Below are 144,179 nucleotides of genomic sequence, written 5' to 3' on the forward strand. Positions count from 1 at the left end.
CTCTCACATAAACAATGTCCTCTTCTCCCTTTCATATAGAGAATAAAGTATTCAATTCTACAGCGGCAAATAAGATTTTTTAGGATCTTATGGATCTTGCTCTCCTAGTACTTGTTCTTGGGCAAGATGTGAATGAATCTAACTAAGGAACTGTTCATGACATCTTCACAAACTGTAGGCGACAAGTAGAAAGCCTGAAGCCAAAGACTGGTAAAAGCTTAACCTAACAGGTTCACAAGAGGTTGACATTCAGTAGAAAAGTCACAGACCAGGAATAATGAATCCTTTATTTTTGTCACCACTTCAAATCTGATATGAACTAATTCTATCATGTCAAGCAGATCTCTCCCATCTCTATCTTCTCCAACTCACTATGACATTTCAGGAGCTGTGTAGGAAAATGTCTAAAATTTGATATTGCACCCATATTTTCATATTTTATTTTTAATTCCAGATTAAACTTTTTATGTCTTCCTAAGGCAACCTGTATTTTTGTTTAATACTTGTTTCACTTTAGAACATGTTGAGCATTTTGTTTCTAGTCTAAATTATGTATTTATTGAGAGGGGTTGTGGCCTTCTGAAACAATACAAAATTATCCACAGAAGATAGTGGATGATAGATAAATGTCTACTTCTAAAATGAGTGATATTTCAATAGTTTCAGCAACTGCATATTTTCCCTCACATGTAGAAGGGACAAGCGAAGCCTGGGATTTGTAAGTCCATGATTTTCTTTGTGAGTACAGGAAGAGATAGAAGCATTCTTGAGATATATTCAAGAAAACAGAAGGTCAAAGACAATGGAGAATGGTTTAGCCATTTTTAAAGTTCCTTACATTTCTTAAAAAAATTTATAATTCTGGTAATAAAATATAATATAGCATTTAGAAAAAGCTCCAAATATATTAGAATGAATTTAAAATTTGCGTGTACAGATGTTCAGGTCTATTTGGTGTTTTATAACACATTTCATGGTAATTCTACACCGTGTATTTTTTATTGGGTCACATATTCATCAGCTTAACATCAAGGATGAGTGAAAACACTGCTATGTTTGGCCTCTACTCAATCCTAATGCATTTTATATGTCAAACAGATTCAATGCTTTCAAGGGTGGAATGCAATTTATTTTTTGGCAAATATGTGAGTTCTCTGTTTGAAGGAAATGAGAATTAGAAAAATTTTGTAGCACCTTTTACATTTCAAAATAACATTTAATGAGTGGGTATAGATTAATCAACCAATATAGTGTGTGATGGAAATGCACTGAAATATGTTCTAAATGAATGAATAAAGCATTTCAATAAAGTACATTTAGGTTTTTCATTTTCTTATATGAATTCTAAAAATATTCTGCTAACTAGCACACAGATGGTTTCTCTTTTTTTGCTTTAGAAATTTTATTTTTTGTTATAATCTCATAGATTATCCCTATATATAATTATTAAGCATTAATAGATTTTTTAGATGTTTCAAGAGATGCACATGCTAACTAACCTCACATGATCATCACTCATGTTTTTATTTATATGGGGACAATATCCATGTACTTCATATATACAGATTTAGGAGCACAATGTTACATCCCAACTTACCATCGCTCCTGCCTGCAGTCCTGCCCCATTCCCCTTTCATTTTTATGTTTCCTTTTAATTTTTATAAAAACAAACTTTCAATTTATTTCATAATCATAAGATTAACTGTCCACTAAGTAAACAATTCAGTACTATTAAGAAGAAAAAAAAAATGTTCCTCAACAGTAACGAGAAAGGCTGCAAATAATAATCAATTCTCAAAATGTCAATTTCACTCATACAAATTACATTATTTTGTACTCTATTAGTAGCCACCGATCAGGGAAAACATATGGTATTTGTCTATTTGAGGCTGATTTATTTCCCTAGTATTATTGTTTCTAGTTGAATCAATTTGTTGCAAAAGACGGGATTTCATTTTTTACGGCTGAATACTATTCCATAGAGTATTTATACAACATTTTCTTGATTGAGTCATAGGCTGACGGTGATCTAGTTTGATTCCATAACTTAGCTGTTGTGAATTGAGCTGCATTAAACATGGGGGTACAAAAAATCCTTTCATATTTTGATTTTCTTTCATTTGGGTAATTCTCAAGAATGGAGTGGCTGGGTCATATGGCACATCTACTTTCATATTTCTGCAGAATTTCCATCCTGTTTTCCACAATGGAAACTCTGCATATTTAGGGAGACAGCTTCATTCCTAAATCCTGATAGTTCACTGTGTGGATGTGGGGTCTCTGCATTCTCAAAGTGGAACTTGAATTTTTTTGAGTTATTATTAATTGCCAAATACAATGTATATATCTATTACAGGTGAATAATTCCAAAATGTCAATGAAATGGAACTTAAAATGTTTATTTTGTGGCCAGTAGTGTGATGTAATGGGTAGAGCCTCTACCTCTGATTCGGGCATCTCTGGCATCGCATATTGACATGGGTTCAAGTCTTGGCTGCTCTATTTCCAATGCTGCTCCATGCTAATGTGCCTGGGAAATCAGAAGAGAGTCCTTGGGCCCCTATACCCACAAAGGAAACTCGGAAGAAGTTCCTGGCTCCTGATTTCAGACTGACACACTCCAGCTGTTGTGGCCACTGGGGAGTGAATCAGTTGATAGTTGATGGAAGACTTCTCTCTTTCTCTTTCTCTGTGCCTCTGACTCTGTAAAATCTGCTTTTCAAATAAATGAATAAATATTTTAAAAAGTATATTTATTTTGGTGCAAAAGTGAGATCCCCATGTATTTTTGTATACACATTTTCCATGAAGTTTTTGAAAGCCTCTCCTAGATATCTTTTCAAAATTTTATTTATATAAGGTGAACAAATTCCATGTGCTTCATATATACAGATTTAGGAGCATACTGATACTTCCTATTCAACCCTCTACCCTCCCACTCCTGCTCCTGCCCTCCCTCCTCCCTCCTTTCTTATTTTTCTTTTAATTTTTACAATGACATACTTTCAGTTTATTTTAAAATCACAAGCTTAACCCTTCACTAAATAAAGAATTCAAAAAGTTCTAAGTTGAAAAACCACTGTTTCTCAAGAGTATACACAAGGGCTGTATATCTTTTGAAATATGTAAACATCAGGGAATGGCTAGGTCAGACCAATTGACATATGCAATACCTCACATTCTTATCATTTTGTTGGTAGGTGGTGAAAACCCTTAGAATCTACTCACTGGGTGTGGATTTAATGCTGTTATTAAAGTCACTGAGAAGGATTCTCACTTCTTATATCAGAGTGTTTGGGTTCTAGTTCTGACTCCACACCCCATTCTACGTTCCTGAAGTGCATCCTTTGGGAGACAGCAGGTGATGGCTTAAGTGTTTGGGTCTTTAGCCCCACATGGGAGATTTGAGTTAGTTCCTGGGTCTTGACTTCTGCTTAGCCCAGTCTCAGCAGTTGTGGGTATTTGGGAAATGAATCAATGGATGCTAGATCTTTACTTCAGTCTGTTATTTCTTAAATAAATACATAAATGTATTTTAAAATATACTCTCATAGGAATTTTCAAATAAATAGAATATTACCTACAGTTGTTCCAGAATGGGGTAAGTTTGCTGCCCATTGCTATGAATCACACTCTGCAATGCTTTTCTTTTCAGAAGAAAAGAGGCATTATAGGTAGTCAGTGAGGAAGGAGAATTGATTGAGATCTGACTCTTTGAGTGGAAAATTGGGAGAGCTTCATGGATTTGTAGGACAAAGCTGATATGAGAAATGCCACGAGAGACAAATTCTGCTCAGAGTTGTGTGGACTCAGGTTAGGATAGTCAGACAGATTTTAATTCTGGATTTCTGTGTTCAACAGAGACCTTCCAAAAGGACAATCGTTCATTGGTTGCACTGGGGTTTCCTTCTTCTGCCCCTGCCTGAGTTGTGTGTTGTATAATTCTCTGCTCTGAGAACTCTCTGTGAGTGCATGGTCATGCCATAAAATGCACAAATGTAAGAAATCTGATCAGATCCAGTTGTTAAAACATGAGTTTGGGAGCCTTTCAGGAAAAAAAAATAAGTAAGCATGACAAAATGGTTTTGAGTTTCAAGAGTCACTGGTGAACAGCATAATGGGGTGGTTGAATGTCACAGTCCCCTGGTTGGTAGAACTCTAGAACCTATACCTCTCATTGAGTGGACTCTGGATGTTCCCCCTATCCACCTCTCCACCCCAGCAGCTCATGCTGACTACCATGCTGCTTTTCCAAGGCTGAAGGTGTGCTCTCCTGTTCAGGGAGCCTCATGTGGCAGTGCTCCCACACTTTTGCTATTGTGAAGGGGATAAACCTGAGGTGAGGTCCACACATAACCCGAGTGGAAGTGAGAGACCCCTGGAAGCTGAGCAAGAGCACTGGCAATGCTATGCCCCATCAGCTTGAGGAGACCAGAATTTCATACATGTGGCCCACAGTTGACTCTTGTATTGAACATCTTACTTTGGGTTGTCTGGAACTTGTATCTGATACCTTGCATCCTTCCTTAGAAGGAAATAGGAGTATATAATATTTTCTTTCATGTATTGAGGAAAAATTACAAACATTGAGATTTCTGCAAGAGATCTCTTACCTTTAAATTCATTCTCTAAAATCTAAATGGCATCTAAGGGCATACAAACTATAACTGACATGAGACATCAGCTGGGAATTTTAAACTCTCAGCTCAATTATCTTAACATTATCACATACAGATCTCAAGGAGATGGAAAAAATTGAAAGACAATTGAAGTATAGATCTTGAAAAAATCATTAAAAATCAACCAGGTTACTTCATCATTTTAAAAGTAACTCATATGAAATCTGTGCTGGTATACTATTTTGTAATTTTAAATGCATTTACTATAGAAAGTTTAAGACATTGTAAAATGAACTTTAAACAATAACATAATATCACATATCACAGATAATAATTATAGATATCCTTTCCCAACATATCCTAAATGTCATTAGTAATATCTAGAAATATATAAATAAAACACATTCTTATAATATTTTGTTTTTCTATTATAAAAACATTATTATGAAATTTTGTTGTACATTCAGTTCTTAGCTTACTTGATTACTCTTATTTCAATACCCGTATTTTTACAAGTTTCACTATAGTATGGGTATTTAACTTTTTGTGATTAGAAACATTTATACTTACCCTTGCTTCACAACAGTCTTTCCAGGACTCTTTTTCAGAGGAAAGTTTATTTACTTTCAGGAAATTTACTTAGCATTATCAAGTATCATAAATGAAACTTAAAATGCATTAATTATAGAAAGTGAATAAAAATAATAAAAGTTGTCATAATGATAGATTTTATATTTTAAAACATTATACACAGTTTGAAAAAAACAAAATGCAACCAAATAGAATAAAAGGTCAATATCTCTATCACACATCTAAAGTTTTAAATAGTTTTATTTTTCACTGGTTATGTATCAATTTTTAGACAGGAAATACAATTTTTTGACAGCTAACCTTATCCTTGTCCGTAAGAAATGTATCTTTGAGCTTTAAATCAACTCAAAATATATGATTACATTCATACTCATACAGGAAAAGAATAACATATCTTCATTGAATGTCAAAGTGTTTATCTTTTAAGATTTAGAGTTCATGAAAATGTGGTAGAATATTGTGTCACAATAATTGATTTAGCAACATGTAAGTCTGTTTTCAGAAAAATTGGATATGATAGTATAAAATGTGATGTCAGATGGCATTCTGAAAGAACTGGCTCTGAACTTCTGGTTGTATAAGAAGAATTTTAGAAACATTGCATTTTATATGATACAGAAAATCAATTTGGAAATGATTTTTCTGCATTTTTATTACAAATTTTTTAGAGATAAAGAGAAAGTGCTCTCACCTGCTATTTTACTCTCCAACTCCCTGCAATGGCAAAGGCTGGGCTGGATCAAAGGCAGAAGCCAAGGACTCAATTCAGGTCTTCACACTGGTGGTAGAAACCCAGCTACTTAAGCTATGACTCACTACCTCCTAGCCACCTGCATTAGCAGGAAGCTGTAGTCAAAAGACAGAAAGATAAATCAAGCCTGCTCTTACATAGGATGCAGATGTCCCATATAGCATCTTAACTGCTAGGTCAAATGCATTCCCCTCTGTGGTTAGTATATTTAACTATATTTCTTTGCCAATACAAAGTAATGAGAAAAATTAGACTTGTACCATTTATGTAACTTGTCACCTTTTCCCTGTGTCATCTTACTTTAGGGCAATGAATTGGTTGGTCTGACATCTAATTATTTGGGTTTGGCTTTAAGTTCATAGTGGGAAATCTATCACTTTAGTAGTATGACAATCAACATCAGCACAAATATCAGTCTTCACTAGTACTACAAAAATTTTGTGTTATAAAACATCAGAAGCGTTGCAATAAGATTTTGCTAAAATAAAATAGACAAAATTCAAGTCAAACAACTGGAATCCTCACTTTGGACTTAAAGATAACTGAAACATATGTTCCCTCCCTCCCAGAAAAAAATTAAAATAGAATTAACATATATTCCAGGAATTTTGCTTTTAGGTGTGTGTGTGTATGTATGTGTGTCTGTCTATCTGTCTATCTATCTATCCATCCATCCATCTGTCCATCTAATGAAATCAGTTCCTTGAAGAGAGACCTCTAGTTCATGTGTATTGCACCTTATACAAAATAGCTAAGAGAAAACAATCTAAGGATCCTTCAGTTGATAAATGGGTAAAGTAAGTGTGATGTACACTCACATATGTAATAGCACATTATTTAGCCATAAAAAAGAAGGAAGTCTGGTTGTTTTTGACAACATGTGTACACCTGGACAATATTTTAAGTCACAGAAACACAAATACTGTGTAATCTCACTTATAGATGAAATCTAAAAAAGCTGAATTAGGCAAGAAAAAGAAATTAAAGGGATACAAATTGGAAAGGAAGAAGTCAAACTGTCCCTCTTTGCAGATGATATGATTCTTTATTTAGGGGATCCAAAGACCTTATACTAAGAGATTACTGGAACTCCTAGAAGAGTTTGGCAAATTAGAAGGATATAAAATCAATGCACAAAAATCAACAGCCTTTGTATATACAGAAAATGCCATGGCTGAGAAAGAACTTCTAAGGTCAATCCCATTCACAATAGCTATAAAAGCAATCAAATACCTTGGAATAAACTTAACCAAGGATGTTAAAGATCTCTACGATGAAAATTACAAAACCTTAAAGAAAGAAATAGAAGAGGATACCAAGAAATGGAAAAATCTTCCATGTTCATGGATTGGAAGAATCAATATCATCAAAATGTCCATTCTCCCAAAAACAATTTATAGATTCAATGCGATACCAATCAAAATACCAAAGGCATTCTTCTCAGATCTGGAAAAAATGATACTGAAATTCATATGGAGGTACAGGAGACCTCGAATAGCTAAAGTAATCTTGTACAACAAAAAACAAAGCCGGAGGCCACACAAAATCAGATTTTAAGACATACCACAGGGCAGTTATAATCAAAACAGCATGGTACTGGTACAGAAACTGATGGATAGACCAATGGAAGAGAATAGAAACACCAGAAATCAACCCAAACATCTACAGCCAACTTATATTGGATCAAGGATCTAAAACCAATTCCTGAAGCAAGTACAGTCTGTTCAACAAATGGTGCTGAGAAAACTGGATTTCCACATGCAGAAGCATGAAGCAAGACCCCTACATTACACCTTACACAAAAATCCACTCAACATGGATTAAAGACTTAAATCTACGACTCTACACCATCAAATTCTTAGAGAGCATTGGATAAACCCTGCAAGATATAGACACAGGCAAAAATTTCTTGGAAAAGACCCCAGAGGCACAAACAGTCAAAGCCAGAATTAACAAACGGGATTTCATCAAATTGAGAAGTTTCTGTACTGCAAAAGATATATAGTCAGGAAAGTGAAGAGGCAAGTGACAGCAAGGGAAAAAAATATTTGCAAATTTGGCAACTGATAAAGGATTAATAACCAGACTCTAAAAAGAGATCAAGAAACTCTACAACAACAAAACAATCAACACACTTATACTATGAAAACAATCTATTTAAGGATTTCCCAGTTGTTTTACAGCAACGCAAACTTGCCTTCTAATCTGTTTGCACATACTTTTATTATTTAATGATAGGCTTTTGATTTAAACACTCCCATATTACAAATGAGAAATATTGAAGTCAAGTAGAGGTTTAGCTACATCAAGTCCAACCACCCAGGAAGTAGCAGATCCTAAGTTGATCGCACTGCCCATGTACTTCTTCCAGTAGCCTTCCCCTGCAATACCAGCTAGTGTGACCAGGCATTAGTTTCTTATTATTGCTTTAACAAATTACCCAAAATTTTGCTGGTCCATGAAGCCACGAAAAATGCATCTCTCGAGTCGAGAAGTCAAAAGCCTTTGTGGGTTGGCAGTGCTGAGCTACGTCTAGAACCTCTAGCCATCTTCTGTTTTCTTGGCTTCCCCAGCTCTCGCAGGCTGCCCCTCCTTGGCTCATGGCCCTGCATCAACTGAACCTTTGCTTCTCTTCTCACTTCTCTGACTCTGCTGCCTCTTTCCATCTCCTATAAAGTCCCTGGTGATTACCTTGGAGCCCCCAGAATTAACCCGGACAATCTCCTCCGTTCAGAACCCTTTTCATAGTTAGATGTTTTACAGTCGGTTTGCCATATTCATGGGATCTGAGAATTGAGATTTATACCCATGACAGGGTAGGGAACATTATTCTATCAATAATCTCCTGGAATAGTAAACTTCTGACCTGAATTTAAATAGGTAAAAATCCTACAAGTTTACAATTTAGATAGGCAAATCTGTACAAAAGAAAAATTGCAGAATCAGAATATTAAAAGGCTTTATATTCAATGGATTCATATTTTCCACAGGAAATTACAAATCCACAAATATTTACTGATTTACCTCCTTATGTGAAAGTCACATATTTGAGCTGCAAAACATATTATTACTGTGTTTTGCAAATGGCTAAGAGAGACAACTTCTCCTAATGACAGCACTGCAAGGGAAAGACTCTGCCATAGATAAATATCCCAGTTGAAAAATAAAAAAAAAATCTGGAGAGAGGAGTGCATTTTAATGAGGACAAAGAGCTATAAGTACAGATTTGGCAAGCAACTATATTTTAAAGATATTTTATTTCTACAAAGAAAAGTAAATAAATAAATGAAAGTCAAGGAACCCTCATTCAGATTAAATTAAGTGGATTTTTTTCACCTCAGGGGACCTAAATTTCCAGTTGACTTTTTTTTTTTTTACTTTTATTTAATAAATATAAATTTCCGAAGTACAGCTTATGGATTACAATAGCTTCCCTGTCCCCATAACTTCCCTCCCACTCACACCCCTCCCATCTCCCGTTCCCTCTCCCATTCCATTCACATCAAGATTCATTTTCAATTATCTTTATATACAGGAGATAGATTTAGTATATATTAAGTATGGATTTCAACAGTTTGCACCCAGGCAGAAACATAAAGTGTAAAATACTGTTTCAGTAATAGTTATAGCATTAATTCACATTGAACAACATATTTAGGACAGAGATCCAACATGAGGAGTAAGTGCACAATGACTCCTGTTGTTGACTTAACAAATTGATACTCTTGTTTATGGCATCACTAATCTCCCTAGGCTCTTGTCATGAGTTGCCAAAGCTATGGAAGCCTTTTGAGTTCGCCGACTTTGATCTTATTTAGACAAGGTCATAGTCAAAGTGGAAGTTCTCTTCTCCCTTCAGAGAAAGGTACCTCCTTCTTTGATGGCCCATTCTTTCCACTGGGATCTCACATGCGGAGATCTTTCATTTAGGTCTTTTTTTGCCAAAGTGTCTTGGCTTTCCATAACTATAATACTCTCATGGGCTCTTCAGCCAGATCCGAATGCTTAAGGGCTGATTCTGAGGCCAGAGTGCTGTTTAGGACATCTTCCGTTCTATGAGTCTGCTGTGTATCACACTTACCATGTTGGATCGTTCTCTCCTTTTTTAATTATATAAGTTAGTATTAGCAGATACTAGTCTTGTTTATGTGATCCCTATGACTCTTAGACCTATCATTATGATCAATTGTGAACTGAAAATGGTCACTTGGACTAGTGAGAAGACATTGGTACATGCCACCTTTGAAAATTAAAATCACAACATCAAAGGCTGAAAGATTGAAAAGAGGAGTGATGTGATAATTAACATTCAAAACTAATAAATTTATTTTAATTTATTGGAAATGCTACACAAAGTTACGTGTTGTTGATACACATTTGTTGACATTTAGTCTTTCTTTGTCCTATTTTTCTTTCACAACACTCACTTGACCCATTGATCATTACAATTTCTCATGAGATAATTTCTGTGACCATGGCATGACTTCTGTGGCAACATGCTTGTGCTTATTCATCTACGCCATTGATCCTGTTGATTTGTTCACTTAAAACATGAAAGAACTCTGTAGGTCATATTTTCACTAAAGCCCATTAAGATACAGTATATTTCAATCAACTTGGTACCTAGTATGATCAATCCAACTTCCCTAACTGTGTTCTGGTTAATGCTTATCCTGATGTAACCATGCACTGGATGTCACATTAAATTATATGACTGCTCTATTTTTGTCTCCATTATCTTAAACCAGCAAAAAAAGGTGTATTTTTTTCAACTACACTGCCTTTTAAAAATAATTTTTCTGACTATTCTAAAACTATCTAATCCTTTGACACCTGCCAGGCAGCCATACTACTTCCCACACTAACATCACTAGGACCTCCCTTCCCAGTCTTTGACATCTCAGTGAAAATTTTCATCCATGTCTTTCCTCCAGCCAGAACACTGGGAGATATCCATAGTTTCTCTGTTTTGTTCACATCCAACTGTCCAATTCTTAACAAAGCATAATTGTTTTAAGCTTTTGTCCTAAGTCCACCTGTTTCTCTCCACATCCCTGGAAAGTGAAGTCTATACCAACACTATTGCATGTCTGGACCCTTGGAATAGCATTTTTCTCTTTAATTCTGGCTATGTCACTATTATCCTCATTGTATCAAAAGACTTTCCTTTCAATTAATACATATATTAAACAGGTTTACAAAGACTCAAATTGCAATGGATTTGTCAGCATTTTATTTTTCTCAAGTAGCAATCTAGGTCCAAGATTACAAAGAAAGCATTGGATCCAAAATCCTATTCTCATCACTAGCATAGTCTTATTACCATGCTCTATAATGAAGCAACAACATGTAAACAATTCAAACAGTAGCAAAGGAGAAATGGAGAGACTGGGAATACGCTTTTCTTTAAAAACACAACTCATTGCTGTGGGGTCTATCTTACTTTAAGTTCATGGATCATTCTAGTACTTGGAAGTATCACATTATCTCAACGACAACAAAAATACTAACACACAACATGGAAGGATAGTCTCTTCACTAAATGGTTTTGGAGAAACTGGACATGCACATACAGAAGAGAGATATGAGCATTTGGAGCAGAAGTTAAGGTGCCTTCATCAGAGCATCTGGGTTCCATTGCTGACTGCACCTCTTGAGTCCTGTTTCCTGTTCATGCAAACCCCATGACCCAAGTACAGGGCTCCCTGCACCCATCTGGGAGACATTGACTTGGTTTCTCGCTTCTGGCTCTGGCCTGGTTCAGTCCCTGTCATTGTCAGAATTGGGGAAGTAAACCATCAGATAGGATGTCTGTCTGTCTCTCTATTTCTATTTCTATATGTTTGCCTCTCAATTTCTAAATTAAAACCAAATAAATGAGACTCTCAACTCACCCTAAATTTAAAAAAAATGTTAAAATTTACTAAAGTCATGAGTGTATACATGAAACTAAAAATTCACTGGTAGAAAACATAGGTGGAAAGATCCATAACATAGGGCTGTGGCAGGCTGAAGCCAGAAGCCAGGATCTTCTCCCAGGTCTCTCTTGTGGGTGGCAGTGCCCAAGAGCATTAGGGCCATCTTCTGCTGTTTTCTCAGGCCATTGTGGGGGCTGGATTGGAAGTGGTGCAGTAGAGACATGAACTGGTGTCCCTGTGGGAGACCTGTGTTGCAGGTGTTGGCTGTACTCACTATTCCCCAATGCTGGACCCTAACCTTATCTTATAATTCCATTATTCTGCAACTTTTTGAGCTATCTTCATAGAAACATACATGTAATAAACTTAATACAAGAAGGTATAACATAATGAATATGGCACAGCAGTCCACACTCCTGTATGTGACATGAGGGCTTGCATATGGCTGCAACTAGACCATCTGGCTGTACGCTCAAGCAGAGTCACCCCGGAGGGTGCTCCTCTTTCAATCACCCAGACCCAGTTACTGGTAGACACCAGCTCCTTCTGGCCTGTTGAATGAGGGCCTCAGTTCCTCTCTGTCAGCTAGCAGGCAAGAAACATCCCATAGTTTCAGAATATGTATGTCTCTCCCTAGTACAACTCAAAAAACAGTATCTGATTTCCTTTGGGAAAAAAACAGGAAGAGAATAGGAGAGAGCACCCAAGACAGAAGCCATTGTCTTTCTGCAACTGAATTTTTCAGTAATGTCTAAAGCCTGCATTCTACTTATTAGAAGCTAATTACTAATTCCATTCCACTTTCAACCAAGATTACACAAGGATGTAAATAGCAGGAAAAGAACATCTCTGCTGATCACTTTATGTTGCCTGGTGCAACATAGAATCTATCTTTTGATAGGAATTTAGACCATGAAGACTGATTAACATTGTATTATATCTGCCCTGCTATGAATCACAGATCTTTTTAAGTCATAGCTTTAGTTAAAAGCAGCACAAACAGAAACACATTTTTAAAATAAAGATGATTTAAAGTAGCATTATTTACCTCTGTTTTGTACTGCAGTGATCAACATTTATTAAGCACGTACTGTATGCTGGAAGTCCATGAGACTTCTAGAAAATTGGGTAAATAACAGGATTGATTGTTCTAGAAAATTACATGGACTGTAGGGATGTAAATATAATCAAAGCATTGACCCCTGCAATCTTGATGAAGATATGTGGCTCAGAAATTCAATTATCTATGGAAACTCTTACTGTGAAAAAGATGGTAACTCAAAATTCTGTTCTATATATGTTACCATAGGTGGAAGTTCTGTTATGTCATTTCTGCATTTTACATTGCCAAGTGCTGTACTATATCTTCATAATTTGTTTTATTTACCTACAAGCCTGATTTTGGCAGCAACTACTAAGGCTGTTAGCGTGCTGAGTAAATTGACAGAGAAATTAAGTAAAGCAGATTACCAATTCAGCTGCATAATTGGTCAAGGAGTCAATTCCATCAAGAAATTGTTTTGACTGAACCGGCTTGTTGTTTGATGAAGTTAATTTTTCAATTTATTCAATGCTTTTAAAGCAATTTTCTGACTATACCAACAACCTTAGTCTGCTGAGAAATCCATTTCCTGTTTGAAGTAACTAGCATTAATGCAACTCTCTTTGGTAGCATTGCCTTATATTCAGAAGCATCAGCAGAAGCCCAAATAAGAAATAATAAACATAGCAACATGTTGTTGAAACATGAGGGAGAATAATTTAGAAGCCTAAAAGCCCAGGTATAAATAATTATGCCTAAAATTGGTTAATTACAACTCAGAGATAAGTGGAAAGTGTCCAATTGCAAACGGAATTGCTCAATTGCCTTCACAATTATCCAATTGCAGCTGTAATTATTGGCTCTATAATTTTTCTTAAATAGATTCAATACCCATACATGTATTTTAAGTACACATCATTACACTTTTAAAATTTTTTGATATATTGCTAGTTCTTATCTTGAAGATTTTCCAAGAATATAAGTACTCTCTAAAATCATGTTGAAGGCAAAATTAACAATGAATTGACTCAATGCTGTATCAGCATAATGAATTCTCACCTATATGTTATTTCATGCAAGAGCTTATATATTCAGCTTCAGTAAAATAATTCTTTCAGTCATTCATAGAGTACAGGACATTCATTTTCATTTAGTGAATAAGCATTATGTAGATATTAATTAGATAAAGTTGGCTTTGAAAGTATAAATTATCAATATGAAGTATATTATTATAAGATGACCCAGTAACCCTATGTTATTCAGGAATAATTGGGAAAAATCAAATTTTATTTATACGTATTCTATTTGTCCTACATAATAGTCACTCAAGGAATAATAATGGATGTTTGTGATTGGCATGAAATAATTTCAGAAAGTTAGATAAGAAATAATTAAAATTTAGTGACTCCACGAAAGTACCAATGTCAGGCCCACATTTTGGCACGAGTATAATTCTACCATCCATTCCATCATCTTTTTCTCCAAGAATTTTGGACAAAATATAAAGAAACTAAGGAATAAAAGTACCTTGAGGAGGAGGGATTGTTGTTAATGAGGAGACTTGTGAGAGAGATCTGTAACAGAATTAAAAAGGAATGGAGGGAGGAAGGCAAGGAGAGAGGGAAGAAGGAAGTGAGAGTGGTAGGGAAGAGGGAAGGAAAGAGGGAGGGGAGGAAGGGGGATGGTTTTACTAAAACAGTTGCAAGGAATATCTGAAGTGAACTTGCTAGATTTTAGATTATATTTATACCAGCAGCTTTTAATGCCTTTTAAGACACAGTCTATCACAGAATACTGAAGAAAAAATTCCCAGTATTATCTACTAATCTGCATTTGAAAGATGGCAAGTAAACAAATTTTAACTTTATTTAGTCACCCGTCACAAATCTGCTTTAGTGGAGAGGCAGATGGTTGCTGTGCCATTTTTTATTTGTGGAAGTCACCTGCTGTATTGGAATGATAGCTGCCAAGGGTTCTAATATAAGCAATTGCCTGCTTTAAATTCGAAAACTTGGATGAGTGACTTAACTCTTTTAGCTTTGATATGCTGGCTAGTCTATGAATTAAAGAAAGTGGGCCTGTTACGGGTTGCCTTGTGTCTCCTTCAATTTACATGTTGATATCTTAATCCTGGTACCACAGAATGTGACCTGATTTTGAAATAGGGTCTTTGGGATTTAATTAGTTAAGATGAGGTCATATTGGAGTGGGTCTACTAATGCAATGTGATTGACATCTTTGGGAATGAAATAATTTGACATAGTTGTATACATGACAGGACACCAAGTGAAGTTGAGGCTGGAAAAAGCGGTGATGCGACAGATGTCAAGGGACACAGATGACCATCCGGAGCTGGAGAGGGCCAGGAGATGGAGTCTCCCTGCCAGCCCTCAGCAGCACCCTCTGCTGGCACCCTGATCTTGGACTTCTAGTCTCCAGGACCACAAAGAAATATGAAAACACATTCTTTTTGTTCATGTCACTCAGTTTATGGCACTTTGTCACAGCAGTCCTAGGAATCTAGTAGAGAACCTTAAAGTATTGCTCTATTATCCTATATACAAGGGAGATGCATTACATATGTTCAATCCAAGTAGCAGGAAGGCCATTGAAAATGAGATTATTATGTGGCAGTATTAGTTTATCTATCTGCAAATACAAATTTCAGAAAAGGCCCTCTGATCCATTTGTGCATCAGAGTGAAGAAAACTTTTATCTCTGAGATTTCTGGTAAGGAAGGGTCTATTTGAATAACAGGCAACTTTATGGAGTTTACCAAATTTTGTATTAAGGTTTTAGTATGTAATACATAGCTATCATTTCTCACTGCAGTAATTGAGTCATACAAAAAGAGAGATCTGGAAGAATACAATTTTCTTTTTCTTTCTTTTTTTTTTATTTGACAGCCAGAGTTAGACAGTGAGAGAGACAGAGAGAAAGGTCTTCCTTCCGCTGGTTCACCCCCTAAATAGCCACTACGCCCAGAACTATGCTGATCCGAAGCCAGGAGCCAGGTGCTTCTTCCTGGTCTCCCATGCAGGTGAAGGGCCTAAGCACTTGGGCCATCCTCCACTGCCCTCCCGGGCCATAGCAGAGTGCTGGACTAGAAGAAGAGCAACCGGGACTAGAACCCGGTGCCCATATGGGATGCCGGCACTGCAGGTGGAGGATTAACCAAGTGAGCCAAGGCACCGGCCCCAAGAATACAATTTTCTTAAGGCAGAAACAATCAAGTCATTCTCAGTTTTCTCCCATCTGTGGTCCTAAAGCACAAATGGTCTTATTTATATACAGCTTAATTTTGTTACTGCAAAGATGAAATGATATGGAAAGAATAATATCACTTAATTCAATAACATTCAATAGTAAAAATAACCAAGTTCTGTTTTAAATTAAAGTTGAAATACGTGATCAATATTCATGGCAAAATGGAATTCCCAATTAAAATCGTTCATATCATGTAAGAAAATTATGTTTTGGAAAGATGGAAATTATGACATTCTGATATTTCTATTGAAGAGAGGATATTGCAAATGATTGATTTAATGATTTTTTTACTTTTTTATTTTTAAAGATTTATTTATTTATGAGTTACACAGAAATAGAGAAGGAGAAGCAGAGATAGAAAGAGAGGTCTTCCATCTGCTGGTTCTCTCCCCAAAAGGCCACAACGGCTGCCAAAACCAGGAGCCAGGAGCTTCTTCTGGATCTCCCATGTGGTTGCAGGGGACCAAGGACTTGGGCCATCTTCGACTGCTTTCCCAGTAGAGCTGGATCGGAAATGAAGCAGCCCGGACTCGAACCGGTGCCCATATAGAATGCTGGCACTGCAGGCAGCAGCCTTACCCACTACGCCACAGCACCAGCCCCTTGACTTAATATATTAGATGCATCTATTCATACTATTTTAATATTTACTTCTTTTCAATTTGATTAGGTTCAGAGTTCTATAGTTTATGTGATTTAATTTAAGGTTTCAGTAAATGAGTCTGACATATCCCATATTTACAGGTGACCCAAGTGACCTTGATAAACTGTATGAGAGGGAACAGGATGTCTCTTCTCTAGGGGTGACAGTGCTGCTTCCAGGAAGTGGCGTTCCTCATGAAAACACACAGAATCGCACTCCATGAGATTACAGCACAGAATAAACTAAGCTGCTCATAGGAAATTTTTGAGAGCCTTCTCTCCCCGGGGAATCATATCACAGAGCTGTCACTAGACCAGGTATCACCACAAACTGCTGATCGTTTCAGTGCGGTTATCAAGAACACATTACTGTTGTCCATTGCAGGAGATAACTGTCAACAATATTGATGCGAAGTATTTTCATGCCAAGACAAATCTGAAAACAGAGTATGACATACAGAAGCCCCAAAGCTTGTGGTTCCACAACTGCACTGCTTAATTCTCAACTTGCTTTGAAAATGACATGGATTTTCTGGCCAACCTTAATATTTATTTAACACAAGAAAGCAGAAGCATGTTCTTCCTTTACTTATATTTATTATAAAGTTACATCACAAACATAATAAGGATACTTTAATAAGAGAAAAGTAAGAAGATGCCATCTTTTTTTCCATAGAGATATATCTGTTTCTTTATTTCCAAAAGTGGAACAGGGTTCTCATTACCAGGTAGAGAAAATTATTAGACATTTCATTGACAAGATGCAACCAGAGATAGGCAACCCATTTCCCACAAAAAAGCAGACATACCAATTGTAAGTAAGAGGACATCTCATCACGGAGAGTACAATTGCTTTACCAAGCTAAATTCTAGATTTTCTTGTTAACACATTATTACACTTTTATGTTTTTATTTGTGATATTGATGAAGATTATGAGGTGACATGCAAAATTCAAAGTTTAAGCCCACCTCAAAAAAGCAAATATTGTATGTTTTCTGTGATATGTAGTACACAAAAAATGTTTAGGAATAGAATGGCTGGCGCCCTGGCTCACTAGGCTAATCCTCTGCCTGCAGCGCCGGCACCCAAGGTTCTAGTACCAGTCGGGGCACCGGATTCTGTCCTGATTGCTCCCTTCCAGTCCAGTTCTCTGCTGTGGCCTGGGAGGGCAGTGAAGGATGGCCCAAGTGCTTGGGCCCTGCACCAGCGTGGGAGACCAGGAGGAAGCACCTGGCTCTTGGCTTCAGATTGGGGCAGTGTACTGGCTGTAGCAGCCATTTGGAGGGTGAACCAATGAAAGGAAGACCTTTGTCTCTCTTTCACTTTCTAACTCTGTCAAAAAAAAAGGGGGGGGGGATAGAATTGACATTTTGTGATAGGGTTGTTGTTTTAGAACTTTTTAATACTTTTGTGGAATTGTGGTCTTCCTATTTTCTTACTTGTTGAATATTATGGTTAGTGGTGAATTAAGCCTGTGAATATAGAGAGGATTAAAATTATAGCTTTGCAAAAACTGATGAAGACAGGAGAGAAAGAAAGTGATGAGGAGATGAGGAAGGGAATTGTGGTTGTCTTCTTGGAACTGTACCTTTGAAATGCATGATATCTTTTATCTTCATATTAATTTAAAAAGCGTGAAGATAAAAAAAATCAATAAAATTACATTTCCTGTTCATATAGAGCTACACTTGTTCTGTTCTCAATAGTTTCAATAGTTTTTTTTTTTTTTTCGGTTAAATGGAAATCTACAGGAATATGACATGGGTTACAAACAACAATCAAATCACAAGATGTCAATTTCACTTATATACTTTGGAGACTTTTTGGTACTCTTTATAATTTAATTATTGTGATTTGGATAGCTATTTGTTGCTCTCTTTTAATAAGGCAAAAGGAACTAAAAGGGTACAAGACCTATCTTTGCCATCATACAACCCATTCTAAATGCATTTGCTTGAAAGAATGCTTTGAAAATAGCAAAATTAATACTTTAAAATTCACGTTTTCAATTTGACTAAAATATATACATATATATCTTCATAATTATTGATAATAGAGGTAGTTTAATATTTTTCTTAGCCACTATTCTAATTAATATATCATGTTTCTTATCCTATATAAAATATTTTATGTAAAATATCTAAAAGATGACAAATCATTTACCAAACAGAGCTATTCACTGAACTGTAATGTAGTCTGATTTTACTTAAATGTCCAATAATAGTGAATTTTCAAACATTCTTAGAAATACAATGGAGGTGCCGATATTGTGGTATAGCACCCTGATTTTTGTGGCCATCTGGGAGTAAAACAGAAGATGGAAGATCTCAATCTCTCTCTTTCTGTCTTTCCCACTGTCTCTGTAACTCTGACTTTCAAATAAAATAAATAAATCTTTAAAATACAGAAATACAATGGAGGAAAAACATACAAGTTAGGTTTACATTCAATATTATATGTATTATATATTACATATGTAATATCTGCTATTATATATGCATAGATGTTATAGGAAATGCAAAAATGAAATCATATTACAGTGATTCAAAATAATGCATATGATCCTTAATTACTACCTAGCTTATCACAGTGGCTATATATCATATATGGTGTTGAAAAAACATAATAATTGGGTAATATAATAAAAAAAAGTTGTGTTGTCATTTTAAGGATTTCAGTTTCTTTGGAAATGAAACTTTATAGTTTGTATAATGTTGACACCAAAATTCTATTTCAAGGACAGTGCTGCAGTGTAGCAGGTTAAGCCTCAGCCTGCAGTGTTAGCATTCCATTTGGGTGCTGGTCAAATCCTAGCTGCTACACTTCTGATCCGGCTCCCTGCTGATGTGCCTGGGAGGGCAATGGTGGATGGCACAAATGTTTGGGCCCCTGCACCCGTGTGAATGATCCAGAAGAATCCCCTGGCTCCTGGCTATGGTCTAGCCCAGCTCCAGACATTGCACCCAATTGGGGAGTAGAAACAGTGGATGGAAGATGTCTCTCTCTTTCTCCCTGCCTCTCCCTCTCACTCTGTAACTCTGCCTTTCAAATAAAACAAATAAATCTTAAAAAAAAAAACAAACCGCTATTTCGAAACTCCTGCTTAATTACTATTAATTCATTCATTTAACACATGCTTATACTCTGAACTCTGTCAACATTATCCTAGCTGCTGGAACCCATTAGGTCAGATTTCAGATTTCATTTCTCAAGTAGGAGACAGTAAATTTTATAGTATAATGATACATTTTTGTGACTTGTTTATACACAGGGTACCATGAAAGCACGTTGGACTCCATTCAACAGGACTCTGGAGAAGTTTCCTAGGGACAGTAATACTTACAAATAATTTGACAGCACAATTTGTTTGATGAGCTTATCACTGCATTAAATTACAGTAACTAATTCTTATTTTGAGCTTGGAGTTCAGTTAAATTAATTTTTTGGAAAAAACCCTCTGGTTAAAATCAGTAAAGATGCATTTATTGAAATTTATTGTCTCCTCTTCATATCATTGTTATGGACAAACAACCTATTTCTCACACTGTTCAGAGTGATAGGACAAGCAACAGGAATCACAATATCATATCACATCAGTGAGATTGGCAAATTAATTTAAAATTCTAATTTTCCATTATATATAGGTTGCATCACCATATGCATTAGCAATAATGTTAAATGATACTTAAACCATAGCAACAATAAAAACTGAATGAATTCAATTTAGGAGTAGCTTGAATAGTCAGGAAAGAAGATAAAATTTAAATACTGCTATTAGAATGAGATTCAACAAATAAAGAAGTTTGAAGATATTTGTAGGGTCATATTGGAGTTACAAATGCAATTTCATTAATCTGTGTTCATTTGTTTAGGACAGAAACACTCTCAGAAGAAGTGTAACTGGGAGGGAAAGGTCAACTCTAGAGTGTAAAATAATGAACTAACATTTGGACTTCATCTAAAACGATCCTTGGAAGTCTAGCACATGGAACAAACAATATCATAGCTAATTCTCAGAAGTAACAGTGTGATGATCAGAGCTCCAAAGCTTCTCAATTCCTTTTGTGTTTCACAGTCCCAAGAAGGATGATGGCAACCTCCCTGAGCATGGATTGTAGATACTGTGGAAGGTTGGGATATGAAACTTTGTGTGTTTTATGAGGTTTGAGTGACATCCAGGAAGGTTTCAGAAAATTAAAGTCGTGGGATAAAGGAAGCATTTGAACAACGAGAGATGGGAATGTGGATTTTCAATTAATTGCTCTCAGAAACCCATGAAAATATCCCAAGAGCGCTGACAATGGAGATGGGAGAAGAAAGTCATAAATTCTTTTTCTTTAAATTTTATCTAAGATATGCAAACTTGATATATTTCATAAACACAGATTCAGGTACATAGTGATACTTTCCAGCCTACCCTTTCTACTGCTCATGCTCCCACCCTTCTTCCTCCTTGTTCTCCTATTCCCATTCCTATTTTTAACAAAGATCTATTTTCAGTTTACTTTATACTCATCAGATTAACCCTACACTAAGTAAAGAGTTCAACAAATAGTATGAAGAAAAAATAAAACTCTGTTCCTCAACAGTCGAGACAAAGGATATTAAAATCATTGTATCTCGAAGTGTCAATTTCACCCCTATAAATTACCTTTTAGGTACTCTATTGGTTATCACAGATCAGAGAGAGCATATGGCATTTGTTTTTTGGGACTGGATTATTTTGCTTAGTATAATGGTTTCCAGTTGTATCCATTGTGTTGCAAAGGACAAGATTTCTTTTTGACCACTGTGTAGTATTCCATAGTGTATACCATAATTTATTTACCCAGTCTCCAGCTTCTGGACATATGCTTACTTAAATATAAAAATCAAGGATTGAAATCAGGATGCCTTAGCATAATTTTTAAAGTGAAGCAAATAGTGGGTAGTTCCAGATGACTTTAGACTTCAGGGGTGAATAACACTTCTCCAGTCAGTCCCCGAATCTTAAAAATTGGAATGGTGGAACTCTATTGAAGTTAACTGCATATGCTGTGAAGATGAGGTAGCAAGGAAGTTTGCATCATGTCATCAAATTCACAAGCATATTGATTATTAATGTGGCAGTTGGATAAATTAAATAAATGGGAGAAAATGCATACCAACCAACATACTGTGTAGAGTATGATATGAAAATTTCAGTTTGAAGAGGAATGTAATTATGTCAGTGCTTTAACTTTTTTCATAACTGCATCAAATAAGTTTTATCTTGAATGTTTTCAAAGTATAAAATTCACTTGGTGGCCTAAAAAGAGATATAGGGAACAGAGTAAACACAGTTTTTATTAAAATATTGTATGTGGTTTTTATATATGCTTTAATGTGTTATATAATTTATTAATAACATATATCATAATAATTATAATCTCCAATATGTTCCGTTTAAATTCCTATTGCAAATATTATCTAGCAAAACAGAACTGTCAACAAGTAAGTAATAGCCTTCTTGGATACTAGTATTGCACCTTCATATATTTAGGGCAAAAGTCTACTTTTAAAATAAGTCACTGGGGCTGGGTCTGTGGCACAGTAGGTTAATCCTCTGCCTGCGGAGTTGGCATCCCATATGAGTGCCGGTTCTAGTCCCAGCTGCCCCTCTTCCAATCCGGCTCTCTGCAGCTGCCCCTCTTCCAATCCGGCTCTCTGCTATGGCCTGGGAAAGCAGTAAAAGATGACCCAAGTGCTTGGGTCTCTACACCCACTTGGGAGATTGGGAAGAAGCACCTGGTTCCTGGCTTCAGATCTGCACAGCTCCAGCCATTGCAGCCATCTAGGGAGTGAACCAACGGAAGGAAGACCTTTCTCTCTGTCTCTCCCTCTCACTGTCTGTGGCTCTACCTCTCAAATAAATAAACAAAATCTTTTTTAAAAGTCATTATTTTAAACATTTTTGTATACTTATTTGAATAATGGAAAGACAGAGAGAAAGAGAGAGATGAGCAGTGATTTCCCATTCACTGGTTCAAACTTCAAATACCCACCATAGCAGGAGCTGGGAATTCAGTCCGAGTCTCCCACACTGGTGGCAAGGACCCAATCACTTAAGTCTCTGATTCATGCTTCCCAGGGCGCACAAGAGCGAGATCTTTGAATTGAATACAGAGCCACATTTTAAACCCAGGCATTCCAATATGTAATGTGTGTGTCCCAAATGGTTTCTTAACCAGTGCACCGAATGCTCACCCCAAAGAGTGTAATCACTAACAATAATAAACCAAAAATAAAATATAAATTAATTTTTAGAAGTGAAATTCTCATAAAGACAAAATAGCAATAATGACTGCTGCACTTTAGACCAAATGTGAATTCACAAGGGGAATATCAATCAATCTGTTGCACAACTTTTGAACTACTCTGTCTGAAAAGGGATATAAAAATGGATCAAAATACACATAGAGGAGAGACATATAGTCTTAATTTTTTTTGTGGTGAGTCCCAGTGTTTATTAAAAGGAAAGTATTTAATGAGTATTGCTACTAGGAGAGTTTAAACATGATCAGGATATCTGGAGAAGAGCTTAATTCCCACCAAAGCAATAAAGAGGGTGAACAGTCATCAGAACAGTTGCTGTTCTGATAGAAACTGATAGTTGCTGATGATAGAAACTTTAAGAGGTAGAATCTAATTAAAGCCTTACTGCTGCTGAATTTGGACTGAACCCTGAACCTGGTCATGAGGGAGGATACACTGTGTTTCCTCCAGGTGAGAGGAGGGCATCCCATAGAACAGAACTGGCATAGAGCTATTTTCCTGTCCATGGGGCCATCTGGAGAGGAAAGGGATCAGAGGAGGAAGTAACAGTAGATTTGTGTTGAATAAATACACAGGGATAAGACCAGAAATGGAGTTGCATGACAACTTAGGTCTAGAACCGTAGGAATCTGGAGAATCCACACAGGCAGGAATGAAAGATCAAGTCAGCATTACTTCCTGTTAGGTTCAGAGTCCATAAACCTACTGGCACATCTACCACATAAGCCTTTCTATTTCCTTATGATTCTTTGTCTCAAGTTCTAACACTCATGGAAGCTGGAAACAAGGGAAGCAAGGAGTGGGAAGGAGAATTAAACAGCAGTGCCCTCTTCCCTGGAATGGAGGAGGGGCTGAAACATGCCCTAATGCAGGAAGGAGTATGAATCAAGGAGTCATAGTTGTTAATTACTATGGTCTAATTTCGATGAAATCACTCAGCATTTGTTGAACCTGATTGATACTGTATGTATCAACCTCACTTTACACTTGATATTGAATTTGCAAAAAATGATATAAACAGATAATCTAATGAATTCAGCAATTACCATGATTAAAAATGAGATTATACAAATGAAATTGGATATGAATTAATAGCCTGATTCCTAACATTCAGGTTTCATGATTTAGAAATTAAATAGGCAAAGAATGCTGATCCTGGAAAGAGAATCTTCTTACAAAGTAGTACTAATTTAAAAGGTAAAGTTTTGTCTTGTTTGCAACTTATGAAACATTTATCAAGTTTGATTTCAACTCAGAATTATCAAGGCTAAAATTTCCTTTATTCATTATAGCTAGTCACTGAGATTCAGGGGCATTAATTGGTAAATTTAATTTATTATAGAGTTTTATCTCATTCTAAAAACCATACCAGATCAGCAGCTTATTCTTCTATTTGACAAATCCAACATTTTCACATAATAGACTTAGACTGTACTTATATTTTTCACTCATTTAATTTTCCAATGAATACTTACATCACACAACATGTAGAAGGCCTAATGGAGACACTGGTTTTAAAGCAGGGAATGATACAGACAAAATTCATTACTTCATGAAACTTGGAAGGCAATGGGAAAATAACAAGTAGGTGTTGCTGTGGCTTTGATGGGGGGTTTGTCCCCAAAAGTCCATTAGATGCACGATTGATCCCCATGTGGTGGTGCTGGGATGATAGAAACTTTAAGAGGTAGAATCTAAGACAAGGAAATTAGGTGATGGGGATTCCTCTCTCATGTCTTGATTGATGCTATCTTGTGGGTGTATGTCAAGTCTCATGCATTAGTCCTTGTGAGAGTGGTTCTTTACAAGCCAGCTTAAAACCTCCCCTGAACTCCCTGTTGAGCACATGCACCTGCCATCATGATGCAGGCACTGTGAGACCCTCTCCAGAGCGGAGCAACTTCAGTGCCTTGCTCCTGAATCTCCAGAATTGTGAGCTATACCAATGAATTTTCTTCATTATAACCTCAGCTATATTTTGGTATAGCAAAACAAAATGGACAAAGTCACAGATTGATACCACTGAAGAAAAGTAAAACAAAGCAAGGGAATTATGCCTCAAAAATGTTCACTTCTGGATGTGTTAGTCCAGATGACACAAGTGATAAAGCAACATTTGAGCAGGAACCTGAAAGAGGTGGGAAAGATAGATCATGCCGATATGTGGGCAACAATATTCCAAAATGAGGTGGAAGCCAGTTCCGGTGATTGAGACAGAAGCAGGTGTACCTGTGAGAAGAGGAAGGTGGAAAATAAAAACGGAGGGGACCCAGAGGGGATCCATGTCATACCAAGCCCAGAGCATAGTAGAGGGAGGAAGATTTATTCTAAGCTAGGCAGGACACCAGCAGAGGGAGGAAGGAGTGATGTAGACAAAATGTTTCAGTCATTCTGGTTGCTGGGTGGGAACACAATGTTGGAGGAGGCCTGGATGCAATCATCATAGCTAGAACCGTGGAGAGAAATTTTAGGGAACTTGACCAGCCTGGCATGGACAAGTGACAAGGAGAGGGCAGATGGTGCATATGTTGAATACATGGTGTTGGAATTTATGATGGATTGCATGTGGGAGATGAGCAACAGAGAGAGGGCAAACATGAAATCAAAGTGTAAGGTTTGTTATATGAATCATTCTGAGTCTACTGAGAAGAAAAGTATGGAACAAGACGGTTTGCGGAGAAAAAGCAAGAATTCATTTTTGAACTTATTGTTTTGTTATGTTTGCTATATGTCCAAGTGCAACTATAGGAGGTTCATTTTTTCCTATTTCAAATTCATCCTCAAAAAATAGCAATATCACTTAGGTTAATAGCAACATGTTAGTTTTATTAGTAACTAAATTGAATGCAAAATAATTACTCACTCCATGACTAAATGAAAAGAACTTTGAAAAGAAGCTTTACAACAAGAAATAAACTAAAATATATACTCATGTGCCCCGCTGTGTTATTTAATAGATAGGTCTAAGCAAGTGGTTATTGTTGCTGTTGTTTGTTTATTTGTTCTTTAAAGCTCTTTACAGAGCACTTAAGTAATCCACAATTACCCTCTTTTGCGGACTCCATAAAGTTGAGTTCACACGTGGGAGACACACTGAGAAGTAATTGATGACAGAGAAGCCCTGGATGATGATAATTACTGCTGCTCTACAGGAACCAAACACTATAAGCAACAAGACTGTGGAGGTTGGCTTTAAAAGCATTGGGAAATGTATCCAGATCCTGTCACTCAAATACACAACAACTCTGTCCCCAAAGAAGCAGATGCCAAGCCAGGACTAAAGATTTAATTAGGAGAAACATCTATGAGAGAGTAAACTGGGAGAGGCGCTGAGAAACGCTGACTTAATGCAGTATGGTAGGTCCTGAGTGCAGGTGAGACAGGGGCAAGGTGGTTTATACGCAGTTCAAGGAAGTTTCAGCAAGGCCAACGTGAGGTGCGTGAACCAATGTCAACTGGCAGAGGAGCCCATTATCTCCCAGAGATGTCTTGACTGCAGTATTCTTGAAGTACTCAGTCACCACACAGCAACAGCTCACAGGAGTTATGGCCTCAGCATAAAGGAAGTGACAGACTTCAAAGCCCAGTCGCTTAGGCCATTGGAAATCCATGTCCCCATAGCTGGAAGTCTGTGAGACCGTTTTCTTTGACTGCCACATACTCCATCTGCAGAAAGGGACAGTTAAGAAGGAAAATATGGTTAAAACTGCATCAAGAATGCATTACATTAGGTGAGGCTTGTAATGAGCAAATTTTAGAGGTTTTGTCTTCAGGTTAAATGGACAGGACATTTGCAAAAAAAAAAAAAAAAAAAGGTAACTTCCATCATCATATTCAAGTTCATGACCAGGAACTAATATGAGCAAGTGAAAATTTCAAATAAGCATACCCATGTGGACTTTTTAAAAAAATGTAGTTACATTGCATTCCATGATACCCAGAATCCCAAGCCTATAGTTCCAAAAGCCTCTATAATGTAGAGCTATAATCATTGTGGTTGAAATATAATAGTAATAATAATTATAAGGAGGAAGAGAGGGAAGAGACAAAGAAGTAAATGTTTAGTTTTTATGTTGCCAAATACATTTCTAAGGGATGAACATATTTAACTTTTTAATTGGGCAAGTTCTGTTATATACCTTTTGCAAAGCAGGAGGCCAAGGCACAAAGAAACTGTTACCTCTCCAATGTCACACTGCAAGTAAATTGTAAGTTTATTTTCCAAGCAAGAATTTCCGACTCCAAAGATCAAATCTTAACCAAGGCGTTATCTTGATTACTCCTAGATTTTAGACTATTCTCAAGTGTCTCATGGAAACCAATTCACTTAGCACGAATCCTTAAAATAGATACATATCATTATAGATATAGTAAATAAAAGGAATTTTTTTTCAATTTAAAATTCTAGGATGTCATACCAAACTGTCCTCAAAATATCCATAAGAGACTATGAATTGCAAATTTCCATAAACGTAATAGAGTATGAAAAATATTTTTATAATGGGCTGTGTAATATACAGTTGTTCTGTAAACTTAGAAACTTGCTTATCAATAGAGCACAATCCACGTAAGGCAGTGACTGCTAAATTCGAAGATTTTTGAAAATCTGAACCCTACCTTGTCTATCAATTTGTTAACACAGGGACATGGTCAGTACTATATCCACACAACTTTATACCACCTATATAATTACAGTGCTTTTTATGCTGGACATGCCAATTAGCATTGATCTTTGTTCTGAAAGCCTTACTATATCTTTGGAAGTCTAAGAAAGGGTAAAAGTAAGGTTTACATGAAATGCAATGTGTAATGATGCATAAGTAGCTGCTACTTTAACAGAAAATCATGACTAGACATATAACCAGCTCGAGGAAAATTAAATACTGGGGCTGGTGCTGGTTGGAGTAGCAGCTGCTCCACTTTCAATCCAGTTCCCTGCTAATGGCTTGGGAAAAGCAGCAGAAGTTGGCCCAATTATTTTGTCCCCTACTACCCATGTAGTGGACCCGAATGAAACTCCTGGCTTCGGGTATTGGCTTGATTCAGCCCTGTCCATTGCGGTCATCTAGGGAATGAAACAGCAGGCACAAGATAACTCTCTCTCTCTCCCTTTCTCTTTCTCTCTCTCTCTCTCTCTGTAACTCTGATTTCAAATAAAAAACCAAATCTTTTTTTTTAGTAAGTATCAAGACATTTGAAGTCATGGAAGATATGAGGACTTAGAAAATCATGAGGGGCTGGCACTGCGGCACAGTGGTTTAAAGCCCTGGTCTGAAGCCCTGGCATCCCATATGGGCACCAGTTCTAGTCCCGGCTGTTCCTCTTCCAATTCAGCTCCCTGCTATGGCCTGGGATAGCAATAGAAAATGGCCCAAGTGCTTGGGCCCCTGAACCCATGTGGGAGACCTGGAAGAAGCTCCTGGCTCCTGGCTTCAGATCAGCACAGCAAAGGCCATTGCAGCTATCTGGGGAGTGAACCAGCGGATGGAAGACCTCTTTCTCTGTCTCTACCTCTCTCTGTAACACGGTCTTTCAAAGAAATAAAAGAAGCCAAAAAAAAAAAAATAAAATAAAATAAACCAGAAAAGCATGGGGTCAGCGCCATGGCTCACTTGGTTAATCCTTTTCCTGCAGCGCCAGCATCCCATGTGGGTGCCAGATTCTGTCCCGGTTGCCCCTCTTCCAGGCCAGCTCTCTGCTGTGGCCTGGGAGGGCAGTGGAGGATGGCCCAAGTGCTTGGGCCCCAGCACCTGCATGGGAGACCAGGAGAAAGCACCTGGATCCTGGCTTCAGATCAGCACAGCGCTGGCCTTAGCAGTCATTTGAGGAATGAACCAGTGGAAGGAAGACCTTTGTCTCTCTCACACTGTCTATAACTCTACCTGTCAAATAAAAGAAAGAAAGAAAGAAAGAAAGAAAGAAAGAAAGAAAGAAAGAAAGAAAGAAAGGAAATCATGAAACATAGTCCTTCTTTGGCTAGATCAATTCGTATCCATCAATCCAAAGAGTTGCTTGAAATCATAGTTACAGAAATGAATGAAATTTCTGAGATCAAACCATGTACACATGAAGTAATGGATGATTTACTATGAACTTTCCCAAAGACAGACCACAAATATCAACATTTGTTGATTAGAGACCCTGTTAGTTCTAAGTGTGGAATATACTTAATACTTGTGTGTATTTTCTTTTTTGCATTTTAATTAAATTACCTTTGGAAAAACTAACAATTTTTCCAAGAATAATGTATCAATTCATTTAATTAGCATTGTAAAGTCCTTTTCCTTAAAAAATATTGAGTAAAGAATAAATAAAGACAGCCAAACAAAGAAGTTAGGAGGAGAAGGACAGAAGATTCATAATAAAACAGTGGGCCATTGTGAGCCAGATAGGATCACACTTTGAAGACAGCAAGGAGTAGAGATGGTAGTGGGCAGGTATGGTTTTCAGGGGCCATTCATAAGCTTTTTTTTTTTTTTGACAGGCAGAGTGGACAGAGAGAGACAGAGAGAAAGGTCTTCCTTTGCCGTTGGTTCACCCTCCAATGGCCGCCGCGGCCAGCGCGCTGCGGCCGGCGCACCGCGCTGATCCGATGGCAGGAGCCAGGTGCTTCTCCTGGTCTCCCATGGGGTGCAGGGCCCAAGCACTTGGGCCATCCTCCACTGCACTCCCTGGCCACAGCAGAGAGCTGGCCTGGAAGAGGGGCAACCGGGACAGAATCCGGCGTCCTGACCTAGAACCCGGTGTGCTAGCACTGCAAGGTGGAGGATTAGCCTAGTGAGCCGCGGCGCCGGCCCCCATTCATAAGCTTTCTTTAGTCAACATCTTTTTATCTTTGAGAAAACTTTCACATTGTTGTTAGATTTCTAAAAAATAATAGCTGGAATAGAAGCAACCTCATTTTGCCACCTGCAATATAATCTCCCCCAAAGATAAGGTCTACGAGGAAAACACCACCTCAGCCCTATTTGCTTTGATATCCCTTCCAGGTAACAGAAAGAATTCAAGGTAAGTTTTTTGAGTGATGAGAGGCACACTATTTCCTGTTGCTTTGCTGTGACAACATCATTGTGACAAAAGCCCCTGTAAAAGTTTCTTTGTCCATAACAGTATATTGTGCCAGGGTTAAATAACTACTCATTATCATTGATAATATCTATGTAACTCCTTTCTCATTTAATTCATTTTTAATACAATGGCAAATATCTCATGTCTAGGTGATCTTTAGATAACAGAAAAAGATGTTATCTCTGACTGTAAGAAAGAGGAACAAAAAACACTTTGAAGTTTCTAATTATGCCTAAAAGAATAACTTTCTCCAAAATCATGGAGACAAGTTCCTTTGGGAATTCTCAGGTTGGCAAAAACATATAGTGAGTCAGTTATTTTCTGTGGCATCATCACCATTATTTGTTTCTTCCAGATTAAGCAGGTTTCACTGCCTCATTTTTAAAAAAAGATTTATTTATTTATTTGAAAGGCAGATTTACAGAGAGGCAGAGAGAGGGAGACAGAGAGAGAGAGAGAGAGAGAGAGATCTTCTGTTCACTGGTTCACAACCTAAATGGCCACAATGTCCGGAGCTGTGCTGATCCGAAGCCAGGAGCCAGGAGCTTGTTCTGGGTCTCCCACGTGGGTGCAGGGGCCCAAGGACTTGGGCCATCTTCTGTTGCTATCCCAGGCCATAGCAAGAGCTGAATCAGAAGTGGGGCAGCTGGGACTGGAACTGGCGCCCGTGTGGAATGCCGGCACTGCAGGCAGCAGCTTTACTAGCTGTGCCACAGCGCTGGCCCCCACTGCCTCATTTTTAAGGGATCTCAGCTTTTCCAACTCTTCTAGTTTAGATACAAGTTTGTATGTTCCCCTCCAATATGCATGTGTTAGAGGCTTATATTAATAGCTAATGGATTAATGTTACTGACTGGTGGATTAAGAGTGTAGATTTAATTTGATTGTAGCATCTGAATGTGAGCCTATGGGGATGATTATTGTATTAAATTACAGGATCGAATCACGGTGGTTTTCAGAGAGAGATTGCATGAGAATAGAGGCTGAATATGCTTCTTGTGTCTCTGTTCCCTGGTTTACCATGGAGTCCTCCCTCTCCACACATTCCAATATTCCTTGATCATCAGCTGATAATCCAGTGGCATCACCTGATCTTGCACTGTGAATCTCCAAAATCAAGGGTGGGAATAAACCTACTTCCTTCATAAGTTGCTTCTTTCAGGTATTTTATCTGTAGTGATGAAAAGCTGACTAACACAGCAACCCATTTAATTCCTTTGGTCTCTAATAGGCAGAGAACATCCTTGGCTAGGTTTTTCAACAAATAGAAGGCCTTTAGCTTCCCAATATTCAGTTACAAAATCTTAAGTTGCCTTGCAGATGCTATAGGAATCACAACATGGTATCTCATAAAAACCCCAGTTTTCTCATTAACATCTTTTTGACAGGCAGAGTGGACAGTGAGAGAGACAGAGAGAAAGGTCTTCCTTGTCCATTTGTTCACCTCCACTCATTAACATTTAATGTATAAAAACAAATAGAACCACCAACATCAACCAGTGTCCAAGAAAAAAGAGAAATTTAATCAGAACAGAGATATCTTCATTTACATATCAAAGTACAGTCTGTAGAGAATTCAGGAGAACATATCCCATAGGCAATTTTCTTTGGGTGCGTGTATTTTAAATTTAAAAATGTTTTTATTTATGCAAAGATAACAGATTTCGTGTATTTCATACATACAGTATTAAGAGCATACTTCCCACCATACTCTCCCTTGTCCTATCACTGCCATCATCCCTCCTTTTCTTATTTTTTAAAAAATTTTTTACAATGACATACTTTCAATTTTGTTTATAATAACAAGCTTAAACCTCCACTAAATAAAGAGTTCTACAAATAGTAAGTGAAAATAAAATGATCCTCAAGGGTATAGCCAAAGACTATAAATAATAATAAATAATAAAACATAATCTAGTCTCAAAATATCAATTTCTCTCATATATACTGCATTTTTATACTCCATATCCTAGTTACCACAAATTAGGGAAAACACATGATATTTGTCTTTTCGTGACTGGGTTATTTCACTAACAATAATGACCTCCAGTTGCAGCTATTTTGTTGCAAAAGACAGGATTTCATTCTTTTTTTTTCAGCTGAGTAGTATTTCATCATATATCCATATATCTTTATATCTATCGATATCAATATAGATATAGATAGATATTGATAGATATATAGATATATAGATATCTATCAGCCAAGAATGTTCTCTGCTTATTAGAGACCAAAGGAATTAAATGGGTTGCTGTGTTAGTCAGCTTTTCATCACTACAGATAAAATACCTGACAGTAGATAGATAGATAGATAGATAGATAGATAGATTTAGATACATAGATAGATAGATAAGATAGATCTCCCATCATCACTTGGTCAGCATCTGGGTCGATTCCTAGACTATTGTGAGTTGCAGTAAGCAGGGGGGTACAGGCAGGTCTTTCATTTTCTCTGGGAAAATTCCCACATGTAGAATGTTTGGGCTATACAGTAGATCTAGTTTCAGATTTCTGAGGAATCCATACTGTATTCTGTAATGGATGTATTAGCTTGCATTCTCAGTAACAGTGTATTAGGGTGCTTTTTTCTCATATTCTCACCAGTATTTTTTACTTTTTAATTTCTCTATGATAGCCATTATAAGGGGTGAGGTAAAACCTCACTATGGCTTTTAGTTTCATTTCTTTGGTGGCTAGTGGTCCTAAGCATCTTTTCATGTGTCTGTTGGCCATTTGTTCATAGCTTAGCTCATTTATTAACAGCTTTGTTTATTTTATTTTATGTTTAATGATTTGTTTATCTGAAGGGTAGACTGACGGAGAAGGAGAGAGAGAGAGAGAGAGAGATTAAATGAGCACTTCCATCTAGTGGTTTATTCCCCATATGGTATCATGGCCAGGACTCATCCTGGATGAAGCCAGCAGCCTGGAACTCCATAAAGGTCTCCTACTTGGGTCACAGAATCCCGAGTACTTTGGGTCATCTTCCACTGTTTTGCTAGATGTTTTAGCAGGAAGCCATGTTGGAAATGGAGCAACAGAGACTCCAAATAGGACTTAGATATGGAATACTATTCTCAGAGGTGGCAACTTAACATGTTCTGCCACAATGTTGGTTTTCCAAGTCAACATTCATAGCACCCTGTATTAGTCATATTTTCTTTCCCTTAACTGAAACACCTGAGAAAAACTACCTAGGAAGGAAGGTTTACTTTACCTTAGATTTGAGAGGGCAATGGTTCAATATCAGGCAGCTCCATTGGTTTAGGCATTTGGTGAAATGGTATCATGAACCAGTGGGGACAGCAATCCAGGAAGCAAACTCTTCTTTACATCCTGTGTCTTTCTTTGCATAGCTACAAAGATTTCATCACAGGGACTGCATCTAACACTTAACCCAATCTAGTCACTTTCCGAAGTCTCACCCGTAGGCACCGTAATTTGATTAAGTTCATTCTTAATACATTCACTGAAGATCAAGATACTAATGCCTGGACCTTGTAGGGACACTCAAAATCATTTTCCAAATCATAGCATAAACACTTTCTAATACAACTGTTTTTTGCCTTATAACTGCTCCAAAACTGTTCCTTTGTCACTTACCTTTTTCTGAAATTCTGAATCCCAGTATATACTTCTCTCTTTGTTACCCTCTCTTCTATTATCTTCCTATTCTATTTCTTTTTCTTCCAAGTTCATTGCCATGGATCTCAACTTATTTTTGCAATTGTACCTGTCTTATTCATTCCTCATTTCTTCTTTTTTTTAAAAAAAAAATTGTTTGACAGGTAGAGCTATAAACAGTGAGAGAGACAGAGACGTTGGTTCACTCCCCAAATGCCCGCTATGGCTGGAGCTATGCAAATCCAAAGCCAGGATCCAGGTGCCACCTCCTGGTCTCCCATGTGGGTGCAGGGGCCCAAGCACCTGGGCCCTCCTCCACTGCCCTCCAGGGCCACAGCAGAGAGCTGGACTGGAAAAGGAGCAATCACGACTTGAACCATCACCCATAGAGGATGCCAGCACTGCAGGTGGAGGGTTAACCAAGTAAGCCACTGCGCTGGCCCCGTGTCCTCTTCATTCCTTTCCATGCACTTAGCTTTATACTATAAAAGGTTCAGGATCCATATTGGAAAATAACACAACAAAAACCACAATGAAGAAGCTACCCTGGTTAATGGAACTCATCCTGCCATTTCAAGAATTGTAAAGGCTAGTTTTTGCTGAGCTCTTCTAATAGTTTTGTTATATTATGTCATTTAATCATGACAACAATCCTCTTTGGGAGAAAGTATTCTCATGGACAATGTCATCATTCAACATTTAGCAATATAAAACTTAAGTTGAGGGCCAGCACCGTGGCTCACTTGGTTAATCCTCCGCCTGCAGTGCTGGCATCCCTTATGGGTGCCAGGTTCTAGTCCCAGTTGCTCCTCTTCTACTCCAGCTCTCTACTGTGGCCCGGGAGGGCAGTGAATGATGGCCCAAGTGCTTGGGCCCCTGCACCCGCAAGGGAGACTAGGAAGAAGCACCTGGATCCTGGCTTCAGATTGGCACAGCATCAGCCATAGTGGGCATTTGGAGATTGAACCAGTGGAAGGAAGACCTTTCTCTCTCTCTCTCTCTCTCTCTCACTGTCTATATCTCTACTTGTCAAAAAAAAAAAAAAAAAAAAAAAAAGCTAAGTTGAGTGACTTGCAACTCGTAACAGGCAGGGGTGGATTTTGAATCTTAGCCGTCTGACCCTTGGGAGCACAGTGGCCTTTCTCTACCACCCACCTACAGGATAATCCTGTGCCTGCCTTGCTCAGAATGGTGTCCCCAGTTTCTCACACACAGGCAATATTCAGTGCCAATTTGTTGAATGAGTCAGATAAACATAATATTTTCTTATCTTTATAATATAAAAGGATGATAGGATAAGAATGGAAATGCCCTTTAAAATGATAATCCTCAAATTTTGATGTTTCTCCATATCAAGGTTAAATAATTTTAGAAAAGTTAATGTAGTCAGTAAAAGGAGAAAAAGAAGAAGATATACTCTATTAGTAGTTTTGATGTTAGCTGTTCTTTTTTCTTAGTTACTGGTGTTATTTGCCATTAACTTTATTAAGGAAAAATTTGCAAGCAAAAATTATATACATTAATGATGTACATTGCCATGCTTTGATGTATATATATATACATATGCACTGTGAAATATATACATATTGATAATTATTATATCTAGCATTTTGTATACAGATTTTTGCTGTTGTGTGAGGACCATTCTGCCTTCTCTCTTAGCATTTTGAAATATCCGATGCAGCATTGTTAGTGATAGCCACAGTGCTGTACAATAGGCCTCTGAAACTCACGCAGGCTGTTTTGCTGAAACCTCGTGCCTTTTGGCCAACATTTCCTCACTCCCATTCACTTTCCCTCCCAGTCATATCTGGTAACAACCTTACTAATCTGCCTTTGTGAATGCAACTATTTTAGACTACCCATGTCAGTGAGGTCATATGGTATTTGTCTCAGCTATCGTAGAGTCTGTCATGTTCATCCACTTTGCACAAATGACAGGATTTCCATCTTTTTAAAGGCTGAATTTGTCATGTTTTTGGCAAAATATGCAAATAATCATTGTACAGATCAACATCAAGAACATTTTTCGATGTTTTCTTCTAATAGTCTTACATTTACTATTTAAAGGTTGAGTCTTTAATTAGTTTTAATTGATAACAGTTACAGAGGTAAGATAAGGATCTAAATTCATTTTTCTGCATTTGGATATCCAGTTTCCCAAGTACAGTTTCTTGGAGAGATTATCCTTTCCTCATTGTCCAATCTTGTTAAGTTTGTCAAATTCACAGTAAATTCAAAAATTTATTAATTTATTTCTGGTATCTCTATGTTGCTCTTTCTATATATAGTCTCTCTCTCTCTCTCTCTCTCTCTCTCTCTCACACACACACACACACACAATGCTGATAGTACCATACTATATTGATTACTATCACTCTGTAGTGTATTTTATATTTAGGTAATGTGATGCTCCCTGCACTAATCTTTTTAATTAAGACATCTTTGGTCATTTGAGCTTTTTTGTGGTTCCATCTGAGTTTCAGAATTGTTTCATGTTATTTGCATTGAACTGGCAGATTGACTTGAGTAGTGTGGACATTGTAACAATGTTAATGCATCCAATCCATAAATATAGGATATCTTTATATTTATTTATATCTGCTTCCTTTTCTCTCATCAGTGCTTTTCAATTTTGGTGTACAAATTTTTGCCTGATTGATTAATTTTATTAATAAGAATCTTTAAATATTTATGGTAAATTTTAGTATTGTAAATTTTATTATAATTATAATTATTCTCTTCATTCCTTTCCAGGCAGTTTACTGGAAGTGAATATACGCACCATTTGGAAACTACTGACGCTCTTTGGTCTTGTTTGGAAACATTGGTGAGTGATTCTCTGATTCACAGGCCAAGAGTGAGTCACAGAACATCAACTAATATATGCTGAATTGAAATAATTGCTTATGGATGATGCAAAAAAACAACAATATTTGTTGGCACTCTTATAATTACTTGTTTGTTGATAATATTAACAACTTCTTTTGCTCTAGCAAATTCACGAGATCTCTATCTAGGTTGAGACAATCAAGTGGAATAGTCAGACAATTCATTCAAAGGCTGCTTTTGGAATATGGGTTAGGTATTTCATTAGAAAGATTGCTCTATCAGTGACCATTTGATAAAAAAAATCTGATCATATAGTTCTGTGAAAACTTGACTTACATGATAAAATCATTATTGAAAAACAATATATGTGATGATAGCAAGAGGCCTTCTTTAAGATAAATTGAAGATTTTATTTTAAAAGACAAGTAATAATACCAAAAATAATTAAATAAATGAAGCCAATCCAGCAAAGTGGCCATTTGAATAGGAATGGTATTTTATACCAAGCATGCGAAACTTTGCCTCATAAATCCCATTACACAGCTGTAGCTTCTTGGAAAACAGGAACTAGAGAACACTTTGATTAAAAAAAAAAAAAACAAACAAAAAAAAAAAAACAAGCTGCCAACATGGACAGCAATGTGCTATCCAACACAAAAAAGCACATTTCAAAAGCAGATGATAATTATTCTTGTTCTCACAAGCCCAGCCATGGTATTGCTGAAGTACTAGGACTTTTTAAGTGTGAACCAAATTAATCTTTACTAATCCTTGTCATTGTGATTGCATAACGTCTGGATCTGAATGTCTGGTGTGTGACACTCTCTTTCCTCTTCCTCTGGCAATCAGAAGTGTGAAAATAAACCTTACGCTTTAAAAAAAATGCTGTTTTGAAAAAAGTAGACATCATTTGAACTAAAATAAAAAAATACTTTAAAGGGGAAAAATACACAGTATGTCAGAGTTACAGACACACTCTTTTATGTTAATATATGCACTGCTATATGTCAGAGCTGTGAAAACAGGCAATGAAACAAGAAGGCAGGTGGCCAAACACATACAGAGAATTAAAAAAAAAATTATTCATGTGCATTTTTTAGAATCTCTCTTTAGAGCTTAATTAATACCTTTAAAATTACTTCCTCAAATTATCTGTATATGGTCCCAATTGAAATTGCCATTAGGTATTAATTAGCGAGTAAGGTCAAGTTCCCAAGTAAATAAAAATATGTAAACACAAACACTTGTGACTCAAGATGTAATCTCCCCACAAGGGCTCTTCCATGCCACATTCAGTGTTTTCCTTTGCTGGTATGGTAGCTTCGAGCATATCCGAATGTATGCTCTGCCCATATAAAACACACAACAATGTTTTGGGCATTTGATGCTGCCCAATTAGACCAAACAACACAGTGTTATAATTACTCTTCCTTAAAATTTATTCTGATCTGATCTCCAAATCCCATACCTTCTGCACTGACATCTTCGCAAGCACCGTGGTCTGACTTGCCTACCTGGCCTCATTCTGACTTAGCTTCTAGGTATGGGTTGTTAAAGAGTTGCTTGCACATCTCTAATATCATTATTAAGGATGATGAATCCCTTCCCTTATTTCTTTTCCTAATTGATGTGTTCTAGTTGCTAAAAAAAAATCATGTCAGTACCTGCTTTTGGAGTTTAGAAGTTGTATTCATCCAGCAGCAACACTAACTAATTTTTTTTGACAGGCAGAGTTAGACAGTGAGAGAGAGAGGCAGAGAGAAAGGCCTTCCTTCCGTTGGTTCACCCCCCAAATGGCCACTACGGCTGGCACTCTGCACCGATCTGAAGCCAACAGCCAGGTGCCTCCTCCTGGTCTCCCATGCAGGTGCAGGGCCCAAGCACCTGGGCCATCCTGCACTGCCTTCCCGGGCCACAGCAAAGAGCTGGACTGGAAGAGGAGCAACCGGGACAGAACAGGTGCCCAGCCGGGACTAGAACCCAGGGTGCCGGCACAGCAAGCGGAGGATTAGCCTAGTGAGCCGTGGCGCCGGCCAACACGAAGTCATTTTTACATATTGTTTTTCTAAATTCCCTGACTCAGCCATGCCTGACTCTCTTCAAGTCTTTTGTTCCTGTGTTTTTCAGGCTACCTTTACATGTGCTGCAATTATTCCTCATAATTCATAGAACTAACAGCCTTAACCTGGTTCCTGCTGTTGTTGGGACATTGAGATATGTTAATACTTCCTTCTTAATGTACTACTATTATAAGTAAATCTGATAAGTGTTCCTTAATATTCATTTTTGTTTTGTTATTTTCACATACATTTCTGTGTCTCCAGCTATACAGTTTATGTAAGAAAGAAGATTAGTATTGTATGGAACCAAAATAGATATTAGCTTGTACTTTTTAAGAGAGCAATATGCAGAATGTAACCTAGAAAATAAAATACCATAGCATCTTTTCTCCCTTGGGAACAACAGGAGGAACAATAAAGAGCTAATGAAGTTACTTAGTCTCTATCTAGCTTCTCTTCTCCTGAATTTAAGACTAACACCTGATGTGCCTTGGGTGTCATCAGCACATCACTGATTTTTTGGAATCTCTTTGGGAGCTCCAATGCTGGATAGATAAGGTAGTACTGACCTTATGTTCTGAGTACTGAAGTTCTGAGATCAATCTGAGGTTGACCATCAAGTGAAAAAGTTTAGGGATTTGAGGAGAAGGATGAGGAAGAGAGATGGGTAGGAAGAGCCAGAGGCCAATGGAGCTCACAGTGAAATGTGGGCGGTGAGAACATTCAGAGAGTGAATGATGAAAAGTAACTGCACAATATTGGCATCAGTGTTATGTTCCTATTCCTTTGGGTTTCCCAGAAAGCAGAGCTTGAAATGAAGATTTGGGGTAGTAATTTCTTTAGAAATGATCTCAGGTAGCAGGGGGGAGAGAGAGCTGCCCACCATGCTGAGTTGTACAATTACACTTCTCCCAGCTTGGCTGGATGATTTAAATTCCCTTTTGCCTGAACGAGGCATGTGCCCTCCATCCTTCATGCACTCTGTAAATACAGTCTCCTTTCCTACAATACACTTTTGGGCATGGTTCTGCCCTTTTTGAAGACTTTTTTATAGAAAACAAAAGCTATGAATAGGGATAGCATTCATAGTCTACTTCGGATCTCTGTAATGAGAATTGCTGTGGGAGTAAGAAAAAAGGTTTGGGGCCAGCCATTAAATTGTACCTAAAAGTGGTTATAAGAACATATGTTCCCAAGAATTTGTGAAAAATTAGGATAAGATGTTGGAAATCTGTCAGAGCAAATTATATCAAGGTACGTATCATAGAATTCAGGTAAGAATTCCCAAGACATATTTGTCTCACTGAAATAGAATAGTGGTTGGACACTGTTTTTCATATGCATATTTTTATAAGTTCCCTTAATTTCAGCTGAAGTTATGTTTTTTTCTTTTCTTATAGAAATGAACCTTAGTTCCTTTCATCTTGCCTGAGGAAGCTCTGTGTTTCATTGCATCTCCAAACAAGTAATGTAATATGCTATAATCCCATCATACTCTGTGGTAGCTTCAAGCTGAGAGAGAGAACAAGAAAATGCATGCATAGGATCCAGGTATGGTTTTGACTATACTGATCTCACATATCTGTGAAGAGGTCACATCTGGGCAGATGCCCACGTGATGTGGAGACAGGTAAGGTGTAAAGAACGGGTTTCAGAGGAGGAAGCACATCTGAAAGGGTGAAGATGGGAGCTGGAGGGCATAGAGGCGGAAAGAGAAGTCTCTGGTTTCCATATCTGCTTCCAGATGAGCCATCTTAGAGGACATTTATGTACTTTTAGGGGGCAAGTGGAATTGCGTGTGTGTGAGGACTTGTACAAACTAAGTGGATTACGTCTTTACAGGTTTTTATGTGAATGCACTCATTACCCATGCAAAGATGCAGAGGTCAGTAGTGTGGAATCCTGATAAGATTAGCACATAGACCTAGGAATGGGAATCTGCCCCACCAGGTGAAGCTGACAAATCCTTCTGGTTACCAGGGAACTCTCAGATCCATCTGCTCCCTTGCTCAATTCATTGGGCAATACCTACACTGAGCACCAATGGCAGAGAATGGTCAGCAGCAAGATGACCAGCAGGTGGGATGCTGCCCACCCTCCTTGTGAACGAGTGAGGAACTTTGTTCGGATTGTAGGGAGGAAATAAGGGGGCACATCCATGTTCATGGCAATGGCCAGCTGATTGAAATTCAACATATACCTGGAGACATGTTATCTTCCAGTAAACCTGTAAAGATGTTATAAATATGATCAACACTTGGAATCACTTTTTTTTAGAAACAAAACACTTCTAGATTTAAAACACATCTAGCTCTAAGGATTTTGTCCAAACAACAGAGGACATCAATCTTAGTACCCAAGATTTCTCTCTCCTCTACCTTGCCTTCCTTTGACCTTTCACAAATGTCTTCCAGCTGTCAATCACTGCACATCTCCCTTTCCTGTTTTTCCAACTTTTCCTGCACTTGGTATCTACTGTGCTTTCATCTCCATCAGGACCTCTAACTCGCTCTCAACCAGCAAGCAAAGTCACCGAGGGCACTGTCCTGCAGCTTGTTTTCTGCTCTCACCATGACCTGACCTGCTGCATTCCTTGTGCTAAGGTTCTAGATTCCCACATTTTTCTTCTATTAGGCTCAGCTGAGGCTACTGGACACCTCAAACTATGCATGGTATCTCCTTGATTTATGTTGCTCATCCTGACATTCCTGTCTATGCAACCATTCTCCCAAAACCTCTATATGGATATCAAAGAGCCATCTTATGTTCAGCATGTTCAAAATTCCAGCTCAAGGTTTTGTTTTCCAAGCTGGTCCTCATACCATGTCTCCTTTCTCAGGGGATGTTATCATGATTTTGGCATCCCTACCAGCTCTATGCCATTTTAGGTACCTCTCCTCATCTCCTATACCCTGCAAATCATCACTATGAGTTAATCTGGTAAAAATTGCTTATATCATGTATTTCTTTACATTTACACTATTAATACCTAGTTAGTAAAAATAATGCTCCTTGGGAGCTTACAAGATGCCAAGTTCTGTGCTAATGACTATAGATATAGTACTACTTACGTCTTACAACAACCTTATCCAACAGGCCCATCATCATCTCATTTCATACAAGACTGAAGGGGTTAGCTTTGCTTCTTGTTCCTCCAGTCCCACAGCTGGCCGGGATAACTCTAAATCTGAAATCCTGGGTGTGCTTCTCTTTGCAGAACTAGTTCAAACTGGCACACTTCATTGATTACTTGATGGCACTGTCAACTTCCTACTTGGCCTTCCTTTAATACCCCTAGTCCACCCCTTTTGTAAACTCTGCATCATTGCTATATTTCCTTTGGCTCTTGAGTAGAGAACATCAAGTCACTCTCTTGCCTGGTCTTGCCTCCACCCAGCTTCACAGATGCCAATCTTTCCCTGCTACATTTTCCCCAGCTTTAACCCTTCTCCTGAGTTTATTCCCATAAAACTTTCTACTCCTGAGCAAGTTCAAGACATTAACACAGTTTTCTGGAAGTTACTGCCTTTCCAGCGTGATTATTTGATGAAACTTTAAATTCTATACAACTCTATAAAATTCATGAGGACAGAAACCTGGTGCTAGATAAACACTTGTCAGGGAACACTACATTTGTTTAACTGTAAGGGAATGCAAATTATACGATGCCACTCTACAACAATGCATTCTACTAGAGGGAATTTTTAGGTAAAGGGCAAAAATGAAAGAAAAAGAAAGAAAAAATTTACACATTGATCTTCATCTAGAGATGATATTTTATTTATTGTATTTCGTCTAAATATTTTTACAATTTACATTTATATATAATTTTTCTAACTATAATTTCTTTACTATTATATTTAACATTTTCTCATATAATCAACAACTTACATATTCACTATTTTAATGGCTACATGTTAATACTTTGTATTTATATGCTGTAAGTTAGAAAACTCTCATAATTGACTAATTCGATTGTTTCCAAGTTTTTGTAATATAAATAATGATCTAACATCTCTAGACAAATATTTTTACACATAACAGTTTCTTCTTATTGTATTTCCTTAAATAGCAAAGTGGTAAAATGATTAGTGAATAGAATATTGCGTGACCTTTTAATACTTTGTGTTTTTTTGGCCAAGTTATCTCTTAAATGGTGTACAGACGAATAGAAACATCACTTTCATTATACTTGCTATTAGTACTTATTATTCATTTCATTTTCACTAAATTGTTAATAACCAAAATAGCATATTGTTGGAAAAATTTGTGTGTTCTTAAAATAGTATAACTTCTTATCTAAATTGTTTTTATTTTGTATTTATCAATGTATACATCTATCTATTTTACTTAGATGTGTGTTTCTATATTTTTAATATATAGCTGTTTATTCCATAGTTGTAATTTCTTTGATATATATGTTTACATATCTCTATATAGATTGATATCTACTTATACAAACACTCATTAATATAGATATAGTTATTAATGCAAATATAGATATATTCCATGTTACAGGACCAGTGCTGGTCTCAGAAAACAGAAATGAATGAAGCAGTAGGCTGGAAGGGAAGTAGCTGGTTGTGAATAATGTTGATACATATAATAATGCTATCTATACAAAACTCAGAATTTAAGGCGTGTGGATTCAAGGATCATAATAAACCCATCAGTGTTTTTTCAGGTCCTTTTCTTTCTTACTTAGTGTTTTTATAATTTTATTAAAGTTGATGTCATCCCCCACTGTGGGCAGTAGCCAAAGATTATGCATGGTCTGCATTCTCTGTAGACACGCCCATTTGTAATATCATAGCACAGCTGGAGTAAAGTGAGTGGACACTGAACCCTCTGAAGATTCTGTTCATGGTATTCTCAACCAATTCTGAAATTTCTGGAATGTACTTTGTCAGCAATTCGATATTAGCACTGTCAAAGAAATCACATTTTGTGGAGATGCCTGCCTGTTGTGTTCTATTCAGTGGGGAAAAATGCATGCATCAGATATGCTTCCCCTAATCTTCTGGAAGCTCCAGAGGTTTAAAAGCAGATTAAAATTTCCCCTTTAAGTTTATTTCTACAAATTAGATGAAGTAACTCTGGAGCCATTGGCTGTGGATTCTCCATCTTGCTTTATATATGTAACAGATTTTTTTTGAGTGTATGTGGGTTTCATTGCACTTACTGTATTGCAAATGTATGTCTTTTATTTTGATTTTAATGAGAATCAGACTGTTAAGAAATCATTGGATTCCCCTCCCCCCCCCCTTTTTTTTTTGACAGGCAGAGTGGACAGTGAGAGAGACAGTGAGAGAGAGAGACAGAGAGAAAGGTCTTCCTTTGCCGTTGGTTCACCCTCCAATGGCTGCCACAGCTGGCGTGCTGTGGTCAGCGCACCGCGCTGATCCGAAGGCAGGAGCCAGGTGCTTCTCCTGGTCTCCCATGGGGTGCAGGGCCCAAGTACTTGGGCCATCCTCCACTGCACTCCCAGGCCACAGCAGAGAGCTGGCCTGGAAGAGGGGCAACCGGGACAGAATCCGGCGCCCCAACCAGGACTAGAACCCAGTGTGCCAGTGCCGCAGGCAGAGGATTAGCCAGTTGAGCCGCAGAGCCTGCCAAGTATTTATTTAATATTGGTTTACAATAATTTATCTATTAGTCTTGAACTTTAAACTTTGAAGTGCATGATCAGCCTGTTGGGTACCATTCATTCTCGAAAGCATGTCCTATGGACAAATCATTGATCCATCTGAAATGAAAAACTGCACCTAGGCAAGGTCTAATCACTCTCAATTTGTAAAGACTTTCTAAAGGTTTATCATTAGGAAAAAAAAAAGCTATAAAGAATATCAAAGAGCTCTTGGGGTAGTGTACACACACTTATTACTCTATTGATTTCCCTTCAGTTGAGTTGAGAGAATGTTAAAACTGCAGAAATCATATCTAAATAGATTGATAAGCAATATCCCACAAAATTACCAGAAAGCAAAGGACTAAGGTAGATTAGTTGATTGGCCTAATTTTAGTCTCATATGAAACATTCTGATATATTCACTTGCTGTAAGGACTTACTTTCACATGAAGCTTTTACAAATTTTTGACATGTAGTAATTTTTAATTAGTTAATTTACCACTTCACTCTGACCTGTTTTTAGGCTTGCACAAGTTACGTATGGAGTTATAGCTAAATATACAGCCATATCAAGTCTTAAAAAGTGCAAATTCTAACAAATGTCTCATATCTTGCAGGTAGTTTTTTTTTCTCTTGAAGTACTTCATTGTTCTTAATGCAAATTAAGATGCATCTATTAAACCCAAAAGCCTCCATGAAAAATGTGGAGTCACACAATTGAATAAAAGACTTTGGATTATTTGAAATTAACCTGTATTCTCTAGAGCTCCTTGCCTAGTGGCAAGCACAGAAAGTGAATGTAACTTGAAACAATACTTTGAAGAATATGTAAATATGACTCATTTTCTCAAAAAAGAAATTAGCATTATTAGTCTCTTTTTTTCACCTCATAATGTTAGTGATTTTCAACTGATATTCCATATTACAGTTTTTCCTCTAAGGTTCTGCAAACAGGGCAAAATGGTAATTGTAAGTTTAAACAATTTTAAAGAACTGAAGCTGGCAAAAGCAACTAATGATATTTTTCAGATACTTGACATTTAACATTGGTATTGTGAGGTGGGAGTCAAAACAATAACCAAAAGTCTTCTACAATCATTGTTTCAGTCTTAATCTGTTTTTACTGAATTATCAATACAGATTTTAATCCCTACCTCTTTTTTTGTAGTTTTAGTCAATAGCATTTCTAGATTTTAGATATATTTTCATGTAAATTTTTAATAATTTAGGAAGATCAGTAACTAAGTTTATTAATGGTTCAGTTTAACAGTGGCTTGTAAAGGAATGCAAAACATACAATGGAATCAAAAAGAGGAGAAATAATCACACCACTTATTTTTTTTTAAGTGTTACTTTATGAAAAGCTTTGAGACACAGCTGTGATTTAATTAATAATAATTTGAGATCTGGCCTATAATAGACACTATGGTAAACTTTGAGAATGGCCAACAGATAATAAGTTTCTCATGTCAAACAGCCCCTGGCTTATACTCTAGTAGGGTAAGAAGGTCATGTGTATAGTTGATGAAAGCAATTTAAAAGCTGTAATCAAGTTGTGTACAAGGAACTTTGATACACCACAGAGAAACACACCTGTGGTGTGGAAAAAACTGTATATGCAGGTGAGCCTTGAGTCTAAACTGTGTCTTGAAAATTTAATGCAAACGCTTACAGAGATGTTTGTCAGTGAAAAGAAAAGCATGTTCTAGCCAGATGGAATAAATAACTAATCCTCAAATTTCCTTGAGATAATGTGTTCAGTAAATGGGCTGGACATTTTGGCAGTTTTAATCACATAATTTAAAGAGGGTGGGAAGGAGAGAGGGGGACGGAGGGGGAAGAGATTCAGGAAGGAAATATATTCTTAGAAAATTATCTACAAATCACCTTGAATCTGTTAAAAATTAATTGCATTTTTTTAAAGAAGCACAAATCTAATCATTATTAACTTTCAAGGTAACATGTAGGCATGTCTCACAAACAAGCAAAATGAACAAGGAACTTGTGATACGGCATCTACTGTTTCAGGTTTTCACAAAGTCACTCTTGCTGACTCTCTTAGGTCATGCATGTATCCTCCTACCTCCTCAGGGAAGCTGTGTTTCTGTTTTTTGTTGTTTCCCACACAACTCTTGACTCCTAGAGGAAGAAGGAGCTTTGGAGTCAGACCAGCAGGATTGAGCTCAAATCTGCTCTTTGGGCATTTTGAGAGTGAACCAGAGGACAGTAGATTTTTCTCTGTCTGCATGTATGTGTGTCTCTGTCTCTCTGCCTCTTAAATGAATAAAATGTAAATAAGTGAATTTTTAAATTTCATTCGAGATATATTCATTTTATTTGTGACTATTTCCCAATATTTATTAAAATTGTCCAGCATCTTTTATAAGAAAATAACTCATTTTTGAAAATTACTACATTACTGTTTCTAGTCTCTACATAACTGTCTTGGACAAATACCATCAACATTTTCTGTAAGAATTGTTGATGTCACATTACTTCCAGGAATTAAAATCAGGAAGGGATGTAGAATAAAGTAACATTTTGTTTGTTCTGTAAATGACTACCATCCGTTCTTTATAACATCACTGGAACTGAATATCAAATACAATCACATAGGCTAATGCCTTTCCTAAAGGGTTTTGGAGGTAGTTTTGGAACATTGAACTTGGTGCCAAAAGATATATTGTAAATCCTCAAATCTGTCTCTTACTAACTGTGGAATCTTAAGCCAATCATTGAATTTCTTTGAAGCTCTTCTTACTTGATTGGAATTGAAAATAAAACCAACCATTTGTTTTTGTTGTAAGAATGAGTTGACATAAAATATTTTGCTGATTGCTCTCTCACTACAGGTCCAATATAATATTACTAATTAAAATAGATGTTGTTATAATCTAAATTGATGAAAAACTGCCTCTAGGTCAATTTAATGAGATTATATATTTCCTAGGGAATGAAATCTCTCTTTTTCTCACCTCCAGAGGTAACTCACTGGGGATGATTATGTGAAAAGTCTAGCTTACAAACTAAGTTGTGTGTGTTGTGTGTGTGTCTGTGTATGTGTTTTAATGGCTCTTGTTATCTAAACCCTATCTGTATTTGTTATTAATCTATATTTTTTATTAATCACACTTAAAAAATCAAACCCTGTAGCCTTTTTCGTTTAGCCTTTCTTTGGCTCAGGGACTGCATCCTGATCAGGACTGAGCTGGCCATTGTTCTTGGAATTCCTGGGCAGTTGAGAGCCTCTTTCATCTTCCCTCCATCTGCAGTGTCTCACCTTCCACCTTTTCCGGCACTATGTAATTATCGCGTCGAGGACTACTTTTCTTTTCTCCATCAGCCTTGACAAGAAGATGGATCCTCTAGCTCCAGAGGACATGTCATTGTTCATGAAGTACTTGCCCAACAGGAACTTAAATATTAATTGTGAAAAAACAGCATGGGGTAAAGATCTTTGATGAACTAAAATTACTGTTGTGCCATGATGTGAAGGGCCTTTAATTTTACCATCTGGGTCTAATTGACAGAGAATGACTCAGAATTGTAGCTTAGTGATTTGGTGAACTTTGCATATGGACAATTAGTTAGAAAAAGAGCAAGCCAGTTCGGAAAATTGTGGGTATCTCTGAACACGAGGTGTCTACTTGCCTTTGGATTATGCGGTAATTTTCCATCAACGAGACGCATTTCTTGCACCAAAAAGGGAATTTGGACTGGAGTTAAGATTACTGTCAGAGCAGCTGGACTCAAGGTTTTCGGCCTCCTATCGAAAATTGCAGCCCTTGTCACGGCATCCCTCAGTGTTACTCTGTCATCTTTCCTCCTGAATTTCCGTTTACAACAAAGACAGTGCTTCTGCCAGTTCGCTGAGAGGGGATATAGATATCTCACCTATGTGATACTCATCTCCAGCAGAAAATGAAGAAAGTTAAGCATAAACATATTTTTAAGTTAAAAGGAATTCATTCTGGTCTTAAAACAAATAAGTTTTTTTTTATTTTCATGAAATCACAAGTGAGATATGAAACAGAAATAATCTATTCAAAGACATTAGATGTTTTTGAAAACAGGAATCTATTAGAATAACTAGTAAGAAAAATTATCAAATTATTATTTTTCCAAATAATAATTTGTTTCATTTCATGATTTTAACATTAAATGACCTTGTTTATATTTTTGTCTTTCAAATTATGTTGCTTGGATAACTACACACCCTAAGTTTCTTTTTTTTAAAGATTTATTTATTTATTTGAAAATCAGAGTTACAGAATGAGAGCGAGAGAGAGAGAAAGAGAGAGAGAGAGAGGTCTTCCATCCTCTGGTTCACTCCCTAATTGGCTGCCGTGGCCAGAGTTGCACTGATCCAAAGCAAGGAGCCAGGAGCTTCTTCCAGGTCTCCCATACAGGTGTGCAGGGGGCCAAGGACTTGGGCCGTCTTCTACTGCTTTCCCAGGTCATAGGAGAGAGCTGGATCAGAAGTGGAACAGCCAGGACTGGGATGCCGGTGCTGCAGCTGGCGACTTTACCAGCTACTCCATGGTGCCGGCCCTCACCCTAATTTTCTTACATCCAAATATGTCTTAGGGCTATCAGGGAACAAATATATTTAGGGTAGATTTATTTCATTGAAAAACCAGTGAAAACACTTTGCTCTCCTTACAGTATATATTAGCTATAATAAAAGTGAATTTAAAGTATTCAGTATTGAGAATTTTTTTAAGATTTATCTTATTTGAAAGGCGGAATTACAGGGAGGAGAGAGAGAGAAAGAGAGAGAGGAGAGAGAGAGAGAGAGAGAGAAAGGGCAAGAGAGAGATCTCTCTACTAGTTCACTTTCCATTTGGCTGCAATAGCAGGGGCTGGGTCAAGCCAAAACCAGGAGCCAGGAGCATCCCACATGGGTATTCGCCCATGTGGGTGCAGGTGCTCAGGGACTTGGGACACATGCTGTTGCTTTCCAGGGCACATTAGCAGGGAGCTGGATTTGATAGTGTAACAGGTAGGACTTGAACAGGCACCCCTATGGGATAAAGGCCTCACAGGAGGCAGCTTAACCTGCTTGGCCAAAATGCCATCCCAATATTGAGGTTTTGATCATTATATCAACAAAGTAACATTTGAAGTTTACACTACTTCTTGATCTTTGGGACCTTAAATGTGAAAGGTTACATGTCATAAAATATACTGGATATATTACTATCAAACTATATGCATTGAATATACATTTTTAGGCCTTCTTGCAATTGCAGGAATCACCTAGCTTAATCTTTCCTTTATAAAGATAAAGTCTCATAGCTGCCTCCATTGCCTGTTACAGGCTTTGGCCAAACATTCAATCAACTATAACCATAATGGAAGAATAACATCTGCAATCACAATAAGTTAGTTACAGCTTCAAGATCATGATCAAGGACACTTTTTGTACAAAAATAGTTGCAGAATAACTAGGAAAAGGTCAGCTTAAAGATGCTAGAAAAATTAATCCTCAACCTTGCAAATTCTAAAAGGTGAGAAAAATAGAGTAAATTTCTGTGAGGAAATATATCTTAGTTTCCCATTTAAACTGTTTGGAAGGGAAGTAAGAGCAGATAAGACAACTGCTTTTGGTGTCTTTTAGGAGACCTCACAGTGAATGAATGAACAAGTTTGGGTTTGGCAAGTATCTTGATAGCTAAATAAATTTTTCAGCTCCCATCACCCCTTTTGGCTTCATTCAAGCACTGTGTATATATATTTTAGTAAAATACATGTTTCTGTGATCTATTTTATAAGTTTCGTGTTTCCACAGTCTCCTAAAATTGTGTTGGCATTGATTCGCAGGAGGAAAATCAGCCTTTAGGAAAACTGTATGTTAGCTGCTGTCTCTGTTTCCAACCATGATAATAGTTTACATGTGTTGAAAAGTGTTATTTCAAATATAATTAGAGGTCGTTTTGATATTTAAAGGTTGTCCAAGAATGATTTCCTTTTTACCACATTAGGATATGCAAACCAAGCCCTCTCACCACACCCCTCTCTGTGGATCTCTGAGCAGCAGGGGTTTTGGAATTTTCACTCTGGTTAAGCCAGCCAGGGTGTTGGAAAATAGCATGCAAACATCACTGTATATCAATCGTAAGCATTTCCTTAGTCTAAAGCATGCCTTGGGAGGAAGAGATGCTGTGTTGCAAATGGACTGGGCTCTGCTTCCATCCCATGGAAAGTCATACATGGAGCAGAAACACACGCTTTTCCAATCACATTTTTGCTGTGTTTTTTTTTTTTTTTAAGTATAGATTTGAGATGAATGCTCCCCGTGTGTCTTCATACACTACTATTAACCAGTAATGAGATAGTCCGTACGCTAATACCAGGCTTCTATTTCTCTTCATGCCTGCCAAAACATCCTCTTTTAATAATACCCTCAAACAGGTCCTTCCTGTCCTTTCTCTTACACAAATGTATTCTTGTTCCTGTGTTTCATTAACATCAGTAGCACTGTCTCATAGGTAAAAGATTAATTATTTGGCCATGATTCACAGAAATGCCATAGCAGCTAAATTACTGGGGGAATAGATCAGAAAATCAGTTATTGTTATGTCACAGCTACAACTCATTAGAAAAGGAAACAGAGAAACAGTCTTTAATACATTAACATGTCTATGTGTCAAGACAAAGCACCTCAAATCTTTTTTGGAAGGGGATAGGTAAGCAAAAGAACATCAATAGGCCAATAACCAATGTCTACTTAACTCTGAAAAATGGGTTCCCAATCTATCTTTATGTCTCCCCTTTAGTGAATATCTCTTTGTTGCTCATTAATTAAATTTGGGTTGCCTATATTCTCGGGAACCCTCAATAACTGGCTGGTGCTAGGGGAGAATCAAAACCTCACTTCCAATTAAAGTCATAATTGTGATTTGTAGTCTTTGAAGTCTGTTTGTTTCAAAATGCTATTTCTGATACAATGTTTTATTACCTTATTTCTTTCAATAAATTCAAAACTCTGAAATACCATCAGACAATTAAGATTTATCAAAAATTGAAAATAAAGTATTCCTCGAACAACACACAATATCATTCCATTTATTTCTGTTTCTATATAGTGACAGAATTCACAAGGTAACATAATTTTTCAAAAAACATTTTCAAAGTGGGTAGGTTTAACAAGAAAAGTCATCCTGAAGAAGTCTTATATATAAGCAGTTATTATCACACTGGGGACTCAAGGAATGAGCATTTTTGTTAGAAGATATAAGAGATCATGCCTGAAGTATGTGCATGTTCTGGGAGTTCATGGAACTCAGAATTCAATAGTGATGACCTGAGATATTTGGTGGAAGAAATCTCTAAGTAGCAGGTGTGTAGGGAAATGCATAGCTAGACTGTGAACTGCTTGTAGTAAACATCAGAATTTGAAAACTATTCAAAGAAGAAATTCCTAAATATAATTGAAAGGGAAGCATAAATAAAGGCTTAGAAAGTTCTCTCCCTGGTGATATGAAGAATGGAAAAATGTGTTTAGGAGAGAAAACAAAAGCACATCCTGGTAAATATTTGAGAGGGCCTTTAGAAGGATACCAAGGCAATGGGAGAATGACCTTGAGGCTACTTCAATATCATCAACTCTCATGCCCTCCATAGGCCCAGAATGCAAGGGTTTGGGTACAGAATATTTTTGAGAGAAGTCACTAAGTTACCCAGGGGAACTCTGGGATCCTTACCCAGCCCCATTTCAAGCTTTTGCACCCCACACTGCCACAAAGTATCTTGGCCGTCCCAGCTGTGGCTCTGACGGGCCTACAAGTGGCTCAGGGGACTTCTTAAGGAAATGCACACAATGAGCCTTGGTGACATTGGTTGGCATAGTGCCACTGTAGATGTGCAGAGTGTAGGAGCTGGGGAGGCCTAGCTCTCTCCAAACTGTTTCACAGGATGCCCAGAGAGGCTCTGAGCCAGCTGAAGGTCTACCGCAAGGATCCAGTCTCCACTAATGAGAACCATTGAGTCAGGTTCATCAAACCTAATGCACTCTGGGGCACAGTGTATTACTGGAACGAGGAGGATGCTGGAACCCTCCAAGACTCAATCTCAGCCTGGGAAAAATGCGGGCACCCAACTCCAGCAGATTGAGTGCTGTCAGCAAAGCCACAATACATGTGTACAGAGTACACAGCTCATCAGAAGATGTGATCTATCTTTCTGGATGAAAGACTACCTTTCCAAAGGTGATTGAATTCAATTTTCCTTCTTTATTTTCTTAGTTGGAATATATCTATGAAGATAAATTTCCCTAGCCAACAATTCAGTTTACACTAACATAATTATAAAGAGGTTGAGTAAATATTTAATTATTTCTCTTTATTTCCAAATTTTAAGAAAAAGAGTTCATATCTTGGCATCTTTCTGGTACAACCAATATCTTGCCAGTTGTCAACCAAAGGTCTCAATATTATATTTCAATTCTTGCATTTTATGAAGCATAGATATTTGAAATTACATCTATGACATCATTATATATTTTCCTATGTGTCTACTTCTATTTTCTCCTGTTTGTATGTGTTTTGATGCACGCTCTTGTCTCCTTGTATGTATATATGAGGGTTATTCAAAACATTCTTGGAAATGCAATTAAAAGATAAGCTGTACATTGAGATTTAATGCTGTAACTAGTACTCAAACAGTATTTTTCACTTTATGTTTCTGTGTGGGAGCAAACTGTTGAAATCTTTACTTAATGTATGCTAAACTGATCTTCTGTATATAAAGAGAAACGAAAATGAATCTTGATGTGAATGGAAGGGAGGAGGGAGTAGGAAAGGGGAGGGTTGCGAGTGGGAGGTACGTTATGGGGGGGAAGCCATTGTAATCCATATTCTGTACTTTGGAAATTTATATTCATTAAATAAAAGTTTAAAAAAAAAAGAAAAAGAAAAAAAGATAAACTTTTATTGGTGCAAAAATTTAAAACCATGCATAATTTTCCATAGTACACTTTTCTTGAATTTTGTATTTTCTATTTATTATTTATAGATCTATTTATTTTTAAAGATTTATTTATATGAGAGGCAAAATTACAGACAAAGAGAGGGAGAGACCACGACAGAGAGGTCTACCATCTGCTGGTTCACTCCCCAAATGGCTGCAATGGCCAGAGCTGAGCTGATCTGAAGTCAGGAGCCAGGAGCTTCTTCTGGGATTCCCACATGGAAGCAGGGGTCCAAGCACTTGGGTCATCTTCCATTGTTTTTCCAGGCACATTAGCAGGGAGCTGGATCAGATGAGGAGTGGCTGGGTCATGAACCCGAAGCCCATGTGGTTTTCAGGAAAGGTGGAGGCTTAACCTACTACACGACAGAGCCAACCCCTTTTCATAAAGTTTTGAAGACTCTCCATCTACAGCAATTAATTAACATTACATATACAAGATTTTCAAGATATTTTATGTTTTAAGACAAAATTATCTTTCTCCAGAAATGATTTTCCATTATTCTGACATATGATCGTGAACACTTTTACTTCAGTGTCTGTTAGAGTTGGTGCTTCCAATTCACTGTTATTTGTATAGTAAATTATAATCAAGATTTTATCTGAACTATATCATGGATTGGTCATAGGTTCCTATTTCTCCCTCAAAATTCCATTGTGTTTTGAAGTTCTTTACCCCATGTCAGCTCTACAACTCCTTATCACACATTTGTAGCAGTTTACTGACACAGTGGTGCCTTGGTCTGATCAAGATGCCATAAAGACAGGTGCCATAGACTGAGGTGCCATAGACTGAGGGGCTTAAACAGCAGATACTTGTTTCCCAAGTCTGTGGAGGCTACAAGTTAAAGATCAAGGTTTCAGCAGGTTAGTTTGGAGTGAGGCTTCACACCTTGCCTTCTGAATGACTGCCTTCCTCTGTGTCACATGTCCATTTCTCTGTGCACACACACTACTGGTGTCTGTTCCCCTTATAAAAAGACACAAGTCTTCCTGAGTTAGGGCTGTACCCTGATGACCTCATTCAATGCTCATGCCCCCCTTATTACCTGCAAACAGTTATATTGTATGTTAGGACTTTAACATTTGACTTTGGGGAGACAAAATTGAGTCTGGAACAAATAAAAAGAACTCTCAATGCATACTTGGGCTCATGGAGAATGCCTGCCTTCCTGCAAGTGGGTTGGCAGGAGATGAAAAATATCAAGAATTAGCTTATTTTGCTACTTTTTAAACTATTTACCTATTCACTGAGAGATTTAAAGATACTTTCTTTGGAATAAGATTATTGGTGAACTTTTTGGCCATAGAATCTTTTGTAATAGTTCCCCTCACTGAGAAGGTTCAGGACATCCCCTTGTAAATAAACAAAACACTTGCTCCACATGCTAATAACATACAAAGCAAAGTGAGCTTAAAATATTCAATGTACAAGGCCGGCACTGTGGCATACTGGGTAAAGCCACCATCTATGGCACCTGCATCCCAAATGGGTGCTGATTCAAGTCCTGGCTGCTCTACTTTCAATCCAGCTCCCTAGTGGTGCTCCTGGTAAAACATCAGAGAATGGCCCAAGTGCTTGGACCTCTGCATCCACTTGGGAGAGCCTGGGGAATCTCCAAGTTCCTGGACCCTGGCTTCAGACAAGCCCAGCCCTGGTCACTGTGGCCATTTGGAAAGTGAACCAGCAGATGGAAGACCATCTTGTATACCAAGATGACTGTTTAAAATTTTCCAAATTCAGATACTTACTGTGAAATTTCTTGGCTAATGAACATATCAAATTTATTAATATTGAACATATATTTTCAAATTGACTCAAGTACTCTATTTAAAAAATGACCAACAGAAATAAATTGCTTTCACGGGGTGTTATTGATACCATCAAAAGAGTCAAATCTCCCTAATTCATCTTTCCATTAGCAACTACAGATTTTACCACAGTTTTGAAGAACTTGGAATCTATTGCCATTTAAAATTCTATAGTTCAATGAAACATAAAAAAAAATTATGGCCATTGAAATAAACACTTTATTCCAAGATATTGTATTTCCTGCGTTTCTCAGTGGTGGTTGCAGGGTTAAACTCAATGTTTACTTTAACTCTTACCACAAGATATTTAGAGCAAATAAAGTGTAAAGAAAAATAAATACAGACTTGTAAATGTAGAATAAACATGATTGTAGTAATGCTAATTCAATAGAATTCATGTACATTCTTTTTATTCCAGAAATATTTTAATCCATTGTATAGTCACATTCAATACTTTATAGATTTAAGGTATTAATAAAAATATTAAAGACTTTATTCACTGTCAATATAATTAAAGTATTTTGTTCTTATAGATGAGGCTAGTTCATATTTGCACTGCTAATCAAACATCATGTGAGTAAAATCTGTGGATTATGATTGTGGGGCTTCTTTCCTTTGATCTAAAGGCTAACAAAAGTTAATGTATTCTTTTTAAACACTTGAATTCTAGAAAGGTTAGTCCATTTAAGGTAATATAGTGAAAACTGCATACAACTCTAATTTGAGAAAAACGGATATGAGCAGGCTTCAAAATGCTCATGGAAAATCCACATTATCTTTTTATGGCATTTTCCCACAAACTTTTTGAAGGCTCCTCATACTTCACCAAATATCATGCACGCCTTAATATTTAGGTATCTACAGAGTCATATAAAGGCAATCATAAAAACATCAGTGCCAGTTCTACATTGGGTTCTTCAGTAGAACAAATAATAGGTTCTTGGAGTGAACCATTGCCTTCAAATCCCCAAACACTGGTAAAAAGAATTCTTCTGGTACAGGACTTACCTGTAGCATAACTATTTTCACACAGTAAAGAGAAGTGAATACACATAAAAACTAGAGTTTGCCTAGTTTGCTTAAACTTTTGTTTTTCAAATTTAAAATTGCTGAGAGAAGCAGTGATAGTGCAAAGAAGTTTCCCTCCTTTGCTGTTTTTTGGTTTGGGTTGCAGATCATATGCATTCTTAGTTAAATATTTCTTTTCTGTGGTCTGAACTTTTGCCTAACTGATGATTAATCAAGTACTTTATTTGAAAATTTGTGCTTTAAGTTATTTAAAAATGTTCACTATGTAAAATATTAAGGAAAAGGACATGATTTTCAAGTAATGTGTTATTTATTGCTGATCAAAACTATCATAGTAGAGAGCATTAGCCAGTAAAAATATCTAAATAATTATAACCTACTTAACAATAATTTAATTATTTTGAAAGAAGAATTTTTGCAGTTACTATATAGATTTAATTTTTATGACAAAAGTAATAATTTAGGTGGCCATTGTATTGTATGAGGATATGGGTACACATGCAGTAATCCCTTTTTCTTCTTGCCCTACATTCAGGATAAACAGTTTGTTCTAAGAATTATATTGAAACATTGACATATTAATCAGAACATGAATCTTCAGACATACATAGCAGAAATTATAGAGGGATATCAGATCAGGCATCAACAAATTACCACTCATAAGTACAATTTGGCCCTACCCCTATTTAAGTAAGTGAAGAGTTATTGAAGTATAAGTACACCCATTCATTAAGGCATCATCTGTATAAGGCTAATTCCATGTTACAATATTAGAGTTGAATATTTGGAAAAAGATCCTACTGACCCCAGATAGAAAATATTTATCTGGCCCTTATTAAAAATAGTTTCTAACCCCAATACAATCTGACTTGCAAATATCTGGAAGAACATAGAATGCTTATGACAATGTAATAAGTTTCTAAATTTATGTGATCTGGATAGTTACTGATTGATGTAGTCACCTGCAACAGTTTTGGGCTTCACAGAAATTTGTGGAACATATATCCTTTTCATATATGAAAACATAAAATTCCTCATTTTTACAGCAAAATTACATAAGGACATTCTATATAGATACTTTTTCATTAATTTTTAAAACTTAGACAATGTCATTTAATGTTTCTATTTGGTTCCTTTGAACAATAAGATCAAAGACCACCATTTTGAGAAAAAAAATCAGTTTTTAAACAACACCAATATTCTTTCTTTGGGTGAAGACAACCAGTTTGTTTTACTTCTGTTTTATCCATCCGTGTTGCATCAGTCTGCAGAGATTCCAAATATTTCTGTAGATTTCAATATCCTCTATTTTCCTCCCTTTGTTTTCTTCTTTCTATCTATATTTAACTACATGAGGATATATTAAACCTGATGGTAACTCAGAAAAACTAGAGTATATTTTCTTCTGCTAACAATATATTGGATAGAATTAAGGAAGAAATGCATGCCTATTTGTATACAAGTAGATTAAAAGTTAAAAATAAAAGATGATTAACAGGAGTGGATGGAGACTCCATGAACACTTCAAGGATTATTTTCAAGGAGGGATGTGGGTTGTGAGCTGGAGAATGGAATAGAACCTAGGCAACAATGATGGCTCTAGTAGTAGGACTGAGGTAGAAAATAAAATGAAGTGTTAACCATGCTCTCATTTCTACCACATGTACTATTGTTGTGGTCCCATAGATTGGTATATCTCCAGTATTCTCATTTTTCCATTAGCACTGTTCTAGTCTTTATAAATGTTGTTCTAGCCCCAATTTTTTTTTTTTTTTTTTGACAGGCAGAGTGGACAGTGAGAGAGAGACAGAGAGAAAGGTCTTCCTTTGCCATTGGTTCACCCTCCAATGGCCGCCGCAGCCAGTGTGCTGCAGCCGTTGCACAGCACTGATCCAATGGCAGGAGCCAGGTGCTTCTCCTGGTCTCCCATGGGGTGCAGGGCCCAAGCACCTGTGCCATCCTCCACTGCACTCCCTGGGCACAGCAGAGAGCTGGCCTGGAAGAGGGGCAACCGGGACAAAATCCAGCACCCCAACCGGGACTAGAACCTGGTGTGCCAGCGCCGCTAGGCGGAGGATTAGCCTATTGAGCCGCGGCGCCAGCCCGCCCGAATTTTAAAAACAGATTACTTTAAAACAGAGAGGCACCTTGGGTAACTTTGGTTAGGTGTTCATCTCTGCTTCCCGTCCCCATGGTGGCCCTTCCCTGAGGACAATGGATACAATTCTTCTGACCTATGCCCTCTGTACCCGTCAACTCTACTGAGAATACCTTTACCTTCATGGTCACTATCTTGCATGCCTTCAACCAACCTCACCATCACAGACGGAGGCTGATTATTCTGGGGCTATCCTTGCTACTATGCTCCATTCTTTTGCTGAAGCTGGGAGCCCACTGCAGTCATAATTGGGTATCAAGTGGCAAATGTACATCACGGAGAAAATAGACTTCATTTCAAAATCTGAAAATAGTATTTTTTATCTGAAATACTGGGGGAAAGAGAGAGACAGAGAGAGAGAGAGAGAGAGAGAGAGAGAGATTTTCTATCTTCTGATTCCCTGTCCAAATGCCTCCAAAAGAAGTGAAAAAGATCTTGGAATTAGAAATGAAATATTTATATGATTTTTTCACTTTATTTTTAGGTTTGTAGACTTGCCAAGACACAGATCCCAGGAGGGAAATCCTGAGATGTGGAACTGTGATACAGGAGTATTCTACTCTAGGCTGGATTAGGTAGCTCCCCAAAGGAGGACATGAGTGCTTAAAACTTTATTTGATTTTGAAGTTTAGAAATTTACTTGCAACTACATAAGAACATTTATAACTGAAATTTCATTCAGTAAATGTTTATTCAAAAGAAAATGTGTGTAAGCCATTTAAAAATAAAAATAATTAAAACCATGCTACCTCATTTCAGGCTTTGGCTTGTTGATAATCTTTGCTTCACTGGCTTTTGGCATACTCTTTTGATCCTTTGGTTTCATTTTTATATACTTGTGTGAATTATGTCAACATTACAGAATTTAAAATGCTTTACTTTGACATATATGAGGTGCACAAGCTTTCACAACATAATATACCTGATTCAGAATTGTCTTGAAATTGACATCAGTCAGGTCACAGAAAGCATATGTTTTTTACTTCTTTGTATGGATAAATGTAGGTTAGCACTCATTATAGTGTCCTCATTTTTAATTTACTTGTATAATTTTGGTTCCACATGAAAGGAGTTAATTGCCAATTAAAATGCATTCAAAAATTACATCTTTTAAGCAAAGTTATTTTGTCTTCAGGAAAGCATGGAACTCGAGTAGTAGAAAGTATATTTGATATCAGTGAGGGAATGTTTGTCATTAGAGAAATGATTGCAATTTCATCTTGTCTTGCAAAGCATCAATAAAGTGTTTTTTTGAGATTTTTGAATGTAAGATAACTAGAAGTTACTGAAACTTGACTGGATTTTGTTTGAGTTAATACTGCATGTTACACAGCTAGATATGGAGTTGATGTCAGGATATATCCTCAGATAGCTAATTATAGACAGAAAAAAACAGAAAGAAAGCCATGAATGGGACAGATTTATGCACCAAAAAGGACTGTCCTTAAGGTGTCAGATGTCAATTTGTCAGAAATTTACTGCTGATGTTGAACAAAGGTCTATACTAGAGCACTATTTTTAGAAATTCTGCTTTGTCAATGCACCAGATGACATACTGCATGACACTATGTGAAAAAATATGACATAAGTAATTCTGAGTGGATAACTGATTTGAAAGACTCAAATTCTAAATATGAAGCTAATATTATAACACAGTTATTTCACTATTTTTGTATGCCCAAGAGTGATATTGCAACAATGTATATTTAAATTCTGAAAGTTATTTCATGAAATATGTAATAAATGCTGTGTATGATACAGAAAATGCATAGGTAACCTGCTTTGTATATTTATAAACTCAAATAAATATAAATGAGTACAACCTATCTATATGTATGATTTAGGGCATGAGGACTCATATTCTTTGTGTATGAGTCATGGAAAACTTAGCTGAGGAGGTGACATTTGAAATGACAGTGGAAGAATGGATGAAGGCAAATGGGTAAGAGTTGGAGAAACATTCTGGGCTAAAGGAACATAGTGCAGTAGCACCTTGTAGAAAGAGTAGCATTAGACATCTAAAGTAGTAAATTCAAGAGATAAATGCCAGATTATCTTTAAAGCTTTCCCATCAGAGTAACAGCAGATTTCTTTCCAGAAATGCTGTAGCCCAGGACACAATGGAGAGATACAGTCCAAAACCTGAAGCAGAAGGAAAGCTGCCAAGCCAGAATACTCTTCCCAGTGAAGTTCTCAGTCATGATGAAAAACAAAGTTCCTCCGAGGCAACCAAAAGTTGAAATAATTTGACAATACTTGGGCAGTCTCCTAAATGATACTCCATGATATACTATACACATCTTTCTTTCTCTGACAATCAGCATCATCAAAGAACGTGAAAACTGAAAAACTCCTACTAAAAGAACAGAGGAAATTCAAAAGACATTCTGGAGATGTTTATGGAAAAATGTTAGGATTAAGTCGATACTTATCAATAATAACCTTGAATGTAAATACATTGGATTCTACAAATAAAAGATACAGACAGCCTGCATGGATAAAACAAATATCACCCATATGCTGCTTACATGAAAAACACTTCACAAAGAAGCACAGATTGAAAGTGAAATAATAAAAAATATTATTTCATGTAAATATAAATAAAAATGAATAGGAGTAGTTAATCTCATGTTAGATGAAATAAACTTTACAACAAAAACTGGCAAAAGAGTCAAAGAAGGTCATTATGTAATGATTAAGGGATCAATTCAGATATTGTGACTATAGCAAATTTATATGAACTCAATACCAGGGAACCCAGTATATATGACAAATGTTATTGAATTGGAAGGGAAACTCAAAGTCCAAAACAATAGTACTGGAGGAGTTCAACACCCAGCTTTCATCAATGGACAGATCAGACAAAAAATAAATAAACAAAAAAGAACTAATCCATACTACAGACCAAATGGACCTAATAAATATATACAGAACATTTTGTCCCACAGCTGCATAATATACATTCTTTTCATAATCACATGGAACATTCTCTAGGATAGTCCATATATAAGGCCATAAAAAAGTCTCTACAAATTCAAAAAAATATTAAAATCATATCATGTATCTTTTCTGACAACATTGGAGTAAACCTGGAAATTAACATAAAATAAAATCTAGAAATGTTATAAACACATGGAAACTGAACAAAATGCTCCTGACTGAACAGTGGGCCATAGAAGAAATCCAAAGAGAAATGAAAGTAACAGGAATGAAAATGAAAACACAACATCCCAAAACTATGGGATACAATAAAAGTGGTGTCAATAGGAAAGTTTGTAGCAATAAGTGCCTGAATCAAATATTGGAAATGTATCAAGTAAATGATCTAACAATGCACATCAAATACCTAGAAAACAAGAAAAGACCAAACTCCAAATTAGTAGGAAGAAAGAAATTATAGCTATTAAAGAAGAAATAGGAGCTGGTGTTGTGGCATAACAGATAAACCCACTGCTTGAGATGCTGGCATCCCAAATGGGCACCGGTTCATGTCCTAGCCACTCCGTTTCTGATCCAGCTCCCTGTTAATGACCTGGGAAAAGTAGTGGAGATGGAGTATGTGATTAAGTCCCTGTTAAACTCATGGGAGATTGGAAGAACTCCTGGATCCTGGCTTCTGCCTGGCCCAGTGCTTGCCATTGTGAAAATTTGGGAAGTGAATCAGCACATGGAAGAAATCTCTTTGTCTCTTTCTCACTGTAACTCTTACTTTCAAATAAACATATAAAGTATTTTTCAAAAAGAGAAATAAACAATATAGATACAAAAATTATATAAAAGATCAGTAAATGACGAATTGATATTTTGAAAGAATAAAAGAAGTTAATAAACCTCTGGCACAACAAAACAAAACAAAGGGGGAGGGGGAGATAAGATCCCAATTAATAATATCAGAGATTAAAAAGGAGATGTTACAATTGATGCAACAGAGATACAAAGAGTTTCTGGGAATTATTACAAACAGCTCTATGCCAACAAATTGCAACACACAGACAAAATGAATAGATTTCTGGATACATGTAATGACACAAAAATTGAGGCAGAAAGACAAGCAAAAACTGAATAGATCAATAACCAAGACTGAGATTGAATCAGTAATAAGGAACATTCCATCACTGAAAACCCCAGGACTTGATGGGTTTATTGCTGAATTCAACCAAGCTGTTAACTAGGCCCAATTTTCTTAAAGCATCAAAAACAATTGAAATGGAGGGACCCCTTCCAAACTAATTTTCTAGGCCAATATTACCTTAATTCTAAAATCATAGAAAGATACACACAACTGTATAAATCAAGCAAACTGAATTCACCAACACATCACAAAGATCATCCACCAGGACTGAATGGGATTTCCTCCAGGATGGAAGGATGGTTCAACTTGCAAATCAATAAACACAATACATCACATCAATGAAAATGAAGGATAAAAAGCCATGATTATCTCAACAGATGTCGAGAAATTACTTGATAAAATGCAATTTCCTTTCCTGATGCAAACTTTACAAGTTGGGAATAGATGGAATATACCTCAACACAACAAAGGCAATATATGACAAACCCACAGCCAGCATCATATTGGATAAGGAAAAGCTGGAAGCATTTCCACTGTGATGTGTAACCATACAAGAATTATATTCAGTTTAGCCTTGTGAGTTTTAGGCAAGAATAACAAGTAAAAGGAATACAAATTGGAAAGGAGGAAGTCAAATTATCCCTGTTTGCATATGTCATGATCCATTATATGGAAGAAATACAAGATTCCACTTAGAGAGTATGGGGACTCATAAGAAAATTTGGAAAGTTTTCAAAACACAAAGGCAATGCACAAAGATCAGTAGCATTCTTGTACATCAATAATGCAAGGATGCTCTCACTGAGAATGAACTTGTAACATCAATCACACATGCAATAGCTCTTCACAAATTTATATATCAGAATAAATTTAACCAAGGATGTCAAAGAAACAATGAATGTTGAAAAAATATTGAATGAAATATATAGAAGGCACCAAAAATGGGGAAAAAAAAACTCATGTTCTTCTATTGGACAATTAATAAAATCAAAATGTCCACTCAAAGTAATTTACAGATTCAATGAAATCCCAATCCAAATACCAAAGCTATTTCTCACAGATCTACAAAAATACAATCCTAAAGTTCATACGGAAATGCAGAGTGTACCAAATAGCCAAAGCAAACTAAACATAAAACAAAACTGAAGGCATCGTAATAACAGATTTCAAGACATGCTGCAGGCTATTATAATACTGTGGTTCTCACCGATTGTTCACTAATATACTGGTATTATAATACTGGTACTGAAACAGAAATAGACATAGAAATCCCAGAAATCAATCCAAATACCTACAACCAACCCACCTTTGACAAATCAGCTAAACTCACTCTCTTGAAAAAGGATAGCCTCTGCAACAAATAGTATTGGGAAAAATTGGATTTCCACATGCAAAAATTTGAAAAAAAAAAAAGACCCCTAACTTTCACCCTATACAAAAATCAACAAAGTGGAACAGAGATCTAAACCTAAGACCCAAAGCCATTGAATTACAGGAGAAAAATACAGGGAAAGTTCTGCAAAACAATGGCATAGTCAAAGACTTCTCAGAAAAGACCCCAGAAGCACAGGCAACAAAAGCAGAAAAAAAAAAAAAAAGACAAATGGGGTTACATCAAGCTAAGAGGATTCTGCACAGTGAAGGAAACAATTGACAAAGTGAGGAGGCAACCAAGAGAATGAGAGAAAATATTTGCAAACTATGTATCCAATGAAGGCTTAATATCCAGAATGCATAAGGAGCTCAAGAAATTCAACTACAACAAAACAAATAACCTACTTAAGAAATGGGTAAAGATTATAAACAGACATTTTTTGAAAAAGAAAATACAAATGGCCAACAGACAAAAAAAAAAAAAAAAAAAACCAACTGCTCAGGCTCACCAGCCATCAGGGAAATGCAAATTAAAAAAAAAAAAAAAACAATGAAGTATCACCTCACCCCAGTTAGAATGGCTATAATACAATTAAAAAAATGCTGGCAGCAATGTGGCTAAAAAGGTACCCTAATATGTTGTTGGTGGGAATGTAAACTGATACAACCATTGTAGAAGATAGTATAGTAAAAATAAAATTTTATAAGAATGAATCACCCCCATGATCAGCTTTCCCACTCCTGGGAATATAATTAAACGAAGTGAAAGCAGCATATGAAAAAGCTACCTGCACTCCCATGTTTATAGCAGCTCACTTCACAATTGCTAAAATATGGAACCAACCCAGATGTCCATCAACTGATGACTGGCTAAAGAACATATGGCATCAGTAATCACCCTAGGCTCTTGTCATGAGTTGCCAAGGCTTTTGAGTTTGCCAACTCTGATCTTATTTAGACAATGTCATAGTCAAAGTGCAAGTTCTCTCTCCTCCCTTCAGAGAAAGGTACCTCCTTCTTTGATGACCTGTATTTCCACTGGGATCTCACTCGTGGAGATCTTTCATTTAGTTTTTATTTTTTTTTTTCCCCCAGAGTGTCTTGGCTGTCCATGCCTGAAATACTCTAATGGGCTTTTCAGCTGGATTCGAATGCCTTAAGGGCTGATTCTGAGTCCAGAGTGCTGTTTAGGACATCTGCCATTCTATGAGTCTCCTGTGTATCCTGCTTCCCATGTTGGATCATTCTCTCCTTTTTTTTTTGTTCTATCAGTTAGTATTTTCAGACATTAGTACATTGTGATTTAATGCTATAACTAGTAGTCAAACAGTATTTTTCACTTTGTGTTTCTGTGTGGGTGCAAACTGTTGAAATCTTTACTTAATATATACTAAAATGATTTTCTGTATATGAAGAGAATTGAAAATGATTCTTGACAGGCCAGCGCCTTGGCTCAATAGGCTAATCCTCCACCTGCGTTGTGGCACACTGGGTTCTAGTCCCAGTCAGGGCGCCGGATTCTGTCCCGGTTGCTCCTCTTCCAGGCCAGCTCTCTGCTGTGGCCTGGGAATGCAGTGGAGGATGGCGCAAGTGCTTGGGCCCTGCACCCCATGGGAGACCAGGAGAAGCACCTGGCTTCTGGCTTCTCATCAGCACAGTGTGCTGGCTGCAGTGCGCCGGCCGTAAGCGGCCATTGGGGGGTGAACCATCGGAAAAGGAAGACCTTTCTCTCTGTCTCTCTCTCTCACTGTCCACTCTGCCTGTCAAAAAAAAAAAAAGAAAAGAAAGAAAGAAAATGATTCTTGATGTTAATGGAAGAGGAGAGGGAGCGGGAGAGGGGAGGGTTGAGGGTGGGAGGGAAGTTATGGGTGGGAAGAGCCATTGTAATCCATAAGCTGTACTTTGGAAATTTATATTCACTAAATAAAAGTTAAAAAAAGAACATATGGTATATATACATGATAGACTATTACTCAGCCATAAAGAAGAATGAAATTCTGATATTTCCACTGGATGCAATTGGAGACCATTACGCAAAGTGAAGTACGCCAGAAACAAAAAGAAAAAGATCCCATTTTCATTTAACTGTGGTAGTCAATATATAGAGGATAAAAACTATTTTTATCTCTGGTCATTTTTGTATATAATTATAAATATTACTTCATTGAATCATAACATGGAAATGATGATATACTCTTGTTTCACACACAAAACAAATGGAGAGCAGTGAATGGTAATGACTCTTGGGTAGCATTAAGGATTTGGTCTTAATTTGGATTTGATTATGCAGATGAGCATTTTATAAAACAATCTCACTGATTTGTACATTTAAGTACATTTACTAGTATATAGTATATTTTAATAAAATGTTTAAAATATATGCATATTTATAAAAATATTCAGTGTCAAGTTTTCATGACTTTAATCTGTAAAGAGATTGAAATGATCTATTTCACTGTAAAGTTTGGAGGTGTGCAGTTCAAGGTCAAGTAGTCCAATAGTCTGTCATCTGGTGTAGGCTGGTAGTGGTGGAGCAGGTGTGGAGGAGAGATTCAACTGCAAGCCAGGAAGCTGAGAGAGGAGCTGTGCCAAACTTGTGTTAACCAACACTGTCCTGATAACTTGCCTCTGAGTGCAAGCTCCTGATGACCTAATGGCCACCCACAGACCCACCTGTCAGACAGCATGATTGGATCAAGTCACCACCTTAATCCATGAACCCTTAACAATCAACTTCACATGTTAAAATCTGCATGAGTTTGGGGAGCCAAGTTCTTCTCAAACCATAACAACTAGGTATAAAACTTTAACATAACTATGTTTCATATGAAGTAATTTTTAAATTATTGTGCTTATTGGCCTCAAAATAAGTAAAATAAGTGGCATATTGTAATATGAGATAATACTCTTAACATTATGAACTACATTCACCATAGTTAAAATTTAACTGTATCTTGATAAAAATGAAACATGGATTCTTTTTTTTTTTAATTTGGGAAGTTTTATTTATTGGACAGAGGGTTCTCTTAAAGGAACTTTTCTGCAAGACCAAGCAAATTGTGTATTTCTCTTTGGTAAATTACAGTTTACACTGGCACAATTAGACTCACGGTAACTTGTCTACTTTGTTCTAGGACAAAGAAAATGTATTATCACAAATCCAGTGGGCACTTTATTTCTAAAAGTTTAAGGAAGGTCTAGTCTACCAGTTATAAAAATGAAAACCATTTAGAATTCTAATATAAACATTATTTACATTAGTTTATAAAAATAGATTTGTCTTTAAGAAAAGTTGAACTATGAATTTTTACTTCCCTTCACCAGGCGTTCAGATCCCTTGAATTTCCAAGGCTGACTCCATTTCTGTGGTTCACAATGTCAACTTAGGCCTCACAGAAAAAATGTAAGGGATCACTGGATCTGGTTCCAACTAAGTTACTGACTAAACGGAAGTCCTCGTGTACCACTGACAGCTTTAGAAAAGCAACATCCTAAGCCTCGGACTCTTGTCGCCATAGTCACACTACACAGTGTATCAGTTTGCTCTCCAGCTACCGGAAAAATTTTTGTTCCTATAAAAGTTTGAGTATTCGAGTTGTTAGGTGGTCTCCGGAAAACTACTTGTAGTTTTCTCAGGCCTTTGCCGGAACAGCAGACGTTAGTTTGATCTAATGCATTTGAAAGTAACTGATAAACCTAAAAAGCTCAAAACTCAGGAAATTGCGATTTATAATCTTTTTCTCCCCGAAGTTTACTATTTTGCTTATTTCATATTTGGGCACAACTGCAGGGCAGCAGTCCCTCAGGTGAGTCCCGTCAGGGGTTCTCAATCCACTGGGATCCAATGAGAACAGTGAGGACAGGTGCTTTTCAAAAAGATAAATTTATTCCACTGAAAGGACTCTGAGATTATCCTTTTATGAAAAAAAGTGATAATACAGTGATTTATTTCTGATTACTTGGCAAAATAAATTGGCAACCCTATCCCATAAATTTTTGGAAAGATTTCTGGTCCATGACGTCCAAAAGCCTGGGAGGCACTGTTACATGTGATGCCCCCAGGCCCGAGCCTGTCCACTAAGTGGAGAGAGTTGCCGGAGCCCAGCGTTTCTGCCAGCTGTGTGGGTCGGCGGCAAGGACAATCGCACACTAGACCCAGACCTGAACAAACCACCGTTAATTGCAGAGTCCTCTAACCTCTAATTGCAACAATCTTCAAATGAAGTTAACATTAGCAATTCAACAAAGTTTGGCCTGTGACTTAGCTGGAGCTCAGGAAATGGGATAATCAACAATGTTATCAATATTAAATGTTCAGTATCAAATATGTTTTTGTACATTGTTACTAATTTATATAATTATAAAACAAACTTCAAAAGCTCCATAAAATCAGTAAGGTAAAAGCCCTAACTGAATATCATAAACTTCAGATGTTACCAGGCTTGATTTCAAGAAAAGTCATTGGTTTCTGATAGAAATTGTCTATAAAACGATGTAGTATAAATGGTATTTGAATTCTGCAATCACGTGGCTCTGATCCGCCCGCCTCCTCAGAGGTGTCAGGTCGTTACAGTTCGTTCCATTCACACACTTCTGCTGCTGAAGCCTGTGTCTCCTTAACGACTCCAGCTGCTTTGCTCTGAGCCACCCTTCTCGCGACAGAGTTGTCTGGCCGGCGCTGAGCGACAGAAACCTGGCCACCACGAGCAGCTGGTGCAGGTCGTCGGCGGTGATGCTCTGAGGGTCGTTCTTGCGCCTTTCCACGAAGTCGTCTTCCACTGCCTTGGTCACGTCGTCGGAGATGCTGTAATCCAGGAACCTCAGCAGGGTCAGGTAGACGCGGAACCTGCTGAGCGCCGAGGGCAGCAGGCCGGCGAGCAGGCTGCTCATGTGCTCCTCCACGTTGGGTGGGACGAGCTGGGGCTGCAAGTGGACCTGGCAGTCGGCCGGGAGGAGGGAGCGCCCTTCCGAGGTGATGACAACGTTGATGTTGCAAGGGAACTCCATCTGGTGGTAGCTGAAGTCGTAATCCACCTTCTGCCAGGTTATGAGCTTGCTCAGGGCAGTCACGTTGTGGACCCCTGGGCTGTCCAGCTGACCCTGCTTCAGGAGCGTCTCGTCAATGACGAGGGAGGTGTTGCTGGGCAGCTGCAGGAGTCCACTGACCAAGCGATTGGCCGCGTAGTCTTTGTGGGGGATGAACTTCAAATGGTTCATGTTCTCTATCGTCATCTGTAGGCGAAAAGACGCTGGAACAAGGTGTTGAATAATTCGATATAAGTGTTCTATGAAGGTGCTGTTCCGTGGGCAACCACTCAGGTTAACTGCAAATTTTCCTAGAGGAAGAACATCTCTTCTTGTATATACTGTAGAGATGAGGTGCAATATAAGGTATTCCGCAGCCAGACTATCTCCCAAGAGGGCGTGAGTGAGGAATCCAAGCAGTTCTGCTCTGACTGGAGACAGTTCAGACAGAAACATGGATTCTTTTTAACTAGAATGATTTTTAAAATTTTACATGGAAAAAAATCAAAGAAATAAGAGCACTTGGGGAAACATATTGTGAGAAACAGCCTCACCCATCCACTGAAAATATGGACGCAGACACAGAAAGTTCAGGAAAAGAGGTTTTCAAATGATCTTGTCAGATTGGGTGACTGGTGGAACAGCCTGACTTGGTGGTGTGCCTGGTGGGACAACATACCCAGGGGTTTCAAACAAGCAGTTTATTTTCTAGCAGGAAGCCCCCTCCCATTTCCCCATTGGCCAAGTACTATGGGTTTGTCTCAGATGTTTTGGCCACTAACATCCTGTTTGCCTAAGAACATTCAGGTGCATTTAACTATAGCTGCTTGTCTGCAAGCTGTTATGCTAGCTACTTGCCAACTCAAAGCTAACCACAGTTCTTTGAAAATGAGCCAAATGTTTACTTCTCACAATATTATATAAAGTAAAAGCATAAAATGTATATTTATAAAGAAAAGAAGATAAAGAAACACACAAGTAATCTAGAAACAAATCTAAATTAAACATAGAAATTTAGTATTTTTTAAAATATTTAATTTATTTATTTGAAAGTTACAGAGAGAAGTAGAGAGAGAGAGAAAGGCAGAATTTAGTATTTTTTTGAAATGTGCGTGCCACAAACAGAAGGAATCATGTAAATTCATAAACAATGCACACAATTCTACTACACATCTGGAAACATTAATCTTGGATCCATATTTCCTACTATAGGCAAAGACCATTGTTAATAGATACAGAAATTTAAAGTTAAAATATAAAATAATAAAAATACGAAACATGAAAAAAGCATTGGATGAGGAAAGGCTTTTCTCTTGTAATTCAACTGAGAAGTCATGAAATAAAAATTTATGTTTATTCATTCCCTGTCAATGTGAAAGGACTATTTATCTGATATATATATATATATATATATAATAGTCATCAACTGTTGACTGGATATATATATATATATATATATATACTCTTGATGTATAACAAAGCTATACCAGATGGAATAAATATTAAGTGTTTCTACTGTTAACTCACAAATAAATAAGAAAACTAATAATAGTAACTCTTCATCATTGGAAAAGATGATCAGGTTTTCTTTTCAAGAAAAGCAGATTATAGGCAAAATCTTCTTAGAAAAGACCATAGAAGCACAGTTAATCAAAGCCAACATTGACAAATGAGATTACAACAAGCTGAGAAGCTTCTGCACTGCAAAGGGAACACAAGGCAAAGTGAAGAGGCAACTGACAGAATGGGAGAAAATATTTACAAGCTATGCAATTGATAAAGGATTAACAGCTAGTATCTCCAAAGAGCTCAAGGAATTCAACAACACAAAAAGCAATTCAGTTAAGAAATGGGCAAAGGACTTGAAGAGGCATTTATCAAGGTAGGAAATTCAAATAGTCAACAGACACTGGAAAAACTACTTAGGATCACTAGTCATCAGGGAAATGCAAATCAAATCCACAATGAAGTTTCACCTCACACCAGTTAGGATGCCTCTCATAAAGAAATTAACAAACAATGCTGGCAAGAATATGAGGAAAAAGGTGCCCTATTCAATGTTGGTGGGATGTACTGGTGCAACTGCTGTGGCAGACAGTATGGAGATACCTTACAAATCAATATAGACCTACTGTATGACCCAACCATCTCTCTCCTGGGTATTTACACAAAGGAAAAGAAATCAGCATATGAAAGAGTTATCAGTATCCCCATATTAACTGCAGCTCAATTCACAATAGCTAAGGTATAAAATCAACCTAAATGTCCATCAGCTGATGACTAAATAGTAAAATTATGACATATTTACACTATGTAGTACTACTCAGCTATAAACAAAACTGAAATGATTATTTTGCAACAAAATGGATACACCTGGAAATCATTATACTTAGTGAAATAAGCCAGTCTCCAAAAGACAGATATCATATGTTAACTAACACAATACCTAAAATGTGATGTTGGAGTGAAATGAACATTTTGAGATTCAATGAATTTTTTAAAGCCTTTGTCTCTACTGTTGAGGAACAGTTTTCTTTTTTAATACTATTTATTAAAGTCTTTTATTTATTGTAGCATTTACCTTATGACCATTAAATAAGGTGAAAATAGATCTTTGTAAAAATTAAGACTGGATATAGTAGAGGAAGGAGGAAGAATTATTGGAGCATGGGCAGGAGAGAGAGTAGGGTAGAAAGTATCACTATGCTCCTAAATCTGTATATATGAAATACATGAAATATGTACACCTTAAATAAAATTTAAAAAAGTAAAAACACAAATTAAATCATAGATAATACAATTTTACCCACCACAGTTGAAAAGATTAATAACAGGAGTGTTTTGAAGCAAACATCCCTCTTTATTATAGACAATGAAAAGCAGATTGGCAATATCTGTGAAAATTGTGATGCATTGTACATGATATTTTGTCTAGTAAATATAAATTTTAAAAGTTTAATAATTCTGTGGAAATATGTAAAAGCTTATTCACTGCAGTATTTTTCTGTTTTTATTTTTTATTATATATAGAGAACACTTTTCATGTATTCAGTAAAATAAGGGAAGCCTTTTTGTTTTTTTTTTTTGACAGGCAGAGTGGACAGTGAGACAGAGAGAGAGACAGAGAGAAAGGTCTTCCTTTTTGCCGTTGGTTCACCCTCCAATGGCTGCCGCGGCTGGCACACTGCAGCCGGCACATCGCTCTGATCGGAAGCCTGGAGCCAGGTACTTCTCCTGGTCTCCCATGCAGGTGCAGGGCCCAAGCACTTGGGCCATCCTCCACTGCACTCCCAGGCCATAGCATAGAGCTGGCCTGGAAGAGGGGCAACCGGGATAGAATCCGGCGCCCCGACCGGGACTAGAACCTGGTGTGCCGGCACTGCAAGGTGGAGGATTAGCCTATTGAGCCACGGTGCCGGCCAAGAAGCCGTTTTCTACTCTATATAAGAGTAGAAACAGACTCTACACCAGTATAGAGAAGGTAAAAACAAAAACAAAAAACAAAACAAAACAAAACAAAAACTATAGTTTATGGTACAACCACTGTGGAATATAGAATGGAGATACCTCAGAAATCTGAATATAGACCTACCATATGATCCAGCCAACTCCATCCTGGGAACTTACCCAAACCAAAAGAAGTCAGCACAATGAAGAGTTATCTGTATCCCCATGTTCATTGCAGCACAATTCAAGATAGCTATGATATGGAATTAACCCAGATGTCCATCAACTGTTGACTGGATAAAAAAAAATTATAGTACATTTATACTATGGGGTACTACTCAGCTGTAAAAAAAATGAAATCCTGTCCTTTGCAATAATATGGTCACAATTGGAAACAATTATACTTAATGAAATAAGCCAGTCCAAAAAAGACAGGTATAATATGCTTTTCTTGATCTGAGGTAACTAACAGAGTACCTGAAATGTAATGTATTACAGTGAAATAGACATTTTGAGAATCAATGATTGTTTATAGCCCTTGTCTCTTTAATTGAAGAAAAGTGTTTTATTTTGTTTTGTTTTCTCTTCATACTGAATGTTGAACTCTTTTACTTAGGGTAGGGATAGCTATATGATCATTAAGTATACTTAATAATTATCATTGTAAAAATTAACAGTGGGAATCTGAGAGGGAGGAAGAGCTAGATTGTGGGTGGGAAGAAGGGTATGGGGAGGAGTGTCATTATGTTCCTAAAATGGTATAAAGGACATATATGAAACTTATATAACTCAAATAAAATATTAAAAATGATAATTTAAAACAGGTGAAATATTAATCAATGATTTTTGAAATATGCTATGAAATGGAAAGTTATGACAGATAACTTTTATCTCATAGATGGCATTAACTTCTAAGCTCATTGTGTGCATTAATATTTATTTTTATTTGAGTGAGAATTATGTTGAATGGGGATAGATACTATTTTGTATTGGCTTTTACATATTGTTTGACATTTAATTCATCTGAATATATTATACATTCAACAAAAAGATATAATTTGAGAAATTATTGCCATATTTTATTTTCTCATCAGATATCCTCAGTGAGAAAATGCATGCTCCAATTCTGTATTTTCCCAGAGTCAGGGAATGGTAGGCCCTTGCTCTGTCTCCAGGCCTTGAGAGCAGGTCTTGTCCAGTATTGACCACAGCTGGTTTGCAGGTTGATGTCATACTACTGGCCTGCCATGTAGGGCAGCGTACCTGTCAGGAAGTCTTGCCTTCTCTGCCCACATTACTGAGCTCTTAAGAAGCACAGCCAAACTTGAGGAAACAGGAAACTCGGGGCAGTCTAAAGACATAAGCTTTAAATTTGATTTTAGGTAAAGAAATTTCTTCTTTAAGCTGGGGAGTAACACAAGTATTTGAGTTCTATATTTTTCAAAAAGTGTATTAATCATGGGGTTGCACTTCTAAAAAAACTGATTTATAAAGGAAGTAGTTTTACTTACACAAAATTAAAGAGTGACAAGCCCCCCATTGTTTAGCAGTGTTTTTTTCTTTTTTCAATTATTGCAAACTGATGTCAGGTTTATTGAAAATATGGGTTGGGACCCTAGAATACACTACAGCAACTTATTATATCTGTAACCCTCATCGTTCTGCCTTTCATTCACAGAGACACCCACAGAGAAACACACACAAAGAACCAGAAGGAGACACAGAGATAGTCTGTGTCATGAACAAAATGTGAGGCTGTTCCAACTTAAGAAACAACTAACCATATCTGAAGGGGTCATCATGCACATCACAATGATTTTATTGTAATGTTGAGAGACTAGAAACATCACAAGAACTGATTGCTGGCTTTTCTGAATTTAAACTATCAAGTGTTCCTGTGTTGATACACTGTTGATTTCCCTCACAGAAAAGATTGGAGAAATGGAAGGAAACTGAAAGACTAATTTAAACTAAACTTTATTTAGTACATTGTTACAAAATCAGAAGGGATTTTTAAAGTTTTTCAATAATTTTTATTCTATTTACTTACCTTTCAACCTTTTGCTTAAGGTATACAAACTTCATGCATTTCATGAATACAAATTTAGGAACACAGTCATTCTTCCCCCTCTACCCACCCTCCCACCTGCACCCCCACCCTTCTTCTTCCTCCCTTTCCTATTTCCATTCTTATTTTTCACTAAGATCTATTTTCAATTAACTTTTTTTTTTTAACTTTTATTTAATGAATATACGTTTCCAAAGTACGAATAATGGATTACTATGGCTTCCCCCCCATACCGTCCCTCCCACCTACAACCCTCCCCTTTCCCACTCCCTCTCCCCTTCCATTCACATCAAGATTCATTTTCGATTATCTTAATATACAGAAGATCAGCTTAGTATACATTAAGTAAGGATTTCAACAGTTTGCTCCCACACAGAAACATAAAGTGAAAAATAATAGATGATTTTTTAAAATGATGATGAAATCAGAGCAGACCTATTGTCATGTTTAATCCCAGTGAGAGTCAAGTTGGGAGTTGATAGTTTCTTTTCTTTTTTTTTTTTTTTTTTTTTTTTTTACAGAGGATCACTTTAGTATGCATTAAGTAAAGATTTCAACAGTTTGCACCCCCATAGAAACACAAAGTGAAATATATTGTTTGAGTACTCGTTATAGCATTAAATCTCAATGCACAGCACATTAAGGACAGAGATCCTACATGAGGAGTAAGTGCACAGTGACTCCTGTTGTTGACTTTACCAATTGACACTCCTGTCTATGGCATCAGTAATCTCCCTATGCTCCAGTCATGAGTTTCCAAGGCTATGGAAGCCCTCTGAGTTCTCCGACTCTTATGTTGTTTAGACAAGGTCATAGTCAAAGTGGAGGTTCTCTCCTCCCTTCAGAGAAAGGTACCTCCTTCTTTATTTTCAATTAACTTTATCCACATAAAATTAACCCTATCAAAAGGGCTTTTTAGTATTATAATTAGAACTATACATACTTTCTATAAAATTTAATTATCAATAATTGATTCTTCTTAATATTTAAATTATATAGTATTGTTAAAAATTTCTCATAAACACACACAAAGAAAAATCAAAGTGTTCGAGAAGATAGACCAAAGGGCTTGTTACTGAAAGGTTTATCATTATTGCTTGCAGACTTGACACTTGCGTCAATATGCCTCTCCAGTTGGCTTGAAGGTCATGTAGCTAGGGTAGCTTTCCAGGTGGGCCTGGCCACACCTGGGAGCAGTTTACCTTATTGGCAGAAGGGGGACAGCGTGAGAAATATGCCTGGGTGTCCTGCCACCTGCCAGCAGTCAGGTTAACCGCATGGGCTAGGCAGATAGCATCACGGTATTGATCACACTTCACTCATTCATTCATTCATTTATTCATTTATTCCAAGCTCAAACCTTTGAAGCAGGCCTTCCATGATTCATCTGGATAGACAGGAAACACATCCCTTTAATTCAGATGTTTGCAGTGTGACAGAGGAAGGGTAAGGGAGAGGCACCAGCGCTGCTGGTAATTCAAGCACTACTCACTTTTCCATCTGTGTGTCTTCTGCATTTCAGTCCAGTTAAATTGAGGACCAAAAGGAAATGGTAGTTTGAAAACTTGTGATAGTCTTATTCCACGCAGAGGGAAAGCTGGTTTACGGAGCATGAGGAGTAAAGTAGACAGAAATTTGCAGATCTGACAAAGACAAGGAAGACTAGACAATATTATAAATGGTGGGTCACTTAGGGATGTCCAAATTCTTTGTAATGAAGGGAAGGCTTGCAATGTTTTGAAAGCAGTGAAAAAATGCTTCAAGTGGGTTAGAATGGTGAGAGAAAAATTAGCAATCATGAGTTTTTTGAATTAATAATAGTCAAGGTGGCAAATAATGTCAATGTGTCCAAATTCAGAGAACAGTACAGGTTGACACATCCTAGTAAAGAAGCATACAGCCATTAGAGATTTTGACTTGTGAAAATATTATGCTCAATATATATTAAAGGATGGAATAGCAAACATACAAATAAATTATATTTTCAGCAAGTAATTATTCAAAAATGATTTGATGCAAACAGCAACTTCTGGAGGAATATGTATCACAGTACTAAATAGCTGCAATATTAATATTGGTTGAATTAGTAAATTCATTAGCCAATGAGATTGAGACTATCTATCATTCCAAAAGTATGTTTAAGTGTATGCATGTAAATGTGTATGTATTTGGATAACAAGAGAACTAATAACAGAAATTTTTGTATTTACATTTTGTTTATTATTTAAAAATTTTTCTATAAGAAGTAATTATTTTTAGCTTGATAAAATATACTCTAAACTTTTAAATTATGCATTATAATATGTTTTCTAATCATTTTCTAAGATAATATAATATATTATATCTCTGTAATGGTTATTGGTAACAGATACAATATAACATTATTTTAGGTCTTCAACTAGTATTTAATTTTATTAAATAATAAATAAATGTCCACTTTGCAATTTTGTGTGTAATTGGCTGAATTTAGTACTTGATTGTGTGTATCCTGCTGAAACAATTTAAATATTAACACTTCTCAAGTTGAGAAGATTCATCCATTATTCTTGACTGGTTTTCTTAAACTTGGTGGAGAAATAAATTCCAGGACAATCAGCAAAAATCGTGCTTTGGATTGTACAGTTCCCGCAAATTTGTATGGTAAAGACGTGACTCCAAAAATAGTATTTGAAAAGTGGGATATTTCCAGGTAGTCCAGAATTTAAAAGGCCATAAATTTAGGGTTGTTCCTTTACAAGAAAAGGAGGAGAGAGCGAGTGAGAGGATAGCTGTTCGCAAGCCAGGAAGACAGGATCACCAGGAACTGAACTGTTTGGATTTTGTCCTGCATGACTACGTTTGGTGTGTATTTTCTGTTGTTTAAGTCACAGTTTATGATATTTGGAGATGTCAGCCTGAACTAATACAGATGTCTTCCTTGAGAGAACATTTTGAAAATGTTCAGCTAGGCCGGTGCCGCGGCTCGATAGGCTAATCCTCCGCCTTGCGCACCAGCACACCGGGTTCTAGTCCCAGTCAGGGCGCCAGATTCTGTCCCGGTTGCCCCTCTTCCAGGCCAGCTCTCTGCTGTGGCCCGGGAGTGCAGCGGAGGATGGCCCAACTCCTTGGGCCCTGCACCCTCATGGGAGACCCGGAGAAGCACCTGGCTCCTGGCTTTGGATCAGCGCGATGTGCCAGCTGCAGCGCACAAGATGCATCGGCCATTGGAGGGTGAACCAATGGCAAAGGAAGACCTTTCTCTCTGTCTCTCTCTCTCTCACTGTCCACTCTGCCTGTCCAAAAAAAAAAAAAAATGCTCAGCTAAGCAAAGTTAAAAAGGTTGTGAGTGTGTACAGTTATTGGTAATGATGAAGATGATGACAATGATGGCAATGACAACATTGTGACTGTCCCAAGATGTGCAGTATGAGGTGAAATGTCAGAAATGTTTTATGCACAATCATTTCATATCGTTGCTGACCAGAATATAGGCTATCTCCTTCAAGCAGAGTTCTAAAGAACACAGTTTGAGAACCAGTGTTCTTCCAATCAGGTAGATGAGACAGGCAGTGTAGTACAATAGTATGTCAAGCCAGTGTACTTCAGAACACAAATGTTCTACCTTTTGAGTAAGAACATTTGAAGTACCTAGTCCTGGGATTACTCAGGTATCAAAATGAACTGCTAATAATCTGTACTTCACGGGTAGGTCTTCTCAAATGATAGTAAAATGCTATGCAATACATCTAATTTTTAATTTTAAAGTACCACATTTTGCACATATTAATCGTATTACTTTGAGATAATAACAAAAATTGTATTGGAGACACTACCAAATAGAGAGTCTATATGAGGAGTCTTCAAAAGCTCATGGAAATACATATTATGATAAATTATTCATGGGCTTCAAAATGCTTTTTCACTAAAACAAACTTATCTTTAATTCCGTTTTTCTAAGAAATTTTTGAAATATCCTGTATTTCTAATAAATCTTTTCTTGGGTTAGAGAATTAGATTATCCCCACTGCAAGCAAATTAGTTCCTAAAATCCCTGTCCTTAGGGTATCAAGGTGGCTGTGAGTTTAACATGCAGATTTTCAAATTTTGTCTGATCTTTTTTTATCCAAGAAATGAACAAATACATTTTATGGTTGTAACAGTAATGTCATACTATCAAAACTTTAAGGCCAAAGAAGTTAGCAATATATCAGAAAGAAAATAAATATAGTAAAGCATCCTGTTAATTACTTTAAAAGGTTATGCCATCATAATTTATAAGTGGTTAACTGCCAAACTTGACATTGCAGTTACTAATTATAGTCTTTCTCCAGAAGTTAGAACATGTGCATAGTGCTTGTGTTAAGTGTGCTACTTGCAGAGTACTTAAGAAAACAATATAGAACTTTCCTTTGATAAAGAATTATGAAACATGGTGATCATTACTCACGTTCTTGAACAACAAAAGAGAATATCAGGCATCATATTTTAAATTTAAATTTGACATATTACCATAATTCAAACAAATAGATCCAGTGGCTTATTATGGTCCCCATGTATAATGGGAGATTAGTGATATTTTATATCATGTTTTCTCATTAGCTTAATATTTACTGAGAATAATTATAAATAAATAAATGGTAGCTATTCAAAGAACCATTATCCAGTACTAATTACTAGCAACATTTTGAACATTTTTTTAAGATTGTATTTATTTATTTGAGAGGTAGAGTTACAGATAGTGAGAGGGAGAGATAGAGAAAAAGCTCTTTCCTCCGTCAGTTCACTCCCCAAACGGCCGAATAGTTGGAGCTGTGCTGATCCAAAGCCAGGAGTCAGGAGCCTCCTCCAGGTCTCCCACATGGGTGCAGGGGCCCAAGGACTTGAGCCATCTTCCATTGCCTTCCCAGGACATAGCAGAGAGCTAGATCAGAAGAGGAGCAGCCAGGACTAGAACCCGGCACCCATATGGGATGCTGGCGCCACAAGCGGAAGATTAACTTAGTGTGCCACGGCGCTGGCCTGAACATTGGTTTCTAATAATTTTGTAAATCCATGCTTCTTTCCTACAAAACAGATCATCTTCTTTTTATCTCTTTGAAATACTTTGACCATCAATCCCATTTTGAATATTTTCTCGCTGCTGAAGTCATATGTATTTGTTGTTTTCATGTCTGGCCCATTTCCAGTTGCTTAACTGATGATTCTCATAATATTCTCTTCTGTAAACTGGAATTGTTTTCCATATTTTCAGTGGATGTTCATCCTTAAGTGTTCAAAATATTTGTTATTTTCTTCATGAAATTGTAATCTGGCTAGTACTGAGATTTAATAGCAACAATGAAGTCTGATTTTTTTTTTTGGCAGTTCTATTTATTACTTTATTTTTTTTAACTTTTATTTAATGAATATAAATTTCCAAAGTACAGCTTATAGATTACAATGGCTTCCCCCCCATAATGTCCCTCCTTAAGATGTGTCTTCCTTGCCTTTTTGGAAATTTGAGTCCAACAATTCGCTTATATAACAGAGTGCCTTGACCCTGCCTCACAGAGGTCCTTGTTTTGACTGAGACTCTGAACATGCATTATGGCTGAAATTCTAGACCTACCACTTATATGCTGGTAAGGATAGCAGGTCTAGAAGCATACAACTGGTCAACAGACAATTTCTTTCATTTGTTAAAAAGATATATTTTATGTATTTGAAAGGCAAAGTGACACAGAAAGAGGAAAAGACAGAGAAATAGATTGTCCATCCTTTGATTCACTTCCCAGACAACCCCAGTGGTTAGGATCCTGGGCCATGCAGAAGCCAGGGGCCTATCTAGGTCTCCTACATGGCAGGGGATCAAGTACTTGGGCCACCTTCCACTGCTTTCCCAGGTACGTTAGTGTGGTTTGTCCTGCAAGGCTGCACTGTCGGGGAGAGAAGGGCAAGGCTGTTCTTCCCACAGGAAGCACCAGCTATTGGCTTCGGTGAACGTATCCATCTTTATTGACACCCACGTACACTTCTATAGGGCAGGCAGAAGGGGTGTAACTAATTCAGGGCAATGCTAATTCTATAGGACAGAACCGACACTGACACCAATATAACTCTCCAATCGTCTTGAAAGTTACCTGATTGGCAGAAGGCAGGTATGGGGAACTGTGCCTGGGGGTCGCACCGCCTGTCAGCAGTCAGGCTAACAGCAGAGGCTAGGCAGGCAGCCTCACGGGATTGCCCACACATTAGCAGGGAGCTAGTTAGGAAAAAAGAAGGCGGGTATCGACTCTACTCCAACACAGCATGCAAGTGTAACAGGCAACAACAGCATACAGCATCACAGTTCTGGCTCCTTTCTTGCATTTGCAAAGAAATATGCGTATGTGCCTTTACCAATAAGTCTTATTTGGTTATGATTTTGTAACTACTATTAAATCATATAATGTATTTAATTATAATTGAATCACTTTTATCAGATATATCTCATTTAAATGTCAATAACTATATTTTAAATGTTTCAAAATAGAAAATTTAATAAACCTGCTGTTCTCTTTTCTCTATTATTATCTTCAGAATTCTAATTATTCTTTAAATCAATTTAAACATGAGTACAAACTCTGAATTATTCTTACCCTTTAGAGTTAACAGAGAATGCATTTGTTCTTTTAGAATTGCCAACATGGAATTCAGTCACATTAGATTTAGCAGAGGTTTGGAATATTTCTTTAAATGGTAATAGACTTCCTTTTCCTAGAGATTCTAATATAAAGAGTATAGGAGCAGATATAAGAGTTAATGCAATCAACCCAATGAGAGTTAATGTGATCAAACTAGAAACACAATTGATTTCACTACCATATATCTATTAGGCAATCAGATAAAGAGAAGTTTTATTTTGAAACTTCATGAAAACCTAGTAGGACAAAGTTACCAGCAGACATATTAAAAAGAATTCACACATGGTCACTAGAAAAAAACAGCTTTGACTTCAGAGGGGACATAAATCTAGAATAATGCTGGCTTGAGTACGAGACTGGAATGGTCAGAGGTCAAAGAAAGTTGGTAGATGGAGGAAAGAGTGAGGGATCAATTAGGAGATCACAAGTCATTACACTTAGGCTTTCAGCATTTCATCTTTACTGAAGAACATATTTACTTATTACTTCTGACCTCGAGGTGATAGTATGTCAATTATTTCCTTTCATCCATTTCATAAAGTTCGTTTTAAATGACTATATAATATCAAAGGTTAGATCTTAAGCCATGAAGAGTTATAAATGTTCTTTACTCCTTAAATAAGTAATAAAAGATTAATAGAAGGTTAAAATGTGGTTATTTTGGGATTAAATCTATGCAAATTTCAGATTTAAATTAAACTTAGTGCGATACAGTCCTTACAAGAGAATACACTACAAGTTAATGTCCTTTGTTAGCACTATCTGAAAGTTGTCATTACATTATGTTATACATTGTATCAAAGTTACACATTGGAAAATAAGAAGTACAGGTTCAATAAACATCAAAGATATAATTTAGTCAAAAATAGCTGGTAATATTATTTCATTCATGGAAGCTGTGAGGAATTTTCAGAAGTTCGTTGTTATTCTGAAATTCCTTATGCTAAAACAATCGAGATTTATAAAACAAATAGCAAAGTATCAGATTAACTATCTTCTGAGTATAAAGGTGCAAGACAATTTGTGCCTTAGGAAGCCTTCTGATCACAACCCATCTAAGTTTTAAAAATAACCAGACTTTAACAGACTAATTGTGAAAAATTAGCCCATTTATCCGAGCTTGTTAAACACGCAATAGACTTGAACCAATTAAATAAATAACTCTAATTCTATATTATTAACTTCAAAAGTCTGCAGTTCCCATCACTGTAGCGCTGTGATAGGTAATTGTTTTTTCAAAACACAATTCTTTTCCTCCACAAAAGGAAGTGAAATTTGGCACATTTTGATGAATCAACATGTATAAGATTAAATTTTGTCAATATAATTTGCCATGTTAACGCTACATAAAAATAAAGTAAAAAGCAAATGAAAGTTTTGTTCTTTAACTGTAAAAAAAAAATTCATAGAAGCAAACAGATATATCAGTGTTTTTAACTTACAATGTTAATATAAAAATCTAATATTTGGATCTTAAACAATTCTCTATCATTCAATTTGAAAATATCTTTCAATCTTCACCAACAAAAAAATTCCATGCCAACTCAACAATTTTAAAATTGTGTACAGAATAGAAAAATATAAAAATTCTAAATATTAAATGGTTCAAATTATATCATTAGGTATCTTCAGTGCTTAGCATTAAAATAAATGATGCTTATTTTTAATGTGTTCCATTGCTAAAACAAGATTATAAGAATTTATAGTTTAATCTCAGAATTGATAAGCTATTTAGAGGTTAAATTTCTTACTTAAACTAGAAAATGATAAAAGTAAATGTAATACTTTGAAATAAGGATTGTTAATACAATGAATTTCAAGGGATAATATTTTTTGATTCTTTGACTTGTTTGGAAATGAAATTAACAAAGTACTCTTTATATGTTATTAAATATTATGGTAAGTGCAATGTTCCCAATACTGACTTGAGAGGGATATTTGTGCATTTATTGCCCAGATTTATTTTTCATATGACATCCTCCTCTTCATTCTCCCTCTTTCATATCTATCTATCCATTTGCCTATCATTCCATCAACCTATCCACTTTATCTATCATCTATCTATCTATCATCTATCTATCTATCTAATCAATGTGGGTTGCATAGCTACATTTACACCAACTATCGGATTTCATGATAAATATATTTTGGATTTTCTTGGAAACAGTTTACAAATCAGAAAGTAAAAAAAAAAAAAAACAATTTGGGGACATTTTATCTTCAAACAGGGCACCTTCTGATACTTCCTCCCACTCTATTCCTCTATCAGTAGAAAGTAGATTCCAAGTCAAATTGTAATAGCATTGACTCCTGCTATCAATGTGCCTGAGACTCACATGTTAAGGATCCCATAACACTTGATAGATAAAAGGTTTTTTTAGACCAAGACTAGTAAATTCCTAGAGCAGTCAGAGAAAGTATCTTGGCCCAATGTCTCAAGCTATATTCCCAATATCTATGCAGCCATGTAAATTTTCCCAACCTTCTGGTAGCAAGTGGAATGATGCTCCCATTTTTGCCTACAAAAATCTACATCTTGCATGAAGCATTTTCATTCTTCCATGCCAAAGAGCTAATATTTTATCATTAAAATATGTATTTTCAAGTATTGGAAAATATGAGGAATAAACGGCAAATATGTTTGTTAAATGGAAGGCCATTGAGCTTTTAAAGATTAGATGGTAAGAAAAAAATTGAGGTTGCGAGAAAATAGGTCATAACCATGGGGAAAGCCTTATTTAGAAATCAGCAACTCTGTAAGGAGCAAGGGACAGCTGTAAGGTGAGAACCAGTGATGGTAAGCACAGCCAGCCCTCTGACAGCAAACTCTCTCGCACAAGTTTTCTTAATGTCCTGATGATTGCTTTGATGACAAGACCAGCACTCCTGATGTAGTCTCTGTTCCAGCACATTGATCACAAGTCACAAAGAGTCTACTTCCTGGTTATCCAACTGATCTTGCACATTTTGTAGACAGGGCACCCTAGACTGGCACTGAGGTGACTTACTCACAGTCAATGGTGTCAGAGGCATCGCAGGAAGCAGCTCAGCCCTCAGCCAGAGGTATAAAATGATTTACTTTAAAGAATTATTTTGTCATTATTGGAGCTATTGTTTTGAGACCATTGTTGTTGCATTATTGAACTAGGCATTGTGAAACAAACCTCAAGGGAAAGGCTGTATAAATTTAATACTTCACTCTATAAAACTGCCTCCAGTTAATTTAATAGCTTTTTGATTTCCCTCTGAGAGCATGAGTCTGTATTTAGAATCCAGTGCTAAATCTGTTAGTGGGTACTTTATTCTGTGTTCTACATTTAGATTCTAATCAACTTTCTTATAAATAGGTCAGTTTTCACAATTTTTGCTTCCTTCTAATTGGAAAATGCATGGTAAAACTCCTAATAACCCTTGTTTCAATTTTCCAATTTTTCTAATGCACAGTTTCCAAGCTGGTTTTCACTTCTCATGGGGGTTCTCATGGTAGCAGGAGCGGTCAGTCTTCAGGATGGGGAGTGGCTGGGCATCTGCACCTAACTGCCAGTAGGGTATCCGTGCTGATTCCACAGGTCTTGCCGTTCTCACTCCTCTCCTCAGAAGAACCTGTGGTTCTCACCGATTGTTCACTAAAACAAAAGCACGCTCAGCCTGGGAGTTGTGGGACAGTAAGATTCTAATCTCATGATGTTAGTGAGAAAAAATCTATTTGAGGCATTTAAAAAAAAAACAATAGAATTTTTTCTAACTAAAAAGTAAACAAAGTTATAGGCATTTCAACTAGAAGACAAATGCTATAATTATATTCCTATAAACATAAAATTTTCATATAAGGAAAATTTATTAATATAGACACAACTGTCTTCATATCACGTCTATATTAAGTTCATATGCTGTGATGTGAATCATATAGAATTAAGTTTAAAATGATATTATAATAATTTTTCACATTTATTATTAAATTTGCAATAAATAGTTATACTTGATATGGTGCTTTGAGTTTAAGTATTTTACACATTATGATTACTAACCAGGGTAGATATATTTTAAGTTTATTCTATTTTTTCTTATGTTTATTTTCTCTGCAAACTTTTATAATTAAATTATTTGTGGTCAAAATAAAAAATATTAATATTCTATTAAATTTTTAACTAGCTTTTAAGGAGACTTTCAGCAAATATTTAATCACTGAATTTCAAATTCAATATTTCATCTGTAAAATTTACATAATTATTTCACTAAAATTTCAACATTTAAATATAAAAACAAATATAAATTAAAAATAACATCCCAGAGATGAAAATCAAATTCTGATTTGAATGTTTTCTTACTGATGGATAGAATATGGAATTATAGGATCACAAGTATTTTGATTTGCATTCTTGAATTTCTTCTCCTGGTAGAAAATTGCTTCATGTGTAATGTTAAGTTTTTTATTAATATCCCCTTACTTCATGGTTCTTTATAAAATTATCCTGCTAGTTTTGAAGTCAGAATGGTCCTTTAAGAACAATTGTAACCACTTGATAAAACTGCTTAACAGGTTGAATTTTGGTACAGCATGCAAATGTAGCATGGGATGACTGCATCCTATATTGAATTGACCGGATTTAAATCCTGACTCTGCTTTTAATTTCATCTTTCTGCTAATATCACCCACATGAGAGACCTGGATTGAATTCCTCGCTTCTGACTTTAGACTGACCCAGCCCCAGCCATTGCAGGTATTTAGAGAATGAACCATTGGATTCTAGATCTCTTTTTTTTCTCTACCTGTCAAATAAAATTAAAATAAATAAATAAAGTTTAAACATTTTGCACTTAAAATTCTTGCTTAAATTCACAAGCGTACTGAAGAACAAATGCATATTATTTTCTGAAGGAATAGAAAGTAATGTTTTTCTTGATGATTGAAAACTATAAAAGTTCGTGCTCTTTTGTTTTTAAGTAATGTATGTATTTGAATATTTGAGAGATGGAATGAGAGAGAGAGAGAGAGAGAATAAAAACCTGCTACCCACTAGTTCAAATGCCTATAATGGTTTGGTGCTGGCTTAGGCCAATGCCAGTAGCCAGAAATTCAGTCAGAGACTCCCAGGTGCATGGAAGAATCCCAGTTACTGGAGCCATCACTTCCACCTCCCAGGGTCTGCATTAGCAGGATGCTAGTGTCAGGAGCCAGACCTGGAACCCAACCTAGATACTCCAGCATGGGACATGGTAATCTCAAATGGTGTCTTTATGGCTAGACCAAATGCCCACCCACAGAAATCTCTCATATCTGTTCATTTACAGTAGACCATTAATTCATTTAATTTAATAGAAGAGTGAAGTACCAGTAAGACTGAAGAAACCTGAGATATTAGGCGCAAACAGATGTATAAAAACTACAGCATATTATTTTAATACCTTAGTGTATAGTATCTATGTATTTATATATATGTATGTATGTATCTGTGTATGTATATATGTACATATACATACATATATATATATAAGTATATATAAAACTCCAAATTGAGAAGTCCTGAATGTTACAAAGGCAGGCTTTACAATTCAATTTATGATTAAGTGGTTAGCACAATTTATAATGAAATAATATGTTAAAATTTATAAACATCTTTTGATATAAATATAAAACATCTTGAAGAATTTTAGTAACATTTAATAAAAATGTTGGTAGCATAACTAAAGAGAGTTATCACTTATTTTTCACTCATATAGTGTTTTAATATGCCATTTGTCTTTCAGAAGCCTAAGAAATATTTACCATTATTCACATCTTATAGATGAAAAAAATTAAGGCATCAGAAACTAATGTATTAGTAAAGGTCACAAAGTTATTGAATTATGACTACAGAAAAATCCAGATGATTCAATCATTTTGTTAGCTAGATGATTTCAGTGTTCCTTAATATTTCCTCTAAAAGAGTACAGAAGTAACCAGAACAAGTTGTATTATGTTCACTTATATCTTGTGAAATAAAATCTCAAATAAATATGCTCAATTCAGATTGTATGGCCAAAGTTGGGTTAAACAATGTAACTTCTTAAGAGGAAGGAAGTGTCTGAGAATAATATATTTTTTATATATTATCATGTCAAAGAAAATGCTTGGTTTTAAAATACCAGAGTTTAGTTTATTCTGTCCACTTTCCTTCAAGAAAATTGATCAACAGATCTGAAGAAGGGGAAATTCCCCTACAAGAAAAAAAATTATCCCTATTAAGCTTTCACTTCAATTGCTGTATTTGACATCTTTAGAAGATAACATTTATAATGACAGAATTAGAGTATTATAAAAAATTTTGAGCAGATAATTTTCTAAGGCTGAAAGATAACAAGGAAATTATTATAATCTGGATTGTCATCATTATCAAAATCATCAGTGGAATAATTCTGGGTAATTTTAAAGTAATGAAAGAGGATGGTGGTTGGCATGCAAAAATTTGCATAGGAAAATTAATATTCTATTTCTTGAATACATATGTCATAAAATATATGAAAGCATTATCAATCTACAGCAGTGGCTAAGAGGAAGCTGCGGTTTTATAGCTAAATTTTGAGGTGTAAATACACAGACACATTTAATGCTTAAAATGATGATCCAGCCTCATTGCATGACTTCTTTTAGAAACACTATTTTTTATCTTTCATTCAATGGCTGCTGCTAATTGCATCTAAGTTTCACTTTCCCAAGACAACACCCTGACTAATTTCTCTTCTTCAGCAACATTCTATGTATTCATCAACTTTCTCACAAACAGAATCTCATTGTATGATTTATTTTTTCTCCTACAAAAATATGAAGATACCACAAACTCTATTCTGCATATTGTTGCTTACCCTCTTAATATGCCATGAAAATTATCCTATATCAGAATTTAAAGAGCTACAGAATTCTTTGTAAAGACTGAATATACAAAGTTGTATAGATGTACTGTCACTTTTACAATCAGTCAGAAACTGATAATCATTCAGATGTTTCCAATCGTTTAAATTACTGTCATAAATCCTTGTACATGACTATGTAGCGAATATGGTAATAAACCCATAGCAGAAATATATAAAGCAATAATATTTATGAATCCCATATAATATGCACTTCAAACTCATATGTAAAATATATGAATTTATACATATATAAATGTAAATTTTCCTATAGATATGCAGGTTTACACATCAATAATTCATAAAAATGGCTCACCAACACAAAGTCGTTTTATTTTGTTTTAGTTTTTGTCAATATTTAATTTATATTTATCTCATTTTGAATCAGCTACAAGGTCTTTCATGCAATTAAGCTATATTTTATTAAAATAGATTTGTAGAAGCTCCTTATGTATAAGGGAAATTCTCTTTTATGTAATAACAACTGTAAATTCACCTTCAGTATCAAAAATAGGAACATCAGTCCTGAATTTTCAATTCCTTTGATACTTTTGATAATATTATACATGGAAACCCTGGCCCTCAATTAATCATGATGCAACTTTCTTCTATAGTCTCTGACTTTGTTCTTGTCGACAGTACTTTTCTTGGACAAAGATGATTTAGTAGATGTGATCGTAGTGGTCATTTAAAATTTGTTTACAAGAGGGGTTGTTGCTGTGGTGTAGTGAGTAAAGAAGGCCGCTGCCTGCAGTGCCAGCATCCCATACGGGCGCCAGGTTCTAGTCCCGGCTGCTCCTCTTCCAATCTAGCTCTCTGCTATGGCCTGGGAAAGCAGTAGAAGATGTCCCAAGTTCTTGGGTCCCTGCACCCACAGGGGAGACCGGGAGGAGGCACCTAGCTCCTGGCTTCGGATTGGCTCAGCCCAAGCCATTGCGGCCATTTGGGGAGTGAACCAGCGGATGGAAGACCTTTCTTTCTGTCTCTCCCTCTCACTGTCTGTAACTCCACCTATCAAATAAATAAATAAAATCTTTTTAAAAATTTGTTTACAAGAGAGGTCTGAAGTACTACCACTTTGTCATCTATAAAAAAGTTCCTTCCAGTCACCATTGCTGTCTTTGCCTGCTCACCGTGTTGGCCTTGTGGAAAACCCAAGCTCATTTGTTGCCAGAATCTAGGCCGGTGAGGGTTGCCTACATCGGGCAAGATAGAGGACTCAGATGGGATTAGGTCATCTCAATGAAGCTAGAAGACGTGTATGCACCAGCAAGAAATCATCTTCTGCAAAAAGTTTCTAGACTTGTACCCATTTGTCACATGGCACAACTGACCCAAGTAGTAAATGGTCAGCCATTTCCCACTGCAAAAAATTTAAGAAAAGTTACGTAGTTTGAATTTATTAGTCATTTCCATATGTACCTCTGGAAATTGTATGCTGTAGAGAAACCCATCCACTGGCAAATTGAATTAAAATAGATGTTATGCTATTTTGTTGCATTTGACTTGTATTTTTCATTCATTTATTATTCAATTTTTTCAGGATTTCTTTTCACACAGAATGAATTATATTAATTAAATTATATTTTTCAACTCAAATATTACCATATTATTTATTTAATAAATTATCTTTACTGACTTGAAATGTCTCCCTAAAATATATTGAATAACACAATGTATTCTTGTATTATTCTTTATTTTTCAAATTTCTTGACTCCTCTCTAGATAGATAGATTAGATATAGATAAATAGTAATGGAAACTAACAGATAAGTTTATTTGGTAGAAACAATTGAAATACACACATACATTACTTGAAATATATATTTCCTATGAACTTCTTGAAGACATTCCATATATGACAGTAGTACTGTTTAATCAATTTTATCATGTGTTAAAACCAAGTTCTTTTCTTAACCTTCATAGTGAAAAAATATTCTTAGTTGTTTTGTCTGAAGAAATCCAAAATCACATTGAAGTTTTTAAAGCAGATTTCAATTGGAATTCTAACTTGAGGTACATACTTACATACAATACGTAGATTGACTTAGAAAGATGAGATGTTTTATGGAATGTTGACTTTTAATTTTCAAGGATATACACACATGCTTTCATTTATCCCATGTTTGTGTCTTTTTGGAATGTGTAAAAGTTTCATGGTACTATGTTACTTTTTATGTATTATTTATATTTATTTATTTACTGCAGAGGCAGAGGGACAAGCAGAATGACAGACAGAAAGAGTTTCCATCCCTGATTCAGACTTCAAATGTCTAAAATGACCAAACTGGGCCATCACAAATCTACTTAAAGTAGAGGTTGTATATCATATAATGTGAGATTCACGTCAAAGATCATAAAATGAGTAATGAAATATATGTTATTACATACAGAGTGTAATTCATTGAATACAACATTTATAAATATCTATATACAAAATTATGTGACATACACACATGCATATATATGTATGTATATATAGAAATAGAAAAACAGAAATAGAAAAACAATTACATATATATATTTGCATATATATATTTCTGGCTTATTTCACATAACAAAAGACCTTGATCTTTTTTTTTTTTTTTTTTTGACAGGCAGAGTGGACAGTGAGAGAGAGAGACAGAGAGAAAGGTCTTCCTTTGCCATTGGTTCACCCTCCAATGGCCGCTGCGGCCAGCGCGCTGTGGCCGGCACACCACGCTGATCCGAAGGCAGGAGCCAGGTACTTATCCTGGTCTCCCATGGGGTGCAGGGCCCTAGCACTTGGGCCATCCTCCACTGCACTCCCGGGCCACAGCAGAGAGCTGGCCTGGAAGGGGGGCAACTGGGACAGAATCTGGCGCCCTGACTGGGACTAGAACCCGGTGTGCCGGTGCCGCTAGGTGGAGGATTAGCCTATTGAGCCACAGTGCCGGCCAGACCTTGATCTTTTAAAAGTGAATTTTCATATTATTTTTATATCAGTGTTTTAGGATAGAAGTGATACTATAATTTCTTTATCTTAATATTACACATTTATTTTTTAAATTTATTCCTAGATATTAATTTGCTGCCATAAGTGAATTGTTTCATTACATTTCTCAAATAGCTGGTAAACATACTTTGACATTTTCTAAACCTAATATTCATCCAAGTGTAGTTCTTGACGATTTTCTGTATATCTATTGAGGGTCAGGCTGGTTAATTTGTATTTTCTTAGAAAACCATAATTTTAATTTAATATTTCAAATGTATTTCCCTATAAATAAAAATGTATGTTTCTTCTAATTATTTAATTGTTATCTGTCACAAACTTCATTATCAGTTCTATTCTGTGAATTTGTAAATTTTTTTCTTCCCATGCAACTGTGGTGACCTGGGCACCCCAGTGTGCCTGCTCTTTGCTGATTTAGTCAGACTCAGACTTCTGTTTCTCACTCAACAAATACTCTTAACTATGATTTTCAAGGAGACTTGAGATGAGTTAATGATTACATTTTGTGGGGAGCAACTGAGACTAGACTAAGTTACTGGAATTAAGACTTATTCTATGCATCTGCTCTCCCACAATATGGCGCTGAGAGGGAGCAAACAACCTCCACGCAGCTGCCTCATCAGTTTGACTGATAAGCTGCAGGAGCTGATCCTGCTCCTGATTGGAGGAGAGCAGCGTGCTCGGCGTGTGGGCAGCAGAGCACAGATTGGTGGAAGAGGACTATAAAGGAGGAGAGAGACAACATGCACCAGGAACACCTGAGGAGCATCTGAGCGACCCCTGAGAGAGCCGGCCGGTGGTGTGCTGCTCCTCCACGAAAGCGGGGAAAGCGGTGGGGGGTGCCACCCCTCCGAGGAGGCGGGGGGCAGGCAGCTAACCTGGGACGGTGTCGTTCCTCCGCGAGTGGGGGAACGGCAGCAAACTCGGGAAGGGCCGGGCAAGAGAACAGCGCAGGGTCTAGTGTCGTTCCTCCGCGAATGGGGGAGCGACAACATTTAACCATTCCTGTTGTGTTAGAGATAAAAGTATAAATCCTTCCATCTACTACTATTTTGTGTGAATTTTGTTACCGTTATTAACTCCAGAGTGTGACCCGTGAGAGAATGTAGTTTACCTGGAACTTTTGTCATCAAGGCTCCATCTCTGAGAGGTGCACTGGGACTCTTTCTTGAGCTCCCCCTCTTTATTGTGGGGACAGTGTGCCCTTCAATTCTACAGAACTCCAGTGAATCTACGGCATCATTCATTCAGTTCACTCTCTAGACATTTATTAATGTGTAAATGTGAGGTTGGTGTGTGGGGGTATGTGTATGTGAGTGGACTCATGTTTTGTACTACGTCTTGGTGGGAAGTAATTTTATCTGTAATAAATAAATACAATTTTATCTGTAACTCAGGCCTTCTCACCCGTCTTTGGTTTTCGGGTCTCATCTAAACATTTTGGCACCAGAAAATCCTATTGAAATTCAATGTATTTATCTATAGCACTAGTCAAGGAGAAGTAAAACTATTATTTTATATTCCACGAATGTAAAGGTAGTTATGCTGCATACCATGCATTCCCCTTTGATTCATCATGCAAATTTCCCAAATCCATGGATCTTATTAGAGTGTGGTTATTCACACATCCAGAGTTTGATTATGTATTCATACATGCTTCTGGCCATCCTACTGTCTCCTGGAAATTTGGCATTGAAATTACTCCTTAGGCTGATTCTACTGCTGATTTTCATTAGATATTTTGCAATAAGGCACTGTACTAGCAACTTTGTTAAAAATAAGTGTTTAGAATAAGTCTGCTTAATTTTGAAAACGAAACAGGAAATATTCAAACATATCAATTATGTGATTGTGTGGTTTCCTTCAATAGATGCAGAAAAAAGGAAAGGAAAGAAGAAAGAAATTCCAGAAACTTCACAATGAATACATCCATGCTCTAGAAAGAAACTGGCTGAGTATTGACCATTAGGAAGAATAAAATGATTTAAGGTGACACTGACAGATTCTAAATGCACGAATGGGAAGATGACAGCAATTGGGACAAATAGATGAGCCTTACGGTGACATAGTTGGCACTAGGAAAGGTGGCACCAGGACCCAACCTGGGAGCCAGCAAAAGGAATACCTTTTGCATGACTATGAAATGAATTCTGTACTGGACACATTGGGGTAGAGATGGAAATTTACACCAGTTGTGCAACCTTAAACATATAAGGTGCTCTAAATCTACAAAGCGCTTTCCTAGGCTGCCCCAATAATCCCCACAATAAACCCATAGAGTGAAACATCATTATGGCCCCTTTCAGCTGAGGAAATGAGACTTAGAAAGATTCAGTACCATACTTAAAGTTACATATTTATTATGAGCCAGAGATGAGGTTTAAGCCCACGTGTTGCAAAGCCAAAACCTCAGCTGTGTCTCCTGCTGCAGAATGTTCTAATTAAAAGCAGCTTTGGCTGCCATTAGCAGGTTATATCAGAAATCTGGAGGAAACCACACTGTTTGAAAACCAATAATTGCAAAAGAATTTGCAAATAAGAACACATCTCCACTAGGTAGGAGATTAAGGGAACTGGAACACTTTTTTTTTTTTTTTTATTGTAGTCTCACTGACACATAGGGAAACTCAGTATTATTGATTTGATGAAATTTGGAGCATTTGGAAAATAGGAGTTTTATTTACAAAAAAATGTAATAGTGGTATTTATCAAAATTATGATAATGAAGGGTGGTAATTGAGTGACAAATTTAATGTAAAAGTTGGGGAGTTATGAAATACAGGAAGGATTTTAAAGATTCCTTATGAAGGAAAGGCCATGTTGGAACTACAACACACAAATTATATTGGAAGATACTAAAATTATGAATTTTGTTATTTTATGACATACCTTTTTATCGTGTCTTAGATGTGTAAAACCTGTTAAGAAGCAACTACTTAGAGCTGACGGAGTTTTTGCTAGTACAATATAGTACTTCTGAGACATTTTAAAATTTTACCATGTTTGTTCCATTGCTTTAGATTTTATTTGGGGCGAACTATTATATACCCATTGGATATTCCTTAAATAATGCTATACTAGTCACTTTTTCTTGAATACTTTTCATCACCTGTTTAATTTATGATTTAAAATGCTTCCCCAGTGTTTATTTGATTTTCTAAAGCGTTATCTGTGTGCCTTCTAGATTGGTCTTAATATTCGTAGTAATTACATCTGTTTTATTACGAAGTATTTTTCCATGTGCTATCAGCTCATGTCTGACTTTTTCTCACTTAGATTTGTATAATTCTTTTAATAACTAATATAAATTTCATAATTTTTTCGCTTTTATTTAAGGAATACAGCTTCAAGTATTTCATAAGTACAACATTAAGAATATAGTGATTCTTCCCACCATATCTACCCTCCCACACACACTGCCATACTCCTCCCTCTAGCATTTCCAGTCCCATTCTCCACCAAGATCGATTTTCAATTAAGTTTATACACAGAAGACCAAGTCTATACTAAGTAAAGAGTTCAACAATTTGCATGAAAAAATACAAAAAAGAACCCACAAAAATCGTTCCTCAACAGCTGAGACAAGGGCTGTTCAATGTCATTGCATCTCAAGGTTAATTTCACTTCATTTTTTAGAAATGTAATTAACTTTAAAGAAGCACTCAAGAATGATACATCTTTTACAAGTACTTAGACATAACTATAACTTATGAGACATAATAATACCCTCCACTTAATACATTAAAAGAAAATCGGTACTTTAGAACAATTTTTATCATTAATTAATTAATTAATTAAAGAAGGAAGCACATAAGGAAACAAGCAATGGAATTGGACACTTATGCATACTTCAAACTTATGAGACTTAAGAATATCCTCCACTTAATATTATAATATATAGTAGTATAATTTTCTTTATTTGATTGGGCTTATTTTGAATATGCCACCAGATTCCCTTGGATGTTGTACTTCTAACGTATTTAAAATGTAACATTAAGTTTCATACATTAAACACCTGTATTAGCAGATGCATTCTATCTTTTACTTATAATCTACATACCCTTCTATGTCAAACTATGCACACATACATTGATTGGTCGTATTCAAACACTGGTTCTGGTTTTCAGAAAATATTTCAAATGACAAAGAATATTGTTTATTGCCTAATCATCTCATATTTTCCTCTTATTCTTTATAAGCTTACCTTGCCTGTCTTTATCATAGGATGTCACAAAGCAGTTTCATTCATTTGAAATTACTATAATATGGTTCTTTTTTTAATCTAACATTTTCAAATTATGTCTCTTATGCAAGTTACAACTAGAAAAAAAACTTAGTAAACCTAGCAAATTGAATTGAAATACTTGAAATGATTAGAGAGAAATACTTCTGCAATTTCAAGGAACAAAGATACTTTCTTCTTGATCACTCAAGTTTGCATAATTATTTTATTAAGGAATTTTAGTATATTTCAAAGAGATATAAATCATTTCTACATTTTTTCATTGATGATAAACTGAGTAAACAATGCATAGTCTAACTAGCGATCAGTACCATGGTAGATGCTTGAAGTAATTTAATCTCTACTATAACATACTTCTGTGTTTTCTACTCAATTGTAGTAACTATCTAATGCTACCAAATCATTGTGGGATTTGTTACCCTCCTGGTAAGAGTACTTCATAACTATCTTAAATTAATTCGATAATTAATTTAGAATATTCAAATAGAACACAGGTTAAAAAATTGTACAGCTAGCTTTATTTTTTCTAGTTACTTGTTTAGTTGGTTCAACTACTTAACACAGATAACTAAAAGACATTTGCCAGAGCTTAGATTTTGCTAAAGTAATTTGTACACTATACAATTCCAGTGTGATATGACAGGTTACAAACTCATTTATGGTTTCTCTTCACTGGTATCTTCTTATTAATATGTATGCTAAATCATTTCTTATAGAATTCAATGTAAGATTTCCAGGAATAAATTTAATGCACTTTATAACTAAATAATTTCCTAGAGTTATTTAAAACATTTATCCTGGAGCTGAATAATGCATCATATACTTTCAAAGTTGACTCCTACCTCATTCATAAAAGAAAAAGAAATTCCACACAGGTGTTTCCAAATCATTTTTACTTGAATAATTATACATTTTTGACTGACAACGATAATTACCTAAAGCTTTTGGGATTTACAGTATTACAATAAATGGTAGTTTATTTTATCTTTATGCATTATGACTTGTATCACTCCATCAAACTTTCAAAACTGTTTTAAAAATTAAATCTTTCCAGCCTTTTTAGATCCAATTAAACTGGAAACACAATGTGGACTGAACAAAGTGAAAATTTCTCCCGTGACACGAGCCATCGAACTACACAACAGCAGTGGAAGTCTCACAATGCTTAGATATTTCTCCCTTCTCTTGTTATTCAAGATTAAGATGAATTACATACTTAACTCAGTTTGTTCTTTTTCTTTTCAACCTGAACATTGGAAGAATCTAACCTGAGCTCCTCTAAGACTGCTTTCAGTGCCTTTCCTGCTAGCACAGAAGATAATTAATCTGCAAACCTCTGCTAGTATTTTCCTTGATTATAGAAGGGTTAACTCTTGAGAAACAAAAGCATCTCTTAAATTTATTTCCACAGGGTTTTTAGCACTTTTTTTTCTCTGAAATATTTGAATTATTTTTTACCTATGCAGACAAAAAGCAGATTTGTTAACTTCTTCCTCTTTCAGGAGTTCCATGGAACTGAAAATCTATTTGTTCTTTAGACATATTTATTCACTTCAAAGGCAGAGTTACAGAAAGAGGAGGAAAGAAAGAGAGAAGGATTTAGGGACTGGAGTGCTAGCACAGTAGGCTAATCTTCCACCTGTGGTGCCGGCATCCCATATGGGTACGGGTTCCTTTCCTGCATGCTGCACTTCTGATGCAGCTCCATGGAGTGGCCTGGAAAAGCAGCGGAAGACAGCTCAAGTGCTTGGACCCCTTCCCTGTGTGGGAGACAGGAAGGAGGCTTCTGGATCCTGGCTTCTGATCCACCCAGCTTCAGCCTTTGTGGCCATTTGAGGAGTGCACCAGCAGATGGAAGAGCTTCCTCTATGTCTCTCCCTCTATCTGTAACTGGGTCTCTCTCAAATAAATAAATAAAATATTTAAAAAGAGAGAGAGAGAGAGAGAGCAAGAAGGATCTTTCATCCACTGGTTCACTCCCCAAATGGCTGCAAAAGCCAGGGCTGACCATGCCAAAGCCTGGAGCCCAGAGCTTCTTCCAGATCTCCCACATGAGTACAGGGTTCAAGTACTTGGGCCACCTTCCTCTACTTTTCCAGGCACATTAGTAGGGAGTTGACCAAAAGTGGAGCAGCTGCTTCTCAAACCTGTGTCCATATGGGATGCCTGCATCACAGGTGGCAGGTTAACCTACACTACAAGGCTGGACCTGCCACTGAAAAATCTTAAGTATCTATTATCTTGTAAGTCATCAAGAATGATTAGTAAGCTATTTTATGCTTTCAAAAATATTGAATAAAGTACAAATGAAGGCAATTATAAGAATAAAATTTATTGTAACTGTAGTATTTGCCTTCCTCTATGCCAGTACTTTGACTTAATATCACTTAATTTAGTTAAGTTACTTACTTCCAGGATGGTATCTGTGACATAGGAAGTTAAGCTACCACTTGCAGTGCCAACATCCAATACTGGAGGTCAGTTCAAGTTCTGTCTGCTCTGCTTATGATCCAGGTTCCTCGGAAGTCAGCAGATCATAACTCAATTACTGGGTCCACTGCCACCCAAGTGGGAGACCCGGATAGTGTTCCTGGCTCCTGGCTTCAGTCTTCCCCAGACCTGGCTATTGCAACCGTTTTGGGAGTGAATAAGCAGGTGAAAGTTCTATACCTATCTATCTACCTCTGTCTCTCTGTCTCTGTCTCTCTCTCTCTCTCTTTCTCTATCTCTATCTATTTCTCCATCTTGATCCCGCTGATGTCACATAGATTTCATCAAAGTTACTTATTTAAACATTCAAAGTACAGTGGATGGGTTTTCTTGGTTTATTTTATAAGTGAGGAGTCAATGGGATCAAAATCACGACTTAAGGGTCAGTGCAAATGGTGTATGTGTGCCAGTATCACTAAACCCAAATGATGCTCCTGTCATTCCTCCCATGGTTTAGGGCAGGCAACTCAGAAGTAGGGAAATGTTTTGTATTCTTGCATGGTCCGTGCAGTCAAGTGTGCCTAATGAGATTGGTTTAACAAGATATTGAGTTAGGGTCCTGTTAGGCAGTGAAAATAGGAATTTGGAAACCCGGTTAAAAATATATGTTGAAAAGAGGAAACATGTTTGATGAGTAAATGAGCACTAGACATGTCCAAAGACATGGAGATGTCAGTATTCTAGTGAAATCTTTTAGAAAATAGAGCAATGTCACCTGTTTAGGGTCAAAGAAACAACAATCTCATAATTACAAATAATCATAAAATGATAATGAATATATCTAGTTCTGTATTAAAATAAACATGTACCATTAAAATGGTGTTTTGCATAGAATGCTTGTAAGTTCTTGCAAACTCAGAATGCAATAACATTATTCACTACATGAGAATTTCAAGGAGTGAAGTTTTATCTGTTTTTTTAATATTTTATTATTTATTTATTTGAAAGAGTTACAGTAAGAAGGAGAGACAGGGAGAAAGGTCTTCCATCCACTGGTTCACTCCTCACATGGCCACAACGGCCAGAGCTGCGTTGATCCAAAGCCAGGAGCCAGGAGCTTCCTCCAGTTTCCCACACGGGTGCAGGGGTCCAAGTACTTGGGCCATCTTCTACTGCTTTCCCAGACCATAGCAGAGAGCTGGATTGGAAGAGGAGCAGCCGGGATTAGAACCGGCACCCATATCGGGTGCCGGCACTTCAGGCCAGGGCTTTAACCTGCTGCGCCACAGCGCTGGCCCCGAAGTTTTATTATTTTTAAGGAATCTGAGAAGATATTCATGAAATTGCTCTTTAGGTTATGTGTGAAAATAAGCTACTTTCTCACCCAATAAATGATGGGTGATCACTGAGAATGACAATTTTCAGTGTACACTTTTGTTTTTGAATTGCAAAAGAATGTACAGCGATATTTTTTTTAAATAATAAAGATTTCCTGATAGAAGAGTTTTCAAGAACACCTACTATTTTTATTCATTGGTACAATCAGTTCCTCCTCACACATTTTGTTTGGTGACTGCTGGCTTTCCATGCTCTGTGTGGCTACATCAGAACAGTTGTGCAATTATGCCCTGGCCCCAACTCCTCCATAGTTGATGGCTGATCTAAATGTACCCCCTAGATTTGAGAACCGTACCTTTCTGAGTGGAGGAAACTGGACACATGTAAATACTATACCTCTTATTGTCCAAGTTTGTCATGCAAATGAAGAAGAAATATCAGATTTTCAGTGAAAGAGGACACTGCAGTAGAGGACTTGATATTCAGAAAATACAGCTAGCCCAATTAAGCAGCGGATTGAGAGAACTACCCAGATTGCCAACAATATCTTGATTCTTTTACCCTAGTCAAATTCCAATACACCTATTAGAGTCCGGAATCTTTGGGGGCACACTTATACCCTTACAGCAAATTCCTTTCATCAGTGACAGTCACACAAGTTGCATGATTATTTATAGTTCACATTACTACCCATTTGCAATCACAGGTCCACTTTCTGGTAAGTTCTGAGAGACTTACCAAAAGGAGTTGCCATGCAAAGTAATTTTTTGCAACAAATAAGAAATCCACAAGGAATGATTTCCAAAGTTGTGCCTTCTCCAACAAGGAGAATGAGTATCTTGTTTTTGGGAATAGTGAAAATGGCAGAATGGAAACTCTTGTCATCAGAAAGTAAGGATGGGTACAAGTCCACAGAAGCACAGTTCAGAAATGTGTTCCAACGGAGGTTGTCTGTTATAACAATAAGGCTTATGCTCCTCCTGGAGCAGAAATCTCAGTATTAAAATGAAGCAAATGTTGACCTGTAGATACCTCCTGACCCATCTTCACAGACATTTATCTTGCAGTACTGGACCAGTGCAGGGTGGCTGGTGACTGCATCTCTCCGTGTATTGTGACTAAAAATCTGAAACACAGCTTTGGAAACTGCACGGAGCATTTAGGGTCTTGAAATAGAAATGAGTCACAATAAAGACCTCAACTACTTGCGGTATTAGCTAATAATAACATGAACATCATTAATATGCTATTTCCCATCTATATTTCCCAAGTCATAAAAAACAAAAGCTCAGAAAATGAGAAAGAATCCTTAGAGACTTCATCTTCTATTGAAGGAAACAAATATTTGCCTTAGTTTCCAGAACTTTCATTCAGGCATTCTTCCTTACAATTTGAATTCCAAATAAGTAAAGGATATCCAGTACAAACATTGTGAAATGATGGAATGTGTGAACAGCAAAATATCTAAGCACAAAAATATGCATGTACACATGCATTTATTTACAAATCAAAGAATCTTCCCAATGTTATTATATCTCTAATGCACTGAAAAAAATATATGTGCAGAAGAACATTTTATAATGTATTTCAGCTTCTTGTTCACATTACCTTATAATAATATTTTCTGATGTAACTATTTGAGTTGTGATTTATCTAACAAAGTTATTCATAATTCAAAACCCATTCAGCATTCCTGAGGGACTTCTTCATACAACACAAACTACTTTGAAAATCTCTTATGTTAAAAAAATCAAGACCCCCGTGGTCTGTGCCTATCGGTTGTAGTAATGAAACAGGGATGAGTTTGCTGTTTTTCATTTTATGGATAGCTTCAATGGCTTTCCAAAGCTATGTAAATCAGAACAACTATTTAACTTATAAAAGTGGTCAGTGTCCTGATATGATTATGATATGATAATACACAATAGAATTAGATACACTTAAACAATTGCATCATGAATCAAATATTCTTCTTGACATGGATACATTCCATGTATTTTTAAATTTTTTTTTGTTATGTTGTTTTTCCCTAAGAACTTTTTATTTAAAAATTCAGTCGGCACCGTGGCTCAATAGGCTAATCCTCCACCTGCGGCGCCGGCACACCAGGTTCTAGTCCCGGTCGGGGCAGTGGATTCTGTCCTGGTTGCCCCTCTTCCAGTCCAGCTCTCTGCTGTGGCCTGGGAGTGCAGTGGAGGATGGCCCAAGTGCTTGGGCCCTGCACCCCATGGGAGACCAGGAGAAGTACCTGGCTCCTGGCTTCGGATCAGGGCTGTGCGCTGCAGCCAGCGCAGTGGCCAATGGAGGGTGAACAAACGGAAAAGGAAGACCTTTGTCTCTGTCTCTCTGTCTCTCACTGTCCACTCTGCCTGTAAAAGAAAAAGAAAAGAAAAGAAATTCACACTTCATGCATTTCATAAGTACAACTTTAGGAATATAATGATTCTTCCCATCATACCTGTCCTCCCACCCCTTCTTCTCCTCCCTCTTGCATTCCCAGTTTCATCCTCCAATAAGCTCCATTTTTTAACTTTATGCACAGAAAACCAACTCTACACTAAGTTAAGAGTTCAACAGTTTGCACCAAAAAAAAAAATAAATAAATAAACTGTTCTCAATAATCGAGACAAGGGATGTTCAAAATCATTGCATCTTAATGTTAATTTCAGTTCTCTCTTTTTTTAGAAGCTTAATTAACTTTAAAGAAACACCCAAGGATGATACAATTTGCAAGCACTTAGAAATAACTCTAATATAACTCTTTGAGGGCAGAGGTCCTGCATTGGAAGTTGGTGTGCAGTGACTCCTGTTATTATTATATTTTTAAAGGAATTTATTACTACATTAGAGTCTCAGGATCACATGAAATTGCAGTATAACTACTACAACATTATTCTGATCAATTCCATGTACATTTTAAATTCTGTTTTCCAAGTAATGAACCATGAAGATCTGTATTAATTTCTATGGATAGAAAGATCCAGGAACTAAAATTGCCATTTATTATGTTATTAAAATTTGTTTTTTTTTCATAAAAATAATTGTCATGCACATTGAAATAGTATGAGAAAGCAGACAAAACAAAGCTTGAGTATTACACTATAAGAACTCAAGCTAGTAATGGCCTGTTAGTCTTTTGATACATATCCACATCTTTTTATGACCAATATTAGCTTACCTATGTAATTGTGCTAATGATTATGTTCTTTGTGGATCTGAGTGTCAGTAGTAGAACTAGATAATCACAACAAAATAGCAAAATAAAATACTACATAAAAAGATAGTTATAAAAGTAAATAAGATTTTTCACCGATTTTGTGGATAAATTCATTTTTGTTATACACTACCACATGCACATCCTGGGTAATCAGAAGGCTATTTTCAACAGCCATATTGGCTATCTGTATTTGTAGATAAATTTCTTCAGAATAGAGTAGCATTTGTTTGTTCACATATTATCTATGGTTGAAGTGGCAAAATTTACTAGTGGCAGCAAATACAATATGAACCACAGCATTAGAAATGCTCGTTGTTTACCCCTTTGAGGAAAAAGTTTGCTGATCCATGATTTACAGGATATCAAATAAATATAGCATTTTGTTATTGCATTCAAAAGTTTGGAACTTGCCTGAGAGGAAAGATATGCAAATCAAATTAATCACCAATTTGCTGAATTTTGTTTAATAAGCTCACAATATCTGATCTTTCCATTAAGGAAACAATACAATTTAATTTCATAATTAGTTATCTTTGATGATTTAGGAAAACTGACTGTTCTGTGTAGACTTAGGTAAATCAAGAACCTAATGTTTCAACATTTGAATTGAAAACACAGGAAATGTGACATACTAATATATCTATTTGGATTTTTTTAAACATAACATGTTTTAAATGATATTGATTTATATTTTGTTCTTTATTTTAAAGACTTAAGAATAAACCGTGTCTGGAATTCCTTTCTGGAGTTAAAAAAAGGGCATGCACCTGGCTGAGAATGTAGCTATAGGTCTGCAATATAAACATGTTCACGACCATGTATGTTTTATGCTTTGATAAATCGTATCCATGAAGGAGAACAAATCCATGGGAGGAAAAAGAGTGAGAATGATAGATCAAATGTAAAGACTTTGAAGACTGATGTGTTTGAATGATTGAACTCATATCTTCAGGTATGTAGAAAAATAGCAATCTGGTTGAAATACTACATTTCAAAGAAAATATTAACGTGATAGTGGGAAAATGTTAGAGAAAAGTCTAACAGGATTATCACTCTGTCCGTGCCTTTCTTTTCTACCTCAAGGATATTTGTATTAGGAGAAAAGTTGGATTTCAATGGAAGAAGACTTCCTAACATGGATTCTTCCCTATTTAAGGTGACAGTTTGTGCGTCATTTCAATACACAACATGCTATATACATGGCCAAATAAACATTGAATAAGATTTCTTTTTCCATGATTAAGGGAAAATCCCAAACACTTTTCATGAGCACTGGAAAAATTGAAATTAATAATTCTTTTATTTCACTCAAAAGAGAAAATTCAGGATTGCAAAATTCTAGATTTTGGATATTGGAGGGTCATTTTCAATATAAATATATTATATATTAGATTATAGTATTTTTAATTTATAAACAATCTTAGAGATCACACTTCTAATCTATCACATTTAAGAAAATTAAGATTCAGAAAATATAACGGTTTATGTTGATTATAGGGTTAGTTATTTCCCAGGCTAAAATAAGACTCCATTTTTTTCTAAAACACATTATTTGATGTCTAATATACATACACAATTAAATTATAACTGTAATACCAAAATGTTAAACAATAAAATAAAAATAATAGAAACCCTCATTAGGGTAATTCTGACATCATGTATTATTCTTGCTGGACAATCTCATTTGGAGCATCACTGTTTTCATTACAGGATGAATATTCCTCTGTACCAACATAAGTAGTATACATAAATCGTCTGTTCAAAGTGTAGAATAACCCCAAAGTGTTTGACTTAATTAATCTTTTCCTGAGGTCCTTTGCTTGAGAACTAGAAATCTAAATAATAAGTAGAGACAGAGTATTAAGTATCTTTCTGTACTTAGAGGGTGATTAATTATTATGGGTAAAGCCCTGGACATTAAGATGAATACTAATCTGATGACAGATTTTGGAAATGAGCCAGCACTGTGCACACATCTGGGTGCTTTCTAGCCTTTTGACAGAATGATACAAGGAAAAATAAAGATGAACATATGAGCAGTTCATGCTCATTCCACTTTGCAGGGTGTCCTTCAAATTTGTAAGTTAATTGGAAAAGGGAGATTCGAACATGTCCCATATCATACGAATAAGCTACATATTTATTACTTACTGGTTTGATACATATTTTTGTATTTCGAGATGTGTGACATTATAAACCTTTTTCAAACATAAGTGCAGAAAGTAAATAACAAAGAAAAAAATGACCTGAGACTATAATTCATACCTGTGTATTTCAACTGTACTTGCCTTTTGTCCATAGGAATTTGGGTGATGGGGTGCAGTAGAGCCCTATATTGTTGTAAACTTCTTAGAGGTGGTTTTGATTCACAGAGCAAAAACCCACTGGATTGCTCTGTGTTGCACAGATCCACAGTGATGGTCCAAATAAACTCAAAGGACAATTGGAGAAAGGGTCAAAAGATAAATGTTATTAAATATTTTGCCAATAGACAATAGAAATAGAGAAATAGCTTTCACACAAAGGGTTAGAAAAATAAGAAGCCTCTGAAAACTTGCTCTTATTGTTCCATTGGATTAGCCATATCCCAATGATAAAAGGAGGGAAAAAGTCCTAGAGATCATCTTTCTAAATCTATCTTTTCTAGCTTTTGTATTTACAAATAGGAAAGAATATCAAGTCTAGCATCAACCTCCCTGAACACTAATAAATTTCTTCTTTCTTTGATGTGGATCAATTTGGTCATGACACCATTCTTCAATCTCTAACCTTGCTTCATTCTGTTGGAATAAAGCAGTCTACTTCTACTGTGTGCTGGTTTCCTCCCATTCACTCACTGCTATTGTCCATATCCCTCTCTTTTATGTGACCTGAAAGTAGATGCCTACCTGATCTTACACAACTCATATTGGTCATCTCAAATAAATCAAATTTAAAAATTCATGTGAGTTCCACTAAAGTCCCCTGTGGGAAGAAAATATATGCCCACTTGAAACAATCAACTGCATGTGGCTAAAAGCATGGCACCACAACAGCCCTGGTGTTCCTGCTTCTATGCTGTGTTTCATTTCTGTGCTAGGGTCCATCCTCTTTAAGGGCTGGAAAGCAGAGAAATATTTAGAGGAATTCCTCAGTGAAATAATGACAACATATGTTGCTTAGTATAAATAAAATATTTTACTCTTTTTCTAAATGGCAATGATGGTTGTTTATAGGTAGAATCACTCTGACTTCTATGCTTTGAAAATTCTTTGCCAGAGTTCTTGATCCCCACTAACATGATCATTGGCTCCCTGATCCATTGCTTCCCAATTCAACACTTCTGTATTAAGTGGGTCAACATCTTCTGTGCTGTTTCCTCACTAATCTGTCATAATACTCTGATCTACAAACAGAAATGTAATGTGAGAGGACAGAGAGATGTCTGTCTGTCAACCTGTAGACTTTGTAATTCTGTAGGGTAATTTCATTTTGTGATTTTCCTCGAACTATATTGTAAATTTATCCATATAACAAGACTTTTTTTAAAAATTTCAATTTATATACCAAAAATGCATAGAAAGTCTGTATTACAATTAGCACACGATAGAGTTCTCCTTGTTCAGGAAAAGAGACATAGATAAAAGCCCTGTGAGGACTGGCTTACTCCATTTATGCTGCCATAACAGAATTTTACAGAATGCGAAATTTGTAAAGAACAGAGATTTATTTATCATACCTCTGGAGGTTGTCAACTCCAAGATAAAGGTGCCTATGAGGTAAATGTCTTCTGGCAGCATGTTCCCATGGTGGAGATCCAAAATAGGGCCACTCTGTGCTCTCACCTGGCAGAAAAGCAGAAGAGAGAGAATCCATACTACTCCCAACAGCCCTTTCTGTAATGGCAGTAATGTATTCTCTGGAGTGGAGTCCCATGGCCCGAACACCTGCATTTAGGCCTCACCTACTACCAAAGTTGCGCTTGGGATTGAGTTTCCAACATGTGCATTTTGGAGGACACATTCACATCACAGCACAGAGCAAGGGAAGATTTTAGTACTAGTGGGAGAAAGGCAAACAATCAGCAGCCAGCACCTTCAGACCTTGAACAAGAAACCACAAACCCAGGACAGAGCGTTGCCTGCCTGTCACAGATGTAGCCTGGGCATGCTCTAAGTGTTCACAAGACACCCTGTAGTCTAGTAGTTCATGAAAATGAGGTAGGAGAAATTCCACAGCACTGGAAGAAGAAGACAAGGTACAGACATGCCTGAGTCATCAGTCCTCAGCCCATAGCCACAGTGTGGCTTTCAGTATTTTCAGAAATTTCTATTACCAGGTAGAGAGGTTGAGCAAATTGGGAACAGGGTTCATGTTTGTCCTTTGTGGAACCCTAGTAATAACAAAGAAAGAATGTGTGGGCAATTCGACATTAGAGTTGAATGTCCTAGACTATAGATTTGGACAGTAGATAATATGGAAACAATTCCACATATCCAATAGGACAGCTGCACCTGGATGGATATCAATGCTTGATCCAGATATTGCACATTTGAGGTCAGCACAACATCAAACTTAAGACAAGTCCTCCCCCATGTGTGAATAGCCCTTTCTCCACTTTCTATAGTAACACAAAGTACTGTCTTAGAGTGGTAAATGGAAGAAAAACCCTAAAATCCTGAGTATTTAGTTTAACTTACTCCTAAAATGGAGTGAGAAGAAATAAATTTATAATCCCACCACCAACAACCAAGAAAATGAATGAATAACATCAGGATTATGAGAAACAAAACGGTTCAAGGCATTTGACAAAGGAAGAAGAAAAGAAAGTGACCGTTGAGTATGATGTTCTTCCTACATTTTCATGTTCTGTTTATCCAATCAAATTGTATAAGAAATACATTTGTGGGGAAAAACAAAAAACTTGTGTGTATAGAACTGAAGTGACTGGTCAGTTGACTTTACGATAAGGAGATCATTCCATGTTATGCAGAGAGCCCACACAATCCTAGAAACAGGTTGATGAGTCAGTCCGGGCAGTGCTGCAGCAGAAGAGGCGAGGGGAAATGGAGATTAGAGGCCACATAGGACTTGAACCTCCAGTTTCGGCTTTGAAGGGGCAACAGTCAACAGTTGTGAGCAACTTACAGAAACTAAGGGTAAATCCTGTCCTAGTGGCACATGGAAAAGTGAGCCCTTCCGGCACCTGAATAAGCCTGGGAATAGATTGTACTCTAGTGCATACGGGAAAATGTGATGTTGCACGCAACCCTTTAGTTCTTTCTTGTGGGAGAGTAGGCAGACAAGAAGACAAGACACAATAGTCCTAGGATTTAGATCTATGGTATAAGGAGATAATGAATGGATGTGGCTTTACATTGCTAAGCTTATGTTAAATTGTTTTGGCAACAATTAAAAAATTAACAAATTGAAGAGTAAGGTGAGTGCTACCTACCCTCATCCCAGCTTACTGTCCTACAAGAGAAACCAGGCCATAATTCATATTTCATATTTCAAGAACCAAGGGGATCCCCTGATTTTTGAGAAGACAGAGCTAAAGGTCAGGGCAGAAAAAAGGAGAGCATGCACAAAACAAAATTGTACCGAGAGAGCTTCAGTGACCTAAAAGCAACTGCCCTTTGAACACTTCCCAAGGCTATAGAAAGATATATTCAAAATGGCTGAAGGAAATAGCACCAGGACCTAACATAGGGCTGAAAGTATGGCCTTTTTTTTTTTTTTTCACCAACAAGACCTGAATAACTCATATCTCATAGAGCATCTGTAGAGTAGAGTGGGAACTCAGCCTTAGTACTAACAAATAATTAGCCCCTAACAGACCAGGTTCTGCTCTTATTGACAAATATTAAAAGCAAACCTGAAAGTATTAAATTGCTTCTTTTGCACCCAAAAGCTGTGCTTAAGAATATTAAGATCAGGGCTGGCGCTGCAGCTCACTTGGCTAATCCTCCGCCTGCAGCACTGGCACACGTGGTTCTAGTCCGGGTTGGAGCACTGGATTCCATCCCGGTTGCTCCTCTTCCAGTCCAGCTCCCTGCTGTGGCCCAGGAGGGCAGTGGAGGATGGCCCAAGTGCTTGGGCCCTGCAGGAAGAAGCACCTGGCTCCTGGCTTTGGATCAGCGCAGCGAGCCGGCCGCAACACACTGGCCATAACAGCCACTTGGGGGGTGAACCAACGGAAAAAGGAAGACCTTTCTCTCTGTCTCTCTCTCTCTGTCTAACTCTGCCTGTCAAAAAAAAAAAAAAAAAAAAGAATATTAAGATCAGTTTTCAAATATGCACTACCTAACACGGTAAAACTCACAATCTGGCTTCTATCAAACACTCCTATAAAGTTGCAAGGAAACGTGACTTAAAATGAGGAGAGTAGAGCAGGCTTTTAGCCTGATAGTTAAGCTGGTGGTGAAGCGGCCCTTAGTCCATATTTAGTTCCCAATTCTGTCTTCTTGGTAATGTGGACCCTGTGAGGAAATGATGACACTTCAAGTAACTGAGTTTCTGACACACACACTTATGAAAACTGGATTGAGTTCACAGCTCCCAGCTATGGCCTGGTCCAGCCCTAGCTGTTACACACATTTGGAGAGTGAGCCAACATTTGGAAATTCTTTCTCTTTCAATAACATGAATACTCAATTGATCAAAACTGACCCAGAACAGACATCTGTGAGAGCCACCAGTCAAGGAAGATAAGACAGCTCTTATCCCTGTATCTTATATACTCTAAAGATAAAGTAATATATAATTTAAAAATTACTTTTAGAAATGAAAATTTACAATATCCAAGATAAACAGTAAACCTGAATGATATTAACGAGAGATTAAATATTGAGAAAGAAGGTTAGAATATGTAGATATGCAATAATATATATGTTATACAAACGACAGGGCATGAGAAATCTATGAATTCAGCAGCAGTAAGTCATGGGACTAACTATAGGAAGCCTGATTTTCATGATCAGAGTTTCCAAAGGAGGAAGGGAGGACAAAAATTATGCCAGAAGCAATAATAGCCTAATTTTCCAAAGCTGATGAAAATTATTAAGTCACAAATTACAAAGCTCAACAAATTTGCATGTTTTATACATGTAAGGAATACTATACCAAGGTTAATCATAATCAAATTGCTTAAAATAAAATATGAAGAAAAATCTTAAAAAGAGCCAATAAAAAAGGAATAAAATAAAGTTGACAGCAGGTTTTTGTCTGATAGAAAATGAGAAGAGAGTGGGAAAATATCTTTAAGTACTAAGCCCACTGAATTCAATAGTATAGAATTTTACACTCAATGTAAAACCTTCTAAAAAAACAAAGGCAACAAATACACACATTTTCAGAGAATGCATCAGCAGCAAATCTGCACAATGGAAAATATTGAAGCAAGTCCTTGAGCCAAAAGGTAACGATTGAAAACCTGTATCTATACAAAGGAAGGAAAAATACTTGAAAGTACATAAACAAAGTTGGAAGATTTGCATCATTATGTAAATATTTGAAGAATTCTTGATTATTTGACTATAATAACAATGTACAATGCGTTTCATAACATTCTAAGCCATAAATTATATCACAAAAGTAGGACAAACACTCAAGTAAGGGAGAAATGGGAGTAACATCATTTTAAGGTCCTGTATCAAGCATGAAATTATGTGGTATTTCTTCATGATAGATTGGAATGATTCAAGTATGTATACTAAATCCTAAAACAGCCATTAACACAACAAAACAGTTACAGCTAACCAGTGAAAAACAGAGGTAATAGATGATTTTAAAAAAAAAATCCAATTCATTAACAAGACAAAAAATGGAACAAAGATCAAATAAAACTAATATCAAATAACTAGTAAGGTGGTAGATTTAAATCTAGCAAGATAATTCATCATATTAATTATGTGGGATTTAAACATTTCAGAGTTTGCCAAATATGTTAAAAAAAGACTTAATTATGTTCCTGGTGTCTACATGTAAATATAATGATAAAAATGGTTTAATGTAAAATGATAGGAAAAGGTTAGATAAGTAAGTATCCCTTCTGGAGACAAACACTACACAATAAAGGAAAGTTTAATATAGAGAATAATGAAGCATTGAAATAGGAGCAAGTAAAACCTGGAAGGAGAATTATAAAGTGTCTACCAAGTCTGAGGGCACAACCTCCCCAGGGTCTTCTACTTGAGGTTGAAGTTAGGATCAAAATAAGATGTTGCAGAAAAAATGTTGTTAATCTGAGTTTTGATATAAAATGCTAACTGCATTATCATAACTACTCTTAGTTATGAGCAACATTTCTGATAATATTCATTGACCTTTTGATAAATCCTTATGCACTTTCTCAGAGCTCAGCTCAATAAGCACTTTTATCCTGCCCTCTGCTTGAGGGAATACTATATATGTTGTGGAAACATCTCTACTAAAATGAATCACAGTACACTCAGCTTAAACAGACTTCTCTCATGGCTGTAATAGTTTGTTTGATAAGGCAAATAGACCTACCCATACTTTCCTGAAACTTTATGATTCTTATATGGATAGTTGTCCTATGTATCTGCTTGGGAAGAAAGCTGGTAGCAGCAATGACCTGGAATGTTTACCTCTTCACACCATTCACTGTAATACATTTTGTAAAAGACAACATGTTGACAAATCCATAACCAAAACATCATTAGTATGGAAAGCTAATCCTGCCAACACTGTAATTGGGAGACATTTAGCAGGGCCACAGTTTGTGCTAAGAAGCTAAATTGAAAATTCCAATTAAATAAAGCAGAACTGAAGTAGACAATACTGGTATTTTGATGGGCAAGTACAATATACAGATCAGGAGAAGTACATTCATTATGAATATTTAAATGATTTATGAAACATTATTTCACATCCCACAAGAAGTTGTGCAGTGGGCTGCCATCACAAGGCAGCTGGGTAAGCTGCCACTTGTAATTCTTACAGTTTATATCAGATTGCCATTTTGAGTACTGGCTGCTCTACTTCCCTAGCTTCCTGCTGATGTGCCTAGGAAGGCAGCAGCAGATGCCCAAATTCCTGGGCTCCTGTCACCCATGGGGGAGACCATTATAGAATTCTTGGCTTCTGGTTTCAGCCTGGCTCAGACCTGATTGTTGTGGTCATTTGGGGAGTCAATAAGCAGGTGGAAGATTCTCTCTCTCTCTCTCTCTCTCTCTCTTGATTAAATATTCTTTAAAAATTAAAGCCCACAAACTCACTTAGCAGCAGATTTGTTTCTTTAGGCTACTGATTTATTTCCCATTAAATCTCCAAGTCTTGCCTGCAGTGCTCCCACCCACTAGGATCTCCCTTTTGTTTTTTATTTTTTGTCAGGCAGAGTGGACAGTGAGAGAGAGAGACAGAGGGAAAGGTCTTCCTTTGCCATTGGTTCACCCCCCACAATGGCCACCGAGGGCAGCACGCTGCAGCTGGCCCACAGGGCCGATCTTCCTGTTAACAATGTGAGCTTTGCTGCTCACCTCTGGGGAGGAGACCTGATCCAAGCATGGTGCTGCTCTGACACTAGTGTTACACATACGCACTTTATGAGGACGTTGATCACCACTGCATCATGCATGCTTATTCATAAAGCACTTACAGTTTTCAGGGAAGTTTTATTCAAAGGGTTTTATGTGCTCCCTTAGTTCAGCTTCCCAGAAGCAGAGTCAGAGATTCACCTCGTGGAAGGAAGGCCCACCCATTAGTGAAGCATGGGAAGGGAAAGACTGAAAAATGTCGTGTAAAGAGAAGTCAAACTTTCAGTTAGACCCCACAGGGGATACTCGGAACTTTCTTGTCTTGATGCACAGGAATGGGTTTTATTACGACCTAAAGGAAATCCCTAGGCCTCTCTTTATAAGAGAATTCAGTAACTTTCAGGGCAAATCTCAGGGACAGCAGTCTATGGGAGCAAATGATCAAAGTTCCAGCAACACAGTGGAAGGGGAAACCAACCACAGCAGCCAAGGACCTGGGCATCTGGTCCCAGTTGAGAAGCGCCTGGTTCAGGTATGCCAACATAGTCTGGAAAACAACCCTGGGTGGAGGGTGCACTATTTTGTGTCTGTTTTTCATGGAAAACTGAGGTTCTGAGAAAATATCCATATCACAAAGAAAGGTAACAGCATCACCTGTACACGCAAGGGAGAAAAGGAGATGGGGAGAGCTTCCATACAATGGGAGATTGATATGTGTGTTCATTCCCACAGCCTCAGTTGTCCCTGAGTTTCTCCTAGATAGAAACAGAGGAGAGCTGACTTGCATGTTTTCAGAAATATCAGCTATTCTCCCCTCCTTTCTTCCTAACTATCTGATTACGCTAGCCCACTCTTTCTAAATCATGGGCTGTTAATCAAATGGCTTGTGTCATAATAATAGATTAAATCTAAAATCTTAAGTCTACTTAATGGCACTTCTTCTTGGAAAGGGGAGGGTTCTACAGAAATTTTATTTCTCTAATAAATTTTACTGTAGCTAAGTATAAATCTTCTCATACTTCAATTTTTTAAGAAACCAGGGTATCTTTATAATTACTTTTTTTTTTTTTTTTGACAGGCAGAGTGGACAGTGAGAGAGAGAGACAGAGAGAAAGGTCTTCCTTTGCTATTGGTTCACCCTCCAATGGCTGCCACGGCCGGCGCACTGCGGCCGGCGCACTGTGCTGATCCGATGGCAGGAGCCAGGTACTTATCCTGGTCTCCCATGGGGTGCAGGGCCCAAGTACTTGGACCATCTTCCACTGTACTCCCTGGCCACAGCAGAGAGCTGGCCTGGAAGAGGGGCAACCGGGACAGAATCTGGCGCCCCGACCGGGACTAGAACCCGGTGTGCCGGAGCTGCAAGGCAGAGGATTAGCCTAGTAAGCCGCGGCGCCAGCTATTTTATACTTACTTTCATCTCTTTGTTACTTTCACATACCTAAATTTTTGTGACTTTCCAATAATACACCTGTAGCAACTGTCTTTGCTGCTGCTCCACATTGTTAGACAGCCTAATAAGGTGGTGAAGATCCTAAAACTTGCCCTAGCCTTCTCAAATCATCATGGCTTATACATCTAACATGAAGTCAGATGACATTAATAGATTTATCTGTGTATTTTTCTTTTAAATCCAACTGCATTATTAATTTTGGTGGTCACCGTGTTGAAAAGTTGAATCCATAAGAATTACATCTATTGGCTGTTCTGTTATTCCTTTTACAATTGCAAAATACAATATAATTTTAACAATGTAGTGAAAATGTGGCATTGGGGGGGTCAACATGAATGGCATCTTGGGTCTTCTCCTTTCTGTATGCTTTTTTTATATTCTTTATTTGCAGTACTTCTCTTCAGAGATTACTCAAGGAAGTGTGCTCTGTTTTTTATTTTTTATTTATTTATTTATTTTTTTTTTCCCAGATGCATCTTACATGGACTTTTCGGACAATCATCCTAAGCGCTGATGATGGATACAGAAAGAAGACAGTGGGAGGAAGAAAAATCTTCTGCATCAAAGGGATTACAAAGCACTCAGCAAAACTACTGAACAAGGTGGAAGACACACATTATCCATGCATCCTGGAAGCACCCTTGTCATTCCAGGCTACACGGAGTCTTGCCAGGCAACCAGGCACTTTGAAATTGTACTTGTAAATGCATTTCCACTTCTTCTAATGATCTCAGTGCATGACGCATAAACAAGTGTCAGTCTTATCATGTAACTCCTGGGAAGACAAATGGAACTCAGGGAGTACATTCTAGGTAATTATATAGACATTACTCCCAGTGGTACCTCTTTCTCTCCTACACATACCTCACTGGTTACATAAATCAGTATCTGATGAACATTTTAACAAAACAGCAAAGAAAAGCACTATGATGACAAAAAGTAGCAAAACTTGATCAAATACAGACCTGCAGACGTCTGACTTGTAAATCCAACAAGGCAGCAATGTATGATAATGAGGGTTGAGAAGAAAGCATCCATGTAAATATTTTAAATGTAAATTCTATTTTGATGCAAAGGGGGATTTTCATAAGTTTGTTAGTATGATTTTTCTCAGGAAATCAGGCATAGCCTTCATCACTTCAGCAGATGAGAGCTTGAAGAATAGGAAAAGATCTGTAGTGGTTACAGAACTTAGTTTTCTCTATGTGTCAAACACAGTGTTTGACATGGTGTAAGGCTGAATATATATTGATAGTACAACATTTTATAGTTAAGTAAGTAGACGAATCTTTGACATCAATACAAAATGCAGACTCTACCAATTATCCATGAATAAAAGGAGATTATAAACATCAGTCATGATCTTATACATCCATATTACTTCCTTAAGCCTATCTAATTTGGATAGTACTCATAATATGCTGCATACATTTTTTTCTTGACAATAGATTGTCCATGGATAACATTAAAATGAACAAAAGGTAATGATACTCAGTAGTTAAAATATTTAAATTACCACATTCTGGAATCTTATATTTCTAAGACAAATAATGTACATACACACACAGTGCTTAAAATATAAATTATTCTATGCAAAGTTTAGGCATCTATTTAAAAACTACAGACAAATAACATCAGTCTGACACCAATGCTCATTCAAGTAAAATATACTCAGGATTTTTCTAGGAATGGAAACTTTCCTTTTAATAAAAAACATACAGAGAAAAAAAATATTTCCCAAAGTAAATATCTGTCATATTTTTGATAGACCAATCTATTATGCCTTTAAATGAATTCTTTTGATATTTTCATTCCTAAAATTCCTTGATAAAAATTAAATTATTAGCTCAGTTCCATTATTGCTAATTAATGGCCAATTCTCATTTTCCTTGTTTATTGATAGGATGCTCATTGCACACCTGAGTCAATATTCTTTCAGAAAGGCGCTGGTGAGATTACTCTGTGCCATTTATCACTGAAGTCTCAGACATGTTTGTTCTCTGAACTTCTGTCTCTGCTGGAGGTAATTGAGTCTTTGAGCTTCTGAAAGGTTAACTAACCTAGGAATGACCCAATAGTTTCATCTTAGAAGGTCATTGTTCTTAAATGCCAGAGTCATTAGAAGCCATTACAAGTTAACTACCTACCTTGGACTTGTTATTAAATCATGCAGAATTAGAAAGGAAAATAAAACTGTTCACTTTTATCAGGAGTTAGATTACCTAAAGGTCAAGATTTCCAAGGTGAAAATGTCAGGGCCTGTATACAATTTGGTACTTGCTTTCGAACAGGCCTTATATTGCTTAGAAGGAAAACATAATCTCACCAACTCTCTTTTTGAGGGGAAAAAAATCTAAGTGCAGATATCTAAAAACAAAACAAAAAGAAAATTTCTTTTGGAATTTTTGGTTGTTTTGAATTTAAATTTAATATTTGTAGACCCAAAATCATAGAAACAATATCACAGGTATTTACAAAATCATTAGGATATGCAAAGAGAAGACACAACATTTAAAGGAATTGGCACCCTCTTTACTTCTCCATGCATTGAAAGACTGTGTCTCCCAGCTCAGAGTACAGTGGGATGAAGGGTGAGGACGTTTCAAATGGAAGAAAATTCCTTATCATTGACTTTGATTTATATACAATCCAATGACTCTGCCCCAACTTCTTTCCTTATAAATGTTTGCTGAGTAAATGATGAATTAATTAATTGAAATTGAGAGATATGGATAACATGTTCATTCCTATTTTTCTTTACCTTTTTAAAACGACTTATTTGTTTGAAAGACTAATTTACGGAGAGAGAAAGAGAGACAGAGAAAGAGAACTTCCATTTGCTGGCTCACTCCCCATAGGGCCACAATGGCCAGGGCTGTGCCAGTCCAAAGCCAGGATCTTCTTCTGGGTACCCCAGGAGGGTGCAGAGGTCCAAAAATTTCAGCCATCTTCAGCTGTTTTCCCAGATGCACCACAGGGAGCTGGATCCGAAGTGAGGCAACTGGACTTGATCTGGTGCCCATATAGAATGCTGGCTTAAATAGAATGCTTTTATCACTTTACTATATGTCTATAACAGAACATGTAGTTATGCATTTGAAAACAAAATTAAAATTTGCTTGGGTAAGTTAAACAGGCAAGGAAGTTAAACAGGAAAGATGCAACGCTGGCATCCCATATGGGCGCCATTTCGAGTCCAGGCTGCTCCACTTCTGATCCAGCTCTCTGCTATGGCCAGGGAAAACACTAGAAAATGGCCCAAGTCCTTGGACCCCTGCACACCCATGTGGGAGACACGGAAGAAGCTCCTGGATCCTGGCTTCGTATTGGAGTAGTTCTAGCACTTGGCCTCCTATTGGCTCAGTTCTGGCCTTTGCTGCCATCTGGGGAGTGAACATGTGGATGGAAGGCCTCTCTCTCTGCCTCTCTCTCTCTGATTGTCAAATAAATAAATCTGAAATATAAGAGTGGGAATAAGAGAGGGAGGAGATGTACAATTTGGGACATGCTCAATTGGACTTGCCCCAAATGGTGGAGTTAGAATCATGCCAGGGGATTCCAATACAATCCCATCAAGGTGGCATGAACCAATGCCATCTCACTAGTCCAAGTGATCAATTTCAGTTCACAATTGATCACACTGATAGGTCTAAGAGTCAAAGGGATCACATAAAAAAGACTAGTGTCTGCAAATACTAACTGATAGAATAAAAAAGGGAGAGAACGATCCAACATGGGAAGCAGGATACACAGCAGACTCTTAGAATGGCAGATGTCCTAAACAGCACTCTGGCCTCAGAATCAGCCCTTAAGGCATGTGGATCTGGCTGAAAAGCCCATGAGAATATTTTAGGCATGGAAAGCCAAGACACTCTGGGGGAAAAAAAAACAAAAAACAGCAACAAAAAAAAACCTAAATGAAAGATCTCCACGAGTGAGATCCCAGTGGAAAGAACGGGTCATCAAAGAAGGAGGTACCTTTCTCTGAAGGGAGGAGAGAACTTCCACTTTGACTACGACCTTGTCTAAATATGATCAGAGTCAGTGAACTCAAAAGACTTCCATAGCCTTGGGAACTCATGACAAGAGCCTAGGGTGATTACTGATGCCATAAACAAGAGTGTCAATTTGTTAAATCAACAACAGGAGTCACTGTGCACTTACTCCTCATGTAGGATCTCTGTCCTTAATGTGCTGTACAGTGTGATTTAATGCTATAACAAGTACTCAAACAATATTTTTCACTTTGTGTTTCTATGTGGGTACAACTGTTGAAACCTTTACTTAATATTTGCTAAACTGATCTTCTGTATATAAAGAGCATCGAAAATGAATCTTGATGTGAATGGAAGGGGAGAGGGAGCGGGAAAGGGGAGGGTTGCAGGTCAGAGGGAAGTTATGGGGAGAGGGGAAGACATTGTAATCCATAAGCTGTGCTTTGGAAATTTATATTCATTAAATAAAAGTTAAAAAATTAAAAAAAAAGAAATAAAAAAAAAAAACCTAAAAAAAAAAAAAAAACATTGCACTATCTGAAATTAACTCAACAATGAGAAACAAAAAGTTAGAGGGTTTTAAGCCCTGGGCTGAGCTAATGTGAAAGCCTCGAGGTCTCTAGGGAGAGGCTGACCTGAATGACTAGGCCATTAGGCCTGCGCATTGGCCCACATTTAAAAATTTTACTATGTGCACCTTCATGTATTCTTTTCATGGATGTGGATATTATGTTGCCTTAGTGTGTACCAGTTAGAATTGGAAATGGGTCTAGCCTGAATAGCTTGACATATACAAATAATAGATAATTTGGATCAATGAATTTATTGGAATTCATGTTTTTGTGTAATAACTATCATATACTCAGATGCCCCAAACACTTAATTACATCTACGGTATACTTCTAACCAGGTGGACAAGCATCAGATGTAAGGAAACTATGCCAATTGATTATTGCCAAGCAAAATGGCATTCTACATGTGCTGACTGGACAAGTGGGTTCCAGGCTATTGTAAACATCATATGAAACTATACATCAAGCTTTAGAGAAGAGGAAGAGGTTTACAACAAAAGCTTGACCATTACACTTTCACTATTCAATAACAAAATGAGAAAAACTATGTCTATATCCATAGCTCTATACCGTAACACAATAAAAAGCTTGTTGAACATGGTGGTGGGAATGGGAGAGGGAAGAGATGTATAATTTGGGACATGCTCAGGCTGACTTGCCCCAAGTGGTGGAGTTGGAAGCATACCAGGGGATTCCAATTCAATCCCATCGAGGTGGCATGTACCAATGCCATCTCACTGTTCCAGGTGATCAGTTTCAGTTCACAGTTGGTCATGGTGAAGGGACTGGGAGTCAAAGGGAGCACATAGACAAGTCTAGTACCTGCTAATGCTAACTGATGGAGTAAATAAAGGGGAGAGTGATCCAACATGGGAAGTGAGATACTCAGCAGACTCATAGAATGGCAGACGTCCTAAATAGCACTCTGGCCTCAGAATCAGCCCTAAAGGCATTCGGAGCTGGCTGAAAAGCTCATGAGAGTATTTCAGGCATGGAAAGCCAAGACACTCTGGCAAAAGATCTCTGCGAGTGAGATCCCAGTGGAAAGAACAGGTCATCAAAGAAGGAGGTACCTTTCTCTGAAGGGAGGAGAGAACCTCCACTTTGACTATGACCTTGTCTAAACAAGATAAGAGTCGGAGAGCTCAGAGGGCTTCCATAGCCTTGGAAACTCATGACTGGAGCATAGGGAGATTACTGATGCCATAGACAGGAGTGTCAACTGGTAAAGTCAACAACAGGAGTCACTGTGCACTTACTCCTCATGTAGGATCTCTATCCTTAATGTGCTGTACATTGAGATTTAATGCTATAACGAGTACTCAAACAATATATTTCACCTTGTGTTTCTATGGGGGTGCAAACTGTTGAAATCCTTACTTAATGCATACTAAACTGATCCTCTGTAAAAAAAAAAAAAAAAAAAAGAAATTATCAATTCCCAACTTGACTCTCACTGGGATTAAACATGACAATAGGTCTGCTCTGATTTCACCATCATTTAAAAAAATCATCTATTATTTTTTACTTTATGTTTCTGTGTGGGAGCAAACTGTTGAAATCCATACTTAATGTATACTAAGCTGATCTTCTGTATATTAAGATAATCGAAAATGAATCTTGATGTGAATGGAAGGGGAGAGGGAGTGGGAAAGGGGAGGGTTGTGGGTGGGAGGGACGGTATGGGGGGGAAGCCATTGTAATCCATAAGTCGTACTTTGGAAAATTATATGCATTAAATAAAAGTTAAAAAAAAAGCTTATAATTCTATGGTATTCTCAGATTAAAAGGCAAGAAATGTTTTGCGACCATCTAACATGTATCTGTTCATTCAAGATTTATACTAATCCTGTCTCTGTTCCTTTCCTCATGAAGAGAGTCAAAAGTATATTTTCTACATAAGTCATGGAATTTTTTTTTGACAGGCAGATTTAGACAGTGAGAGAGAAACAAAGAGAGAGAGAGAGAGAGAGAGAGAGAGAGAGGTCTTCCCTTTCCGTTGGTTCACCCTCCCAAATTGCCGCCACGGCTGGTGCGCTGCAGCCAGTGCTCTGTGGCTGGCGCGCTGCGCCAATCCGAAGCCAGGAGCCAGGTGCTTCTCCTGGTCTCCCATGGGGTGCAGAGCCCAAGGACTTGGGCCATCCTCCACTGCACTCCCGGGCCACAGCAGAGAGTTGGCCTGGAAGAGGGGCAACAGGGACAGAATCCGGCGCCCCGACCGGGACTAGAACCCGGCGCTGCAGAGGAGGATTAGCCTAGTGAGCCGTGGCACTGGCCAAGTCATGGAATTTTATCATTAAAACAAAGAGACTTTGAAAGTTATGTTGTTTGAGGGAGCATTGGTGAAATAATGATTTAAAATAATAATTTATTGCTTTGGAAAATAAAAATCAAAAAGGCTTACACTTTACTCCAGTTTGCCTGTTTCGGACAAAACTGACATGTGAAATGAGTAGATGTACAAAGACAGGTTAGTTTTTCAGGATGTGAGGAAATCAGTCAAGCAAATAGTAGACCTTACAAAACATCTGATTTTGTGTCAACACCAGATCCACCGGTGAAGATACAGGCAGTTAGATTTGCTCAAAAATAGCAGAGGATGGAGTTAAGAGTAAAATGTACACGACCTGCTCCTTATACATGATGGGTCCTTGTCACCATAATAATGATATCAAAGTGAGAAAAGCCCCAGTCATATTAAGGTAAATAAGGAAAAACTGACTGGTTGTCAATGTCACTTTAAGTCCCAGTAGCTTGTAGATCTTCCTTGTTAGAGGAAAAAGGGAGGGTTGTGGGAGAGCTTTACATAGGAATCAAATTAAGACCAACGGGAGGAGGGATGGCCTTGCCCGGCTGGATGTGGCTGACCTTGCATCTCCTGTAAGCAGGCTTGCTGGATTGAACATGTTGAAAATTTGTCAATGAATATGAAAGAGGCCAATGTTCCATAGGCTTCCTTCACCCCTTCGTTCTAGCTACCATTAATTCTGCTCAGAAAGTCACACTGAAGCAGGGGATTGCATCAACACATTTACATAATATTTTATGTGTTTCCCTTTGCTCCTTAAGAGAGGGCTCTGGGCCTTTATTCTTCTTTATCTATACATGGAAACTACCTACAAGAGACCCTGGTTTGTAGTAGGTTTTTATAATTTTGTTGATTGTGATTAATTAATTGATTGGTGGAGTTTCAGTGATTATTCCACTTGCAGGCTGAGGGTTGGCCAAACCTCTGCTCAAGGATGTGGCTCTATTCAATCTGACTTTATTTTTTTTTATCAACGTTGAAGGTGCAGCTTCCATTGTTTTCATTAACTTGGATCACATTTAGAAAAGAAAAACCAACAAATCACATTAACGTCTTTCAATGGACCTGACATATTGCATGTTCTACTGACTAAAACAAGTTATGGGCTCACAGTTGATGGTGTCCAGAGAAGTACCTTCCAACTATAAGGGTGCTGAGGATGACTTGACAAGAGCAAGGACAGACACTATTATGACAGCAGAAGGGTGCAAATGAGTGGGTAGCAACCTTGTGGCCAAGCCCAGGCTCTTACTATGAAACGTGGATTGTCACAGACATTGGCTGTTATACACCCTCTTCCTGCTTCCTTATTCTGGGATGTCTACTCCTGTAGCCTTTGACCTCAGAGGAATGATGGAGGTGGGGATAAGTACGGGAGATAAGAATGTGGAAAAGGAGGAAATAGTTTTCAAAGATAGTGATGGTAATTGCCAGTGTGTTCTACAGGCAGAAAAGGATATGAGATAATTTATCTCAACCTTTTCAGCTATCAGATGAGAAAAATCAAGAAAAAGAGTGAAAGGCACAGGATTTTATAGTTTTGCTGTCAGATTCTTGGACTCCTGTGATAGTTTTGGTCAAAAAACAATCCCTTCCCTGCCGTCCTGGCTCACAAAATATTACCAGAGGACATTCCTTTCTGAATTTGTATATAGTAGTCGTTTTTTTTTTTTAACTAAATAATGAGACATACTTTTTTCTCTGAAATGCATTTATTCGTGCTATTAATGGGAATACAATATTTGGAAAACTAATCTACCACCCACTCAAATCTCACCATTATACCTGAAAAATTGAAAGTAGTTGAGTTCTGTAGAGCCCCTTAAGGGCCTCGGATAAATTCTACTGAATTGTAATTCAATACTTTTATTTCAATCCACCCAACTATCTGTAGAGGTGAGATTGGATACTCTCATCATCACAGTGAACTGTGATGTCTCTTCTCTAAATTAAATTTAAATTGAATTTGAAAAGACTTTCTAACACATAAGAAGAAAAAACAAGGAAAAATGTTTCATTTCTCTCCACCTTTCAAACTGAAGGGAATAGGTTGCTGAGTGTTTTATCATCATAAGCTCATATTCTATATCCTTGAATTGGGAAATGTGAAAAATCAAGCCATTTAAAATATATTAGGACAAGAGGGAAGAGAGCACAGTCGAAATCCACGATTCATTTTCAGTGATTAGCAGGCTGTTTTCCTATTGAAGAGGCACACTCTAAAGATCATTCCCATTGCCTCCCCAGTTGTGCTGCCAAAGTGTATCAGGTGATCATCTGATGATGAATCTTCAAATATAGCTTACTCCTAAAAGAAAAAAAAAGAGCCAGCCTGTCAAAATAGGTTCCACCTTCCAAATTTCCAGAGTACAGGTGTTCCTCATGACATAATTAACATTAATGACTGTTTTTCTGCCAAGATGGCAAAGGTGGGACAATTCATGTAACTGCTATCTGTCTTGAAGAGTCTATAAACCCCTTACTCAAAACCAGCTTCACACACTGATGAATAGATATTTTCTATTGCAGATTTTAATTGAAGGCAATAAAAGCAGTCAACTGTAGGTCATGAATGTGTTGGTGATGGACAAAATAAAACAAAACAACAAAACAAAAAGAGGCCCCATTGAAAAATTTGAGGATTGGAAGATCAAGCATGGGACGAATTCTGTGTGAAACACTCTAAGTGGATCCATATGCCTCTGTCACACCATCGCAGAGCCAGACAAAATAGCCAAGGGATTGTTCAGATAGAATAAAATAGCAATTAGCAGCTGAGCCCTCAGTTTTAAACCTGATCTGCTTTAATTTAAGAGAAATGTGCACCGTGTTTTTTTCATATTTACATAAATGTAGTAGTCAATGGAAATATAAAAACAAGAAAATTTGCCAAAGAACAAACCTTATCCCACCAGTTTTGTAAGAAGATATAATTGTCTAATTAATTCAGGTACATCTGAACAGTGGTTCAATGTCAATTATTGAACAGTTGTCACAAACTGTTTTGAATCATGGATAAAAGACCCATAAATGGTTATCGATTCTCCATGTATGTTGGTAAAGATTCGTTCATGAGTCTACTAGAAGTACATACTTGTACTTTCAACCATGTGACTCCTAGGTAGCCAGCAACACGTAGGAGCACAGAAGATGTCAGCAGGACACACATGAAGTGTCCGCTCTGCTTCCTCCTGCATGTCTGCAGCCACACCAAGCACCGGACTGATGCAGGGCAGCAGCTCATGAGGAAGTTCATGGACGGAGCCACAAAGTTGGGGAGTGTCAGGCATGTTAGTACTCCTTGCTCTCTCAAGCATTGTAAAGGGCATTTTCTACTCACACACTCAGTTCAAAACCTAATAAGGAGTCCAGAAAAGTCCAAGTTAAGTTTATCTTTCAAAGGAAGCTTTCTTCCAGGGAGGATGGCAATGCAATATTTTTGCATGAGGTAAGGCCCTGACTCCTTAGGGTTCAGCCTTCTGGTTAGAAGGCAGATACCAACTTAGCAATTTAAAGAGGGCAGCATTTCAAAGGTTTAAAAAATGAAATCTAGTGTGACAGGAAAAACATTCACATATGAGTTTTGTAGCCTCTCCCCCTTCTCTCCCTATTAAAGATTATGCTATTTTTCCAGTTTTATTTGGACTCTAACTGTGCAGATTGGCACAATTGGGGTGAGGTGGTAGAAAGGTCAAAATTAAAGAAGCCAAAGCCAAATTGATGGATTTTGTTGGAAAAGGCAGAAAATTACTTCTAGGAAAAATAAATAAAGCATTGAGCAAGTGGGACTAGGGATAAACACGAGGTCCTACATAGTATGCTCTATGTGGAGAGGGCAGGGCTGGGCACTAATTTATATTGATATGGCATGGAAACATGGAAGAGCAAAGAGGATGTTTAAATTGAAATAAAATGTCTTAATGTATTTGATTTTTTCAAAGGCAACATTAAATAGTTTATTTACTTACATATATGACTAGACTTTTGTTTTAATGCAGCATCTTACAAATTCATCCAAAATGAGGAATAATTTATAGTCACTTAACTGATATTATGTACACAGTACAAAGTCTCTCTCTTCCTTTAATGCATAATTGAAAGATCAAACCAGTTCTTAAAACTAACATGCTCCTATTAATTTCAGTAACTCATAAATGCCATATGTTGAAAGTCTGTTTTGGGGCTTTTCCCTGTTATGTTTAAACATTGACATTAGATGTTTTGGGTGAAAGTACCTATTGTGCTTAGAGAAGGAAAACTATATCTTAGTGGTATTACACATCAAAATTAGGTATACACACAATTACACACACACATGCACTTTTGTCTTAGAATGGAAGTTTTTTTTGTGTTTTATTTTTTTTTATAGCACAAGGTTTCCTCGTTACATTTTCTTCTTTTTGTTTTTATTTAGTAAATATAAATTTCCAAAGTACAGTTTATGGATTACAATTGCTTCCCCCCCCCATAATTTCCCTCCCACTCGCACCCCTCCCATCTCCCGCTCCCTCTCCCATTTTATTTACATCAAGATTCATTTTCAATTATCCTTATATACAGAAGATCAATTCAGTATATATTAAGTAAAGATTTCATCAGTTTGCACCCACACAGAAACACAAAGTGTAAAATACTGTTTCAGTACTTGTTATAGCATTAATTCACATTGGACAACACATTAAGGACAGATCCCACATGAGAAGTAAGTACACAGTGACTCCTGTTGTTGACTGAACAATTTGACACTCTTGTTTATGGCATCAGTAATTTCCCTAGGCTCTAGTCATGAGTTGCCTAGGCTATGGAAGCCTTTTGAGTTTGCTGACTTCGATCTTATTCAGACAAGGTCCTAGTCAAAGTGGAAGTTCTCTCCTCCCTTCGGAGAAAGGTACCTCCTTCTTTGATGGCCCTGTTCTTAGAATGGAAGTTGTTTAGAATGTCTATAACCTTTTATCAATTGCAACATATCATGGATTTATTCCTTCTGAAATATAGAAAAGGTCATTTTGCCTTATCATCTTCAGTTAAATTACAATAAAATAGTACAAATCTTACTGACTATTCGATCATAAGAACACAAGTTCATTAAAATCCCAATATTAGCAGTTTTAGATAATTAAAATGCATCTCTGGATTATTTCAATTTTACTGTTAGATAAATCCTAATTTGTATATAAAATCATTGACTATGAATACTAAGCAATTAATGATAAGAATTTTATTCCTAAAAATGTCTCTCTAATTGTAAATTCATCTAAATTCTAATTAGCAAGCAAACCCAAAAGTGTATGTATATCATTTCCACTACACTCAACTCAATCCAGAGACATACCTTGATTCTTTTCTGAGAAGCATTTACTTTCTTTGTGTATAATTCAGTTTGTTCTAAACAGTCAGAGGTCTGGGTTTAATTTTTGGCATTTCTCCTAATAACTGGACACCTCCATCCATGTTACCTTAATTTTCTTATATGTAAGCTGAAGTAAAAAATTATATATGATTTACATGTTCTTTGTGATTTTTTTACATATTCAAACACAAGAGATCATTGAATGAAAATTCTAATAATGTGAAGCTGATATTTTCATTTTAAAATTAATGCTCCCTGGCCGGTGCCGCGGCTCACTAGGCTAATCCTCCGCCTAGCGGCGCCGGCACACCGGGTTCTAGTCCCGGTCGGGGCGCCGGATTCTGTCCTGGTTGCCCCTCTTCCAGGCCAGCCCTCTGCTGTGGCCCGGGAGTGCAGTGGAGGATGGCCCAGGTGCTTGGGCCCTGCACCCCATGGGAGACCAGGAAAAGCACCTGGCTCCTGGCTCCTGCCATCGGATCAGCGCGGTGCGCCGGCCGCAGCGCGCTGTCCGCGGCGGCCATTGGAGGGTGAACCAACGGCAAAAGGAAGACCTTTCTCTCTGTCTCTCTCTCTCACTGTCCACTCTGCCTGTCAAAAAAAAAAAAAAAAAAATTAATGCTCCCTTTCATTTTCAGAGTCCCATAGAATACAATGTGGCATTTGAATGTGGAGGCTCTGGTAAAGCAAGCTCTTATCCACAGTGTGAGCAACTATGCTCACACTGTGCAGGTATGAAAGCCTTCACACTAGGCCTGGATAGAACACCTTGATCTCCCTGTGGTTTTGCATATTCTTCTCCACAGGCGAGTGTCTACTGCACACACCTGCATAAAGTTTGGAGCCCACATATGAAATTCTCTCTCTCTCTCTCACTCTATGTGTTTGTGTGTTTATGTGTGTATGCGTGTCTGTCTGTCTAACTTTGCCTTTCAAATAAATAAAAAAAATTTTAATAAAAGCATAGGGACTTTCCTTGGCTATTCAGAACAGAACCTGCTAAGATTCCTGGATGTTAAACACATGGAAGAATTTGTTCCCCTCAAACAGGGCACCCTTCATTCTCATCCTTCAGTTCCTGAATCAAGAGATTTAATCAACTTATTATGAACCGGAATTTGATGTTTTATTGCTTAAGGTAAAAAACCAGAGAAAGGGAAAAGTAAAATAGAAGTGAGATAAACAATTAAACATGAAGACAGTTTACAAAATAATTGGTTAGAAATAATTGCTTCATTTTTCCTAAACATGTCAGGGAAAACAGGAGACATTTGCTATTTAAAGCCAATGAATGCCCCAGATGGTCATTGTAGCAGCACCTCTTTTCCTTCAAGTTGTTGTCTTTTGCCATAAACGTTTCAGAGAAAACTGTCCTCTGTGTGCTTACAAGGAATATTTCAGAAATAATTCAAATGTAAATGACCATCAACATTATCAACATCAACATGTTTGTACGTTATTCCGTTGTCTGGAAACTTCCCCATTCTGACTATATGGTGGAGTCCCTCCTTCAGGTTGCCAACCGACAAGGCAACATCGAAGGACAGAATCCCACTTCCTCACAGTGTCTCAAAGAACAGGTCCTAAGGGATGACCTGCAGTACCTGTGTCGGAGGTTTGAGACAGCATCTGATGACATCACAACAGGCGAGGGGAGGCTCCACAGGGGCAAGAACTGATGTGAGGATGCAGCCAGTGGAACCATAAAGGGACTCCAGTAGGGTGTCCAATGCTAGGGCACCCAGACATGAACAGAAAAAGCAGCAGTTTTCTCACCCAATTGATTCTGCAGGTTGGTTTTCACTGTGATTCTTCCTGTATAGCTTCATTATGTCCCTATTTATTTTTGAACTTCCTTCTTTAGCTATATACAGAAAAGGATTCAGTATCTTAAAAAAAAAAAAAAAAAAAACAAACAAAAAACCTCAGACTCAACTAGCTTTTGTTGTTGTTTATAATAAATAACCCTGGTAAGTATTGAAATCATGACCAATAATATCACTGATTAAAATAATAAAAAGTTATAACTTTGAATTTTTGTTTTTTTTAATATTATAAAATGAATTTTGGTGCAACAAGGGAATCACTCTATTTCTATTAGGGATACAACAAACAGAAAGGTTAATTTCTTTAAAAATGTGCGTGTAAATTTATTCATTTATTTGAGAGACAGAGGAGCAGACAAAGAAACACTCAGGGAACTCCCACCTGTTGATTCTCTTCTCAGATGCCTGCAATAGCTAAGGATGAGCCTGGGTGAAGCCAGGTGTTGGTATTACAATCCAGGTTTCCTATGTGGGTAGCAATGACCCAATTATTTGAGCCATGACCTCTGCCCACAAGGATCTGCATTGAAAGCAAGCTGGAATCAGGAGCTGCAGTACCCAGGTACTCCAATGCGTGATACAGGTGTCTTAACTAATAGGCTAAATACCCACCCAAATGAAAGGTAAATTATGGTATTAACAGCAAAAAATAAGAGAAAGAAAAAGTAAGGAAGGAGGCAAAAGGAGAAGGAAGGAAGGAAGGAAGGAAGGAAGGAAGGAAGGAAGGAAGGAAGGAAGGAAGGAAGGGAGGAAGGGAGGAAAGAAGGAAGGAAGGAAGGAAGGAAGGAAGGAAGGAAGGAAGGAAGGAAGGAAGGAAAGGAGAAAAAGAGTTATGACTTATTCCTGGAAATATCATGGGAGAGAGGAATAAACATGAATCAGAGAACAAGTGAGAAATTTCTGGTAAAAAATAATACTTAAGAGTTTTTCAGAATAAGGATAACTAATGCTGAATTTTAACATAAAATCAATCACACCTTCAATTTCCTTCTAACCATATAATATAGTGCTTTGTAAAGAGCAGTTATTGGGAAGACACTCTCTGAAAGTTTGTTGCTATGGAATTAACTTAGATTATTTCCAGAAATCAATTGCTCAGCATAAGAAAATCAGAGCCAGAAGTATCTAGGAAATATATCAAATTTCTTAAATTTTTCAGAGATTGCTTGCAGGAGTGATGCCAGTGTGTTTACAATATCTGGAATGTAAGTTTTGTTTGTCTGTTTTTGTGACTGTCCATCAGATGTTAAAATTAGAAGCCTCAATTTGCAGTCAATCCAAAGAACATTTTGCAGTTGAAATCTGTATTATGTCTATAGTAATTGTAACAGAGACAGTCATTTACCTATTATCTGTTCTAGCCAATATAATTTTGGAGGTAAGAATAAAATCATAATAAAGACTTCTATGAAATATTGTATATTGTATCCACCACAATTGAAGGATTTTGAATTCTAATGAAATTTCTTTAAGATATTTTGTTTATTTATTTGAGAGGCAAAGTTACAGACATAGAGAGGGAGAGACAGAGAGAAAGGTTTTCCATCTGATGGTTCATTCCCCAGATGGCCACAACGGCGGGAGCCAGGAGATTCTTTCAGGTCTCCCATACTTGTATAGGGACCCAAGCACTTGGGTGGTCTTCTAGTGTTCTTCCAAGCCATAGCAGAGAGCTGGAATGGAAAAGGAGCAGCTGGGATACAAACCGAATCTCACATAGGATGCCAGCACCAAAGGCAGAGGATTAGCCTAGTATGAAACAGTGTAGACACCCCCAACAAAATCTTAGCAAATAGGTCTATAAAGAATGTAAATTGCTATAGGTTGGGATGGGATGAGATAGCGTGGCCTAGGGTGGAGTGTGGTTAGAGGGAATGATGGCAGAGCTACCTTCTACATCTACTCTTCTCACACCCTTCTATAGTGATGTAATGATGCCCCTATTCACCGTCAAATATAGAAGTGGCATTCATGGCACTTGTGACCATTAAAGCTTCTCCTGTTACTATGACAGTGATTGTCCCCTCTGTGACTTTCACATGAAAATTCTAACATAATTCATTCTCTACCAAGGACAGCAGGAGACAATTAGGTGTGTTCTAAAGGCATAACATTCATTAATGCAAAGTCTTCACTTCTGTTCTTTCTTCATTCACCAACTGGGTTTCAGTCAATATTAATAACACACATTTTATCACAGCGATTTCAGTGTTGTTTTTTTTTTTTTTATGAGTGCTGTTTTTGACAGGATCAGGCTCAATTCCAAAGAGAGCAGACCCATAACAATATGTTCTCCTCACTGCTACTTGACAGAGACATTGAAATCATGGGCAAGAAATTGAATACGTCTCATGTCTAAGAATGTGGAAGTTAGACTTGTAATACAAGGCCATCAAAAAGTTGGGTTGCCTGAATCTGGTTCTCCAATCTCCTTGAGGTCTTCACTTTCCCACTTAACTGGTGCATATGGAATCTCTGCATGCAATTTGTCAAGGAGTAAGGGTATAATTTGTTTGGCCACATCAGGAACTACATCATGCAGAAAAAATGACCTGAGACTTGAAGGCTATTATTGATTTACCAGGTAGAAATGGGCAGGGAAATCACATCTAAGCATTCCACACTCATTCATCGACTATGATACAGGGATTAAGAAAGAAGTCTCCATTATTAACATACAGACCTGCTAATCTAGTGGAGGAAATAAACGTTAAACATATAGTGATGCGACTCTTTTTCTTATTACTCTTTGCTATAGGTATTGTAGCAGAAAAGTTCAGAGCACTCTGAGATAAGGTTGGGTAATCAATTGATATTGACACCATGAATCAGTAAGTATTTTGTTGGGTAAGAAGTCTTAAATAAAATATACGACCAAGTTAATGAATATGCCTGAGATAATATTACTGGGAGAAAAAAAGACAAATGTGATACTCTCGTGTTAGAACTGGAAGACTCTTGGCTGAACTCAGAGCCGGTAACTCTAGGGGAGACTCTAGAAAAATGGTCACTTAGTGGTGCTGAATTTTATTCCAAGTACAGAAGTGAGGCATTCAGCATCTTAGAAAGTAGAAAGTTTTTAAAGTATTTTATAATTTTTAATTTTCCTTTATTTTCTATTTTTCATTGTTTCTTTTGTTAGAGTCTTCGAAGCAGAATAATTGTGTTTTTGAACATAAGTTTTCTTTATTTGTAAGGATTTAGTTATTTGCAATGTATAATAATAAAGAGAAGAGGAGGAGGAGAGGGAGGGAGGGTGAGATGGGAGAGAGAGAGAGAGAGGGAGAGAAGAGAAATAGTGCATTTCCTGGTTAACTCCCCAAATGCTCCCTATAACAGCTAAGTGTGTGCCAGGCTGAAGCCAGGAGCCAGGAAGTTCATCCATGTCTCACAAATGGATGGTAGGAAGCAATAGAAAAATCATTCTCTGGTTGTCAGGCTGCTTTAGCAGGGAGCTGAATGAGAAGTATGGAGTAGCTAGGGCCCAAGCTATGCATTCTGATATGAAATGTGGACATTCCTAATGGTAGCTTAACCAATTGTACCACAATGCTCACCAAAACTTTTTAGACTTTTGGTATATGTTATTACTATGGGATTATGTTCCCCAAAACACATATGTTGAGATCCTGATCCCAGATACCTGAGAATGTGACTCTATAAGGAGATAGACACTTTATTTTTATTTTTTTTTTGTTTAAAGATTTATTTATTTATTTCAAAGGCAGAGTTGCACTCCCCAGTTGGCCACAATGGCTGGAGCTGTGCCGATCGAAAGCCAGGAGCCAGGAGCCTCTTCTGGGTCTCCCACCTGGGTGCAGGGGCCCAAGGACCTGGGCCATCTTCTACTGCTCTCCCAGGCCACAGCAGAGAGTTGGATCAGAAGAGGAGCAGCCAGGTCTCGAACCGGCTCCCATATGGGATGCCGGCACTACAGGCTAGGGTGTTAACCTGCTGCGCCACAGCACGGCCCCTAAAGATAGACACTTTAAATAAGTGATTGATTTAAAGCAAGGTCATTACAGAGGGCTTTAGCTCATTATACCTGGTGTTCTTTTAGGAACAAGAAGGGACTCAGGAGCACATGCACACAACAGGCTGAACATGTGAGCATACAGTGAGAAGGCACATCTGCAAACAGAAGAGAGGCCACAGAAGGAAGTAAAAATCCCAGCACAACGATAGTGGACTTGCAGCCTCTAATACCATGAAACAATCTACTTTTGCTGTTGAATGCACAGTCTTTGTTATTTTGTTGTGGCACCTCTAGCAAACTAGCATAAACACCGAAGTGCTTTGCAAAATGGTGAAAACAATTATGATTTAAATAAGATAATGTTACTTTTACAAGAAAGTTGGTGAAACACATGTTTAAGTTTCATGTATAGAGAAAATATGGTGGTCAGTGGTGAACATTCTAGAACTAAGAAACACAGAGGCTGAAGCTCTTTGTGAATTGATTTTAAATTATCTTAGGGTTGGCACTGTGGCATAGTGGGTGATGCTGGCATCTTATGTGGGCACCAATTGAGTCCTGGCTGCTCCACTTCCAATCCAGCACCCTGGTAATGCACCTGGGAAAACAGCAGAATATGGCCCACATGCGTAGTGGGCCCTTGCATCCACATGGGAGTCCCAGGAGAAGATCCTGGCTCCTGGCTTTGGATCTGCTCACCTCTGGTTTTTATGTCTATTTGGGTATTGAAGCAAAGGCTAGATCTCTCTGTATCTCCTTTCCATCTGTCTCTTTAACTCTGATTTTCAAATTCATAAATAAATTTTTTTAACTTTTATTTAGTGAATATAAATTTCCAAACTACAGCTTATGGATTACAATGGCTTCCCCCCCATACCGTCCCTCCCACCCGCAACCCTCCCCTTTCCCACTCCCTCTCCCCTTCCATTCACATCAAGATTCATTTTCGATTATCTTAATATACAGAAGATCAGTTTAGCATACATTAAGTAAAGATTTCAACAGTTTGCTCCCACACATAAACATAAAGTGAAAAATACTGTTTGAGTACTAGTTATAGCATTAAATCTCAATGTACAGCACACTAAGGACAAAGATGCTACATTATTCAGGGCCTTAGTCTGTGTGATGGCAACAGGAGAGGAGAAAATTAAAAGATTCAAGAAGGTTCAGATACTATAACTTAGAGATACCTGAGAATTTTTATTTCTTCCTGAGGTACAACTTTTCTTGAGCAGATAAGTTAAGGGAAATTTACTTAACTGGGTTTTGTGGCAGAAAATTTTAAGAGGTTATTTCACCTAATCCCAAAAGTTTTCTAACCCTATTAGGTTATATGCACCTTTCATATGAAATACCCAGGGACCATTTATGTGGAGATGCCCAGTAAGGATTTTGTAGTATGCTGCAAGGATTTGTCTACAGAGCTTGTAATTTGAGAAAATAATTGGTTATAAATATAAGTCTGTGGTCACACATGCAAATTTAGAAAGATATTTCAAGAAAAATTTTGCATACCATTTTCTAATCTACCAGAAAAAAAGTCTTATTTTTTCCCAGAAATTTATGTCATTACCACTTTTAGAATGCAGATGAAAATATTCATTTTGAAATATTTTGGTAAACAGCGAAACACAACTATTGTGTTACACGCTATTGTGAGCACTCAAACTATGCCCCATGAAGCTTTTGCCCTAAGTATGAAGGAAAATACACACACACACACACACACACAAATACAAGACAACAAAACACAGTTAAGTAGAAGAAAGTAAGGTTGATAGGTTCCACGGAGATTAGATGTCAGAAGAGTAGAGGGAGGGAGGGAACTATGGTTATCTTAGAACCTATACAATGCATGAAATCTCTTCTCTATATTAATACAACTTTGTTTAAAAAGTATTTCCCATTGAAGACCAATGTGAACAGGAAATCTCAAACTTGAGGCTGAATTTCATATGAATTTGAACATGAATACTATTTGGCTAGTCAAATCTTACATGGAAAGCGGGGAGAGAATATCCCAGGTGGTCCTGATGAGATCTTCATGCTGAAAGGAAATGGGGATGTGGAGGAGGAAGGACTGTGAAAGATTTAAAGTGTCAAGGACTTTCTCAGGAGAAATTACACACATAAGGGAGTTAAAGGATGACTGAGCTCTGCACCTTAGCTCAGGATGTGTGGTCTTAAGAAGAACACACATGCTACCTTCTGTCTCATTTACTCTCCTGCTAAACAAGGATTATATTATATAGGCCACATAAATAGTGAGCAAGCCAACTAATGATCCATAGATGAATAGATGTGAATGTGCCTGAAACAGTGCTACATGGGTGAGCAATACCACTTCTGTTATAATATTTGTTTTAAACTGACATTCGTTGGAATGTAGTGTGTAGCCAAGCTATATACAACATATTTTCAAAAGGAGAAATATATGGGGAAGTTACTATAGTAGATCAATACCAGAGAAGTCAAATCAGTTGGCATCTATCCAACATCCTATTGCACTTAGAATTTTGGTACTTGGGAATACAGAAGATTCACAAGTTTCATGAGAGGCACACTGTATTGAGCAAATGGTCTAGAAGAAAGTTGAAAATCAAGACAATCCATCTTCCACGTAATTTATCACCGAACTGTACTGATTAGGATGTACTTCTAAGGGCAGGGAGGTAAGTTTCTGAAAGAATCTTACGTGTTTATTTGTTTCATAAATTGTGATTATTAAAATAAACATGTAAATATTTTCAAGTTGACCCAGTATGAAGTACCCTGCCTATACGATCGTAGAAAGTGGCTCTATTGTGCTGTTTTGAAACAAGCATTAAAAGAAATGCCATTCAAATTCAACAGAGTAGATCTCAATTTCTGCTGATGCAGTATTGGTAATTGAGTTATTTGCAGGCACATCTCCCTATCTTAACACTGGAAACAATCATCATTTCACACTAGCTCTTTTCCCTCTTCAATAGATGACGGGTATTGAAAGCCAACATTCTGCACACTTCCTCCTCATCTATGTAAATTAGCTCATCTAAGGTAGTGCAGACATGGGTCATGCACACTTGAGCTGCAGTATGTCACAGACCCAATTAGCAGGTCTCAGCAAGGAGCAGCTGAACCATAACGAAGATGCAGACCGGTGATACGTGGTGATGTTGTCTTAAGTCATTTGGATTTGGGATGGCTGTAACAGAACATTGTTGGCCAATAGCTACTTAGACATTTGAATCTGTGACTATAAAATTTATGCTAGATCAGGCCGGTGCCGCGGCTCACTAGGCTAATCTTCCACCTGCGGTGCTGGCACCCCGGGTTCTAGTCCTGGTTGGGGCGCTGGTTCTGTCCTGGGTGCTCCTCTTCCAGTCCAGCTCTCTGCTGTGGCCCAGGAAGGCAGTGGAGGATGACCCAAGTCCTTGGGTTCTGCACCCGCATGGGAGACCAGGAGAAGCACCTGGCTCCTGGCTTCAGATTGGTGCTGCGCCCCGGGCCGCAGCGCGCCAGTCATAGCGGCCACTTGGGTGAACCAATGGAAAAAGGAAGACGTTTCTCTTTGTCTCTCTCTGTCTAACTCTGCCTGACCAAAAAAAAAAAAAAAAAAAAAAAATATGCTAGATCTGAAAGGACAGCAAAACTCCCAAAGTTGTTCACAACATTAGGGTTTGCAATCACTTAGGAAAGAAAGAAACTTAGGATAACGTGGCTAAAAATGGGAAACCTTGAAGTGGTATTATTGGACTGAGTCAAAACCTCTATTAGTGTATTGTATGGTCAAGTGTGTCAAGAAGCTGGATTTTTATGAAAATAAAACCTTGATGAACATCTATGTGGCAAAAACTGTGCCAGCAGACCTGTCTTGTGTGGATTTGGCATGTTTATACTGAGAGTAATACCTAGTGCTCAAAAACAGATCATTCAAGCTTGCCCTAAAATAAGCTAAATGATTATTCCATTTTGTAAGAAGAGCATGGAATGAAAGTGATAGTCCATTAAAACTAGGTCAAATCCCCCTTTTCCAAGAAAAGGGGAAAATCTAAAGTGAGAGTATGTAACTCAAGAATAAACTTATTTCGTTTACACAAATTACAGAATCTTTCTCCATGGCCTGAACCTGCTCAATAGCTGAGCCCATATCTCATTATGCAAGTTCATTATCCTTGGTGATCAAGTTGAGAAATTGTAAAACCACAACCTAAGTAAAGAGACTACATACTTAACTATTTTATTTCAACATCATTTTTCCTTTCATTTGAGAAATTTATTAATGCTAATGTTAAGTATTTAATTTCCTCTCATATTTTGTATATCTATAGTACTTGGAAAATAATTAATTTGTATATTCAAACACACACTAATATTTACTGAGGAGTTACCAGCATGCTTTAAGCAAATGAATCAGCGATAAAACAAGCAAAAAAATTAAAAAAAAAATACTCCATGTTCCCTGACTTCAAGAAACAAACAACCAAACTGCCAAGCAATGAGTAGGGTAAAAAATAATGGTAAAAAATAACAAAGCAAAGTGGCAAGGTAGAATAAAGCAAGATCATTGTATGATTCTGGGGTGAGAAACCATATCTCAGAGAATGCAAAATAGGATATGATTCCTTAAAGAAATAATTCAGAATAACTTAGCTATACAAAGAACAGGAAAACTTTCTGGGAAGATACTGTACAAGACTGTATCATCTAGGATGACCCAGTACAATGAGGTTGGGTATGCAGCAGGTATAGAGAGCAGTGAATGAGCAAATTTGGTTAGAGGGTAGGTTGATGAATAGAAGTAGCCAAGAAAGCAGAAAGCAGACCAGAAATATAAGCTAAGAGGTCACTTGGTTCAGAGTGCTATTTTCATCTTGCAAAAGAAAAAAAAAAAAAACTTGCAAAGGAAGCAAGTTTCGAAAACTTTTATTAATTCAAGGGTTCATGGAAACCTAGGAACCTTAAAAGCTGGCCCTAGGTAAATTTCTGCTAAGGAAGACACATGTTTAAGGCGTTTAAAAGATAATATCCTGAAAATAATCTAGTAACCAAAACAGAGAAATTCACTCATCTAGGTGAATTCACCTATAGGTAAATTCATCAATTTAAGCATAAATTTTAATTGAAGCCCTATGCATTGCTGTCTAGGCTCTGTACTAGGAATTATGGTTAAAACCAACACTGAGTTAAGGAGGTAGGCAGCAGCAGCATGGATTGGGGTAGTGAAGTTAGAGTTATACTCATTGTAACACCAGATAAAACATGTTTCTTTCCTAATTGTAATTTTAATTAATTTTTAACAGATTAAATATGATTTGAAGATACAAGTATATGAACAAAATTATATTCCCCTCTTCCCTCCATCCCTCCTACCTCTTCCTTCTATCCTTTTTCTTTTTTTTTTGTTATTGAGATAAAATTTTAAAATTACATTATAGTGAAAACACTAAATACTTCACCAAATAAGAGGTTTAACAAGTAAAAAAGAAAAATACTTTAGTTTAGTGGAAATATAGGCAATGATTATAGATAATAACAATATATAAATGCCATTTCACCAATAAAAAGCATTTTTTGATCAATTAGTCACTAAAAATTTCTTTCAATGAAATACAAACAATGTAATGCAAAATCTAAATATTTCCTGTGTGGTTGTAAAGAAATAACTAAATTCATTTAGAATTTAAGCTATTTTCTCTCAATAGTTTGTTCACAGGAATAATTTTATTCAGATTGAAATGCAAATAATTGTACATTACATTTTGTGAACTGTATTACTTTCCACAGATCAAGGAAAACATATGACACTTGACTGTTCGGGATTGGCTTATTTCACTAAGTATAATGGGTTCCATTTGCATCCATTTTGTTGTGAGAGACAGTATTTCATTCTTTTTTAGGGCTGAGTAATAATCCATAGTGTATATGTACCAAATATTCTTAATGAAGTCATTGGCTGATGGGCATCTGAGTTGGTTCCCTATCTTAGCTATAGGAATACATGCAACTATCAAATTTCCTTTGAGTAAATTCCAAGGAGTGGGATGGCCGAGTCCTACGGTAGATCTATTTTCACTTTTCTGAGGAATTTCCATACCGCATTTCAAAATGGAAGTATCAGCTTTCATTACGCCAACCGTGGATTAGGGTACCTTTTCTGCTACATTTTCACTAGCATTCTTTGCTTGTTAATTTCTAAGAGAGCCATTCTAACTGGAGTGAAGTGAAACTTCATCGTAATTTTGATTTGCTTTTCCATGATAGCTGGTGATCCTGAGCATTTTTTCAAGTGTCAATCTGGCATTTGAATTTCCTCTCTTGAAAAATGCCTGTTCAAGTCCTTAGCCCACGTCTTGACTAGATTATTTGTTTTGTTGCTGTTGAGTTTTTTGAAATCTTTATAGATTCCTGATATTAATTGTTTATCAGTTTCATAATTTGCAAATATTTTCTCCCATTCTGTCGGAAGTCTGTTAACTTTGTTAAGTGGTTTCTTTGCAGTGCAGAAGGTTATTAGCTTGTTACAATCCCATTTGTCTGTTTTGACTTTGATTGCCAGTGTTTCTGGGGTCTTTTCCAAGAAGTTTTTGCCTGCAAAAAAATCATTTGTTTTCTATTTTTCTTTTTTAAGGTTTTATTTATTTATTTGAGAGGTAGAGGTGCACATAGAAGGAGAGACAGAGAGAAATGTCTTCCATATGCTAATTCATTCACCAAATAGCCTGCTGAATTGAAGCCAGGAGCCTGGAGCTTCTTTCAGGTCCTTTAGGAGAGTACAGGGGCCCAAGGACTTGGGCCATATTGTACTGTTTTCTCAGGCCATAAGAGAGAGCTGTATCAGAAGTGGGGCAGCCGGGACTCAAAGCAGTATCTATATAAGATGCCAGTGTAGCAGGCAGAGTCTCAGCCTACTATGCCTCAGCGCTGAACCCTTCAACAATTTCTTGCAGAGTTTCCCCAATGTTCTCCTCTATTATTTTGATAGTATTAATTCATAGATTTAGGTTCTTGATCATTTTGAGTTAATGATTTGGAAGGAGTAAGGAAGGGGTCTTGTTTCATAATTCCTCATGCTAAGAACCAACTCTCCCAGTGCCATTTGTTGAAGAGACTATCCTTCCTCCCTGGAATGATGTGCTGTTGGCTTTGATTAGGTAATATTTCGTTGAGGATTTTTGCATCCATGTTCACCAGTGATATTGGACTATAGTTCTCTTCTCTGTTGTATCTTTTTCTGGTTTTGGAATTAAGGTGTTGCTGTCCTCATAAAAAGAGAATAGGAGGATTCCCTTTCTTTCAATTGTTTGAATAGCTTGAGAAGAAATGGAATTAGTTCTTCTTTCAATGCTTGGTTGAATGCAGCAGTGAAACCATCTGGCCCTGAGCTTTTCTTTGTTTGGAGGATCTTTATTGCTCATTCAATCTCCATCTTACTTATTAGTCTGTTTAGGTTTTCAAATTATTAATGCTTCAATTTAGGTATATTGTATTTGTCCAGTAATATATCTATTTGTTCTAGAGTTTCTAATTTGTTGACATATAGCTATTTCTAGTTAATCCTGATGATTCTTTTTTATTTCTGTGATACCTATTGTTACATCTCCCTTTTCTTCTCATTTTATTGATTTGGTTCTTCTCCCTTTTATTTTTTGAGGTGGCTTAGTTGTGTATCTTTTTTATTTTTTTAAAAACTAGCTCTTCATTTCACTGATCTTTTTTATATTTTTATTTCAATTTTGCTTATTTAATCTCTAATTTAATTATTTCTTTTCTCCTATAACTGTGGGGATTGGTTTGTTATTGCTTTTTTCTAGGTTCTTGAAATGCTTTGAAAGCTCATTTTTTTCATACCTTTCCAATTTCTTGATGTAGGCAGTATTTGCTATAAACTTCCCTCTTAACACTGTTTTTGCTGTATCCCATAAATTTTGGTATGTTGTATTGTCATCTTTATTTCTTCTATGACCCATTTAGGAGCATGTCAATTTTCAAATAACGTTTCTTAGATATTTCCTAAACATAAGGATTGTTGTAGACATCCTGGCTACAGATGCAATCATTTCATTTCTTGATACTGCCCATTAGGTACTGAGAAGTTATTGTCAAGTCCTCCAGTGAGGATGGTCCATGAATCCTCATCAGTCACACAAGCAATCTAGCCACAGTCCTCCAAAGATGTATTGAATTCATCAAACTGATCAGGAGAAAGTTAAGGGAAAGTGACTCAAAGCAAATTGGCAAGGCAAGCAGACTAGGAAAGAAAGAGTCACAAGGCTGGTAAAGGAAAGTAAAGAATGACATCCAGGAATGTCACTGGAGAGTGAATGGGACAGGGCGCGAATCACAGTTGAGATTCACTGACCTCTACTGGGATTCTTCCGTCATGAGAAGCCCGGCTTTGTGGTATCACCACAGACGTGACTCAATTACCTTCTATCATGCTGGTAGTATGGCCCCACATACAGAGCTGGGGTTGCAAGACAGACCAAAAATTCAAGGTGCAGACTCATGAGAACAGAGAGTCACTTCTCAAAACTACAGGTAATCTTTGACATCAAAATCTTTGGGCCCAGTTAAAATATCAAAATAGACTTAACATCAGGGAAAATTGGGGCTTAAATCTTGAAATCATCAACTAGATCAACTTTAATGATTCTAGACTAGGCAAAGGATAGATTCTGAAGACCAAAAGGATACAGGATATTTCATGACCTGAGAAATCAATGCAGGAATTAATTACAGAGTGTGTGATTACAAGAGTACTGTTTAGCCACATGTTGTGGCATAAGGTGGATTAGAAAAGCATGTGTGAAACACATGCAGATGACTTAGGAAGCCTCGCAGCCTCCTGGGCAAGGGGTCAAGAATGAGCCGATGGCAATGGGAAGGAATGGATGAATCAGGAAAGATAAACATAGAGGAAGTCCTGAAAGGAATGAATGAGTGGGGAATATAGCCAAGAAGACTGAAGGAAACACAGAAATGAAATTCCAGTTTCTGACAGTATTAAATGGCAACTGCACCAGGCATGGAACTAAGTGCTTTATAATTAGGCTAAACTGAAAAGTGAGTCTGGATGAATTAAATAACTAGGCCCATATGAAACAGCTACTAAATCGTTGTAGTGGACAGTATGGTGTTCTGCCCAGAGACTCTCAGACCTTTTATATCATTCTGTGTTTGCATGTGTGTGTGTGTGTGTGTGTGTGTACGTGCGCACACACCCTGGCATATGCATCCAGGCTGTGAATTTCTCTGTGAATCTAGTGTATGTTTTCCTTCTGATAATAACACCTGACAATATACTTGATGGATATTCTGGAATTTTGCGAGTTAATATCCCATGATATTAAGGAAATTTTGTGGAAAATGGAATCAAAAGATAAGTCTATTTTGGTGGAAATACTTTAAAATAAATGCATATAGAAGTTCTTCAAAAAGTTCATGGAACATGCACTTTATGCACAAACCATATATAGATTTGAAGAGTTTTTGCAGTAAAATAAATTTTTCATTTAATTCTATTTACATGAACTTTTTGAAGTTCCCTGATACAGAAAATGGAGATTTTAACTCCTCCAGGAGACTGTAACTCCTCCAGGGTTTCTGTTAGCTAAAATGGTACTATGCATACCCCTTGTTACAAGAAATTCAGATTCTGAGGTTGAGGTTGTGACTTAGAGCTCTGTGGGCTAAACTGAGGAGGGGAATCTGCCTGTACCTGCATGGATTTCTTCCTCCCCTTTCTCTCCCCACCATCCCTCTCTCCTCCTCTCATTGCCTTGTTGGTTTTTCTAAGATATTTTCCTTAAAATCACTTGCCTGCTTCTAAGGAAATGCTGGAGTTAGACTTTGAAACAGGATTGCCTCGCTCCCAAGCCCCTGTTGCTTATTTGGATTCACATTGTGGTAAAATACAAAAGGATGGATGGTCTTGAATAGGTGGGCCAGTTAGCCTTCCTGATTACCCCTGACTAACTCCACAATTGCTGTCTATGATTTGCAAATATTCAAAGAAAAGCAACAACCTAGAAATCCCAAAATACCTGTGTTAAATCACAGCTGTTCCTGGACTACAGAATACCTCAGAGTCAGGGGAATGATTGGCAAAAGCAAGAATTGGAAGACAATTCCTTTCCCTCTCCCCCTAGAAACTAATGTGTTTTGTGTAAGAAGTGAGCTTGAGGTGTTTGTATGAGACTCAAGTGGATTATATAGTAGGTATTTTAAAAGCAGGATACATTTTCCCCAGAAGAAGCAAGCAATTTCTAATTAATTACTCTCTGATCTTCATATGTGCAACTATCAAGTCACTAATAAAATGCATTATCTCAATGAATATGGAAAGAATGATAGCAAATTCCCAAACTGAAACAACCAAAGAGCTTAAGTTGAAAGCACCAGGACAGTAGCTAAGGATAGAAGATAAAAGGCACCAGGTCCCACCCCAATAAGTCATGATGCCCTTTACTGTTTGCATAAGCTTTATTATGTACAGAGGAGAGAAAATAAGAACAGTACCTTGAGTTAAATTCTCTGGTTTCAATTTTGTGTTATTATTTATCATATTTGAAATTATCCATTCTGAAACATGAAATTATTTTTCAAGGATTTATTTATCTATTTGAAAGAAGTACAAGAGACAGAGAGAGATGAGAGAGAGAGAGAGAGAGAGAGAGAGAGAGAGAGAGAGAGAATGTCCATCTGCTGGTCCACTCTCCAAGTGGCTGCAACTGCCAAGGCTTAGACAGGAGAAGCCTGGAGCCATCAGATTCATCCAGAAACCCCCATGTAGATTGCAAGGTCCAAACATTTGGGCCATCTTCTGTTGCCTTTTCCAGGCCATCAGCAGGGAGCTGTATTGGAAGTGGAGCAGCCACGGCATAACTGGCACCCACATGGGTTGCTGGCATTGCATGAGGCAGTTTTGTTATGCCACAACACTGGTCTCCAAAGTATATTTTGGTGATATATTCTTTGATCCTAAACTTTTGTGAGACTTCAGTTAATGAATGTTTGTAATCTGTGGTTATTTTTCTAAGTAATTGGATCCTTATTTCCTATAGGAGGAATTGCTGCCTGATGGTAGCAACATGGATGAAACTCAGCAGGCCGATGAATCTACTGGGTATGATTTTATGGGTCTGCTTAAAAGAGCACATCACCCAGAGACCTCTCTCCCCAGGGAGGCCCCTTGAGCTCTCCCTGTACATTTCCCTTCCACCCTCCTCCCTGTCTCCTCTGAAGAGACAGGAGGAAGACCTGGGCCAGCTCTCGTATGTGCTGGCCATGTGTGCTGCTCACAAACTTACCACCCAAAGCAAGGGCTGAGCCATTTCCGCCACTCAGCTCTTCCTCACACTTTCTCTACCCATCAAGTGGAGCACAAAGATCGGTACGTTCCACATTTAGTGGCTACACTTGAGTTACTGCACACTTTCAGTTGTGAGTTGAGTTCTTCATCACTCTGGAGTTCCAGATCATAATGATGTATTTTTTCTGTGGGGTTTGTCACATTCCCTAGCTCTGAAAGTATCCAAAGCAAACAGAAGATCCATAACATCTGTCTCAAGATGTTTGCTGCTACCGCCGCACGGGTTTGAGGGAAAGAAGCAGATAGCACCAGAGGCCATTAACTTTCTTTTCCAAAATCACCTTTCTCATTAGATTTGAAAAATGTGTTTGAGAACAGCAGTTTATGGCAGTTGACTAGATAAAACTTCAGAAAGATAGTACACACAACGAAAGGTGAGACAAATTGCAATGATAAGGCATGTCAGCAAAGGGCTGATGCTGCAAGAATATAGTGTCTTTGTATCTGCAGCCATTCATTAAGCAAGGTTATGTCAGTGCAGCTGGCGTAGAGAAATGGAGTCTCCAGTGAGCCCAGAAGCAGCCTACAATAATGATCCATGCCTCTGGATTTCTGCATCCTCCCTCACACTTCTTGGGCACTGATGTGTTCAGGTGAAAAACACACAGGACAGACACATTATTGGGGAAGAAATTATTTTCAGTTCTTAAATAATTTATTTTTTATTTATTTGAGAGAGAGAGAGAGAGAGAGAGATACCCACAATAGCTAGAGCTGGGTCAGGCTAAATCAGAAGCTTGAGGTTCAATCTGGATCTCGCATATGGATGTAGGAAACCCAAGCACTTTTGAACCATCCCCTGCTGCCTCTCAGGGTGCTCCTTGACACTCTTTCTATGGATGATACCATTTCCATAGCAGTAAATGCCATATTAATGCTGATGATTTCAACCTCACCCCTGAACTCACTACCCATAAGTGTAAATGCACACTCAACTTTTCCTCCCAACTCCCTGCAGATTATAACTCAAACAAGTAAATGAGTAAGTTCATTTTAAAGGAATCTTGAATGAATTTAGGAAATATTTTCAACTTTCATAAGAATTAGGAAGAAGCAAAATAAATCATTAATGATATACCATGTCATAACCTTTACAATGCAAAACAGTAAAAAGAGAAACTAAAACAAGCAAAAAACATAAAAAGTGAGGGTGACAATGTGTGGAAAATGAAGCTGAAATAAGCTCTTTACACTTAATATATGGGAGAACAGTTAGTGGTTTCCTAGTAAACAGAAAGTGCTTATGTTGTGCAACCATGGACTTCCACATGTCTACCCTAGGAACATGTGGCTATAGGAAGGATGTCCCGAGTGACTAGGAGCAGCTTGTGTCTAGCACTGCAGATGTTCCTAGGGTCACAAGTAGACTCATCTAGTTAACATTGTAAAATGTGGAAACAACCTACTTTACGTTGTGGGGAGCAACTGGGAGCAACTCGGACTAGACTAAGTTACTGGAATTAAGACTTATTCTATGCATCTGCTCTCCCACAATATGGCGCTGGGAGAGGAGGAAACAGCTTCTACACAGCTGCCTCCAGTTCAACCAATAAACTGTAGGATCTGCTCCTGATTGGAGGAGAGCAGCGTACTCGGCGTGTGGGTAGCAGAGTTGGGATTGGCGGAAGAGGACTATAAAGGAGGAGAGAGACAACATGCACCAGGAACATCTAAGGGGAACATCTATCTGAAGGAACACCTGTGCAGCCCCCGAGAGAGCCGGCCAGTGGTGTGCCGCTCCCCTGCGGAAGTGGGGAAAGTGGCAGGGGGAACCGCCCTTCCACGGAGGTGGAAGGGTCGGTAGCCAACCCGGGAAGAACCAGCAGCAAACCCGGGGA

At 37.1% G+C, this 144,179-nt stretch overlaps 1 pseudogene; it reads right to left on the reverse strand.

Moving 5' to 3' along the window:
- Positions 1–68,235: 68,235 nt before the first annotated feature.
- On the reverse strand, positions 68,236–69,234 carry LOC103349135 (mini-chromosome maintenance complex-binding protein pseudogene; annotated as a pseudogene).
- Between the last annotated feature and the right edge of the window lie 74,945 nt (positions 69,235–144,179).

This window comes from Oryctolagus cuniculus, chromosome 9, assembly GCF_051225735.1.
Source record: "Oryctolagus cuniculus isolate XC-2025 breed Fujian yellow rabbit chromosome 9, ASM5122573v1, whole genome shotgun sequence".
Lineage (NCBI taxonomy): Eukaryota > Metazoa > Chordata > Mammalia > Lagomorpha > Leporidae > Oryctolagus > Oryctolagus cuniculus.